Here is a 136,038-nt window from a genome sequence, read left to right as displayed (position 1 = left end):
CATGAAGACTTGAGAGGGACAAAAAAAGTAAAAAGGGGGAAAACAATTATTTCTATTTCTACTGCTACTGAGAGTATGTTTTGGAGAAACACGGGTTTCATGTTCCTAGAAGAAAACAAAGTGCAGTCACTGAAGGTTACTGTAGGGAGGACATTGATTATTCTCTTTCCCTGAAGGGCTTGTGAGACCACACAAGGATAAAGATATGTATTGGGGAGAATCTCTTTACTTCCTTCTATTTGTCAAAAGTGAAAGGTCCAGGTGGAGAGCATAAGAGGACAGTGTCATTATGAGAAAACCCTGAAATAGCACAGTTGCCCCTAGTTTCAGGAATAGAACACAGTCTCTTTTTAATATTCATCTTATGAATTGACATGTCAACTCACTCCATGTTTTCTTAGTTGGGGCACTTCTTCCTCCCAAATATATCCTATAAATCTTGGGACAGATCCTTTCTTTGTATTTAGTTGAAGCTAAATCTGAGGATTCGACTAGATTCGAAACCATTATGCACAATAAACTCTACCACACATACTAAATTCTCAGAGTGCACAGATGACACAGGCAAAATAAATAAGTGGCTTGTTTGTAAAGGGCTGAACACTTTTGTGACCTTTATTAACATTGGTAGTCATACAAACTTTGGAATGAACAAACTTCATTCTACAGGGTCTGGGCAGGGAGTAGGTTGGCTTAGAAAAGAGTATTTACCTTCATGCACTTCTGAAGGGAAGAGAAAGAACATTCTTTGAGGGCTTTTTTTTTTTTTTTTTTTTACCTTTACTCTAATGGAGGACTGGACTATGTTTTTAGCAAACACCACTGGAGACCAATCCATTCAGGAAATCAAACATAGCACTCACTCTACACGTCTCTAAAATGGTTCTGCTTGGAAGTATACAAACCTGAGTCTTACTCTGAGCCTTTCCAAGATTCATTCATCTACTCAACAAAAATCTACGGGGCTCCTGTTACGGGTCAGGCACTGTTGTAGATATTAGGCATAGAGTATTGAGCACGATGAACAAGGCAGGTGAGGTGCCTATCTATGTGGAACCTATGTGTTCCTCATCCATCCTGCATTTCCACATGATTACCAACCTAGCACAAGCCTACAATTTCTCAGCTTTCTGGGTCAGTTTCTTGCTCTCTCCTAACCTCTTCCATCTTTCAAGTTGTTATTTTTATTGATTTGGAGTATGTAGGCCCCATCAATAAATAACTTGGTATTCATCTACATTTATGCTCTAGTTGCAAAAGAAAAACATTACCACTCACCTAAAAAACCCACCCACTCTATCTTCCACCTTGGCAAATCTCTTTGACTCTTCATGGTACAGGTGACATCCCATGTCCTGTGTAAAGACATTCCTGCCTGCTCCTGCCTCTGTCAACTTCCCTCTCCTCTGAGCCTTGTACTCAAGTAGCCACCAAGATGTTATGAAGGGTATTTATTGAATACTTTTCCTATTATTTGCTGTTCTTTGTCTTTTCTTTCTTTTTCTTTTTTTTTTTCTTCATCTCCTTTAATCTTAAATCACCTGCTAGATTATACCCTCCTCTGCAGCAAGGACTGTGCTTTATTCTTTGATGGTAGCTAGCTCATTGTATTAGATTTGAATATGAATTGTATACACTTGAAATACACCTTTTCATTTGCTAATTAAAATCTTTTAATAAAAGATAATCTCTTCAACAAATGGTGTTGGGAAAACTGGACAGCAACATGCAGAAGAATGAAACTGGACCACTCTCTTACATCATGCACCAAAATAAGTTCAAAATGGATGAAAGACCTAAATGTGAGAATGGAAACCATTGAAATCCTAGAGAACACAGACAGCAACCTCTTTGACCTCAGCGGTAGCAACTTCTTACTAGACATATCTCTGGATACAAGGAAAACAAAAGCAAAAGTGAACTATTCGGACTTCATCAAAATAAATAGCTTCTGCATAGCAAAGGAAAACAATCAATAAAACTAAAAGGCAACCTACGGAATGGGAAAAGATATTTGTGAATGACATATCTGATAAAAGGTTAGTATCCAAAATCTAGAAAGAACTTATCAAACTCAACACCCAAAAAACAAATAATCCAGTTAAGAAATGGGCAGAAGACATGAACAGACATTTTTCCAAAGAAGACATCCAGATGGCTAATAGACACATGAAAAGATGTTCAAAATCACTCATCATCAGGGGAATACAAATCAAAACCATGATGAGATACCACCTTACACCTGTCAGAATGACTAAAGTTAATAACACAGGAAACAACAGATGTTGGCAAGGATGTGGAGAAAGGGCAACCCTCTTCCACTGGTGCAGCCACTCTGGAAAATCATATGGAGGTTCTTCAAAAAGTTAAAAATAGAACTACCCTATGACCCAACAATTGCACTACTAGGTGTTTACCCAAAGGATCCAAAGATACTGATTCAAAGGGGCACATGGACCCCAATGTTTATAGCAGCATTATCAACAATAGGCAAATTATGGAAAGAGTATAATGGAAAATTGCTAAGTCATCAAAAAGAATGAAATCTTGCCATCTGCAGTGATATGGATGGAGCTAAAGCATATTATGCTAAGTGGAGTAAGTCAGTCAGAGAAAGACAAATAACATATGATTTCACTCATATGTGGAATTTAAGAAGCAAAACAGATGAACAGGGAAGGGGAAAAAAGAGAAGGATGCAAACCGTAAGAGACTCTTGACTATAGAAACAAACTGAGGGTTGTTAGAGGGGAGCTGGGTGGGGTATGGGCTAGATGGGTGATAAGCATTAAGGAGGGCACTTGTTGTGATGAGCACTGGGTGTTATATGTAATGAATATAAATGAGTCACTAAATTCTACTCTTGAAATCATTTGTGTATAAATTCTGAGTTATGTTCTGAATCATCCGTGTATATATTCATTTAACATATTCTGAGTTCCTATTAAGTTCAAAACAGTGTGGTGCTGTGGGGGATATAGAAAGGAAATTGAAAACACAATATATGCCCTTGAGGAGTTCACATTTTCCAAAACGAACCAAGAAAGACCAAGGAGTGATTCAATAATTTTGAAATTAAAAATAACTCCTTGTTGAAATTCTTGGTTTTGGTTACAAGAAATTGAGTGTGTGTGTGTGTGTGTGTGTGTGTGTGTGAGTGTGCCTTCATACGTGTGTGTGCTGTGTATTACATTTAGTTGATAAGGGGAAAGGTCAGCTTTGCCTTATTTTGGACAAATTTTATATTTCGCTAAAATTGTCTGCAGGAAAACTAGGCCATTGGATAAAATGGCCTAAGGGGATAAAATGGGTAAGATATTTCCCTCTTTGTGCAATTTGAAAAATGGTCACCACTGTGGTCAAAATCATATTGCTTTATTTATTATTTAGTTGTAAATCTGCTGTAGAAAAGTAGTAGTTCTGGGCGTGGCAGAAAAAAATATGGTCACGGAGACCAGGAAAGTGAGGCCCTTTCATTTAATATGACTATATACCCACCTCAACACACCATAATCCAGAGCCACTCACACCTCCCTGGTTTTCTTTGAAACACACAAATGAATGCTTCGAGCAGCTTTTTGGTATTTTCCCATCTCAATTTTCTCCATTGTTTGCCAAGCCTTTCTGGACAAGCCAAAATGAGAAGTATTTCCCTTCTTGGTGGTTGTTTGGCCTGTGGACCTGTGCGTGCGTGTGCTTTGTGCGCCCTGCCTGGATTGTAGGTAGAGATTTCCCCCACACCCTTGGGCTTTGAATGGGGCAGAAAAGTGGAGCTTGTTTTTTAACTTAGTAATAACAATGCTGAGTGCTTAAGAAAACACCTAACACTGCATCAAAAGAGCTGACGTAGATGTTACACACAGCAGCTGTGACGGTCATTAGAAATGGCGCCGAAGACAATTTTTATGGTTCTTAGAACCAAATAATACTGGGGGTTGAGGCAGATTCTGCATATGAGGGGTAAGAGAGGAATATTTTTTTTTCCCCAAGTGAGATATGCTGATTTTGTTTGTGTATTTCTGCAATCTTTTTGTTTGTTTTTCTGATGTTATGGTATTTTCCACTTTGTGTCTATGTGCTTGTACTTGTATCTATTAAAGAATATTTAAAATTTATTCTTTCATTCAATTAATTATTTATTTTGATGGAAAAGAAACGTGTGTTTTTATTTTGTTCTATTTTGTCATTGTTTTGTTTTGCTTATCTTGCCCTAAAACAAATGGCAAAGCCAGGAATGGTGTCAGTTCAATTACTGTGAAATCACTAAGGATAAAGTGTGGAAACCTCAGTGTCACTTGCGGAAACCTCAGTGTCACTTGCGGTGTCTCCTTCAGATGTCTGTCCTGTCATTCTAATGTCTCGAATAGCAATGTAATGTGCCTTTTGGGCATGGGAATTGAAAGGGGAGCGAGTGACTAAATGCCAAAGCAAATAGTTTCGATTCTGCATCCATAGGTCACAGATGCTTTTGTCCCCAGCCTAATAGTACATCCTGGGATTTGGTCCTGGCCTGGAAACTACAGACTCCATGGAGGAAGGACAGTTCTACTGTAAATGCCCTACCTCTATAGCTCAGGTAGAATAACTTCCCATTGACTTTCTAAGTTTCTAGATGGGAACATGCTGGAACACTTGGGGTTTTGTGGGGTAAGAAGACACCTTTGTCATATGTGGTAGCTTACCCTTTATATGTTTCTTTGTGTCCCCAGGTTCCCAGCCCTTCGGACAGAAGACTGTATAGCCTACTCATCTGGATGGCCCTGTTCCTAACACTAATTCTGTAAGGTTTGTTCACTGAATGAAGAAATGAACGATTGTGTTTAATAGACAGAGAAACAGAGAATTCTTGCTGAGAAACTCTTCTCTCTATGACTGACTTTCCAAGGTAAATTTCCATTCTTTGACTTTAAACATTGACACAAGGCCTGGTTTGGGGACAAAGGCAATAGGAAGGAAGGAGAAGCCTCTGTTATCCTGTAAGGAAACACAGAACCTGAATGGGAGAATAAAAAATACATTTCATGAAAACTAAATGTGAGCCACTGAAAAAAAAATCATTAATGCAGAAGAATGCGGTTATAGCACAAAGACCTCACACACTCACAGGCACACGCACAATTTAGAGGATATACACAAGACTATGCTCTCCAAATTTCCCCATGTCATAAGTAAGTTTCAAAACAATTTTAATGAGCTGAACACTGTTCCATTATGTTGTTGAATTATATTTAATAATTTAACCAATTCCCCATTTGCAGGGCTCTGTACTGAAGAATTATTCTTACCCAAAGAGAGGTTTGGCATTTGGCTTTGGCTACTGGAAGGTATTCTCTGGGCCTTTGGAATGTCCTGCCTGATAAGAGTGTCTTTGTTTACCTTAGGATCTTGTGCCGTACTGCAGTCTAACAATGCGATTTATGACACAGGCTTTAGGCCATGTGGCTTTTGCTCTACCTCTAGAGGGGCTGGAGACTTAGGTAGGATACGCCGCACTGTCATAGGGCAGTCAATCATGTATATGTGATTGAGTCCCAATAAAAACTCTGGACATCTGAGAATCAGGTGGCCTTCTTTGGTTGGCAACACTTTGTCATATTGTCACACATTGTTGCCAGGGGATTTCATGTGGCCCTGGAAGGTGACAAATGGAAGCTACACATTTGGAATTTTCTGGAACCCTGCCATATGCATATCTTCCCTTGACAGATTTTAAATTCTTTCACTATAACAAACCATTACTGTAAGTATAACAGTTTTCGGTGAATTCTGTGAAGCCTTCTACTGAATTATCAAACCTGAGGGTGGCCTTAAGAATCCCCAAACTCGGGGCACCTGGGTGGCTCAGTCAGTTAAGCGTCTGACTTAGGCTCAGGTCATGATCTCATGACTCATGAGTTTGCGTTTGAGCCCCCACATCGGACTCTGTGCTGACAGTGCAGAGCCTGACTAGGATTCCCTGTTTCTCTCTCTCTGCGCCTTCCCTACTCATGCACCGTCATGCCTGCTCTGTTCCTCTCTCTCAAAATAAATAAATAAACTTAAAAAAAGAAAGAATCCCCAAACTCTGCAGTTGGCATCTGGGTGACTTTGTGGACTGTACTCCCTAATTTCACAGGAGCATTAATATTTCCCTTTAAGTTGTCGATGATTTTTAAATGAAACATAGTTTTAAAATACATTTCATAGACTGAAAGAAAAATTACCTTAGATATACATCGTCTGTAACATGCATTAGAGAAGTGAGATGCGTTAAAGTACAGCTCTTAGAATTAGGAAAATAAGCCAAATTGCTTCAATTTTTTATAATGTAAATAATATAGTAATATATGGCACACACATCTGTATCTTTCACCATTTCCTTTCGTTAGATTCATAAAAGTAGGATTCATGAGGTAAAATTCCTGGGCATGAAACTTGAAAAAGTTCAAGATATACAGCAAAGCTGTAGCAATCAAAAACAGTTGATGGTCAACTCATCTACAACAAAGGAGGCAAGAATATGCAATGGGGAAAAGACAGTCTCTTCAACAAATGATGCTGGGCAAACTGGACAGCTACATGCAAAAGAATGAAACTGGACTACTTTCTTATACCACACACAAAAATAAACTCAAAATAGATTAAAGACCTAAATGTACTACCTGAAACCATAAAAATCCTAGAAGAGAGCACAGGCGGTAATTTCTCTGACATTGGACATAACAACTTTTTGCTGGACATGTCTTCTCAGGCAAGGGAAACGAAAGCAAAAATAAACTATTGGGACGATGTCAAGATAAAAAGCTGCACGGCAAAGAAGACAATCAGCAAAACAAAAAGACAACCTATTGAATGGAAGAAGATATTTGTAAATGACATATCTGATAAGAGGCTAGTGTCCTCTTACAAAAAGAACATAAATAACTTATATAAAGAACATAAATAACTTAGTACCAAAAAAAACAAAAACAAAAACAAAAACAAATAATCCAGTTAAAGTGGGCGGAAAACATGAACAGACATTTCTCCAAAGAATACCTACAGATGAACAACAGACACATGAAAAGATGCTCAACATCACTCATCATCAGGGAAATGCAAATCAAAACCACAATGAGATATCACCTCACACTTGTCAGAATGTCTAAAATCAAAAATCCAAAAACTGATGCTGACAAGGATGCAGAGGTAAGGACCCTTATACACACTAGCCAAGCTATTGCAAAAAATGGCATGGAAGTTCCTCAAAAAATTAAAAATAGAATGCCATATGATCCAATAATTCCACTACTGGGTATTTACTCAAAACATACAAAAAGGCTAATTCAAAAAGATACATGCACCTTTCTGTTTACTGGAACATTATTTACAATAGCTAAATTATGGAAGCAGCTGAAGTGCCTATCGATATATGAATGGATAAAGAAATGTTGCATATGTGTATGCAATGGAATATTAGTCATAAAAGAGAATGTAATCTTGCTATTTGCAACATGAATGGGTCTAGAGGGTATAACGATAAGTGATATGTGATAAAAAAATAAGTCAATCAGAGAAAGACAAATACCATATGATTTCACTCGTATGTAGAATTTAAGAAGCAAGCAAAACGAGTGAACAAAGAAAAAAGAAGACAAAAAAAAACCAGACTCTTAAATACAGAGAACAAACTGGTGGTTCCTAGAGGGAAGGTGAGTGGGGGGGGATGGGTGAAATAGGTGAAGGGGATTAAGAGCACTCTTATCATGATGAGCATTGAGTACTGTATAGAACCGTTGAATCACTATATTGTACACCCAAAATTAAAAAAGAGTGCATTTTTTTTACTGCATGATAATTACACTGGAATTAAAAAAATAAAATATAAAAATAAAATAAAACAAGATGAATTGCCACGTACATTTTTTACATTTCTGATTTCATTCCTAATATGGTCACTATTGGTAAACATTTAGAGTACGAGAATACAAAAATGCAAAAAAGCTCTTAATTTTTAATGTCTAGAGTTCCTGAGACAAGCAATTGAAGCACTGGTTTCAACAAAAGAAATGTTTCCAGCAAAACTTGCTGGGAGAAAATGCATTTTAGTACATTGCTTCATTTGGAATGATAGAACTTTTTTTTTTTTTTTCACTGTTAGCATTACAAAGGGGAAAAGCTCATTCAATTGCGCTTTCCAGAGGAGTGACTTACTAGATACTTCCTCGCTTGATGGGCTAGAGAATAAAAATGTCACCAGTCAACTGTCCTCTTCCTGCAAGGTGCAGTCCTGACAACCAGGAAGAGACAGACCAAACCACATTTGGAGCCCAGGTCAAATTTAAAGGGCTCCTACTTTGTGCGCCTAAGTGACCAGGGAGGAAATTCTCTTCTCAGGCGTGGGAGTGCCTTCACCCTAGATTTCAGTCTCAACAGAAGGCTCTGTCTCTCCTGCTTTCATGCTCATTTCTTTCTTGTTTTTGAATATATTTCAGAGGATTTCAGAAGTGATGGCTGTATGGGGGCTGCACGCAGAGCACAACTGCTTTGTGTAAGACAGTGATACAGCCGTGAGGTTCCCAATTTGTCTAGGGGTGACGGCATGATCCAAATATCAGCTGCACCACTTTACTAACTGTGAGACTGACCTTGGGCGAGTACTTAACTTTTTAGAATCTCAATTAAAATGTACACACCCATGCCCATCTTTTAAAGTGGTAACAAGCATTAAGTGAGAAAAAATGGCATACGTGAAGTGCTTATCGGTGTCTGGTTCGTATTTTATATATATATATATATGTGTGTGTGTGTGTGTGTGTGTGTGTGTGTATACACACATATATATTATAAATATTATAATTGTAATAACTTATATCAAAAATGCATAGAGCCTGATTCTTCATTTTTATATCCCCAAACGTGCTATTCCACACTGCGGGAAACCTGCTTCACAAAAACTAAGTATTATGTCTCTAAGTCTATTTAAAAAGTATATGATAAATATAATGATAATTATAGTCAAAGGTAGTGAGCACATATGTGTGCTAGAAGCTGGTCTAAGCACTTTTACGTACATTAACTCACTTAATCTTCCCAGCGGTTCCATAGAGAGGTATACAGTGCTTATCCTCAGTTTATGAACGAGGATGCACAGAGGCCGAGAAGCTTCCCCAGGGTCACACGCACAGTCAATGGCACAGGTAGTTTCACTCAATGGGCAGCCCTCTTCGTTTCTGTCAACGCAATTCAGTCCGTGGTCTTGGCTTTGCATTCCTCCCCGGTAGAAAAACCTTTCTGAAATCAGGACCTGTTCTTTACACGCCTCTTACCTCTTACAAAATTGAAGGTGCTGTACACAATATCTGTTCTTGAATGATTGACTCTATCTTGATGTTATATTCAGATTTTAATTTAGGAGAAAAATCTGGTTTTTAAAGAAATATGTTTAGTAGCCTTAATAAATAATTATCAAACCTAAGCTTGGGAATCTTTAAGCTTTTCCTCCACACTCGGTCCGTATATTTCTCACAATCCCACTCTAATTATGATTATAGTTGATTCCACCTCGGAATTTTGTTCACCATTGTGATGCACATTCCACTCTTTAAATTTTTTCGTGGTCTCATTTCCTGCTAACTTTGGATTCTCTAAGCCCATTGAACCAGATCATAAACAGCTCTCAGATAATAACTGACATTTCCTCTACAATAAAAGCATCTGAACCATCATCCAGACAGAAAAAAACAACCCTGATGTTTTCAGCCATGGGCACCTAGTTCTTTGAAGACCTAGTTCCCTTTGAGCGTTTACCACCCTATCTTTTCAAACCTCCTTCAGAAGAACTCAATTACCGGCAGTGTTGTCCTTCTTCAAGCAATGTTGCTTTTTCCAGTCCTTGAAAATTAGGCCTTACAGATTCAGTAACACTATCTTTCTCTCCAACAGCTTGTTCCCAGGAGACTTGTTTCAAAGCATCAGGAGGAACCAGTTTCATCAGACGGCGGCATGGCCTTCTCTTGATGAATTCAAGGCACAGGGGCTATAGTGGTGGGCTTAAGGCTGAGTGGGAAGGTTATCTTGTGAACTTTTATCAAAGAGCAGAGGATACCAACCCTCATAGTGGGATTTTAGAACGTGAACTTTTATTTTCTTCCCCATCTTTATGAATAGAATTATCTATCCTATCGACAAAGGACTTGCTTAACTCCTCCATCAATTCATCAGTTTCGAAGTAGGTAAGTCAGAGGGTTGATGTTGGTTGACTTGGCCATTCTCGTTTGTCTTTGGGCTGGCAAAAGAATAAAACACCTAAATTATCCTACATCTTTTCTTTTTCTTCCAGTTGAAGCCATTCCCCATTCATCTCACTTACCTTTTTTCCCTTCACACTCCAATGACTGGCCTAAGGGCTCCCTTCACCGGAAAGCCTGGTAGTCATTCAATCAGCATGTACATGTGAATATAGTTAAATTGAAATATAGTCCACAGTAACTTCAAAAAATACTTTCATTAGACATAGACCGCGATGTAAATGCCCGTAGTGACAGGTCAGGCTGGAGACAAACATGACTATCACAGCGAGTCCCACATGGCCAGGGATTTCTCGGGGTCAGAAAGGATGGCTGTGTCCTGGCTGGTATCAGGTTCAGTTAGGGGCTATATGATATGGGTAATACGTATCTCTGAATCCTAAAAACACACATAGTGTGGCAAGAGTCCCACTCAGTGTGATTAGGAACATGGGCACTGAGCATATAGAGAAAGTGACGGACTCAAATCTTCCCTTTCCAGACCCTATCCTCGATATTTGTGGAAACTGGGACCCGAATATGAATAGAGGCCCACAGAGCATACATCTCTATATTTTGAAGTTATAAATTAAGCAAATAAACTGTTAAATAAAATGCATCTCATCTTTCTTTCTTGACCAATCGACTTTCATAATGGCCTGGATGGACAAGCGCAAATTGGGAATTTTTCAGACTCCTTCGAATTTTGTGCCAGGTTGTGGCAATGCAGAGACAGGCCATCCTCCAGCCACACGTCTCCTCGTAGGGCCAAGGGGACAAGCGCATCCAGAGCCCATGACCCTATAGTCTCTAGACTTCACTACAGCAACCCAGGATCCTGGAACTCCCTGCCAAAGACCTCAATCTTGTTTTCTTGTAAGCTCCCCCCCGCCCCGGATGGATTGTACCATTGGTGTGCACGTCTCTAACCCCACAGGATAACCAAGAGTGTGCGGTTACAGCGGCGCTGTGCTAACCCGGATGTTCATACCTGTTATGTGTGAGACCCCTTGTGGACCAGGAGGGGGCCAGGAGGGTTAGGTCGGGGGAGGCCATTCCTGCTCAGATCTGGGGGCCCCTATGCCCCTCTGACTTGCTAGGAGGCCTCTGTTGATTGAGAGGGGTGGCAGTTCGAATCCCCTCAACTATTTGATCAGTTCTGTCTTTATTTTTTTATTCCTCTACTGACGGCGTGTAGTTAATTCAGTATAACTTTAATAGTTAGATGTGCTCTGGATACCCACCTGATTGGGCTGAGGGCACAGGTAGTGGTGCAGGTGGAGTCTGAGGTATAGGGAAGCTTCCATCTTCTGACTGGGAGGAATGAGGTCTCTCTTTATTTCCAGACTCTAGGGGAATGACTTCTACCATCACATCCTATGCAGGAAAACTGGTAGTGAGTGCAGGCATCTGTGATTCTTTCCTTATCTCAGGCACCAAACAAGATCCTTCTCTCATCTTCCCCTTCTCAGGAAATGTCTCCATCATTGGTCTCCTTAGTCCCTCTGGCCACCTTGGGCCTGGTCTTCAGTCCCTTCCTCTTCCTCACCATGGTCTACTAGCAAAGCCTTCTTGCCTCCTAAATATTTCTCACCATCTGCCCCCTCCTTTTTATCAGCACTGCACCCACCAGTTCAGAGAAGGGCCCGGGAGCTGAAGGTACAAAGCAGGGCATGGTTTAAGCCCCACGTCTTCACTGTGAGGTCTGGGCCTTACTAGCAGCCTCCAAAGTGCCCAAGGACTGGAGAACAGTTCAAGGTTGTAATGTTCTTGCTTTGTTCCATGGTCCTTTACAGGTGTATTATACTGTTGATTCTGCAAATATTTTGTATTATGTCAGAACTCTGTGTGATGGAATCATGCGTAACACACACAAAATAATAATGGACTGCAGACATTCAAGGTTTTTCATTTTATATAAGGTTTTAAAATTCAAGGTTTTAAAATTACATGTCATGTTGTCTCAAAGCCCTCTTCCCTCAAACTAAGAATGTTGTGTAAGAAAAAAACAGCTTTCCTTTTGACATTTTTACAAAGTCTCCAAAGTATTTGTGAACCTGCTCTTTTATAACTTACTTTTCTGAGACTGATATGTATGTGAAAAATCAATTTTGTGTTGGTCACAGCCATATATCCTGACGGCTTGGGTAAATATTTGTCTTAATGTTTCAGAGGGGTAGGAGTAAAGTGTTGAAATAAATGTATCTCTTGCCTTCTATGTGAATTGCCCTAGTAAATCTCAAAATGTTTGCTTTCTTAATGCAGGGACTTCTTAGTTTTGTCAGATGATCCACATCTTATCAGGAGGTGTCTGTACTTTTGAGGAAAATAAGAACATTGGAGAAAATACCCACATAGGTGAAATAAGAATGATATTTATGAGGAATGAATTAATTATCCTCCATTAACAACATGTCATATTTATGGCTTTGCAAGACAATTATCTTTAGGGAAAAATATTACTTCCACTTTTCCCAGGCTCAGGCTTTGTTCTTTCTTTTCTCTTTCTAGAGGACAGAATGTCCCTCAGCATGGAAACAAGCAGACCAGGTAGCCAAAATACCTTAGAATATTCTCATTTAAACAAACAGGAACAAACATCCTTAGAAAGGTTTTCTCTTGTTTGATGTTGGAGTTCCCGTTGAGATTTTTCAAACAGAAGTTATGAAAATAAATCGACTCCACAATCTCCCACCCCTGTAAAGCAGTAGTCATTCCTTTCTCTGCAGGTGTTTTCATGCCCATAAAAACTGAGATCTTTTCCTGGAGCAGCAATTAGATTGTTATCCCTGTATGTGTTTTTAGGAGTCATTGGTCATTGTCTCCCTAAACTGGTGATGCTAGTACTCAATGGCATCTGGCATAACTGTTTACACAAATATGGACAGGGGGCAGGAATAGACGTGAAACTTCGCTGACATTCAAAATTCTGCGATCTAGCCCAGTTTCTGGCCTTAGGGAGCAATGTGGCTTAACACCAGTCATTCCAACTTTCTGAGGTCCAATCTCTCCACCTATAAAACCAAAGAGTTGAACCAGATTAGGCTCATCGAATGTACTGCACGCATGCTGTCCCTTCTCCTCTGTCCTTGCCAGATACAGCCAGCCCATCACTGATCATTGCCACTTAGCCTTGACTTTGTATCACAGTCCTTCTCAGTTAAATGCTATGGGCAGCTGCTGCTGTAGAGTTTGTTTTGTTTCTTAAATTCCACATATGAGTAAAATTGTACAGTATTTGTCGTTCTCTGACTTATTTCGCTTAGCATTATACTCTCAAGCTCCATTCATGTCGTTGCAAATGGCAAGATTTCTTTTTTTATGACTGAATAATATTCCATGTGTATCTATACCATATTTTCCTTATCCATTTATCTCTCCATGGACACTTGGGCTGCTTCCACATCTTGGTTATTGTAAAAAGTGCTGCTATAAACACAGGGAAGCATGTATCCCTTTGAATGAGTGTTTAAATTATTTTGAATAGTGTATTCAATTATGGTGTTGAATTGTATTCTTTGGGTATATACTCAGTAGTGTGATTGCTGGACCGTAGGGCAGTTCTATTTTTAACTTTTTGAGGAACCTCCATACAGTTTTCCACAGTGGCCGCACCAGCTTGCGTTCCCACCAACAGGGCAAGAGGGTTCCTTTTTCTCCACATCCTGAGATGTATGAGTCATTAATTTTAGCCTGAGTCATTAATTGTAGCCATTCTGACAGGTGTGTGAGGTGGTATCTCACTGTGGTTTTGATTTGCATTTCCCTGATGGTTAGTGATTATGAGTATCTTTTCATGGATCTGTTGGTCATCGGGATGTCTTCTTTGGAAAAGTGTCTGTTCATGTCCTCCACCCATTTTTAAAATGGACTATTTGTTTTTGAGGTATTGAGACTTATCAGTTCTTTATAGATTTTGGATGCTAATTCTTTATTGGCTATGTCATTTGCCAATCCTGGGATCTCTTGAATGAGATAGAATTATAAGGTATTACTGTTAGCTTGCCCTCAGATTTGGAGGACTGAGGAACCCTGTTAGGGGAAATCGGTGGGATTTCATTTCCACTTCTTTTCCACTTTTTGTAATGCTGAAGGAAAGACAACTCCAAGTCATTTCTGCTTAAAACTTACAACTAGCCCAAAACATTAGGCTCAAATGAGTTTGTCCACAGATCTAGAATTGGAAACATTACTCATACAATGGGGAGCTATGAAAAGAGATTATTACCTTTAATTCTTCAGAAGAAGGAAATTAGAGCCATAAATTTCTGGTTATTCAAGAAAAAGAAAATGTTTTCATAAAAAATTTAATCTGAGTAGATATTAAAACCGGCTCATTTAGAAAAGGAAGCTTCTATAAATCTCCATTTAATTTAATTCAGCAAATTCTTAGTGATAATATTTGTATATATAGTATCATGTGAAGGATACAGGGGAGACAAAGAATAGAAAGACCAAGACTTGGGGCGCCTGGGTGGCGCAGTCGGTTAAGCGTCCGACTTCAGCCAGGTCACGATCTCACGGTCCGTGAGTTCGAGCCCCGCGTCGGGCTCTGGGCTGATGGCTCGGAGCCTGGAGCCTGTTTCCGATTCTGTGTCTCCCTCTCTCTGTCCCTCCCCCGTTCATGCTCTGTCTCTCTCTGTCCCAAAAATAAAATAAACGTTGAAAAGAAAAAAAAAAAAAAAAAAAAAAAAGAAAGACCAAGACTTTGGGGTCCCTGGGTGGCTCAGTTGGTTAAGCATCCAACTTTCGGTTTCGGCTCAGGTCATAATCTCCAGCTTTGTGGGTTTGAGCCCTGCGTCAGGCTCTGTGCTAACAGTGCAGAGCCTGATCGAGATTCTCTCTCTTCTTCCTCTCTTTCTTACCCTGCCCTGCTCACTCTGTTTCTGCCACTCTCTAAATAAATAAATAAACTTAAAAAAAAAAAAAAAAGAAAGAAAGAAAGAAATACCAGGACTTTGACCACAAGAAACTCATAGTTTAGTAAGGGGAATAAGAGAAGTAATCAGACAACACCAAAGCAAAAAGAATGTCCTTCCCAGAGGACACTAGGAGGTTCAAGAAGGAGGTATCCTCTGGTTGAAAGGATCAGCTAAAGCTTCGAAAGAAGAGGCAAATGAGCTTGATTTTGAACAAGGTACAAGGAGGATATCTACAAGCAAAAATCAGGCTGAGATTTTGAAGAATGAATGTGGCACCAGTGTGCAGTTCGACTTGAGCAGGAAAGAGCCTAGGAGAGGACTTGAGAATCTATTTAGAAGTCTGGGCCTGAGGTAATGATGGCCCAAACTAGGAAAGTGTTAGCAGACGCCAAAAGGCAGGAGACAAGAGAGACATTGCTGAGGTAACGACTGCCAGGATTTGGTAATTGACATGAGTTAAAGACAGCCCTAACTGTACAGCCAAAGGACTGGAGTCATAGCCATGCTATTAGGAAGGGCTAACCTCAGGGGAGTTGGTTTCATTAACACATTTGGAATAGGCTGAAACTTCAGCATTGCAGGCAGAATAATTTTAAAGGAGGACGTTTGGTCTGCAAATAAATAGAACTACCACTGCAGAAGCTTCTAACTTTTGCCTTAGTCCTTCCTGATAATTTGAGTGGTATGATAAAATGGCTGTTGTCTCCCAAACATATTTATTTATAGATATAAATGCCGGAACAGATGCTAATGTACTCAATTAAGGATGTCCTTTAAATTTTTAATTTAAAGGTTTCCTTGCATGAAAGTTTCTGGATACTTTAACAAAACCGATAAAACCTCTGCCTTCTAACAATCTAATTGGTTTTATAATGCAAGTTCAAAGCCAGTGTTTTGATACTACTAATGCATGTTGCACAATCCATTTTCAAGGTCAGCTTTGGCCAATGAAGATATTAGTGACTGGAAGTTCTTAGGCTTTCAAAAAAACAGAACATAAACAATGTAACCCCCCCTCCCAAAGTAAATGGCAATTATCAGAACTAAAAAAAAAAAAAAGGCTGAATAAATGGAAAACAATTGCTAGTATTTAATCACTGAAATAGACCATGAGGAATTGGGTGAGATTATTAAAAGAATAATGTTGTGTCCAATATTCATCCAAGCACATTGATGTTTTGTGGCAATAATAGAACAATATTTACAGAAAACACTGGAAAATTTTTCGGTTAAGCAGAAGTGATTTTGAAATTTGAGGCTAAACTGGACACACAGATAAAACCACAGATAAAAAAAAAATTAAATGATCACTATCTGGAATGGAAAATTTTTAAAGGGATTGCAAATCATGAATAATAAAATAAGAATATTTAACACATAAAATTTTAAAGTATGCATATCTCAGGTCAACTAGATTATATGATGATAAAAGTCTTCTTGTACACCTACGTTTATCAGACAAATGACAAAAAAACACTGGATGAAGAAGTAAAGAAGTCAAAATTTACAAGTGCCTTTACATCTGGTGTAGTAAGTTCTGGCTTTTATGAAAAGCTGAAAAGACAACTTTCAATTTTAGGCATTGACTTAAACATTTGTTGAGATTGTATTCAGGTGAAGAAAAAACACGTCAGCCAGAGTATTCAACGTGGTGTGAGTTTGTTACCAGGACACAAAGCATCAACTTGTAGATAACAATTGACATTCTATGGAACAATTGAAAAATTATATGTTATTGTCTGTATCCATGTCCGAAAGATGGAAAATGGAAGAAATCAATATCAAATTTGACCACGCGACCATCCACAGACACGTCAGGGCAAGGCTGACTGAATGCTGTTAGGAAATAAGATTTAATTTAGACCAAATATCAGATGATTAGGGGAGTTAAGTGAAACAAGAGAGCTTCAAATAAATAGCAAGCTGTGGTCTTCCACAGAAAATGCAATTAATTTTGAACATTAGCTGCCCCCTTATTTTGTTATTGGGAGTGAACTTTGTTTTTTTTGGTATAAATAGTTGGGCAAAATCTTATGAAAAGAGAAGATGAGAATTTGGCTACTTCACTTACAAAGGAGGTAAAACTGTTTTTGTTTTTGTTTTTAATTTTTAAAGGAAAAGTGTTTTTGTGAATCAAAAGAAACTGCATGTGACCTGTACAGCAAAGGGACATTCCAATAAAATATAAGTTAATTAAACAAGGAAACAAAAATGTGTACACGAATATAAAGAAGATTCATGTACAAGTAATCCCCAAAGAAATTTCTGTAAGGATGATTTTCTTGCCATTGTGGATCAAGGTGTGCTCTCTTCTGAAGAGAGATTTGAACAAATGAAGCAACATAATGCTACTTTTAGTTTTCTCTGCACTACCTCAGCTTTGAAAAACTTGAAAGAAAATGAAATGTAAAAATATCATATGTTTATAGCAGCACTAGCAACAATAGCCAAATTATGGAAAGAGTCCAAATGTCCATTGACTGACAAATGGGTAAAGAAGATGCGTATACACATACAATGGAATATTACTTGGCGATCAAAAAGAATGAAATGTTGCCATTTGCAGCAACATGGATGGAACTAGAGTGTATTATGCGAAGCGAAATAAGTCAGTCAGAGAAAGACAAATATCATATGATTTCACTCATACGTAGAATTTGAGAAACTCAATAGATGAACATAGGGGAAGGGAAGGAAAAATAAGATAAACACAGAGAGGGAAGCAAACCATAAGAGATTCTTGAATACAGAGAACAAACTGAGGGTTGCTGGAGAGGGCAAGGTGGGTTAAATGGATGACAGGCATTAAGGAGGGCACTTTTTGGGATGAGCACTGGGTGTCATATGTAACAGATGAATCCCTGGGTTTCACTCCTAAAGCCAAGACTACACTGTAAGTTAAATATATATATATATATATATATATATGTATTGTTTTATATATATATATATAGATATATATATCTTATACTCACGTTAATTACATCTATATTATGTAGATATATAAATATATGGATCTATATGATATATATAGATAGATCTGTATGATATATCTATATCTGTATCTATCTATCTAGATATCATATATATCTAAATTTTGGTTTGTGAGATGGTTAAAATCACAATATGTGATATGATTAAATGTATATACTAAAATTAAAATATTTTATAGTATTTCCTATGATAATGCTAATTTATTATATGTGATTATATAATAATATTTGAAAAAGGAATGTAAAGTTCATGGTTTTTTCTCAATCTAAATATTTATTTAAGACATTTTTAAATAATTCCAGCATTATCTTCCCCACAGAGCAAAAGCGTTGTTCAATTTAATAGTAATCTAAGTGTTGCCCTGAAGGTATCTTATAGATACGATTTATATCTATCATCAGCTGATCTTTTTTTTTTTTTAATGTTTATTTATTTATTTATTTTTTTGAGACAGAGACAGACAGAGCATGAGCAGGGGAGGGACACAGAATCTGAAGCAGGCTCCAGGCTCTGAACTGTCAGCACAGAGCCCTGCGCGGGGCTTGAACTCACGAAATGTGAGATCATGACCTGAGCCGAAGTCGGGCACTTAACCGATTGAGCCACCCAGGTACCCCTATCATCCACGGATCTTAAGGAGATTATCCTTGATAATCTGGACCTGAATATATGACTTGAAAGGCCTTTAGAACAGAACTGAGGTTTCCTGAGGAAGAAGAAATTCTGCCTGTGGACTGAAGCATCAGAGCGTGCCCCGGAGTTCAGCCTATTCTTCCTGACCACCTGCCCTACAGATCTCAGACTTGCCTAGCCAGCTCCCACAAATGCATAAACCAATTTTTGCAATAAAGCTCTTAATACGTATCTCCATCTAGCTCTGTTTTGCTGGTGGAGCCCTGATTGATAGAGTTACCTTCATTTATAATCTTTCGATATAGGAACATAGAGGATGTGGCTCTCTAAGTGTACTCTTGTTCAGTCCTACAAGCGTAAACACAAGCCTTGAGGCATGGCGCTGGGTAGGGCAGGTGCAGACTGACGGCCTGATAAAAAACAAAAACTGTGAGAGCCTAGGTCTGGAGAGCAGGCCCAAGACCTGAAAGCTTGGCCCTTCTCAAAATGTCTTCTCCAAATTTGAATTGCAGAATTGCAATAGCTACTTTTTCTCTTTCCTTATCTTCTCTTTGCTGTATCTGGTCTTTTTTGCCCAGCAGCAGGATTTTGACCATTCCATTAGTATTCTACGTATCTCAAGCTCTTCCTCTGACCTCCAACACCGTCCAGCTCTACCCAGTACTCGAGTGAGCCCAGCGGCCAATAGTCCAGAACAAATGCTCCTTAGAGATGAATGATGGGGTGGGGGGGTGCAGCAAATCATCTCACAAACTAATTTCATTTCTCACTTGTAAACTAGAGACGAACAGTTAAGCTCTTCCTGTTCATCCATAACCATTCAGCTTCGAATACTATTTTGTGTTCCTTTCTACCAACTCTTTTCCAATGACATTCGAAGAATTGGTCCTTCTCCTTTTTTTGGTGTAGCAGCCTCGAGCTGGGCACCTTCAGGCCACTTCCATATGGAGCTGGGAGAGGCAATAAAGACTGCTAAAACTCAAAGGGCCCACCTTCCCCAGGTATGCAGGACTCTGTGGTTGATGCTGGGGGCCTGTTCATTGTCTTACCAACATGTTCCCTTCATTCGGATGAACTCTCTCGGAACTGGGTCTTTGGCAGACCTTTGACCACTAACCTACCTCATCAGTTTTTGAATGCCTGATGGGCCTTAGGTCTGTTCTCCAGACCTAGGCCCCCATAGTTTCTGTTTTTTATCGGGCCTTCAGTCTGCACCTGCCCTACCCAGCGCCATGCCTCCAGCTTCCAAGTCTTGATTCTTCATGGGCTCCTTTAGAGACGTGGTGAAGGGACTGCAGAAAGACTAGGTCAGATAAGCATGTTCAGTAACATTAATAAATTAATATTTCCTCAAACTCCACATATACCTGGAACATCATCAGTCCTATTTTTGATAACTTAAAGGAAAGTTTGCTTGTGTTTCAGTCAGAATAATATACATTTTTAAAAATAGCACTATTGGGGCACCTGGGTGGCTCAGTCGGTTAAGCAGCTGACTTTGGCTCAGGTCATGATCTCGCGGTCCGTGAGTTCGAGCCCTGCGTCGGGCTCTGTGCTGACAGCTCAGAGCCTGGAGCCTGTTTCAGATTCTGTGTCTCCGTCTCTCTGACCCTCCCCCATTCATGCTCTGTCTCTGTCTGTCTCAAAAATAAATAAATGTTAAAAAAAAAAAAATTAAAAAAAATAGCACTATTATCCTTTTTAAATAATAGAATTATTATTTCAGCTACTAAGAATTTATTTTTCTATGCTTATGATTTTTGGTGCTCTGTTTAATGTTTAATAGCAATGTTTAATATGATATTTTTATTTTTATATAATATTTTTATTAATATGTTTAATATAATATTTTTGAAATTGTATACACTTAAAATGAAAGATTAATAAACATCAGTATTTATGGACATATCGCTGTCCTTAGTAGATATAGAGGGCGAGGGGAAAGGGGATGGCTGAGAATTTTGTTCCAGTCAGATTTTGACCCAGAATCTCTAATAATGACAAGAGATGTTAAGATATAACATGTGGAGAGTCACTGCCCTGGAATTTCTGCCACCTGTAATTAGGGATGTTTCATTTTCTTCCATATGACAACTAAAAGGAAACTTGTCGTGATGGTCAAGATAATAGTAGTAAAGAGAAATACTAGTATCAAGGAAAAGCGAAGCCAGACTTTTCAAGTAAAAGTTAAAAGGACTAGAATTATCTCCCGAAAGTGTTCATCTCTCCCCTCTATTTGGACCAGCTCCTCCCAAATATCATACTTCAATGTAAAAATCTGTTTCATCCTACCTTGCTGATTTTCTGGATCGTTTTATTATTAATATTGTAACTTTTTGTGCTTATTTTTCTTTGCATAAGAACAATAACAATGGCAGTGTGGGTCATTTCAGGAAGCCATTGGTTCATATATTTAGTAATTCTTTCTTTCAATTATTTATTCAATATTTTCTATGAAAGCCAAAAAATAACTACATTTTTAAAGCACAGCTAAGTGACTATGAGTAAGTTACCTCACCTCTCTGAGCTTTAGTTTCCTATCAAAGATGGAAGTCCTCATCCCCACCTTTCAGAGTGGTTATCAGAATTAAGCGAGGTATCATTCAACCTAGCATCACCTCTGGTACATGATAAGTACTCAAGACATGATAGCAATTATTATTGTTGTTATTTTAGACATGATGTTTTTTGTTTAAAAAAACATTCTGCATATACAAATAAATGACTAGGTTTTGGAATAAAACATTGTTGTGACTTCTAAACCATTGTACCCACATTTCTATCCTATTTTCATCAGACATGGGAATATGGGCAAGCCAGTTGAGGTAATAGTAGACAGTAATTCTTTCCAAATTATGTTAAAGTTGTATTCAAACTCTCAACGTGGTCGATGTTCTGAAGTTTAGGTGTTTATAAACTTAAAGAGTTATGAAATTATTTAACTACTAAGACAGTGAGCTTCTTGAGTCTCCAGTGCTGAGGATAAAACCAAACATGGAAACTGTGATAAGACAGTCAAATATTTGGTGGTGTTGACAGATTTTTCTCTCTAAGTTAGCTGGGGATGATGAGGAACAAACCATGTTAAGTGACAATTCTTTGTGACTCTCAGAGAGGAATAAAGAACATGTTTTTATAAATTCTGGTTGATTTACAGAATTGATAGCTGGGAAAATCATTGTTTCTGTGAGAAGATATGACAGCTTGTTGAGGCAGAGAGAATGGGAGTCATCCTTCGGGAATGAACTGAGACGTTAGCTTTGGGGCCATGTCAACAATGATAAACCAAAGGAAATGGTTTCAACCAAGTGCTGCCCACACACCCTGGTGTGACAGTTCAGTCCAGAGGGACCATGGCAGAAGCTTATTTTTCTTCCTTTCTCATTCCAGAAAGAAAAGGGAGGCCGAGGGGGAATACCTCACGTCATTTCCTAACACATTCAGTATTTACAGAACACATTTCATAATCTAGGCCAAATAAAGAGGCAGTGCATTCTGGAAATCGTCTAGAATTTTCAAGAGCTTGCTGAATTTCACTTCTGTGCACTTTTCTATTTCCCAGCTTTGGGTCATCTGCAACCATGAAAAAGAGGCCTTTACGTTTTTCTCACCATTAATAGAAATCAATCTTCCCTTCTCTATATCCTTTCGTAAAGACCCTCTGATCTCATGCCTTCTATCATTCTTTGTCTTATTTATTTATTCAGTAAATAGGTGGCACAAAGAGGGATACAGAGCTGATACAAGATACAATCAAGATGCTTAAAATATAGTATAAAAGCTAAGCCATGCATATCCAGGAAGATAAGCTAGGCACGGGTGAAGAAGAAAAAGAAAATGTTGTTATTTAAAATTTTTTTTTAACCTTTATTTTTGAGACAGAGAGAGACAGAGCATGAATGGGGGAGGGTCAGAGAGAGGGAGACACAGAATCTGAAACAGGCTCCAGGCTCTGAGCTGTCAGCACAGAGCCCGACGCGGGGCTCGAACTCACGGACCGCGAGATCATGACCTGGGCCGAAGTCGGACGCTCAACCGACTGAGCCACCCAGGCGCCCCAAAATGTTGTTATTTAAATTGATATAAGTACTATAGCCTTCGAAGGGGGTAGCATAAAGATGGATGCTTATTTTAGAAGATAACTCCCTTGGGTCAGTTTGGAGGTGAAAACTGAACCCTCCCCCTGGGAGGGCGCTTCTGGATGCAAAACTAAGAGAGATACACTGCTCTGATTAATGGATTGAGGCGCATTAGAAATTTCCACAGCAGTGAGAGGATGGGACCCAGGGGAAAGGGAAGAGGGAGCTTCCAGGAGGTCCTGGAAAGGAAGGAGAGTCCAAGCACATGATATAGATGGAGGCCTCAGGAGAACATTGGCTAGAAAAATCCCCTGTGGAGCCGCGGCAGAGGGACTCTTTTTCATGGACTTGAAGACCATGGCTCCAAGTAATCAGTGTGAGCTGTTTTCTGGGCTTTGATGTAATTACCCTCTCCATTTTCTCAGACCTTCAAAAAATCTGCTGGACCCAAAAGCCTTATGCTAATGGGGCTTTTGGGAAATGAAGGATGTGGGGTTCAAAGGCAGGAACCAAGAGTAATGGCTTGGCAGTAATACACTTGGTGATGGATCCAGTGTAGCAAGGATGTCTCAGAAGAACTCAACTTTCCCTCACATTTTCCTCGAAGATAAGGGAGTGGAGATCCAGGAAGACGTGCCTTCTGGCACAGGGGCTGTGATGTCATCACAGTCAGGTCACCTGGACCACCAGGTGACTTCCCTTCTTCCCACCTTTAAAGAGAAATGGTCTCTGTTTGTTCTCTGTTCCTTCTGAGATGTGGAATGGCAAGGCTGGGAGTGAGTCTGAAACAAGGACCATCCCTTAACTAATGGGAAAGCCAGAGGTTAGAGAAATTTAGGACTTTTCCACAAAGCCATAGTTGTCTCCTCTACCTCTGGAACTAGGAACAAATTTCTTGGTGTATTCTCAACTCACATCGGTCTGTTGCTAAAATTCTGCCAACCAGGGTGCCTGAGTGGCTCAGTTGGTTAAGCGACCGACTTTGGCTCAGGTCATGATCTCATGGTTTGTGAGTTCAAGCTCCACATCTGGCTCTCTCCTGTCAGCACGGAGCCCACTTTGGATCCCTGGTCTTCTTCTCTCTCCCTCTCTCTCTGCCCTTCCCCCCTCTCAAACATAAATAAACATTAAAAATAAATAATAAATAAAATTCCTCCAACCACACAAAACAGGATTGATAATCAGATGTAGAATGCCTAAGTTTAACTTTTAAGGCAAGTTCTGCTTTACATCATCCACATAAAATCATTCCTTTTTCAAACCTTCTAAGATACATACATTTTTAAAGCCACTTGTTTGGGGAAAGTTTTTAGATCTCTTCACTGAGTTTCCACAGGTTCTCTCGTGTGGAGGATCGTGTGCAGTCAAGGATGCTGAGATGTCAGTCAACGTGCAGGACCCTGGAAAATATGGCACCTGGAGGGGTCCCTGAAGAGACCAGGTTTCATTTCATATAGAGGAAGTGAGTGAATCTGACCTCAAGCCAAGGATAACGATGCCATTCATCAAGATTAAACACAATTATGATGTTCCCTAGAGTTCTTTTCCTAGTAACTTTTTTTTCTACCACAATTGCAGGTGGAGGATGTGAAAAGAATGTGTTTAATCTATGACTCAAATGTCTCTTTTTTAAAATAATATTTTAGTGACTTTGCTTTCGTCTCTTTTTGAAAGACAAGCTATGGAGACAAAGAATCAACTGTATTGTGTGCCATATAGAATTAAAGGACAGATATTTTGCCATTTTTGTTTTTGTTTTTATACCAAAGACGTGGAATAACATGAAAAATCTTGTTTATTCCCTGCTTAGTCCTATTCCATACCTTCCTTCTCCTGGATACCATTGGGTATTTTTTCGTTATGTATCATTTTGTACATACATTCCTGCAACTGACTTTTTTCACTCTGGCTCCCCCTCCCCCGCCCCGACTTTTTAAAATATTATCCATCCATGTTGATTTAGAGCACTATTCTTATAGTAATGCTAATTTTTTTTATCCATTTCCTAACTGATTACGTATATGTGTTTCTTCCGAGTCTAACTATTAACAATAAAGAGCAATACATTTGAATATGTTTGTGTTTTCTGCTTTGCATATATGGACAAAGACTTTTCTCGAATGCATATAGTGATCAGAATTTTAAACTTTCGCGGATCTGCCAAACTGCTTTCCAAAGTGACTTACCAAATAACCTCAGCATTGTGAGAGTTCCTAATTCCCCACAAAACAATCAGTGTATGAGAATTCTTAGTTCTCCCGAATACTTGGATTTACGTCTTTCTTCCTTTCTTTCTTCCAACATCTTTATTTTCCGGGGAGGATTATGATGTTGGTCTTACTTCAGGCAAACTTTCTTTTTTTCAAAAAAACCAATCCCACTGATGTCTCTTGCACGTGCTCCCTCTTTGACAAGTTTGGTGTCAGGGAATACACATTTCCTTTTTCTCTCTCCGTGAGATACTGAAGGTCACAGAACTCCTGACTATAGCGGTCCATCCTCGAAGACTGATGTGATGTTGGTAGCTGGCGAAGAGAAAAACAGCTAACGAAACAAGACTAGCCTCCACCTTTTGGTGGAGCCAAAGCTGTCAGGACAGGACGGATCCTCCCTCCCAGAGGCGCTTAGAGCTCTTGCAGAAAGAGCTATGTGAGTGCAGTTAAGTGATGTCTGAGCATCCAACAGATCACATTTGTCCTCTTTATTACTTGCCACGACTGTGTGTATACCTCTCATGATTCCTTCCAAATCAAGAATCACTCTTCTCAGGAAAACATCCAAACTTCCACGTTGGGCTGCTACGGGTGTTATTTATTTCCCCTCCAAATAATAGAACAAATAACGAATTCATTTCAAAACTAAAAAAACAAAACAAAACAAGACACTTTTATGTTTACTTGCATACCTGAAAGTAGGACTTTAGGGAGCAGACTGAACTGATTGACCAGATCACTCCTTAAAGAGAAGTTATTGTCTGCCTTTGATATTACAAGTACATGTTGCAGGTTACATCCACTAAAAATACAACAAATATCAAAATTAAAGAGAAACTAAATCACACAGATATATTAATATTTTCTGGTCTCTTCCTGGCAAAGTGCCACTGACCCCTTTGTTGAAGGCTTTGCTATAGCTGATTGACAGTAAGGTATTTCTGGATGGCTGTCTAGGCAGCCGGAGTTACTGAAAATACTGTTTTAAAAAACGATCAAATACCTGAGATATGTGTCCTTTGCTCATGAAGATCTTCTCACCGCCAAGGTGAGAAGGTACGAGTTTCAAATGAGCCCAAACCTTGGCACTTTTATTCTACCTGGTGAACCCGGGTCCAGTTGTGACTCTGTACAGTCTCATTTTGGACTTCGCCTATACTTCTTCCCCAATTGAGATGCTGTATCCTCCTAATTGTTCTTTAAAAAAAAAATTCTTTCTGGGGCGCCTGGGTGGCTCAGTCAGTTGAGCGACCGACTTCAGCTCCGCTCATGATCTCACAGTCCGTGAGTTCGAGCCCCGCGTCGGGCTCTGTGCTGACAGCTCAGAGCCTGGTTCCTGTTTCGGATTCTATGTCTCCCTCTCTCTCAGCCCCTCCCCTGCTCATGCTCTGTCTGTCTCTGTCTCAGAAATAAATAAACATGAAAAAAATTTTTTAATTCTTTTTAAAGTTTATATATTTTGAGAAAGGGAGAGAGTGATCAGAGGAGGGGCAGAGAGAGAGAGGGGAGAGAGAATCTCAAGCAGACTCCGGACTGTCAACACAGAGCCCGACAGGGGGTCAAATTCAAGAACGGCGAGATCACGACTTGAGCTGAAACCAAGAGTTGGACGCTTAACTGACTGAGCCAACCTGGAGCCTATCCTCTCCCAATTGTTCTGCTGAGACAGTTCTGTTATTTACTCTGATAGTCAACATGCTTCACTTACTCCCTGTTTATATTTTACATATTCAGGGAACATATACAATTAAGCAAAATATTGAAGAAAACAGAATTCTGCCATTGCAATTACCACCCCCCCCCCGTTTTTTTTTTTTTTTTGGAAGAATGAGAGAGTGCAGGAGAGGGGCAGAGGGGGAGAGAGAGAGAATCCTAAGAAGGCTCCACATTCAGTGAGGAGCCTGATGTGGGGCTCGATGACTCCAGGATCATGACTTGTGCCAAAATCAAGAGTCAGTAGCTCAACCGACTGAGCCACTCAGGTGCCCCTTGACATTTTTATTTAAAAATATTATGGATGGGGGGCGCCTGGGTGGCTCAGTCGGTTGAGCATCCGACTTCGGCTCAGGTCATGATCTCACGGTTCGTGAGTTCGAGCCCCACATCGGGCTCTGTGCTGTCAGTCCAGAGCCTGGAGCCCGCTTCAGATTCTGTGTCTCCCTCTCTCTCTGCCCCTCTCCCCCACTCACATTCTGTCTCTCTCTATCAAAAAAATGAATAAACGTTAAAAAAAATTTTTTTTAAATATTATGGATGGGGACACCCAGGTTGCGCAGTCAGTTAAACATCTGAGTGGCTCAGGTCATGATCTTGCAGCTCCAGAGTTCGAACCCTGTATCAGGCTCTGTGCTGACAGCTCAGAGCCTGGAGCCTACTTTAGATTCTGTGTCTCCCTCTCTGTCCATCCCTCGTTTGGGAACTGTCAGCACAGAGCCTGAAGCGGGGCTCAAACTCATGAGCCCCTAGATCATGACCTGAGCTGAAGTCAAACGCTTAACTGACTGAGCCACTCAGGTGCCCATTGACATTTCTATTTTAAATGGAAGTAATACCCATTAATTAGAAACAAAATTGAAATGCTATGAAGAAAATTCAAACTATTGGTTTAATAAATCTTTGCTTTATTATAGATACATATGTATATTAAATTATAATTAATTGCCCCAAGCAAGATATTCAGAATCACGCATACCTAGACTGTTTTTATAGCTGCTAGATTATGGCTCTGTTACTATAGTTTATACTTTAATCAGACAACCTCAACAGGGGCTTCTCAGACAAATGCAACCCTTTTACATGCATGAGGTAACCTGTTGGTTCAGAGGAACCACGAGAAGCAGCCAGATTACACGCTTACCAATTTTAGTAGTAACATCATCATGGGTGGGGCACCTGGGTGGCTCAGTCGGTTAAGCGTCTGACTCTGGCTCAGCTCATGGTCTTGAGGTCCATGAGTTCGAGCCCTGCCTCAGGCTCTGTGCTGACAGCTCAGAGCCTGGAGCCTGTTTCAGATTCTGTGTCTCCCTCTCTCTCTTGCACTCTGTCTCTCTCTCTCTCTCTCTCTCAAAAATAAATAAATGTTAAAAAAAATCATATTGTCATGGAAGTGTTCAAAACAATGACAATGAATGTTTCCAAATCCAAACAAACCTCAGAACTTAATTTGTGTTGTAACAGCATCACTGTGGCATGTTCCTTGACCCCCTCTACCTTTTGCTTTGATAGTTATTTATTTATTTATTTATTTATTTATTTATTTATTTATTTTGCAAAAAGGCTTTTCTTGAAGTTCAGTACCTATTTATGAGGATAATAATAAAAGCAATGAAGTTCAATACTCACTCATAACAACCATCACCAATATAACAAATTTCTCAGGGAATTAGTAATGAAGGGGAACTTGCTCACTCTGGAAAGGCTGCTTACCCCAAACCCACAGCAGCATCCTGCTGAATGGAGAAATGTGACCTTCGTCGTTTCCCTTTTTTTTTTTTTTTTAAAGAAGTTGACATGTGCCCTCATGTCTGTCTGGCCCCAAATATCATGCTGTTTCCCACGGGTGCAGCAAAGGCTAAGGCGTGGACAGCTTTCAGGGATTTTTTTTTTTTTTTTTTTTTGGAGCAAGGCACTTTGGGTTGATTGTAACGGAAGATCACTTATCTCGGTTCTGTAAAAAGTGGGGACTTGGTCATAGCTATGTATGACAGGGACCCAAGTGTTAAGTTACAAGTCTTCTTAGATGGTAACGTGCCTTGCCTGTGTCTTGCCCGAGAGCAGGTCCTACAGGCGACAGTCGCCCACTGTGCGTGGGACCATGGATGAGTCACTGTTTTGCACATGCGTGTTTGGCAGGGACGGGAGAGACAGCTGGTGGCTTTCACAAGAACGAGGGCATGATGTTTCACAAGATGTCTCCTGGAAGCATTGGTAGAGGGAGAAGGAGAGAGGGGCGGAGAGGTCTGAGCAACAACCTTGAGGTCAGGGACTCAGAAGAGAAATCATTAAAAATGTTTTTAGCAATGTTGCTGGTACTGTTAGGCACAGCCTCCTCATCCCCCTAATCCTCAAGAAGATTTCAGTCAGGAGCTATGGCTCACCTTTGGGCCTTTTGGTGTTTAGATATGTGAGTTTTGTCTTTTTCAGTGTGTCCTCATAATAAAACAGGAGCCAAAAAAGTCAAATTTTATTTGGGCTGTAAGAGGATGGACCTCATGGAACCCTGGCTCCTGGGATGGAGTTTGGGTCCCATGCCCGTCCCTCCCCCCCGGGGACTTCATGCCCTCTCATGGGTGGGCTCCCCTCACTCTCTGTCTCTCTCCACTCTCCTCTCTCTTGCTGTTGTTCTCTTCTCCCCTCAGTCCCCCCAGATCCACGAAGATTTGGGGGTTGTGAAGCAAAGATCCTGTGCAAAGTGCGTGGAAATTTTACTTCCTTGTTTCAAGTGACCAACAAAGACTGACTTGTACCTGTTTGACCTAAGTTCAGATTCTTTTAAAAAAATTTTTAATGTTGCATTCATTCTTGAGAGAGACAGAGAGAGAGAGCAAGACAGCGTGTGAACAGGGAAAGGGTAGAGAGAGGGAGACACAGAATCCGAAGCAGGTTCCAGGCCCTGAGCTGTCAGCACACAGCCTGACACGGGGCTTGAACCTACAAACTGTGAGATCATGACCTGGGCAGAAGTTGAACGCTTAGCTGATGGAGCCACCCAGGCTCAACCCTAAATTCAGATTCTTATAGGAGGTAGTGTAACTGCTTCCGCGGGGTCAGTGTCCCCCCTGCTCCAATCTGTGTGGCCACAGCAGGGCAGCGTGAAGGGGTGGGACAGGGTCACGGGCACATGCATGGATGGAGGCATCCATCTCTGTGGATGGGAGGTTGGGTCTCAGAAAAGGGAGGTACAGGTCAGCTGGATGTCTTCCGATGTTTAGAAAACATGATTTGATTTGTTAGGGAGCTAAGAAAGGCATGGGCGTCAGGAAGGGACCACGGAGAGCCTGCCTTGGGTGCTCTGTTTCTGGATGAAATGCTGGCCTGGCCAGTCATTTTCCTGCCGTCCCCTCCACCCCTCTGGTTTCCAGCCTTTGCTGGATCCTTGTGCTTCTTGCCACCTCATCCGTCTTTCCCTGCCTCCCTCTCTCTTCCTCCCGCGTTCCCCTCCTGTCCCCTGTCCTCTCCATTTTCCCACCTGCGTGGCCTTCACTACCTCTTTCCTCATCTCTATCCAGCATCTTCCCATTTTCCTTCGCCCTTACCAACTTTGATCCTCATGGCTGACCTGTCCAAAGCTTCATTTTCTCAACAGAGGTCATTTCCAACCCATAACATAGTCCCTGTGAGAACGGGGATGGCCAGCACATGACAAACAGGCATCTTAATGAACGTTGAACCACAGCACATGTGAAATTGCTCTGCTCTGCAGGAGTTTAAACCGTAAATAAAACCTTAACGACAACCTTACGTTTTCTTCTGAGTCTATGTTTTTCCCTCTCCCTAAAGGGGGACAACCATAATGAATAATGCTCCTGCTCATACTCAACGTACACAAATTCCCCCCTCCTGGGCCCTGGGTCCTGGATAAAACAGACATAGTCTACAACCTTGCAGTTTCTAGTGCAGCTGCGGGGGGTGGGGGGCGGGTGGACACAGGGCGGGTCTTCCGCACTTTGTGAGAAGCATGGTTTACTGAGGGAGAAAACCCAGGGGGCCCAGGAAGCAGAAAAATGTTACCTGGAGGACGTGAGATTTGAAGGGTTGGGGGTCCGGGGAAGACATTCTTCATAGGTTTCCCAGCAATGAGGAAAGGTAGGGCAGGAGGGAAGGAGAAGGGGGCGAGTGTGGTGGCGGTGGGCGCTGAGGTGAGGTAGGAGAGGTTAGCCAGTGCCCAGTGTGGAAGGGGCCGGAAGCTAGGCCAAAGTGTTTGGCCTTAGGTCCTAGGCTACAGAGAAATTTTAAGCATGTGAATCCTATCCTGAGGACTGCATTTGAGGGAAATTTCTCTGACTGCGAGGTGGAGAACAGATTGGAGGGGAGTCAAAGGTCTGCAAATAGACCGCTGGTGTGGTTTTAACTCAGTGATGCATTCTCCGTCACCCCCGGTACCAGTCTCCGGGTGCACGGCATTCGAGGGCTGACTGTCACCCCTCGGGAAAACATGTCTACAGCCCAGGCCTCTTGATAACTCAGCTGGTTGAAACCAACACGCGCGCAGTTTCAACCTTCTTTCTGTAGCCAGGACTGGCTCTGCGGGCATACATGTGTATAGTTGCACACAGCCCCTATCAAAAGGGTCCTTGTATTTGGCTCTATGTTCTGCTGTCACTATCTTGAAATCCTTTTTTTAAGAGTTTATTTATTTATTTTTTTTTTGGGGGGGGGGTACAAGCAGGGGAGGGTCAGAGAGAGACAGAGAGGGAGAGAGAGAATCCCAAGCAGCCTCTGTGCCGTCAGGGGAGAGAGAGCCCGACATGGGCTCTCGAATCATGAACCATGAGATCACGACCTGAGCCAAAGTCAAGAGTCAGATACTTAACGAACCGAGCCACCCAGGTGCCCCACCGTCTTGAAACCCTTAATTTTTGGATAAATGGCCTCGCGGTTTCATTTTTGCATTGAGCCCCTCAAATTATAGAGGGTGTTCTGCTTCCAGCAGTCTGGGGATGGCAGCCTTCAGATAATTCTTTAAACCCTGAGGCGAAACGGCCTGGGACTTTCGGAGTTGTCCCAAGATTAGACACAGAATGTCACCAGCATTTCCAAAGACAGAAAGGAGAGCGTCTTCCCCTATGCTGGCAAACAGACTCTTCCAGGCCTGCTCTGAACTGTCTTCCTTCAATGGCTCTGTAACACATCTGGACCGTGGCCAGAAAATGCTTCGGCTCACTGGGAGAGGATGAGGGCATTCTTGACTTTTTCAGAGTTAAACACTTGGAGAAACTTCAGGAAGAAAGCACTCGGTAAAAGGTAAAGCTAGGTGGCCCCTCAGCTCCCTGCCTGTCGCTCTGCTCATTCACACTTTTCTTGGGTCTTAGCATGTTTATTCTCCTCTTCCCAGTGGCCAAAGGACAAGTTTAAATTTCTTATTTCCTCTAGGGAGCCTAGAGAAAGGCAACAGGCACCAAATACAGGAAATCATGTGGAGAGGATCTCTTATTTATTATGGTTCCCATATTACTTCCCCTCCCCCAGCCTCCGCCCCCACCTCCAGCCATACTCAGCCTTCCAGCTTTTTCCTGCAGCAGGAGGACAGAAGGCAGTTCACCTCTGCTCCCTAAGGTCTGTGTGAGTCCCGAGGATCTGAAGTCTGGTCTTGTGAGACCCCACCCTCCTGTGGTTGTGTGAACTCACCCTTGAGTTACACCTCACTTAAGAGGTTCCCAGGAAGATCTCCAGTACAGGGTCAAATTTCAGGAGCCTGCAAGCCACAGAAGAGAAAGGTAGGTCCCTGAATTATTTTGCTCTGTCTTGACGTGAATCAAGGTGCTCTGAAGTAGATATGTATGTCCATATTGCTTCTCTAGCTGGCTGTGTGTTTTCAACATGTGGGTCTTGCTGAGACTGCCTGATGATTGGACCGTGAGAAAAAAATTGTGAGTGGGGAGATGACATTTGGGTTTCTTGGTTTTTGGTTTTTGTTTTGAATGTGAACATATTTGGATAAAGAATGCCAACTAGCATGATACAGAAAACATGAAGCTGATTCTTATTTTCTTTGGAGGGCAAATCTCATTAGAAGTTGCATTGTTTTGGCTTCTGCATAAAGGGGAAAAGCTTACCGCCTGCCTTTTCTTTTCAAATCATAGACCCTTACCATGTTTTGTTGTTGTTGTTGTTTTTACTTCTTTCTGAGTTTTGGGGGTTTTATTGGTGGGAGGGGGGTGTTAAAAATGTACCAGAGTTTACAGAGGATTTTCTGACAGAAATAGAAATAGATGTTTCTAATTTAGGGTATCTGTAAGTCATAAGTAAATGAATAAGCATTTTGTTCAGATCTGGTGGACTTCCCTGTTGTTTTCCAGATTTTGCTATGAAACAATTGCTCTCTCTGTGGTTTCCCGAAATTAGATGCAAGCAGTGACAATGTCTATCAAGTGATGGCTGACAGGCTGATTTTACTTAGTCCATTTTGATAACTGTCTACAAGGATGATGCTCACCCCTTAACTGGTTGCTTTTGCTGGTCACTACTGAGAATCAAGATGATGTGTGAACTGAGACTTGGAGAAGGGTCAAGTTTTATTCAAATAACACTACATATTTCTCTGGATTTTTTTTTTTTTTTTTTTTTTTTGCTTTTTGTTTTTAGTGTTTCATTTTTATCATCACAACCAGCCCTTCCTCTGGGAGAAATAAATTATGGTGACTTCACAGAATATCAGCCAATTTATCCCATTTATTGAACGTTAACTATTCTTCCCAAAGCTTCTTTCGTTCAGATGCTCGTAATGTCTTGCACTTAGGAATTCTACCTCAGCACGGTCTCTCTCCATTCCATCCTGCATATCCTGCCACAGAGGTCTTTGGGAAATGCAGTTCTGACAATGTCACTCTCCTCAGTGAAATGTTTCCTTTGCACCCCATTGCTTATCTCCTTGCTACCTAAGGGGTAGTCCATTCTGGGACCAGCTGCATCACACATCACTTGGGAGCTCGTTAGAGATGCAAATTCTCCATTCCCTCCCCAGACTTAGTGAATCTCTATTTTAACCAGGTCCCTGGGTGATTCATAGGCACATTACAGTCTGAGAAGCCCCGACGTAAGGAAGGCAGAGAAGACCTTCAAAGTTTGTTCCTTTTCATCCCGTCCATAAGTCTTTCTGGTTGTACTGAACACCTGTTTCCCCAATATGTGAGAGCTCTAAAGCCTACTTACATTTCTGTGTGCTGTGTGTCCAGGAGGCTGCCATTAACCCCCTCTACCCAGCTACCATTGCGGCCTGATTAGTTACCCCTTCCTACCCCTCATCCAGTCCGCCGCAGACCGAGTGTCTCTCAAGTCTATGCCTTTATGGCACTTGGTGAAATGCTTCTGTCATAGCCCTTAGCACATTAAATTATGGTTGCTGTGCTTATTTTCATCCATGAGGGGTTATTGGTCTTTTATTTCTGAAGCTATAGCCCTTGAAACCATGCCAGGTGTATACCGTGTGTTCAATCAATGTTTACTGAATTCACGAACAAATGAATGAACAAATAAATGGATATATTGTTTGAAGAACCCAAATTAGTAACCAGACTGAGGTTTAAAGTGTGCGGTTTTCCAAGGAGATTGCCAAGCCCCGCAACATTTTGCCCTGCTATCTTTTACGAGATTTTGCTGAAATCGTTTTTTCCACCAAGGATTTTGAGTACCTACTATGTGCCATACCTTTCGGAATCTATTTCTTTACGTCTCTGTGGGCAGGCTCTCCCATTAGGTGTTTCTCTACCTGTGCCCCTCCTCCTCCACCACTCCAAGTCAGAGACTTACTCGGTTTTCAGCAACTATGTGCTGAGCACCTTCCACATATCAGGCACTGCGCCATGTGATAAGGATACGATGGCAAACGACACAGATGTGAATACTGCCACCATGAAGCTCCCTGTACAGAGGACACGTTCTTTATTATTCTCTATTCCACTTCTTCCTGAAAGGGATTAAGAAAAACTGAAAGTCTGATCTGTAATAAATATTGGCATATGCAGGTGAAGGCATTGGGCACCAGAAGGCAGTGTGATTTAGCAGAAAGAAAGCTGGGCTGGCCTTTAGTTAGTCCTGATTTAGTCCTGCACCTGTAACTCACTTACCATATGAACTCGGGTGGGGCCACATCCATTCCCTGAAACTTGATTTTCTCAAACGGTGAACAGGGCACAGAGCTCTAAGGAGAAGTTCTTGCTTTCATGAGAGGCTCCAGGGAGTCTATGCAGTCACCTTCTCTCATGCTGCATGGTTATTTGAAGGACAATGCTGACAAAGAAGAGATCTTAAGGGAGTCATTGCATTACTGTGCCATGTGCTCAGCCATCAGGCACAGTGTGGCAATAGTTCCTAGGGAGCAGTGCCCTGCAGCTTAAAGAAACCCATTTGGCATTAGTTGCTGGGTATAGAGCTGGTTGAAGTAGGGCAGCTGAGGAAGGAGGCCATATCATCCTCAGGCAATCTCTCTTTTTGGAAAGCAGCCAGAAGAAGGGAAGACTGTAGCTCTATCAAGCAGTGAAGGAAAAATCTAAAAGCTTAAAGACAGATAGCCCATCCCTGACCCCCACTGTGGCACAGCTACAAGGATTCCCTTTTTCTTTTTTTCCACCCAAAGATGTATGTCTTAACCATATTTCACCTAGAATCAGATGTTGTGCAGGACATCGTAGCCTGCTCGATTTGTCCCCATAGTTTGCGCTTCCATGGGATGCGTGGACAGCTGGGAGGAAAGAAATACCTCCTCTTTGTGCCACAGACACAACCACCGTCCGAAGCAAACCGCTTGGGTAATCTCGGGTAATGACTCTTTCCTTCTTCAAGCCTTCTTGTCTTGCTCTATCATCATCTGGAGCTTCCAAAGGAAATGCCGCCAGACTTTCTGAATTCCTTCTTGCTTCTTGTCACTCATGCACCTCTTTGCTTCCATACTCCCTGCACACACACACACACACACAGACACACGCACGCACACGCACACACGCCTTGTCTGCAGTTGCCTTTCAGGAGCCAGAGTGTTTTCTGCTGGTCATTTCCTAACCTCTCCAGGGAACTTTACTCTCTAGCAGTAAACACAAGTTACTTACTTGCAACAAAAGGGATATCAACCTACATACGAGATTCCTAATGACCTGTCAGCAGTCTTACAACGTACCTGAGATCAACCCTGGCCTGAGATCAATACCTGGTCAACATTTCTTGTTTAATCAGAGGCATGTGGTGGGCTAGAAAGAGGCGGCCCTGGTTTTGGGTCCCCCTTCTGCCACTTTTTAAAATAAGTGGCTGTATCTTGTCAAGGCTTAGTTTTGTTTCTGAAAATGCAGATAATCTTTGGCACACAAGGTTGTAGAGATTCATCGGCTTCAGTATCGAATATGTTGCCTCGAGAAATACATCAGATCTTGAAAGAGGAGGCTGGCCAAGATGGTGAAAATGAGAAAATTGTCATTTGCAGATTGGTTGAAGGAACCAGGAGATATTCGAAGTACAAAGTTGCCCTTGCAGCATGTGAAGGTTGCCTTCAAATCCTTAAAGATCGCTCTATGTGTTAAAAGAAGTCAACGGAAGACTGATGAGTGGAAATTATAGGGCCACGAGTTTTAGTTCCACGTGTGGAAGGGCTTACCCACCATCAGGACTATCTGAAACTGGGTGGGCTGGCTGCCTTGCGGTGTGGTGAACGCCCTGTCCCAGGCAGTATGCCAGCACCCTGGAGGCCCACGGCCGGGGTGTTCCCAAAGGGATGCCCGCACTGGGTGGAGTCCGGGTGATGACCTCTCGGTCCTTCCTGCTCAAAGCCACCAGGAGTCTTGTGATGTCAGGGCCCCAGCCCAAACCACCAAAGGAGGGTTGCAAAAAAAAAAAAAAATCATCAGGCTGGAGAGTGATCTTAGCTGCATTTTCATTAGCTAGCTCTATACATCTGCAGCGATCGTTTCTAAATAGGTCCTTTGCCACAACAATAGAGCTACGGTGGACGTCCAGGAAAAAAAAAAAAAAAAAAAAAGGAATGAGAACAATGAGGTGGGAAAAGTTCACCTCAAAGCGCTCTTCTTGGGTTACTCGCTAACTAGATTGTGGGTTACTTCTTGTGCTGCAAACACATTCTTATTTGATGGAAAATTGCCACATTCTGGTACTTTTCCCGCCAAACTAGAGTCAGGCAAGTAACAGCAAGACTCAGGGCTTTGTCTCCGATCTCTGCTTTATCTATAAAATAGAAACACTACTCTATGAATATGTATTCTTAGCTATTCAGAAATCTAATTTTAAGTGCAAACTAAGTGCTTCTACTCTCCTCTAAATTTCAGGGACCACAAGCAGAATACTCGACTCTTAGGAAGAGAGGAGAACTGGCTGGGGCTGTCTGCCTGCTCTGAGTTGAGGTCTTTAGCCCATCTTTCCATCCATCTTTCCTTTGCTAAATGAACCACAGCTGATAACAGCCTCTCTGCCAGTTAAGGACCTCGAGACTTAGGGCAGGGAGAATTTCGCTTAAGTGGGTCCTGTGTGTTTGCATCATCTATGGCTGGGTGGCCCTAGGCTTCTTTGCTAATACTTTATCCTTCCTGCACTCAGAAGAACTGGCTGACATGTGGTTTTGAACCCTCACATCTTCTGCAGTCACTTATGCAGCAACTCAGTATGCTATGCTTCTTCCGTCTTGTCGTGGAGTCACAGAACAAAAGGACAGTGGCCCTTCCAACAGAAATGGGTGTCAGAAAATGCTAACGTTTTGTCAAATCAAGATGAAACCGTGATATATTTTATTCTCCAGGTTTACCTAAAGGCTTGCTTTCTTAAAAGCCAAGTGAAAAATAAAACTCTTTGAAATATAATCAACTGTGCATGGCAAAATCATAGAAGCCCATGCAGACCAGTGTGTTTATTTTTAGATGCACATCAGCCTGGCCAGCATAGCAAAGCAACTGTCTAATGTCCAAGCTATGGCCCTGGGAATTTCCTCTAACAAGGCTGTGTTTCCGTGCATTGTTACAGTACAAAGGGCAGGAGGCCTGAGTGGAAGGCTCATGGTAACCCCGCCCAGAGAGAGATCTGGAACCTGTCATTCCCTTCGTCTACATGGTCCTGAATGCCGGGGTCAACATGGAGGTCGCCCGCCAGCTCTGGGCAGATGCAAATGAATAGACATGTATGATTATTTCATCTAAAAATACCCCAGAGATCAGTGATGGCATTTCAGAAATAAAGACTCAGCTTTCTATTGGCAGCTGAGGATCTAATCCTCACCCATGCCATGAAGTGGATTCTGGTCTAGCCCAGAAACAGGGATGTCATTCAAAGATCCTGCATTTGACTGCATTTAGTAAAGGGGTTGTCAAGCATATTATAGTAAAAAAAAGTTGGGGCACCTGGGTGGCTCAGCCGGTTAAGTGTCCGACTTCGGCTCAGGTCATGATCTCACACTTCGTGAGTTCAAGCCCCGCGTCAGGCTCTGTGCTGACAGCTCAGAGCCTGGAACCTGCTTTGGATTCCGCGTCTCCTTCTCTCTGCTCAGCTCCATCTCACACTCTGTCTCCGTCTCTCTCTCTCTCTCTCTCTCTCTCTCTCTCTCTCAAATAAATAAACATTAAAAAAATTAAAAAAAGAAGATATTTTGAAAAAAATGCATCCGTGTACATACATACAGCTACATACACACATACACACACGTACAGAGAGCAGGTGATCAGAAATCTATCTGAATCACCGAGATCTTTGCTATTATCCTAGGGCCAGTTTCTGTTCCTTGATTTATTCATCTACAAAATGGATGCAACAAACCTCACGTCCTATTAGTTTGGGGAGGAATAAGGTGCAATATCACAAATAAACTGGCTCAAAGTAGACTCTGGCTCAAGGTTTTGCATTTGGGGCCTAATATGCTTTGAGCTTCTGACAAGAAATGACTAAAACTATTGACCATCAAGTCTGGAGGGCTTTTCGTTGTTGCTGTTTTGGAGGTCGCTGTTTAGTTTTTGTTTGTTTTATCCTTTATTATCTTTTTTGCTACTACAGAGAGAGAAGCCATTAGGTTTCTTACTTCATTGACACATTTTGCTAGTAGAGTTTTTATCTCTTGTCAGGCTGTCTCCACAGCTGGAGAAGGTCACTGCATTAGTACTCAAGGTTGCAACACTCAAAAGTTGTGTCTGGGGGTCACTATGGAAGATGAAGGAGTAGGTCTCAGGTCTGTGCAGGGCGATCCATAGCCACTCTGTGTGGGGTCTGTGACCTGCATGCTAGCAGCCCCGTGTGGGGACGAGGCCCCTGTACAATCAGGCCCGAGGGGCAAGGAGACCCGCACGTACGAATAGTAGTCCTGGGCAGGGATCCTTGGGCTCAGCTGGTAGGTGGATGTCCAGGCCCCCTCCAGGCCCGCAGATGCAGGAAAAGGTGTTCTAACTCTTTGGTGAAAATGCAAGAATGTTGTCAAAAACGCCTTTATGGATTGTTTTGTTTGCGAGTGTTTATTATCAGACACCCCCTCAGGGGTTCACAGGGCAGGTTGCGAATGTCCGAAGTGGGGCCTGGGAATTTCCTTCTACAAAGGCTGTGCTTCCTCTCTTTGTTAATCCTCAGAGAACAAGTGGAAGCATTACTAGAGATCCTTACTTAACCCTTTCTCCTGCCCACCACTCCTGTGTCCCCGCATCACAGAAGAGTCACGTTTCCAGCCTTTTAAGAAGAAGAAAGATTTCATACTTGGGGTGTGTGTGTGCACCTGCAGGTTTGTGTGTGTGTGTGTGTGTGTGTGTGTGCGTCAGTGTGCATGTGTGGGGGTGGAGGAAATGGGTGATAAAGCACAAAACATCTTATCTGAAAAGCTTTCATTCAGTATCACAGCATGCACCCAGTCGTTGTTCAGACCCGGGGAAATGTCTACTTTCTTTACCATATATGCCTTACAGAAAAATGCTGCCCCGATTTCAGTTCCCTGTCCCCAGGGTAGGACCCGCCTAGCATGACAGCTGCTGTTCTTGTTTGGAGTCTGCTTACTGGCTCATGCAGGGCACCATGAGTTGAAATCATCCAATCAACTAAGTTATTTATTGAGCATTTACTACATACCTAAACCCTACTAGGCACGCAGGGAAAGCAGAAGTTCTGCCTGCAAGAAACTTCAAGAATATATGACAGTTACACATACACACACACACACACACACACACACACTCATATGTTATAAGTGAGGATGTAAAGAATCCATATAACTGTATAGTCTAAGTCTAGGGCAATCAAAAGAGACACATGAACCCTCGCCCAGCTGGAGCCTCTAATTATCACTATTTTCACGGTGACTCCTCTGTCCACAAATCTCCAAGCCAAGTGCATGAGTGCAGGTAGACATAAATGGGTGCCTACACACACACACACACACACGCACATCACTCCCAGGGGACAGCTCGGCCTTCCCAAAGGAAATAACTCCCTTGCTTTCTCACCACTAATTCCATGAAAGGATCGTTTTCAACACTCAACTCTTCCTCCTCTTGTCCTGTCTCAAGAGAAGAGATGACCTTTCCCTGCATCCAGAGGCCAGCTCTCCTCTCCCTCCCAGGAACCTCCAGTGGCCTTGGTACTCTCCTCAGTGATTGGCTCTTTCCCATTATTATTGAGTTCTACTCAGGTCCTTCTTCTTTTTTTATTTATTTTTGAAGGAGAGAGAGACAAAGCACGAGTGGGGGAAGAGCAGGGAGAGAGAGGGAGACACAGAATCCGAAGCGGGCTCCGGGCTCTGAGCCGTCAGCACAGAGCCCAATGTGGGGCTCAAACTCATGAACTGAGCCACCGACCGAGCCACCCAGATGTCCCTACTCAGGTCCTTCTTAATTCAAAACTACAGGAACAGCAGATCTTCCCCACCCCACACTCCTCGTTCATCTTCCATTTCTCTTGCCAAATAAATTTTTGAAGAATTTTGGATGTGCCTGTCTTCAAGTCGTCACCAACCACGCACCTTGAAAACTGCTCTGTTCTGTCTTCCCATGTGCCCTCCCCCCGTGCACCTTGAGGAATGCTCTTGCCAGGATTCTCTCTGACCTCAGTGTCCCCGGACACATCTCGCTTTGTTGCCCACAGCAGTTGTTGACAACCACCTCCCTCAGTCTGGTCCCTGCCTGCTAGGACACTACGGTCTCACTCTTCCTTCCCTCGCTGGGCCTTCCCAGTCTTCTTTGTAGGTTCCTTTCGGTCTGCTCTCCCTACACCTTCCTGATGGCCATGATCTGGACCACCTTCTCCCCTCCATCTATACCACCTCCCTGCTGCCCTCCATTCCTCTGTCTAGAGTCCTCTTTTCTCCCTTCTCTGTCAAGTAAACTACTTGTCCTCCAGAACCCATTTTATTTATTTATTTATTTATTTATTTATTTATTTATTTATATTTTATTTGAGAGAGAGCACACATGCAAGCGGGGGAGAGGGGCAGAGGGAAAGAATCTTTTTTTTTTTTTAATGTTTTTATTTTTTGAGACAGAGAGAGACAAAGCATGAGTCGGGGAGGGGCATAGAGAGGGAGACACAGAATCTGAAGCAGGCTCCAGGCTCTGAGCTGTCAGCACAGAGCCCGACGTGGGGGCTCGAACTCATGAACGGTGAGACCATGACCTGAGCCACAGTCGGACGCTCAGCCGACTGAGCCACCCAGGCCCCCAGAGGGAGAGAATCTTCAGCAGGCTCCACGCTCAGTGCAGAGCCTGATGGAGGGCTCAATCCCACGACGCCAGAATCATGATCTTGAGCTGAAATCAAGAGGTGGACACTTAACCGACTGAGCCACCCAGGCACCCCTCCAATCTATAGAGTTTTTCAAGAAGGCTTGGCAAATTGATTACCTTTTCTAAGCCTCCCTCTCTCAAATGGGAATCGCCAAGCAGTTCACAAATTGTGGTGAAAATTAAGTGACATTGTGCAGGAACAATTTCTTGAAAGGCACTCAGCACATAACCTGTGGTGGAGTTGCTTCTCTGCCAGAGCGGTGATTAATAATCACAAAATGTCATCAATGCCAACCCCTGAGGAACAGGGAGATTAAACTTACATAGCTAGTCAATGGTAGCGCTGGGACTTGAGCCTAGGTACTCTGGTGCCAGAGCCCCTGCTCTTAACCTCTTATAAGCACCTCTAATCATGTGCCGCCTGGAGGATTCATTCATAACAAACGCTGATTGAACACCAGCCTACTCTATGTGCAACACTGTGCTGGGTCCCAGGCGCACAACAGGAGACAGACAAGGTTCGGCCTTGGGGGTGAGAGTCGGGGAGATGGGGATCACAGGGCAGAGGAAGAACCCACAAATAGACCATTACAGTGCAGTTCAGGAAGTGCTTTGACAGAGTAGTGAGGGGCAGAGGTATACATGCAACCAGAGGGAGTCAGAGGCAGGTTCTTGGAGGGAATGACCTTGACTTGGGCCTTCAAGGACCACGTGGGGGCGTCAGGCAAGTGACACCTGTACCCCAGTGTTTCTCTGAATGTTTTGATACAACAGGCCTAGGCCTGGGAACCAGGCAACAGTATTTTTCTCAAAGTGAGAACTACTATGATAAAAAAAGAGAGAGAGAGAGAGAGATCATGCTGTATCTCAGTGGTTATTAAACTTTTGTGTGCCTGAAAATCACCTCTGGGGAGCTGATTGATCCACACCAATCTCTGGGCCTATCCCCCCGAATTTTAGAATCTGAAGGTCTGAGTAGTCTCAAGAATTGGCATTTCTAACAAAGTCCCGGGTGGTGTTCGTGCTGCTACTGGGAAGAATCTCTGATCATATAGCCAAGAACTTACACAAAATTATTTGGGTCATTCTTAAGCCGCATTAAAATTTGACAATTCCTGCCAGGATGCATGACTCTCTTACTTTCTTTGCTATAATGCTCCTTTAACTTCTAAATATTTCTGTAGTTGAAGCAAATTTAATCCAAATATTCCCCATATTCGGGCTCATTTTGCTCTGTAAGTGGTTCAAAATACGGTGACTTGTAGGTTTCTTTGGAATTTCAACAATCAACCCTTTGAAACTTCTGTTTGCAAAGCAGGAAGTCACTTGTTGCCCCAAGCAAACACTTAAGTCAAGGGTTTGTCCCTTTGGAGGGCTTTACAGCCTCAGCTTTTAAGCAAGTTTCTCTACCTTTGAAAACAGTTTGAATCTGAGTCTTTACGGAATGGCCTGTGAACAGTGGAAATAGGCGATTGGTGTCTTTGAGTATGGCCAGCTGGCTAAGGCCAACATATGTCCAAAGGTTGTTATTTCCTCCTCGAAAGATATGGCAGGAAGAGGCTGGGAAACCCAGAATCACCCCAAACAAAGGAGGGGTGAAAGGGTGGATGGAGAGGAAAGGATCCTGGAAGTTTAATGTTTCCTTTTACTTACAATAAAAAAAAAAAGGTACATTTTTTACTGTCATGGTCACAAACTAAATTTTTACACCAAAGATCTAGAAGAAAAAGGTTGATGTGAACAATAGCCAGTGGCCAAATGAACAATCATTAACATAAATGAGTGATGAATCAAAGTGAGGCTCCCAAGAGCAGAAATAAAGACGAATCACAGAAAACCAAGTTTCTGTGAGGGTTTTATTACCAGTCCAGTAGCTTAAATTCCTCTATCTATAATATTAAAATGCAATTACCATTCTGAATATTTGGAAGCATCTGGACATCCTCATCCATCCAAAGTAGATTCAGTTCCATTGACAATCTCGGTTGCAAATGGAAGAAATGGGCTAAATACCCATTTTAAGATATTTTTTTTTATACTACCCCATTTTGCCCCTTCGTTTACCAGCGAAATTAGTTACCAGAGCTCTGCATTCTATATCCTCACAACAAAAGTCAGCATTCACTGAAAATCACTTTTGAGTTATAAACAATGAGCTCAAAGGGAAGTTACTAAAAATAATTGAAATTAACAGTAACTGTATAAAAAGGAAATAAGCAGAAAATGGCTTTCATTGAGCCCAAGAAACGATACGCTTGCACCAGAGTGCTCTATCCCCTCATTTATTTAATTTTCACATAAGGATTTTAGTCAAAGTCTCCCAAATATATCGATTTGGTTGTCTGCTTAGATAGTTGCCCTGAGCCTCCAGAAACTCACGGGGCAGCCAGTGCTCTCCCATTGCTCGATGTTGTCACCACACCTTTGAGCTGCCTGAGTTCTAATCCCTGCCTAGACTCCATCCAGATACCTAGAGCTTGACCACTCAATTGCCCTGTTCAAGCAAGACTCCCACACCTACAGGCAGAAAAGATCCCTTAATTAAAGGAGGGAGCAATGAGTCCCTGAGACTTCTGCTTTGATGTGATCTGAAAAATGGAGAAAAATAAGGTGAACTTTGGGGAGAGGAGAGGGCTTACTATGGAGCTCTTTGTGGTTGAACATAGCTGGTTGTCCCTAGAACAGAAGTGTTCAGAGTTGATCTTATACGAGAGCCACCTAGAGAGCTTGTTAATGATGAAGATTCTGGACTCTATCCTGAGACACCGGACAAGGTCACATGCAGGGTCTGGAAGCCCTGGTCAGTAGACCCCCAAGAGCTTATCAAGCACTCTCCCTATGAGAATCACCAGGACCTAGTCTCAGGTGCTTGTTCACATCCACCAAGATGCTCCCTCTTATGGTGAGAAGAGCAGGTATGCTCCAAGGTTTCATCCATGGCTTGGGAATGTAGGGGAAAAATGGGTCCCTGGCTGAGTGTGAAAATTACACCGACAAAGACAACAGGACAAAGCATATACATTTATTTAACATAAGTTTTAGATGATATGGAAGCCTTTCTAAAGAAACGAGGGCCTGAAGAAACAGAACTGAGGGCCTTTGAGCCAGGTATGGTGGTGGATGGAGAGCCATGGAAAGATGTAGTAGGACAGAGTATGAGCCAAGTATAGTTAAAGGCGGAGACTCAGCAGGGCCTTCTTGCTCAGTCTTCTCAGTGTCCTTCCATCTTGGGTATGGGGGGTAGGGTGTACCTCTTCCATGAGGGTCTTCTCATCTGCTCCAGGGGAGAAGGGCTGGGGAAAATCAAGGGGATCTTCCTGCTTCTGCCATTTTCTCACATTCCTTCAGCTTAAAATATTCAATATGCCAAGATGCCATATTTGGAGGGTACTGAGTCCTGAACTCCATCGAAGAACAACTCTCCTCCCGTGGCCTCATCTACTTTGGCAGCAACCCCACAAGTTGCTCACTATCATCAGCCTCCTAGATGTTTGAAAGAACAAAAACTTACAGAAATACACAGAAATTATTTTCCAGTCAATAGTATTCATCAAGGGCTCTCAGAATGTGGGAGGGAGGGAAGCCATCAGGCTCAGCTCTGATTTTCTGCTCATAAAATGGCATGTGGGGGGTGGGATGAGGCCACCAGAAAGGCAGGGAAAGAGAGCACAGTGCTTTAGAAGGCACCCAGAGCATCATCATTCTTCCAGCAAGAACGTGCTGAAGAAACATTGGAACTTGTCCGGCAGGCTTTCCATGGTTAAAGAGCCTACATGCCTCCCAAACACACAAAACTATAAATCGTGTTAAATCATGTAAACTGTAAGTCATGTTTATTCAGAAACTACATGTTCTAGAAAACATTTACGGTTGTCAATACCTCCTAACATCACTTTGGAAGTAGGATGGTAACTGATGGAGGGCACTTTGCTTGGGAAGACTGGGACACACGCTGGGAAGTAGAAGCTGTGATTGGTCTGAACTGCTCTGTTTAAGACACATAAGGAAAAAGGACACAGCAGGAAACCCAAAAGCAAGAGGTCTGAGTCTCTGAGGCTAGGTAAGGGTGGGATAAGGGTCCAAAAAGGGATTTTCAATAACATGGAAGAAAGAGGGGCGTGATGCCACCCCCACCAACACACAAGCTCATGTGCATGTGCATACACGTGCGTGCACACACGCACATTTAAAAAAAAATTTTTTTATTGCTTATTATTTTTGAGAGAGAGAGAGAGAGAGAGAGAGAGAGAGAGAGAGACTGAGAGCAAGCAGGGAAGGAGCAGAGAGAGAGGGAGACACAGAATCGGAAAGCAGGCTCCAGGCTCTGAGCGCTCAGGACAGAGCCCGACACGGGGCTCGAACTCACGAACCGTGAGATCATGACCTGAGCTGTAGTCGGCCGCCCAACCGACTGAGCCACCCAGGCGCCCCACCCCCCACCACACACACACTTTATTGCCCTTGCTGGGCTCTATGTTTCTACATAGCGTTTTTGCTCCTCTGATATATAACTTATTTTGTTTTTGGTCTATATTAAAAAGAAATGACATTGTCAAAAGCTACTTGAAAGAGGTAGAGGCAGTTAAGTCAACAGGGCACCAGCAGCATCAAGAAGACCTTGGTTGCCTCCCCTGGGGCACAAAGGGGCAAGAAGGTTGATGTTGGGGTGTCAGAGGAGACTGGCGACATCTGTGGCTGGGGCAGAGGGAGCTCCCCAGAATTGGACTGAGGGTGGAGGAACACAGCCTCCTACCAAAACTGCAGCCCGGCAAGGAAAGGAGGGAGCAAGTAGCTGGGTCCCCTTTCTTTCCATCCTGCAGCCTTCTGCTGGGATTTCCCACCCTCCCGGTCCTGCCATCCCCTTCTGAGATGACAAGGCACCACGAGGTGTGGGGTCGGCCTCCTGGGCACACAGTAGGGCAGCAAAGGGCAGAGGGGGACCTGGAGGCTTGTCAGCACTCTTCCCCAACTAGAATGCGAACTCAGGGACAGCTGTTTTAGTTATCTGTTCTATGCTTGACTCCAGGGTCTAGGTTAGTGTCTGGTTTTCACACATATTTGCTGAATGAATGAATGAACGAATGAATGAACGACGCACGACTTAGAAGAAGAGACATACGAAAAGAGGATTTCAGCCATGACGTAGAGTGCGTGATGCGAATCCACACAACGTCGCTATTGCCATATTTAAATCCATTCTTGCATGTAATGCTTCCGTGGGAAGGGATATTCTGAGGGGCAGGTGCCACAGGCAGCAGACCCAGAAGAACAGAATGAGAAGGATACCTGGCATCTGATCCCACACGTATCATAGTAGTAAGTTATCCCGAAGTTCACTTCATGCGTTTCTAAATCTTGCTCTACGGGCAGCTAGGTTTGACTAACAACAGATGGGCCCCAGCGCTGTCCATCCAGCAGCACAACCACGATGTTCTGAGGGTCGTGCTCCAGGCCCCGCAGATGCTAGAGTCCCGGGAGGGCTCAACCCCACCCGAGGCAGGACACGGGGCCTCGGCCATGAGGCCGCTCTGCGTTCCATCCTCTCCAACTCAGCTCGGAGACTGAGTTTCTTGCCTCTAAAATAGGACAACAGTGGCTCCTCCCTTAGGCAGTTGTGAGGCTCCCTCGGGGCTCGACCCACTGCCTGACAGGGCGTAAACACTTAGTAGTAACCAGAAGGATCGATTCTTGTGCAAGACGTGGTCTCTAATCTTGAGAGAGGTGTGGAAAGTGCTGCAGACGCTCTGCTCTCTGTGCGTGTTCTCGATTAGAGACAGGGGGTCAGGAGGTAATAGGACAGCCAGTCCCAGAGGACGGCTTCACCCCTGTCCTCAAGCAGGGCTTCCTGCTTCCTTCCTTTAAGTCAAGTGAAGCTGAAGCTGGTTTCCCTCTGACCCCTGATCAGAGCCACACACTACCTTTTTTTTTTTTTTTTTTTCAGGTGGCCTGGGGGCCTTAGAACTGTATTGAGAAAGAGGAGGGTGCAGCTCTTCCTTCCTCTGCTCGGGGAGAGGTTTCCAGATGGAGCTGAAGTGAGGAGCAGGTTGAGGCCTTGGGACAGGCATCCTGGGATTCACATGGCCTTCCCTCTCCAGCTCTCCTCCACTTCCGTTCGCTCGTGGCTTCCTCCACCCCCTGTGGGTCTGTATCCCCGACAGAGCTGCTTCAAGTTCAAACAGATGAGGCTAGTGAACGAAGAGAGAACGGGCGACCCTCTGACGCCGGGTCTCCCAGGGCTTGCATGACGAACTTACAAGAAACCCTCTGGAATGGGTAGCCCCCGAGGGCGGGACGTGGTGACAGGCCCCCCTGGCTGTAGGCAGCAAGGTGGCACACTATCTGTAGAGAATTTAAAATCATTAACGAAACCAACGAAAAGCCTTTAAAAAAGCTATCAACACATACCAGCGATTTCAAACGATGTCAGTGACGAAATACTCTTCCTAAAAGGTCTTTTGTTGGTCTAAGTTCTGAACAATGGCCACCGTCCCTGGTGAATTTCAGTAATATAAGCTCCTAATTATATTTTCATTCCTTATTTTTCAATAAAGATTGTATTCTACATAGAACCTACTTTAGAAACCTCTGTAAGAGAGTGACTCCTGACACAAAGGGACTCAGCTGCATGTGCTTCTTTCAAAATAACTTCCTTGTAACTGTCTGAGCTTGTTTGAAGTGTCTCTGGCCCCTGGACATGACATGTCCTTGTCTTTGAACAGAGATTAAAAGTGAACAAGGTTGGGGCGCCTGGGTGGCTCAGTTGGTTGAGCGTCCGACTTTGGCTCAGGTCACGATCTCACAGCTCTTGGGTTCGAGCCCCGCGTCAGGCTTGTGCTGACAGCTCAGAGCCTGGATCCTGCTTCAGATTCTGCGTGTCCTTCTCTGCCCCTCCACTGCTTATCCTCTGTCTCTCTCTCTTTCAAAAATAAACCATGAACAAGGTTATGGGGCGCCTGGGTGGCTCAGTCGGTTGAGCTTCCAACTTTAGCTCAGCTCATGATTTCACGGTTCTTGAGTTCGATCCCCACAGCGGGCTTTCTGCTGTCAGCACAGAGCCTGCTTTGGATCCTCTGTCCCCATCTCTCTCTGCCTCCTCCCCTGCGTTCACTCTCTCTCTCAAAAATAAACAAACCTTAAAAAAAATGAACAAGGTTAACAGGGTGGTTGTATAGACAAAGAAACTGAATGGGAGTCGCTTCAATTCTGTTACTCTACGGGACCACACTGAGTTTTTATTCGTGTTTAAAATTTAAAACAGTGAAGCTGAGTGCAGACTGCAGATTGCACTCTTTTCATCTGGCAGATACAAATTTTAGTTCCCCTTGAAATGTTGTATTGAATTTTAATATTTTCAAGTGAAACGTTTTCTTTTCTTAGTTGTTTTAAATCTGAATGATTTAATCAAGAAAGTACGGATTATTACTGAAAATAGTGTTCTCCTCTAAAAAAGGGAGGGGCTAGTGAAAGATCTGGTCCAGAAATCAAACATGCTGGATGTGCCCATGGTCCAAAATGCCCTGAGCTGGCTGCTACCTCTTCTCTCTGGTTTCGCAATGCGGAGAAGGAGGAGTGTGGCATGGGTATTCGTGTGTGTGCGTGTGTGTTTGTGTATTAGTGGGTTTAGGGAACCAATTCTCTCTTGGTCATTTCTTGGTTCCTGGAAAATTTTGCTTTAAACGTAGAAATATACTCAAATATTATTCCCGGTAGTGTACATAAATAATCCTGGGACAGGCACCTGATGTGTAAGGTGGCTCTGGCACTTAAGAAGGGACAGTGTGGGAGCATTTCCAACTTACTAGTAAGTGATCCAAAGACCAGAGGTCATTCATAAGAGGGCCCATATTTGGTGAGAGCCCAGCAGGTTCAACTAGAGAGTCCCAGACAGAAGTGCACCCTAACTGTGTATACATGCTGTCACGTAAAGCACAAAGCTCAGATCTCAATGGCCCTAAAAATGGAAAATTGAACATTAGAGGAATTCAGGAAAAGACTAAAAATAATATGTGGTTTTCCCTCTCTTAACATTCCAAGTCAAATGAAGCAAATATAAGGGGTGAGGACCTGGAATAATCATGTCCTTGTTGATATGTAGCTGTGTTTTGTGTGCTATGTATGAGGTCTAAAAATAGTTTCGTGGTGCCTAGAGGCATAGTCTGACTTACAGAAGTAAGGTATTTAGGAGATGTCTTGAACTTGGAAACCTAGACCCCGCGTTGTCCTGGGATGGACCGTGGAGCTGTGGAGAGATGGGCAGCTTCCATGAATTAGGGTGACCATGTGCCCGATGGTAGGCCACTTCAAAGGGCAGTAGCAGCCTCCATGAGCACCTTTCCCCTAATGTCTTACCCATCTATTTCTGAAAAAACTCAAAAAGTGCAGGCTGGAACCCAGAGCAACTCAACTACCGGGCCAACTAGAAGGTCAGACAGACTCTCGGTTTGCCATAATGGTATGAAACGGGAACAGATCGGTGAGTAAACAGGGTGCCAAAGCGATGCCATATCTGTGGCTTAGATTCGGGGACATGGGGAATTTAATAAATCTACTTTTAAGCCACTCGAAGTGAACCACTGATGGTTTCCCCAACATTAACACAAACAAGTTGTTTTGAACAGGAGCCATTTGACTGAGTAGTAGGGGTGATATCTGGAAATCATGTGTCCTTACCATTTTCGTTAAAAGTAGTTCACTACAGGTGACATAAAACGTGGTGTTCTTGGTCTAACAAGATCTTGCTAACTATGGAATATTTGGGTTTCCCGGAGCTCATGAGCTCCGTCATTTTTCAGCGTTCTGCATCTCTGTGCTTTTAAAAGGCACTTTCTTCCTTTCCCCAGGGAGTTTTACTTAAGAAGCTCTGATTAATTTTCATTTGTGATTCATTTTCCATTCTCAACACTGCTGCCCCCAATTTTATGCTTCTCCTCAACGGGGCTGAATTTCAGAGTCTTTGTTGTTCTTCACAGACACAGGCGTCGACCAGTCTCTTTCCGATTTCTTTCTCAAGCAAACACTGTCATTGTGCCTGACATATTATATATTCTTGAAAAGGCATTTAAAAAGGATGTGTTATTCTTTTGAAGAATTGAGAGAAGTGTTAGTTTAGAGCCATAACTGTTAGATGTGAAGCAGAAGCTGAGAGCAGTGACTCTGGAGGAGGTGAGATGTATACTTGGGGGGAGGGGTGACAACTTTTGCCACAGAGTGGCCTTCTCTGGTTGACCAGAGCTGCTATTGGCCTATTAGTGTTACCTTCATATTGCGGGTCTTGGACATTTTATTGAGCATCTGTTATGTGCCAGGGATTTCTAGCCCTACCTCAGAAATTACTTCCACTGTTTGGCTAAGATGATGGAGTACCTTCCCTTTCGTGTAGATGGGCTCCTGTAACCCTAGTAACAAGCAGGGAGTCATGCAGGGGGCATTAGTGTGCACAGTGTATTAGCAAAACCATGCTGTGACCTTGCCTTTGGAAGTACTGAATCCCCTGATGGTGTGTATCTGGCCAGCTGAAAAAGACAGGATGATAAAACCAATCTCCTCTCGGTCGGTTTGTTCATTAAGCAAATATTAATTGAACACCTACCATGTTCCTTTTCACAGTTACCTAGTATTTTAGTTCATATTTTCTTTTATAATCCCCTCTGTAAGTTAGTCATTTTTAACTAATAATTTTTGAAACTAATAGTTTAAAGATAGTTCTTAAACTTTCAGTTCTTGAGTGTTCAATTTCCCTCTTTCTTAAATACACCCTTAACCTAGGTACATGGATGCCATATGAGTAAAATTGAGGGAGTCTGTGAACTTGAATGAGAAAGTACCTTTATTTTCACTAACCCCTGATTGAAATTTAGGACTTCCTTTAATTAGAAACGTAGACAGCACATCACTGTAGTATTCACTGTACATACGACTTTGTCACCAATAAAAATTCCAGATAATTTTATATCACATCACTAGGTTGCAGATCCTTAAACTCCAGTTTATTTTCATTACCACTTAAAATTGTGTAGTTATTAAATTTGCACCATTAAATCTTTTAATTGAATATATTAACAAAGAAGTCAGTGTATTACTAAGTCACATTATGTTTTAATATCTTGATAAGCACATTGCAAGGTAATTATTTTCCTTTGTAACCCTGTGTATTTTGTTTTATGCATTTATTTTTATTTTTGTAGTTGTTGTTTTAACGTATTTAAAAACATAATCCCAAGAAGGATCAATAGTCCTGACCAGATGCCCAAAGGAGTCCATGGCGCAAAAAATATTTTCACCCTATTTTTGTAGTACTTTCAGCCAGAGTCAGTGAGATGCAAACTTTTTCAGTCTTTATATGTCTAAAAAGATCTTTATTTTGCTCTTGTGCATGAATGTTCTTCCCAGTATGGAGCCAGATGAGGTTGCCTGGAAGAAAGCACAGGTGAGAAGGGACAGTGGGACCCTGGACCAAATCTGGGGCACGCCAACTTTTAAACGTCAGATAGAGGAAGAAAGGCCACGAAGGAGATTGAGAGGAGGAACCAATGAAGTAGGAGGAACACCAGAAGAGTGGGTGTCACAGAAGCCAGAATACTGGGTTTCAAGGAGGGAGTGGCCAACTCTGTCAAATGGTGTTGCAGGTCAAGGAAGGTGAGACCGGCCAATGGACCATTGACTATGGTGACGTGGAAGCCATGGTGAACACCGTGAAAGCCCCTTTGTGCAGTACAGTTGACCCTTGAACAACAGGGATTTGAACTGAACAAGTCCATTTATACATGGATTTTTTTTTTTTGAGAAATACAGTACATTACTATAAGTATATTTTCTTCTCCACATGACTTTTTAAAGAACATTTTCTTTTCTCTGGTTTACTTTATTGTAAGAACACAATAAATACTACATATAGCATACAGAATATGTGTTAACCAACTGTTTCTGTTACAGGAAGGCTTCCAGTCAAGAGTAGGCTATTAGTAGTTAAATTCTGGGGGAGTCGGAAGTTATTTGCAGATTTTCAGCTGAGCAGGGGGTCAGTGCCCCTAAACCTCTACATTGTAAAAGGTCAGCTGTACCAGTGGAGGAAGATTGATTTGATTGAATTTGGGGCCAGAGAAGAAGAGTGAGAATGTGGAGACAAAATCTATGTACTCAGCTCTCTGCTCAAAATTTGCTATAATGGTGAGCAGGAAAACGTTGCAGTCAATGGCGACAGAGAGAGAGAGAGAGACATATGAAGAGAGATTCTGGAGCATGTTTGTGTGCTGTTGGGACTGATCCAGTGCTGAGGAAGAGGAAATGGGACCCAGAGCCAAGTGGAGGAAGAGGCAAGCCATCAGGAGGAGCAGGGACACATCCTCTCAACCCGGAGGGAGGGCCAGAGAGGGCAGTGCAGGTGCAAGAGGGTTGAAAGTTTGTGTGTGTGGGGATGAACATTCCCATTTGATTGATTCTGTTTTCTCAATGAAGTATGAGGCAAGGCTCCTGCAAAGAGTGAGGAGAGAAGAGAAGGTATGAAGCGGCCATTTTGGGGATTGTCAGGCTATGTGATGGTAGCAATTCCACCAATAATTAGCAGAAGGTTGTCCTGATGTTGTAGGTCTGCCCCCAGATGCAGATAAGAACCGCTGTCTGAAATACAACCTCTGTGTTCCCCACTTCTCTCTAGCTTCATCCCCCTCTGGTATCTTGAGTCTCTTCCGTATGAAAGTTTCCTCGATGACCTACACTAATTCAAGCTTCTATACAACTCACTGGAGATTTTTCTGTTGCTTCTCAAATCCTGCCACAGTCGTGACAGCCTATACTACTGATGTCATCTGGCCCCATATATTCCAGACCACTACGGTGCCACTCACTACACTCTCAGTGCAGCTACGTTCCAGTTTGTTAAAAAGAACATTGAACTTTCAACATTGAACTTTCTTCCATGAAAGAATATAGGCGCTGGAAAAATTGGGCTGATTTATTTCAGGCACCATGTCAGGCACTCATTATGACGTGAACCAAACATCCTAAAGAAAAGTCTGCAAGTTTAACACAAGTTTAAGATCGTCTCTCTCTCTACTCAGGAATCATTACTCCATCCTGTATTGTGCAATTGTCCCAATTTAGGCGTAAGAGGAAAGATGTCTGTACAGTATCTAGTGGGGTCAGGGGAGGGGCAGGCACCAGGGCACAATGTTGAGAGTCCTGTATGGGGAGACAGAAGGCCTAAACTCCAGTTCCGGCTCTGACACTACTGGGTGTTATGACCTTGGTCGCCCCTCAATGTCCCTCTGACATCAGACAGCTGGAATAATGATCACTGGACTCCTTTTACTATGACATTCTTTGATTCTTACTTTTATCCTCACCTGGATAACTCTTCAACTCATATTTATCTAGTGGTTTTGGCATCATAGCTGTCTGCTAATCAACTTGATAAAATCTGAGGAAATTACCTCTGCAATCAGAGGCAAAAATGAGGGAAATTTTCTTTTGGGGTCAGGAGTGCTGAGACCCTGAAAACAGTAGAGAGCAATGGAATCTGGATAGGAGTTGCCCTTATGGGGACAAGATTTTGCAGGCCCAAACTCGGGCCTTCCACCTGTTTGCAGGTGGCCCTGTTACCTGAGGTCTACGCTGCCTGCTGATGCAGAGCAGAGCATGTGCTCCCCAGATACACAGTGAAGAAGCAGAGGTTAGAACAGAAGTGAGCGTGGACAGAACATGTGCACTTTCTAGTAAATGCAGCTGCTTTCTAAATAGATTCCTTCTAAGACCAATGGAAGAAAGAATCCCCGTGTCCTCAAATAACCTGTTCTTTGCTGTGATGCTGACAGAAGCGTTGAGGGAAGGACTGAAGGGAGAGGAGTCAATGACAAATTTGGTCAATCAATAACTGATGTCATGTGTATCACAGCTGCAGCATGTGGGTGACATATGTCATGCTGTGGGCATCTGTAAGGACTTTCTGCTCTATGAATCACGTGTCACCTATGGGAACTGAAGGTGGAATCTGAAGGCTGGGGATGGCTCATCCTCTCCATTGATGGTCAACCCTCTCCAAGCAATGGTCAATAAAGGTCAAAGGAGGGCTGTTGATGACATCTCTATGGAGCCATGTCCTAAATCTGCCTCCACGTCTCCCATATGCTACCCTTCCCTCTTCTGGGAAAATGTAGGGAAAGTAATGATGGGTGTGGAGTGCAAAACAGGGTTCCATCTGGAGTGTGCCTTTGTGCTTTGCATTTCTGACAGAACCCAGAGCCATCATTGGAAGCATAAGAAGGTGGGTCCACTGGAGCTGTCAACCGTATCTAATTGGTTCAAAAGATGGAAGCTTTGGGATCTTCCATAGCAAACTAATCTAAGTATCTGAAAGACACGAACACAAAGAAGGTGTAATAACTCTATTGGTGGAATGGACCCAGTAACAGCACGTGCAGATTAAACCTGAGAGTCCCCAGCTGACTGTAAATCTGACCAACTTCAATTAGCAGAGACTTTGCCAAGATACACACACAAAAGATAAGAATAAGACCATTTGTATACTATAAAACTGACCGATTATTTGTTGGTTCCTTCCTTGCATAAGGACAGGTCAGTGTCAGAGGGGAATTTTCCTGGCCTTGATATAGAAACACCAAAAGAGAGCTGACCCCGGGCCGCACGGGGTCAAAAGGGTTACCAACATCTGGTTGTAGATTAAAAAACCAGGGCTTACCCTGCCAAGACATGAAGGTGGGAGTGTTTTGCAAGTTGAACCATTATGTACTTTTGGACATACTTCTGCTGTGTATATAGTAATGCTGTGGCATTCATGACTTTGTGTGTGACCCTTTCAAGTACTCTGTTTTAATGAACAAAATAAGCATCCCTGCCCTCAAGGAGCTTACATGCTAGAGAGGGGGATGAAAGATGGAAACAGACAATAAACACAACAAATAACTACGTTAGAATGCGCGAGAAGTGATATGTGATGCGGGAAAAAGTTGATCGGGGCAGGAGGATCGGAAAGGCTGAACTATGAACTATGACAATTGGCAGAGGCCCCACTACAAAAGCGCTGTTTGGACAAAGGTGGGAATGAGGTCGAGGAGGGAGATGTGAGGATATCTAGGCAAAGAGCATTCCAGGCAAAGAGTACAGCCAGTGCCAAGACTCTGAGACGGAATTGTGCCTGGCTCGCAAGGAGGAGCAATGTGACCAAGGGGAGAGAAGTAGGAGAGGAATTAAAGGAAGAAACAGTGGGAGGCCCACAGATGTGGGGGGTGTAGGCATTGCAGGCCACTGAAGGAACTTTCAGTTTGACCGTGAGAGATGGGAGCACAGGATTGCTGAGTGTAGCTGGGCATCACATAACGTACTTTTTGTGAGGACGATTCTAACTGCATTCTTGCACAGACGCCAATTAAAGGCAGTGATAATAATGCGGTCAAGAGACAATGATGGCTCGATGAGAATGATAGTGATGCAAAAGGTAAGAAATGCCCAATCATGTGGATATTTGGAAGGTAGAGATGATAGGATTTGATGACAAATTATATAGAGTGTACGAGGGGGAGCTTAAGGATGACTCTTAGAGTTGTGGTCTGGACAACCTGGAAGGATGGCCATGTCCTTTACTACGATGGGAGAGACTGTTGGAAATGCTAGTTTGGGAGGGCAGATCAGGACTTTAGTTTGGTCATGTTCAGTTTGAGATCCTACTGGATATCCAGATACAAAGTAGGCAGTTGGATATATGGGTCCGGAAATCAGGAGAGAAGTCCGTGATAGAGATATGCATTTGAAAGTCATCAGCACAAAGATTTAAACCATAAAACTGCTGGAGATCACGTGGGGAATAAGTGTCAACACAGAAGAGTTGCAAAGACAGGGTCAGGGAACACGCCAATGTTAACAGGGGCAACCAGCAATGGAAACCGAGGTGGGGAAGTTTCATTTTCCTTTTGCTTTTATTGATCATCTACTATATGCCAGCACTAGACTGGTTGCTAGGCATACAATAAATAATACTAGTCTCTGCCCTCAGGCTGCTTAAAGTCAATCCATCAAAATAATCATTTGGATGCAGTGAGGTAATTGCAAAAAGACATGTACCTGGTATTATGGGTCCAGGGAGAAGGAACATGTGTCCCAGGCTGGGAGGGCAAGGAGGGTCCTTGGAATAAATAACACCTATAACTTAAAAGGAGACTAGAAGTTACCCAGGTGAGCAAGAGGGAAGGGCAGAGCAGTGAAAGAGCCTGGAGCCTGCTGGGAATGTGCATTAATTTGGGGCTGACATTTCTGCCTGAGAAAACAGCTCTGTACGGAATGAGGTTATACCCTCAAGTCCTAAGAGACATGTCATGCCAACAAACATATATAACATGACTGGTGAGTTAGTTACTCTGGCTGCACCACTGAAGAATGGTTGAAGAAGCTTGGGTTCATCTTTCCGCCAACTCCAACATCTTAGAATTCAGGAGAAGGGCTTCTGTCACAGCCACTTGAATCCTTAGCTGTGACAGGGCAAAGTCTCCCCGTCGGCAGCTGATTCTGGGTTGCAGCCGAGACCATATGGTGGTTCCATTTTTTATTTGTCTTTGTTTTCATTGTAAAGTGAGTGGGGACAAGCACAGAGTGTTCCTAGCAACAAACGGGACTGTGGGTGAGAGAGGAATTGCTCCTCAGGGAAGCAAAGGAACAGCCACCTTGACAACGCCCCGTTCCATGTCAGAGAGCCAACTGTGCCCACAGCCCGCTCCCAACCCACCCAAAGCAGGAAGTCTTGGAACACTTTAAAAGAAGCATTTACTGGGAGCTCACTCTGACAGCCGGTGTTTTTGAAATTTGTGTGTTGTTTTTAGTTTATTTATTTTGAGAGAGAGAGAGAGAGAGTGTGTGTGTGTATGCACAAGCAATCACAGAGGGGCAGGGAGGGAGAAAGAGAGTCCCAAGCAGGGTCCACACTGCCACCCTGAAGCCAAATGCAGGGCTCGAACTCATGAGCCATGAGGTCATGACCTGAGCCGAAGTCAAGAGTAGGATGTTTAACCGGCTGAACCACCCAGGCGCCCCAACAGCAGGGTGTTTCTTAAGGTAAGATGGATGCAAGTCAAGCTCCCTGGTATCATTACTTGTTTTGTAAGTCTGAGGTCTGCAAACTTCCCTTTCACCTGGAGTGGGCTAACGGGCCACCTGACATTTACTTCTAGCCTGCAATCCTTTTCCAAAGCGGTCAGCCAGTAAAATTCTTTCAGCATCCTTTATAACTACCACATCCACGTCCAGTTTCCTCCTATTGTTTCTTCATTCTTCTCCAACACACCTACATTCGTCCTAATCTACATTCAAGTCACCCCCAAAGGAACCAAATATCATGATGAAAACAAGATGTATACCAAAGTCCTCTTCAAAGTGCCAATCTCTGGGCACCTTGGGTGGCTCAGTCAGTTGAGTCTCTGACTCTTGATTTCTGCTCAGGTCATGATCCCAGGGTCGTAAGATCGAACATCACATTGGGCTCTGTGCTGAGTGTAGAGCTTGCTTAAGATTCTTTCTCCCTCTCCTTCTGCCTCTCTCCCCTGCTTGTGCTCTAGAAAGAAAGGAAAAAGAAAGAAAGAAAGAAGAAAGAAAGAAAGAAAGAAAGAAAGAAAGAAAGAAAGAAAGAAAGAGAGAGAGAGAAAGAAAGAAAGGAAGGAAGGAGGGAAGAAAGAAAGAAAGAAAGAAAGAAAGAAAGAAAGAAAGAAAGAAATCAATGCTAGCAGAAAGCAAAGGAGAATACCAAATCCACATGCACAGCTATTATTACAACAAAAATTTCTTTTCAGTAGAGATAACAGTAGCCAACACTTACACCATCTCTCTATGCACCAGGCACTCTTGCAAGCATTTTAATCTTCACAGCGACCCTTAGGTAGGTATTATTATTACTCCGATTCTATAAATGAGGACACTGAGGTGCAGAAGGACTAATAACCTGTTGAGGTTGCACAGAGCTATTAGCAGATCTGGGGTCGGCACTCTCACCACCATCCTACTCTGGGCTTTCAAAACCTGGGCGCTTTTCCACTACGTACATTTAGTATTCTGGATTTTTAGTGTAATAAAGAATCTAGAGTATCTCTATCCATTCCTTACAGAAAAAGTCAATACTTCGTATATTTAGCATAGGAAATTAATTTGGAATATTTTAGGATATGATTTGAAGCTATTTGGCTCCATGCGTATGTGTTTTAATACTCCTCCTAATATTTGCTTAGGCCAAGAGTAGTATTACAGATAGGCTCAAAAGATCTAGTCTTCATCGTGATTCACCAGGTTACGATTTTTAGCTTTTAGCTACAAATAACGGAAAACCCAACTGGAACTGGATTAAATAATAAGGGCTTTTATTGCCCCACTAAGGGTGAATCCAGAGGTAATGTGCGTCCTCACTTGGCTTCGTGTCCAAGCATGCCCCAATGTCCGGCAAGGAGAATGAGATCCGCATGCTTTAGACCAATCACGATGCCCACCTGGCCCAAGACAGCCAGGTTGCCTTCCCTGAGTTCCCCAGCCAGCCTGGGCTGGCAGCAAGGAGGAAGTGGAGGGTCGACTGTGGCGGGCAAACGCCAAGTCCACCCACGACGACGTGAAGCTAACTGGAGAATACAACTGAGAATCACTACCGAGAGGTAGAGTAATATCGTGACGGTTCATCTTTTGTTTTTGCAAGTGAGAGTCACAACTGTATTGGGATGTCCGATATTTCCTTGTTTGTTTGTTTTTAAGGTTTTATTGAAATTCCAGTTAGTTAACATACAGTGTGATATTAGTTTCGGGGGCATGATTCAGTGATTCATCACTTCCATACAAGCCCCGGCGCTCATCATAGCAAGTTTATCCTCTTTTTTGGTCAAAATTGTTCACTTTTGTCTCAGGGCTGATTACGACTGGTAGTTGTCAACATGCCTACGGGTGATAGCTTTTTCTAAGCGTATTTACTTATTTTTTGAGAGAGACAGAGAGACCAAGCAGGGGAGGGGCAGAGAGAGAGAGAGGGAGAAAGAGAATCCCAAGCAGGCTCCACGCTGTCAGCACAGAGACTGATGCGGGGCTCAGACTCACACACCATGAAGTCATGACCTCAGCCGAGACCAAGAGTCGGATGCCCGACAGACTGAGCCACGCGGGCGCCCCAGGGATAGCTTTGACCAGATGGGAAGGTGGGCGAGAAGGAGAGAGAGATGGTGTGGGATAGGAAAAGAGTATGAGCTTGTAGGATTAGAACCCGGGGCCCCAGGTAGTAACAGTTCTCCTCCTCTATACCAGGCTCTCACGGGAGCCTGTACGTTCAGCGGTGGTGTTAGCCACTTTCACACACAATAAAACCAAGTCTCAGCGACGTGCTGTCATGTGTACGAGGCCACATAAATAGAAACCCATGGGAATACAGTCTGAATCCCTACAGTCTGACACTGGCCAAGCCCAGCCCAGGCCTCGTGCTTCAGCCTTTCCACGGGAAGGGGTCCAGAGGAGGGCTACCTGAACAACATTCCCCACACTAAATCATGAGAACAAGAGTGATAATCTATCACATCTCATCTGTGTTCTGACCGCGGGCAAGTCGCTGTTTCTCCCCGGCTCACAGGTGCCTGACTTGTAAAATGAGGATGGGTAGGTCACTTCCAGCTCAAAACTCTGATTATAATTCGTCCTTAAACACAACAACCTGAATACAGCCTGCCAACCGGCCCTTTTCCATGTATCTCCTTATCTTTAAATATTAGTGCTGTTATCAAGATGATATTTGAAGCATCGCAGCATTGGATGCGTCAGCATCCAGAGTGTTCCTGGAACTCCGAGAGAACTAGTTGTCCCCTTTTTTTAAATCTTTTTTTAAAATTAATGTATTTACTTTGAGAGAGAAGGAGAGCACAAGGAGGTGAGGGGAAGAGAGAAGGAGAGACAGAAACCCAAGCAGACTCCGCGCCATCAGCACGGGGCCTGATGATGTGGGACTTGAACTCAGGAACTGTGAGATCACGACCTGCACCAAGATCAAGAGTCGGACGCTTAGCCGACTGAGCCAGCCAGGTGCCCACAGTTGTCCCCTTAATGTGGCAGATTTGAAGTGCAGCTCTCCCAGCGCTGGGGCTAAGAGTATCTTTAGGTCTTTTCATATTCTGGGGATTTTTAAAAAAATTCTCTGACTTCTTGATGCTACCAGAAATAAGAACTCATCAATAATTCTACTTTCCTTCCACTCTGAAAACACAGTCTGATTTAGTGAACATCTTTCAAAGGTTGAAACAGTGCATCCTACACCGCTCCTCAGCTCTAACCCCTTTGGAGTTTGCTTTGGTTTCATTTTTCTGATTTTTTTCCTTTGGTGAAAGAAAAGCAAGAACTAGGGGCATTGGCCAAACAAGTCTGGCCACTCAGCGGAGAGGTTTCTAGATAAGAAGGATCTGAAGGACTTCCCATGGGCGTAAGGGAAATCATGCACGCCATCCGGGGAAGAGGACCAGGAAATCGCTTCTTGTTTTTCAAACAGAAGTGAGCCTCTCAACGGATGGCTCTGTGAGCCTTGGAGGATCACTGCAGGGGAGGCACGGGAGAGGGGTGAGGCAGAGCTCGGCACGGAGCCCTCACAATGAATCCTGCTTGGCTTTCCCTTCATCGGGTGTAGATTTCCTTGGAGAGCATGGGGCCAATGGCCTCATAGTGGAAACCTGGATGATTTTAGACATCTGATCAGAGCAGAAGCCAGCCTGGGGACTGCGGTGCTGAACAGGTAACAGGCATTCTACTGTGGTTCATCTCCCTTTGTAGCAAGACCCTGGGGGTGCCTCGGTCCAGTTATGATCCTCTTTGCCTGACTTCCTTTTGTATAGCTGTCACATGTATGTTGCCAGCATAAAGCATATCTGCTCAAGAGCTTTGTTCAGGCTGTTGGCCAAGTTGACGAGGCTGTGCTTAGGAAGACTGAGTGTCGGCAATTAGATGGCATCTTTTAAGGGTTTCCTCTATAATGAAGAGAGTTTTCCTTTTTTTTTTTTCTTTTTTCTTCTTTCTTTTTAAAATGAATTTTCCCATCCCTGAGCCAGAAAATACCATAAAGACCAGAGCATGCATGAAGGCCGCCATGAGTATTTCCATGGCCGGGCATCCATGGGCCGTTGTGCTGCCAAGAGGCTGTACTGTGTCTAGGAGGGGGAGCACCAGCTAATCTCTCAGCTCCCAGGCAGTCCTTGGGGTAACAGGTGATCTCCAAAATGTTAAACTGTCACTTCCCGCCCATGATGGAGAGGAAAGCGTTTACAGTCAGCACTGGGAAGGAAGTCAAGAAAAGTGCTGAGTTTAAGAGCTGGGCAGACTTGGCCTTGAGCATTCTAGAAGGAGGAAAAGCTCTTTGATGTGTGGCTTGCTTAAACCATGTTTTCTTACGCTTTGCAGAGAGCCAGGCCCTGCCATTTCACCGCCACTCTGTTTTTCCTTCCATAAAGGGCTGATGTTTTTGGTCTTTCATTTCTGAATTATATAAGTAGCACATGAATATATTCCTCCTGTAATAGAATATTTCTAACACCCTCCAGTACCCACTATGTCTTTCTCCTCCCCCAAATTATCCCATCAATAATTTGCTGTGTAACTTGTCAGTTGTTTTCTGTCTTCTCTGCTCTCAGGACAAGCCAAGGCACAGAGCACAATAAATTCTCATTGTCAGATTCATTTATCGATCTTTAACAACACCTTTTCTCACTGAAAGATGAAATGATACCTGGAGGTGTCGACAGCTCTTTTGACTCTCAGAAAAGTCCAAAAGAGTTTTTTTCATTTTTGTCATTATTACTTTTGCGTTGATTTTGGCTTTGGCAATCACTATTAATAATGGCTTCCCATAGGCGGCTGGGTAGCTCAGTTGGTTAAGTGTCCAACCCTTGATTTCAGCTCAGATCTTGATTTCATGGTCGTGGGATTGACCCCCACACTGGGCTTCACACTGATTGTGGAGCCTGCTTAAGATTCTCTCTCCCTCTCTCTCTGTCCCTTTCCCCTGCTCATGTGTGCAATGCTCTCTCTCAAAATAAATAAATAAATAAATAATTTAAAAAAAAAATAAGAGCATCCCACAGATTAAACTCTGGATTTTCTGGAGGTTTGGCCTTCTTTCTTTGAAGGCCATCAAAGGCAGCCTTGTTTTAGAAATGAAAGGGGGAAGAAAAGGAAAGAAAAAAGAGGAAAGGAAAGGAAAGGAAAGGGAAGAAAGAAAAGGAAAGGAAAGGAAAGGAAAGGAAAGGAAAGGAAAGGAAAGGAAAGGAAAGGAAGGAAAGGAAAGGAAAGGAAAGGAAAGGAAAGGAAAGCAAAGGAAAGGAAAGGAAAGGAAAGGAAAGGAAAATGAACTTGGATAGATAGATGAATGATTAGCTAGCCAGCTAACTAGCTAGAAGCTAGTTAGATTAAGTGGTTGGTTCAGGGAAGATAGGATGAGGGTAGGAGAGATTCCCTTTTTATTTAATGGATAATAGATTAAAAAAAAAAACAGGTAAGTTCAGTTTCTACCTCTTTTGGCCCTCTGTGAAAAGGTAACCATCTATTTTGCCCCCCTGCACGATGTCATGAGACAAGTGAATAAGAAAAATTCCCTATGAACCAGTCGATATGGGTCATGGAGAGACCGTTTGGAAAGAAGTTACAATGTCAAACCCGAGAATAATTACAAAATACTTTCAGTTGCTATTTGGTATTTTCTTGGCCTTTCCAAAGTTTCCCTATCCAAAACTAGAAGGCCATTTGGCCCTGCTGATTTTGGTCTTCAGCCTGGATCCCTTCTCCTGGGCTAATCAGAGTAATCACGTCACCGTGTCCCCATACAGGGACTGCTGCTTCTTCCACCCCACCTCAGGGGAAACACATATCCTATCTCATTTTATGGAATACAAAAATGAAAGTTTCGGAGATTAAGCGGTTTGCCCAGCATCACACAATGGATCTTTTTGGGGCACCAAGATAAGAAAAAAACCCAGGTCTCCAGCTTCCCAGCCCCTCTTGGGGTCAGTAAGGTGAGAATAAAAGTCATGCAGAGGAGAGAATTAACGTGTGTGGCTGGATTCTGTCAGCTTCCTAGCAACATGGGTTCCCAGTTTTGCTGGGAATCTACAGACAGATCAAGCTATTGCCTGGGCCAGATTTTAGCAGATTCCAACACTTGTCCATTAGCATCACCATCGAAACTTAACAAAAAGACAACAATGCCCAGGTACTTCCCTGGAACAGCTAGATCAGAATCTCTGGGAAAGAGATCTGGGCAGGGCCTTTTTTTCTTTTCTCTCTCTCTTTCTTTCTTTCTTTCTTTCTTTCTTTCTTTCTTTCTTTCTTTTTTTCCTTCCTTCCCTCCTTCCTTCTTTCTTCTTTCTTTCTTTCTTTCTTTCTTTCTTTCTTTCTTTCTTTCTTTCTTTTCTTCCTTCCTTTCTCTCTTTCTCTTTCTTTCTTTCTTTCCTTCCTTCCTTCTTTCTTCTTTCTTTCTTTCTTTCTTTCCTTCCTTCCTTCCTTCCTTCTTTCTTCTTTATTTCTTTCCTTCCTTCTTTCTTCTTTCTTTCCTTCCTTCCTTTCTTCTTTCTTTCTTTCTTTCTTTTCTTCCTTCCTTTCTCTCTTTCTCTTTCCTTCTTTTTTTCCTTCCTTCCTTCTTTCTTTTTTCTTTCTTTCTTCTTTCTTTCTTTCCTTCCTTCCTTCTTTCTTTTTTCTTTCTTTCTTCTTTCTTTCTTTCCTTCCTTCCTTCTTTCTTCTTTCTTTCTTTCTTTCTTTTCTTCCTTCCTTTCTCTCTTTCTCTTTCTTTTTCTTTCTTTCTTTCTTTCTTTCTTTCTTTCCTCCTTCCTTCCTTCTTTTCTTTCTTTCTTTCTTTCTTTCTTTCTTTCTTTCTTTGTTTCTCTCTGAAACAATTCTTTTATATAGCTAGGGTTGGGAACCATGGAGTCCCAACTGTAAGAGAGAAAGTTGCCAGATGGAGAAGCAGAAGCAACACCTGTTCATGTGGCCAAGCATTTGGGGCCGGAAGGGCCAGCAGCTGTGAGCACGTGAGCAATGTGCATTAGGATTCTGGCTGCTGCTGTCTGCCCGTGAGAGACACGGACCCATCTCACACCCACGTGTGAGAATGCAGAGATTTCCAGTTCCCCCACCAAGGGCCCGGCCACACCCCTGACTTCACTGCAGATAGACTGGCTCCCTTGTTCCTTGCGAATTTTACGAACCCAGATTAAATGTTCGAGGTAAACAGGATGTGCTCTTCTGGTGCCAAATGATTATGGGGGTCATATATCTTATCCAACGGCACGTTGACGTGTGTGTCCCCACGTCCAGAAAAAAGGGAAGAAAGAAATACTAACTATCCTTTGCGTGATCTGCCGCTTTGTGGATTGAGCTAAGTATGGATAGACAATAAATCAGGGTTATTTTTTAATCATAAAATGTGCTCCTAGAACTATCCCTTCCAAGATCTCTCAATACAGTTCAAGCTAGAATCGCTCGTGGCTGTCATGTGTGTGTATGAATGGAGAGCGTTAGGAGGGGCTCTGCCAGCTTTACGTCAGAGTCCAGGGTGCCCCTGGGTTTCGGCACAGAGTAAGTACCACCGGGCGGCTTGTTGACTGAAATGTCTGCATTGGCTGTGGGTACACTATGAATTCACAAGTAATTTACCAACACAGCATTTCAGCCCACATGGTGTGATTCTAGTCATAAAGGTTCAATAACTGAAATCTTGCCTATTTCCTAAAAATAATCCCCAAAGTGAAACCTTTGAAGTCACAGTTTGGTGAAAGCGTCTGTGCTGCATAGACTTGCTAAGTGCTATGGGGTTACCCAGGCAGAGAATCCTTTCCTTTAATTACCTTAGATTCTTAATAGAGGGCCAAACACAGGCATTGAGGGTTTTAATAGTACCTGACAATGTTTACTGAGTGTTTATTATGTGCCACTCTGCTCAGGGTTGTCCAAAGATTGTTAGCTCATGTAGTTATTCCAATAATCTTATACGTCTGGTGCTTTTATAGTAGCCATTTTACTGATGAAGAAACACACAGTTTTAAGCAAGTTGCCTGAGGCACACAAAGCCAGCAATGGATGAAGTCGGGACTCCAGCCCAGGCAGTCTGACTTATGAGTCATGCCTAATTACTATGCGATGCTGCAAACCTCACAGGGCACTGCAGAAAGGTCCACACGGCAGATACATGCAGTGTATTCAGGAGAAAGATGCATCTCTGGAGGAGATAAGAAAAGAGGCAGGATGCTGTAAAGATTAAGAGCTCCAGCCTTGGCAACAGACTCGACTACTTTACCATGTGACTGGGGTGTGTTATTTAATTTCTCCATGCCTCAGTTCCTTCATCTATTAAATGGGGACGATGATAGTTCTACCAAGGTAGGACCTAAGGATTAGATGAGCCTTGTTCATGCAGGGTGTTTAGTCTAATTCCTGGCATGTAGCCGAGTCTTGATAAATGATAGCAATTATTGCCATTACTAAGTGAATAGCAAGACCCCAAAAGACAGCTCAGAAAGGAGGAATGGGACATTTCAGCGGCCAGGAATGGTTTGAGAAGAAACTGAGAGGCAGCCATTCATTCAACCAAGACTTGCTGTTAGTATTTATGACACATTTTGCCAAAGAAAGTACGGTGAAAACTTGTGAGTGGTCAGCCTATTTTGCAGGCAAGTTTTATGGAAGAAAAACATGGCAGAGCTGGGTTTATATTTAGGTTGTGTGTGCCAGGTGAAGTAGCCCAAATATTGCCTGGTCACTTGAGAACGTTTGAAGAATTTGAATGCGGTAGACAGCAATCTATGAGAAATTGCATTCTAGGCAAATGAATCTGCCGATGGTGCGTTGGGTTATTGAGCAGGGCAGTGGGGGTGGGGTGGGGAGGAAGCCCATCCAGGAGATTGCTGCAATCATCCAGGTGCGAGGTGATCGTGTCCAAACCAGGTGGCAGCCGAGGGAAAGAAAACAGCAGCGGAGGCAGTGACAGGACTTGGTGGCTGGTCGCATTGAGTCTCCCTCTCCTGCCCTGGATTCTTGTGTGAGGAATACCCGTGCGGTGGTGAGCCTGGGGAACTGGACGATGAAGCCAGCTGTTGGGAAATCTTGAAAGGGATGGGTTATGAGGTAGCAGTGGGAGAGAAGAATGACATTCAGTCTTTGGGGAGCTGAATTTTCCACCCAGAGGGAAAGAGTGTGGTTGGGGAGATGCGCCTAATACGTAGCAGAGAGATCAGGGTGGAAATAAAGTTTTGGAATTCTCATGTAACTTGATAATGAAAACTATGGAAGTGGACAAGCTCTCTAAGAGAAAGGGTGTCGGGGGGATGAGCTAAGGACCCAGGTCCACAGTGGGGCAGTTGGGAGGAGGAGGGAAAGGAGCAAAAGCTGGAGTGATGGGAGAGGAAGGGGAGAGTGATGGAAGAGGAAAGGGGGCCCCGTGAACGAGGAGGCACTAAGGGCATCAGAAACCAAGAAACCAGGGAGGACGAGGACTAGTGAAGAATGGCACTGGCTAATATCAGACGCTCCAGATTAAAGAAATCTTGGAATATTCATGACTTCTCAGGGAACTGTATTTGGGGGGAAATAATACTCTTTTTTTTCATTTTGAGTAGTACACACACCTTATTCTTAAAGCTTAACAAAATCCCTAGAAGGGAAAATGAAAATTTCAGAGAAATGAAGTCATGGGCCAAGGACAGCCATGCATGGTCTCAGGAGACAGAGACGATGAGGTCTCTGAAAGCGGGAGACACAGAGGGCTAAAGTGGCCCTGCCAATCATTAAAACGTTGGAATAATTTTTTAAATGTTCGTTTGTTTGTTTTGAGAAAGAGAGCATGGGAAGGGCAGAGAAAGAGAGGGAGAGAGAGAATCCCAAGCAGGCTCCACAGTGCGCCAATCCCGACACAGGGCTCCAACTGATGAACCATGAGATCATGACCTGAGCAAAAACTAAGAGCCGGCCGCTCAACCGACCGAGCCACACAGGCACCCCTAAAATGTTGGAATATTTTAAACCATGTTGTAAATAACTGCTGCCCCTCAAGCCCCTGGAGTGTCCAAATGCCCTCCACCCACCTCTGCCTCAGCCACCCAGCCTTCGGACCCTCCCGCAGACCTCCGTACCATCCAGAATGAGGGCCCCCGGCCCCTGCTCCTGCATAGTGACCAGAGACTGCTCCAAATGGTCCATTACTTTTATGATTAACACTCCAGTATTCTTTTGAATACCTGATGGAGGGTAGGACCACAGATCTGTAAGGCTTGGCCCCACACCCAAGCCCTCTGCTGCTCAGTGCATCCCTACAGCCAACCACAGGGCTACCCTCCATCATAGCTGGAGCACAGCCCCGGCATTGTTTTGCTGGGACTTAGGGAACCCCTTCCACACAGTAAATGAAAGTAGGAAGATCGATGAGATAAGAGCAGAGTGAGGAACTTAATGTTTTCATAAAGATGGCAATCTCTTGCTTAAAGGCTCAAATTCTCCAGGGATTTACAACAGGGAAAGAAGTGTAAAAGGTTATCAATGCTGCACACACGGGCAGTGTGTTTTGGAAAACTTGACCCCATTGTGTACAAACAAATGTTCTTCTGTAATCTGATGGTACCGAGCCGCCCTGACACAATGCTGTTGCGGGACCTTATTTCAAGGCAAGGGAAAATTAAATAGAAAAAAAAAATGTTCAAGGCAGTCCTTTAATTGGTATTGTGTTTCGTGTTTGTGTTAAATAAATATTTAGCTTATACTTCTGCATGTGTGAGGGATGAATCATCTAATTAAATAATGTCGGCAAAGATAAGTCTTGTCACCTCTGCCGTGGAAAATACAGATCTATGAAGGCAGGCTCTTAAGGTTATACGTGAGGATTTTTAATCCTCAAGTTCAGGAGGGAGGTTATGGCTGATACCCTGTGCCTCATGGAGATGAGTAATAATCACAGCAGAATTTGCAGTTGAAGCCCTCCTGGAATTTGGTGTTATAATTTAGCACCTGTCATCAAAAGGAATCTGCTCTGAATTATTTTCCAGGAGTAGAATGATGTATGTGCAGATCTATGTCCAGTCTCTCACCTGCTATTTTGATCAGAAGTACGTGTTTAAAAAATAACTACCTGAACATCTAGGCTGTTCCCCAGAACGTGCAAGGCAGGACACGGGGAGATATGCGTGTGGCCTCTCTCAAAGGGGACGGTAACTTGTCTAGTTGGCCAGCCACAGGCCAAGGTCGAGTAAGAGGCATGGCTTCCCTTGATACAGTCCTCACGTGCAATACATTGAGTTCTTTTCTTAAAAAGAAAGTCACATGGGGCTCCTGGGTGGCTCAGTTGGTTGGGTGTCCAACTTCAGCTCAGGTCATGATCTCACCGTTCATGAGTTCGAGCCCCGCGTGGGGCTCTGTGCTGGCAGCTCGGAGCCTGGAGCCTGCCTTGGGTTCTGTGTCTCCCTCTTTCTCTTCCTCTCTCCCACTGGCACTCTTTCTCTCTCTGTCTCAAAAATAAATAGACATTAAAAAAAATTAATAAAAAAAAAAGTCACACATATAATATCACTACTCCATGCGACATGAGAGCCAAGCAGGTTACAAATGGGAGGAATCTCCACTCTGTCTTCCACCTTGCAAATCTCCTAAGTTGTGTACACTCACTCGTCTTGCACATAGTCTACAGCTACCCCCAATGTGATTTCCTCCCTCCTCGCCCCAACGAGAGCTGAGCACATATCACGAGTACATTGCCCTTGCTGAGAACATATCATGTCTCCAAATCCCATGGGCAAAACCGGCCCCCTCCGTGTGGGCCTTTCAGCACCACTGGACACAGTTGTGACAGTCTGCTTCTTGAAACCTGGCTTTCCCTGGTTCCAGACTCTCTTCTAACCTTGTTTCCTTCCTGCCTCTCTGGTCTCTCATTCGCAAACATCTTCGCTCCATCATCTTCCTTGACAGGACCTCTGGTTGCTGGAATTTTCTGGGCCTCTGTTCTTGGCTGTCATCTCTACTCTCTCTACTGTCTTCCTAATCAATCTTAACACTCCTGTGGTGGCAATTACCCCGCCTGTCCTGGCTCCTGCTCACCTCACAAGCCCTCCCGTATACATCCCCTGCTCCTTTTGGTGTTCCAGCCACTCTGGCCCATTTGCAGCTCCTTGAATGTACCGTGCATTTTTTCTGCCTCAGGGCCTTTGCACATGATCTTTGTCCTACCTGGAACTCTCAACCTCCTCCCCCTCTGAGCTCCCTTTTGTTTTTAGCTAATTCCAACTCACACTTCAGATTTCAGCTCAACTAAATACTTCCTTCAGGATACCTTCCACAGATCCCCAGGACTAGGTCATGTCCCTCTGTTAATAGACTTTATGAGAAAACTCAGCACAGTGGTGAAAAATATGGGCTCTGGAATTAGGCTTTTTCGGTTCACATTCGGCTCACATTCGGTTCACATTACCGTCTTGTGTAATTTGGGGAAAATTATTTAACCATTCTGTGGCTCGGTTCATTTGATATCATACTGTTAAGTAGATACTATACTAAAATCCCTATACTGGAATTGCAATGAGGATTAAAAGATTTAATACAGTCAATGCTCAGCTCTTTGCCTGGCACATAGTAAGTGCTCAACAACATATTAGTGTCATGATTATTTTCCTTGGTCACACTTTCATGGTCATGGTCATGGTCAAACAGTGAATTGAGTGACTGATCCTTTAATGATGCTCATCTACTCCATTAGACTCTAAGCTCCATGGAGACAGGGATCATTTGCTTGTTTTCTGCTCCTTTCTCTGCACCTAGCAGAGCACCTGGCATTTAGCAGGACTTAATAAATGTTTTCCCAGTGAATGAATACAGAAATGGATACATGAGTAAGGGAATAAATAGATTTGCTTCATGCTATGCTTACGACAACAAATACAATACAAGGAGGAAGGTTAAGGACCTCGATTAAGAGGAAGTAGAGACTATTTATAGCTAGGCAGATCAAGGAACCTCCAGCCAGGAGGCAGCCTTTTGCCTTGTCATTGAAGGATGGATTGAACTGGAGTATGCAGTGATTATCCCGAGGCCAAGGGGCGGGGAAAGATGGAGATTAACAAACCAAGTAAATGGTAGGATTCGTTTGGTTTTACCAAACATTCAAAAATAGTTTGACAATAATAACTGCTCCTCTCCACCGCCAGGACTGATTCTCAAAGGTTAGCTTTTGCATTTTTACTTTGGCGTGAACCCCAGAAAACCTCTCATTCTATTTTCAATTATGAAAAATCAGCCACCGTCAGTGATGAAAATCTAATAGATGCTTATTACATATACTTTCTCTGGAATATACAATCTAGGTCATGGAAGGCCTTGAGTATCAATGAAAGCAACTGCCTTTACTCAAAAAGCAATGGGGAGCTGAACAGGGAATAACATGTGAGAAGGGCACTTCTGGAAGGTTAATCTTGCGTCCATGTAGACAATGGGGCGGAGAGGGAAAGAATACAAGCCATTGCAATGGTGCACGAGAGAGGCGGTGAAGGCCTGAACTGCCTAGTAAGTCAGAGGTGGGTTGGATAAATACAAGAGGTCATCATGGTTAGGCTCAGAAGCCTACGTGAGGTTTACCTTGGATTTGAAATAAATGTGAGAAATTTTAGACTCTTTGAATAGTAATGGGACTTCAGAGGCAAACTTCAGTGAGCACCTAATAAATTACAGAGATCTATACTTCTCATCATCATCTTTGATGACAGTCACTATCCACAATTCTATCATAAATGGTTTGCCCGACTGTAGGACAATATTGTCATCTAGAATGTAAGAATGCTTGGTGGGGTCTCCTGAGGCACATAGTCCTTTCTAGGCCTTAGTTTTCTCATCTGAAAAACTAAGGGGAGCCCACACTTCCATGGAGGCAGTGCTGGAACTAGAGATAAATTCTAATTTGTCTTCTAATTCAGATTGTGTGTGTTCTTATGCTCTGTTCAGACACACCGATAATCCATTTTTCAATGTTCATCAAAAACATACTCAAAATAAACACTCAATAAATATTAAGCAACAGACCAGAGGGCCACACTTACCCTTTTTAAATAAAAAACGAATGGTATCATTTTTACTGAATTCGAATCAGTTTTCCAGGGCTGCCATAACAAAGTCCCACAGACGGGGTGGTTTACACAACAGAAATCTCTTTTCTCACAGTTCTGGAGCTTAGAATTGGAGATCAACATGTCAGCAGGGTTGATTTCTTCAGAGGCCTCTCTCCTGGGCTGGTAGATGGTCATCATCTTTCGGGGTCTTCACGTGGTCTTTCCTCTGTGTCTGTTTGTGTCCTAATCTCCTCTTCTCATAAAGCCACTGGCCGTACTGGATGAGGACCCACTCTAATGACCTCGTTTTAACTAAGTTACCTTTTTAAAGACCCTACCTTCAATTAAAGGTCACATTCCGAGGGACTGGGGGTTAGACTTCAACATATTAATTTTGGAGGGATACAACGCAGCCCAGAACAAGTTGCAATGAAGACCAGGCCCTTTCGTGCTTTGTGGGCATGATCTCTAATCTCCTCAGCGGTGCCGCAAGGCGAGCGCTGGGATCCTTGCCATTCATATCAGCAAACTGAGGCTCGGTGGGGGTGAGTGTCTCACCATGGTTACCGAGCGGTGGAGCTTGAGTCAGAATACAACCCTGTTTCGCTTCCAAAGTGGTGCTCTTTCCACTGTAGTGTACTACAGGAAAAAGGGAATCGCCTGAACTGTAATGCCACCAAATTCTCCTTCCAAGTCAGAGCAAAAATAGATCTGCCTTCTTTGGTGCCAGTAATTGTTTAGGAGAACAAAGCCCTCCTAAGGACCGTGGCTGAGCCTACTGCATAGCGGATGGGCAAGCTGCTCAAGGGAACCTCCAGGAGGGGCTCAAGGGACTACTAAATCTCCCGCTTTGGGCTCTTGTTTCCTCTGCGTATGCTGTTCTCCTTCACCTGAGACTCTCTTTTCTTCCCTTGTTACACATGAAAGCATCACCCATCCTTCAAAGTCTGGCCACTGACCCTAATCACTCCCAAACTCGCCCAGCTTTCCCCCATCTTCAGTTCCAGGCATGCTTATCACTCGCACAGTGCAGCTCACTTGGGAGATAGGCCCTCGTGGGGGTGGATCTGGCTCTATTACTCAACTAGCTGGGTGGCCTGGGTGAATTCTGCAGCCTCTCTGGGCCTTCATTTTCTCATCTATGAATTAGGATAAAAGTACCTACCTCACAGGGTCATCGTGACAGGGAAACTAAGTGCACTAACCTATTTACTGCACTTAGCAGTGTGCCTGGAACATAGTAGACCTTCAGTACATAGTGGTTTTTATGTTGATATTCTTTCAGTCTATGTTGCGTGCCTTCCCAATGAGACGGGGAGCTTCCTGGAGGCAAGGACCATGGCTCACTTCAATTTATGCAGGCACAGCACAATTTGGGGACTGCAGAAAACACTCTGTATTTGCCAGTGCACAAGTGTGCAACACATTTGATAGCTGTATGAGATGTTGAACACAGTCTCAATTAACGGCCTTGGCTATTGGATTGTATCAAAAACTGGTGGGAAGATCACCTTGGAGCCCACACTTCCATTCGTTCGTTCATTCATTCATTCATTCATTCATTCATAATTGACTGCTTCCTAAATGCATCCCCTCAAACTTCTGTTTCTATGTAAGTTCTTTAGTAGAGAGCGCTATAGGCTGGTGATAGAAGGTACCAACGTGCAAGGAAATGTAGAAAGGGCAATAGGTGGCCGAAAATACGGATCTGTAGACCTCAAACCTCCCTTGCATCAGAAACAGCTCTGGTAGATGGAGAATTTCAGCTTCCACCCCTTAGACATTCCAACTCAAGTGGTCTAGGGTGATTTTAAAATAACAAACAAACAAATGGAAAAAGGAAAATAAGAAACTCCCCAGGTGATGCTTCCGATGCACAGCCAGGGCGAAGAACCACTGAAGCAGATGATGTACAAATACTCCAGGGAACTTTTTCCCCTAGGCAATGCTAAGGGAGGCAATGTGTGTGGGACTAGAGCGGGGAGCAGAGCCCTGGTCACAGAGGCTGAGCAAGTGTGGGCTCACATTGTCATCTTACCTTCCTCCTCTCCAGAAGGAACCAGGAGAGTATCTGGGCTAGGGTCCCCAGAGGACAGGGGTTGAGGATACCAGAGAGCCTGAAAAGGGAGAGCTGTGTAGGGCTTAGGAAATAAATCATTTCCAGAATGAATCTCACTCTTGCCCTACTTAGACGGAGTGTGGAAACACAACTTGGTGACATTGGGGCATCGAGCCTCACCGATGTGGCCATTTCGTGAACATGCTTCTAACCTTGCAAAGGCGTGCAAGGCCATTTACTTCTCCTCCCACTCCCCCGATAAAGTATGGGCCAGTCAGGGCTGATGAAGGGTTTCCAGGAAAGTGGGTGATTTTCAGATTTGGGAGAATAATTCCCTAATGTGTTTCAGGCCAGTCTCACAGTGGCAGTTCCTGATGCATAATCACTCTGCAAGAGAATGTCATTATAGACTGCTTCAAGGAAGCCAGACCCTCATCCTGCAAGTGCAGGGCTTCTGGGAATCCTGAGGACCTATTCCTGGCATATGATGTCAGGGTGCTTGATTTCCCTCTCCCTGTTCTTTAACTTCACAGACAGGAAAATAGGTCCAGAGAAGATCTGGAAGTTGCTCATCACCCCAGGGTTTGTACTCAGTATGAGATCATAGTTCCCAGTTGGTTCTGAGACACAGCCAGCTCATTCAGGTTGGTGTATTTTAGTAGACAGTATCCCAGATTTATAATTTAAAAAGAGAATGAAATTGAGAACATCAGACAATTTTCTTTCTTCTCTGCCTCCGTTTGTCTCTGTGTTTCTTGGTTGTTGTCCGCCATTTAATCCAGGAATATAGAATGCATAAGAACCTCTAGGGGATTTACAATTAAAGAGATTCTGGTGAAGATATATTGCCTTGAATCTGGGGTTCTACTTCATGCTTTTGATTGGGTGAATTTGGATTTTTCTGCCCATTAGCCGTGCTAAGTAGCCCCCACAGTCTCCACTGGCTTCCTCACAGATGAAAACCAGCTGTGAGCTGGAGAGTTACTGAAAAATTATTGATATAGGTAAAGGAAGTTTGTCTTCAGATATCTCCCAAAATGTAGGACCCCCAAAAGCTGAACTGATCTTCAGCTGGTATCACTGTTCTGATTGGCCAGGCCCATACAAAACTGGTTGTCAAATACTTTTAACGTTACCTCTCCCTCAAGGTGGTGGCATTCTTCTCTTAAGTGGAGAACCCACCTCTCACCCTTACTGGGTAAGCAATGGCTATGTACCTGTTCTCATGCCCCTGCATCCAGGGAACATTCCCTTCCCCACAGTGGGGTCCTTTCGACATCTCTATTGACTTGTGATTTTGTTGTCACCAAATAGGTCAATAGAGAGTGTTAATTTAATCAATACCTGTCTCTAGGGAGCTGGGAGAAGATGGGGACAATAGGCAGTATTGGCCAGTGGCCTATACAAAATGACCAGATATGACCACTTGGAGACATTATAATTCTTGCTAATTCTGACAGAAAAGCCACCTCTGGGGAATGGTAAAAAGGATATAGAGTCAGCTCCAGTCCCTCTAACACCTGGGTCCCTCCCTGGCTGTCATGAGTCAAGGGAGGCTCATTAACCGTTCAGTGACTAAATCTCATCCTTTTGATTAACTGTCTCAATCCAGAACCAGCTAGCATAGTGTACGAATGTGGGGCACAAAAAGGTTACATCACCTCCTGAATACCCAATTCATCCCGGGAGCAGTTGTTATCACCCCGCTCAGTCTGCTCAATACCCACAAAAGCCTGTTCCCTTTGAACAAAGAATCAGTTGCTACAATTGCCCTACAGCAGATGCATCTGGTTTAGATATCTATTCTCGCAACCTAAATTGCAAAGCATTTTCCAAAAGCCATTGAGCTGCAGAATTTTAGAAATGTATTTGATTGCCAGATCTGCAAATTGGGTCACTTTTCCAGGGCCTTCTGCTTCCCCCTTTTCCACGGGGGAAAAGGAAAAGGAGGCAGTCAGCAGCTGGTGATTGAAACACAATTCTCCCTGGCATGTAGGTCTTGGCTATCATCTGTGTGTTATCCTGGCCACGATCCCCTGGCACTCCCTCGAACGCCTGGGCCAAGGCCTCCCCTTCCTGATGACTGCCCTCTGGATTCCACTAACAATCAGGGTGAAACCACGGCAGCCTGCACCCCTGCTGCTCTTCATGGCTTTTAACAGATTAACTTAAAAAAAAAAAGTTTATTTATTTTTGAGAGACAGAAGAGACAGAGAAGCAGAGAAGCTGAGGGAAAGAGAAAATCCCAGACAGGTTCCGTGCTGTCAGCACATAGCCCGACATGGGGCTCAACCATGAGACTGTGACCTGAGCCAAGGTCAGATGCTTAAATGACAGAGCCACCCAGGCGCCCCCAAACTTTTATTTAGCTTATTTATTTTTAGAGGGAGAGAGAATGGGAGAGGGGCGGAGAGAGGGAGGGAGAGAATCCCAAGCAGGCTAGGCACTGTTAACACCTAGCCTGGCTCGGGGCTCGATCCTATGAACCGTGAGTTCATGACCTGAACTGAAACCAAGAATCAGATGCTTAACTGACTGAGCCACCGAGACACCCCATGGCTTTTAATCATCTGAGCCTCAGGAAAGTCTGTGAGAAAATTAGAGGAGGTATAATTATCCCCATTTCATAGATGGGGAATATTGGGCTCAGTGAAAGTGAGTGACTTTACTCAAGGATACACAGTTTATGGTGATTCTGCATCTTAACCCATATCTTCTGTCTCTTGGTCTAGTGTTCTTTTCATGAAAGTACACGGCTGTAAAAAATTTGGTAAGGAAAGGAATCTGTACGAAGTGGTTTGTCTGGGTCCACTTCATTGGACTGGGATTATGCAATGTGATATTCTTCTTTAAAAAAAATTTTTTTAATGTTTATTTATTTTTGAGAGACAGAGAGAGCGCACAAGTGAGGGAGGGGCAAAGAGAGAGGGAGACACAGAATCTGAAGCAGGTTCCAGGCTCTGAGCTGTCGGCACAGAGCCTGACGTGGGGCTCGAACTCACAGCCTGCGAGATCGTGACCCAAGCTGAAGTCAGATGCTTAACCGACTGAGCCACCCAGGTGCCCCTGTGTATTCTACCTTTTAAATGCAGAGATGATTAATCTGGTCACCAAAAACTTCATCTTAATCACCAGCATTATAAAGAGGTTGATATCAAAAATCAATGCATAAGATGGGACATATTATATTAATATTCTGTGTTATTTACTGTAATACCATAAAAGACTATAAATTATAGATTATATTTTTATGGCTAAATCCAAGATTTTTCATACTAATGGGTCCCACGCCCATTATTATGCATCATGAAATCAATTTAATGGGTTGCTACCAGAATTTAAAGGAAAAATAGGGTAAGGTAGGATAGAATACAATTGGAAATATCACAGTGTGTTGTATGTAGCAAAGGCAAGTAGTGTTCTCTGAATCCTTTTGTTCGTATGTTAGGTATACTGGATCACGATGTTTAAAGTATTTCTTGCTGAGAAGTCTTTCCTTTTTTCTTGCTTTGTTCCCTCCCACCCCCGTTTCTCCTTTCTCCTTCATTCTCTGTCTCCTTCTCTATGTATATAGGAAGGGTACCCAAACATCCGCTACCTGTCCTATGTACAGGTCCCTCCACAACCCGCCCAACCCTCATCCATCCTGACATGATCATATCCTCAGCCCTGGATCTGAAGCAAAGACTCTCCTCTATAGTTGATATTTTCATGCTCCTTCTGTTCTCCTGTCTGTTTGCAAAGGTCCTTTGGTAGTGTGATGCTCGAAACAGGGTTTGCTAGTTCTTTCTATGCGTAATAAACAAATTCTTCCATCTCTAAACCATCATATTTACATTTCAGGCAAAGCACCTCAAACGTAAAGAAATGAAATCCCCAAGGAGAACCACGCTGTGCTGTATGATTATTGTGATTTATTTTTCCCAAGCTACACCGAACTTGAATTTAGAGTCTATTGTTCATCCCTTGGTGAGTACATCCATGTGTGCTATATTTTTCCCTGTCAAATTTTTCTGACTTCCTGGGACTGTTGCAGATGGAAATTGCTTTTAAAAATGTTTTTTGGGGCCTTTGAGAAAATGTTGCAAATGCGAGGCGGGGGTGGTGGACATACATGGATGTTCGTTTGTCTACCTGGCTACAACTTACCATACTCCGCGATTAGTGGTGATCAAGGGAACATCCCTCAGGCTTCCCTCCTTAAGTAAATGGCCACTTTGAGGCCTGAAACTCTACTCTGAAACTGACAACAATGACCAGAAGGCAGATTTTGAGGACTGGGGGCCGGACACGTTCTCAAAGCATTTATTTTAACGTGAGCATCAGACTAGAACACATTTCAAAATGTGTGTGTGTGTGTGTGGGTGTGTGTGTGTGTGAGAATCACAGATTGATATAGCTGAAGGGGCCGTCGATGTCATTTAAACTCTTTGCTGACAAATTATCCAGGTGGTTTCGTCTTGTCTTTGGGAAGACAAGACAGAGGATAATAAATACTCCCTCCTTCCTTATGGAAATTATTAGTTATTCCTTCCTTAGGCCACTTCATGCACCAGAGACAGGGCACGTTACTGGTTTTGAAACCTTGGGCAACCGATGTAATTCTCTCTGTGGTTCAATTTCTTCACCTGTCTCATAATGAGAATAGTACCAATCTCCTGCTTGCTACGAGAATTAGGTCAGTTAATATGTGTGAGATGCCTTAGAACAGTGCCTGGCACATAATAAGAGCTGTGGTGTTGTTTACTGCTGCTATTTCTCTCCTGTAATGGCATTTTTTGCTACTGATTTTTTTAAAAGGTATTTTAGCACTGTTGTATTCAGTCTGTCACTATTGTTAAGAGTTTCACTGGTACTTTGTGGCATTATAGACTGTCTCTTTCGATCTTCTTAGTACTTAAAAAAAATGATGTATTTATTTTTGAGAGAGACAGAGACAGCATAAGCAGGGAAGGGACAGAGAGAGAGGGAGAGAAAGAGTCCCAAGCAGGCTCTGTGCTGTCAGCACAAGCCTGACATGGGGCTTGACCGCACGAACCGTGAGATCATGACCTGAGCCGAGATTGAGAGTCAGGCACTCAACCAGTTGAGACACCCAGGCGGCCCTCTGCTTGGTACTTTTTAATTTTAATTCTTTGTCCCCCGTTTCCGTTATCAAATTTGTTTTTATATTCGTGTTTGCCCAATCTTTGTTCTTTGTTTTTTGTTTAGCCTTTAACGGACCACTTTGTGTTGGAAGTCCTCTTATAAACAACATGTGTTTGAAGTTTCGTCTTGTTTTTTCTTTTCAACAAAATCTGAGTAAATCTGACTTTGCTTGGGGGAGCATAGTTTATTCACATTTAATGTCATATAGAAGATGCTTGATCTTACTTTCAGGGTTGTGTTTTAGAACTTGATGCACTTAATTCCTCTTTTCTGTTTTTGTGTCTTTCATTTGACCTAGGTTTGCTTTGTCTTTTTCATTATTTCTGTCATGACTTGGGAGGTGTGCATTATGTGTCTCTTCTCCCAAACTCCAGTGTGAGGTTCCCCTTGTGTGATCATAGGCAGCAGCTTGTCCAGGTAAATGGGAGAGAAACATTCACACCTCTTATGACTTCATGGGGTCAGTGCAGAGTTCTAGTTACTCAGACGTGTGGGCAGAAAGCCCGAGACTGAGGTGATCTCAGCAATACAGTCAGCTTGACCTTTATTCCAGAATTTCCTAGCACTCCTGGCCTCCTGGCTTCAGCTGTGCCCTCCCCCTAGACCAGGATGGCCCCCATTGCTGTGGCCCCAATAATGCCCCTCCATCCATCTGGGGGCATTGGCTGGTCAGAGGATAAGCCAGTGACTTCCCAAGGCTTCTGGTTGGGTTCGAATTCCATCTTTCTAGAAACTCCCACCACTATCCCAGAGGTGTCCACTTTTCCTCTCTAGATCTGCCTTTGAGATATAATATCTTCACACAACCCAAAGGCCACAGACCCTCTCATTGGAGAGATACACCTGAACCTGCCTCATCAGCCTGTACTGCCCTAAGCTGCCCATCCGTTCCCAAGGCTGACCTTCTACCATTTCAAATGCAACCCTGTGCTGATGGGCTTTAAAAAAATATTGTGGTAACATACATACCATTTACCATCTTAACCATTTAAAAAAATCTAATGTTTATTTTTTTTAATTTTTTTAATGTTTATTTATTTTTGAGAGAGACAGAGACAGAGCTTGAGCGGGGGAGGGGCAGAGAGAGAGGGAGACACAGAATCCGAAGCAGGCTCCAGGCTCTGAGCTGTCAGCACAGAGCCCCACGTGGGGCTCGAACCCACGGACCGTGAGATCATGACCTGAGCTGAAGTCGGATGCCCAACCAACTGAGCCACCCAGGTGCCCGTGATGTTTATTTTTGAGAGAAAGACAGAGCACAAGAGGGGGAGGGGCAGAAAGAGAGGGAGACACAGAATCCCAAGCAGGCTCCAGGCCCTGAGCTCTCAGCACAGAGCCCGACGTGGGGCTCGAACTCACGAACTGCGAGATTATGACCCGCGCCAAGTCAGACGCTCAACCGACTGAGCCACCCAGGCGCCCTACCTTAACCATTTTTAAGTTCAGTGGCGTTAAATAGATCCACATTGCCATGCAACAAGTGTGCATAACTTTTTCACCTTGCAAAACTGAAGATCTAACCCCATTAGACAAGAACTTCCCATTCCCCCCTTTCGTCCAGCTCCTGACAATCACTATTATTACTTTCTTTTTATGATTTCCACTACTTTAGGTACCTCACGTAAGTGGAGTCATCCAGTATTTGCCTTTTCGTGACTAACTTATTTCACTTAGCATAATGTCCTCAAAATTTACCTACGTTGTGACATGCGTCAGAATTTCCTTCCTTGCTTAAGTCTGAATAATGATCCGTTGGACGTATATCCCACATTTTGTTTATCCGTCTGCCCATTCATGGACACTTGGGCTGCTTTTATGTCTAGCCTATTCTGAGTAATGCCGCAGCGAGCCTGCGTGTGCAAAGGTGGGGTGGTGGGCATTCAAAGTGTGGCAATGGAGCCCCTCAAACTTCAACGTGTGTATGAACCCACCGGCGCACCTGGTCAAAGTGCAGATCTCAACTCAGGAAGTCTGGGGTGGGGTCCGGATGTTGCATTTCTGACAAGTTGACGTCGTGCCTGCTCCGGTGGTTGTGCTTTGAGCCGCAAGACTGTAGACACTCAGTCCCCGCATTGTTGCTGAGTGTGAAACCCAGCTCTGGTCAGCCTGGGAAATTTCGTCTTTTCTCCGTCTCCCTGAACCTGTTTCCTTTACATAGCATGAGAATAAATGGCATCTCCTCCATCGCTTTGTTGTGAGGGTCAGACGCTCTCATACCAGCACAGGGCCAACACTTAAGATTTGGTGCAGAGTTGTTTACTTTTACTTTGCTAGCACAAGTAAACCTGTGCTAGGATGCCTTTGTGGGGTGATAATTATCTAACTGGAGGCAAAGATGTCAAGCTGGGGAGTCCAGCTCAAGAAAAAGAGGAGTGAGGGACAGGGCTTTGGCGAGGAGGAGAGAGATCTGACGACCCTGGAGCCTTTAGTCACCACCTTATTGTCATCCTGTTCCCTGGGATTTTTTTTTTTTCACATAAAATGCCACCTCTCATTCCTGACTGATCGCCCATGATCACTCCAGGCTACCCCTTCCCCCACCCAAACCCATACACAATTATTTTAAAGTCATCATGTCCAAGAGGTGGGGCATTTCCTGGATTTGGTGACCTTGTGTCTTCTGGCTGAGACTTGGCCATCAGGAAATCCCCTTTGGATGGGGATGGCCATTGTCCTCAGAGACTCATCTGGGTACCTCTATATGGACAAGCAGGAGGAAGTCCCCTGGAGGTTCTGTTTTCTTCTCCGAAGTAAAGACTCATCTGAGAAGATCTATGCTCCCCTAAGAGTTCTCCACAGTACCCCATGTTTAAGAGAAAAGGCAAGTGCCAGAGTCACAGCAGTCCCTGAATGGGGGTGACACGAGGACTCAGGAGGGCAAGTATGGCCTCTGGTGAGTCCCAAGCCAGCCTGACACACAGACACATTCCACTGCCAGAAACCGTACAAGCAGCTGGTGTGCCTGAGAACATTGCTTTCCACGACGTGAGAAACTGAGCCTCAGAATGAGCGAGTGACTTTTCCAACCAGGAAGAGGGGGAGGTGGTGGGATTCGGTGCTTGGTGCGATTCTAACGTTTGCCTTGTTGAAATCCAGGCCCCCCTGACCTTGCAATCCATCTCTTGCAACCCTTTCCTGACCTTGCGACCCATCTCTTTGTACCTTCTCAAATCTGGGAGAGCCAAGGGTATTCACCACCACCCCCGCAGGGGACTCCTCAAAGACTTTATTGCTTTCAGTATTTTTGCCGCATTTGCCCCAACGATTGCGGGACTTAAAACAAAAAATGGGTTATTCTCACAAGAGGCGGTGCATCCTCGCTGGAAGGACGACAGAGGCAGTAGGTGACAGAGCTACAGAGGCGGTGCTTTGCAGAGATGTCCCCTGACAGTTCCCGATACTCACCATAAGAATGCAGGAAATAGTTAAAAAGTAGTGTTTCTCAAAAGATGGCCTCATGTCCAGAGATGTGCCCATTAAAAAGACAGTTTTTGTCACCGCACCCCAGACCTGCTAACCCAGACTGGGGGGAGCCAAGGGAAGTGATCCTTACGGTCACAGATTGAAATGCTATCTACGAGGGAATTGACTGCACCTGAATTGTTTTAACCTCAAGTCTTTAGCCCCTCCAGAAAATGGAGCAAATGAAATCGAGACCTTGGAGAGCTTCCCGAAGGTGACTGCCAGGGATCACCTTCTCCTGGGCCGAGTCCCCCAACCACAGCCCATGAAGAGTGGACGGAGAAGCCTTCCTGGTGGCTCCCCACTCCCTGTCCCTAGCCCCCCAGAGAGGATGCAGGCAGGAATAGAGCAGAAGCCCCTTCCCTTCTGCCTGGGCACAGAGCCAAAGCAGTCTCCGGGAGAAGCTGGACAGGAACCAGCCCTAGGCACTGACTTTGCTCCCTCTTGGTTGCTGCACATTTAGGTACAGCTAAGATAAGCCCTCTGCAAACAAAAGAGCATTTGGGCTTCTGACCTTCCAATCGTCATGCATCGTTCCTCTACTTGCTTCTTCAAGAACATTTATGAACTGTCAGGCACACCACTCCTGTACAGATCCTCATGGCTGTTAACACTGTCATCGAAAAGAAGGAGGGGATAGGAGGAGGTGACAGAGAAAGAAAGGGTGCTAGGTAAGAGAGCCGAGGTCACGGAGACAGACCCACCGTTTCCCGGGGTATCTCCTGATAAAATCATTCAATGCCCGTGTGGACACGTGCAGACTCTGGAGCCAGGCTAGCCCGGTTGGAGTCCTGGTTCTGCCCTTTAAAGGCTGTGTGACCTTAGGCAAGTCATTTGACCTCTCTGCGCCTGTGCTTTCTCATCAGGGAAATGTGAATAATCATAGTACCTGTGCCTTAGATTGTCGTGGGGATTAAATACCTAAGCACACATCAAGTACTCAACAGTGCCCGGCACAGGAGTGTTGGATATATTTTAGGCATTCATATTTTTATAATTGTTATGATGGGAGATAACTAGAAAATAATGAGAACTATAACTAGAAAATAACGAGAACCACAGATGGTAGAATGAGCTTTGCCTGGGGTGACGTTCATGGATGTGTTGAGCTCATGGGAAAGGACACACCACAGAGGGCAGGGGCCGTATGGCTCTCCTGTTGAGCCTTGAAGGGAGTCTGGATTGGGAAGCACAGCCCAGCAGGGATGAACTAGGAAACCCAGGTCAGGTCAAGGTGTGGTTACCAGCCGCAGAATTGGCAGTGATCCCAACAAAGCCAATCCAAGTCAACTCTTAAAGAAAGCTGCATGATGACAGGAGAAGAGCTTTATAGAGACGAAGCGAGTGTCAATGTGTGGATGAAAGGGTCCGTGGCAATGGTGCTTCTAGAAGAGCGTGACGCTTTGTCCCAGAATAGCTCTTACGACGTCACCAAACTATTCTCGGTGCCTTACATTTGTTAATCATTTGATCCTTATGACAACCTCACGAGGCAGACTATTTTTATTCCTATATTATAGATGAGTACAGAGGCACAGAGAGGCTAAATAACTTGCCCAAGTTCACACAGCCACTTAACAGCAGAGCTAGGATTTGAACTCAATGTCCGTAGGGTCCTTGCTCTTAACTATTATAGTCTGTGGTATAATTCAACTTTATTAAGGGCTTACTATGTGTCACATGCAGTTGACTTAATTCTTATACCAGTTCTATGAGGTCGGAAATATTATTATTCCATTTTACAGAAAAGAAGACTGAGGCTCAGAGAGGGTAAGTAAGTTCCCCTAGGTCACATAACTAGTAAGCAGCACAACCTTGTGCCCGGGCAGTCTGACTCCAGAGCTAGCTCTCACAGCCCCTGCCACAGAAAGCAACAATAGAACCATCCAGGAGAAAAAGGAACAAAGGAGGAGAAGATGATTTCTAAGCATGCATAATGTAAACAGCCCTAACGCAGCAGAAAGATTGGGGTGGGGACAGGCTGAGTGCTGAGGAGAGGTCATGTCTCAGACTTGTCTAAGACTCGTCACCGGAATGACTCAGGGTTCAAGTCTTAGGCAGAGAGCACAAGTTAAAAACACCATAATTTGTATTTCTTGACCCGACTCAAACTACGGGGACTTGGAGAAACTCAGATGTGGTGATTGGTTCCGCTCCTGGGCCTAGAGACTGGTCTATGAAAAGTGAATGCCAGCTCACATTCATAGAGTTCCCGCCATGCACGGGGTACAAGGTGCTCACCCGGAATCCGCAGCCCTACGCTCAGCTCCTACGTTTCAGAGCACATGAGCAGGAAGCCAAGGAGATAAGACATCTCTAACCCCCACTGACAGTCTCCTAAAATGTTCTTTCAGATTCTCCGTGAACATGAACTAGCGGGGAAGGAGCCGCTAAGGCAAAAACGAGCAGGTACGTAAAGCCTTCGCTTGGCAGTCTCTTCTAGTAAGCCCGATCAAATGACATTTGCTGTGACTTTTCAAACCCTGTGATCCCTATAATGCAGTCTCCGAGTGTATCAGGGTTCAATTTCTAGAAGCAATTACAAGGGAACTCCATTCCCTCCCTTACCTAATGACATTAAATGGATTTTAGCAGCACGTTATAAGCCCCTCACCTCCCCCCTCTCTGCTCCCGAGATCCTGAAGAGTCTGTCCCCAGTGGCTCTCTCCTCAACTCCCACTTCCTAGCCTTTCAAAAACACCAATCTGATTCCCCATATAAAATCTTTCATGGGCTCCCAAATGCCTTGGATCTCTCCAAGGATTTTCTCAAATCCAATCACCTGCTGGATTGTTAGCAGACCCCACGTGATTTTCCCACTTATTCTCCTTCTGTTTCCTTTCACATGGTCGCTGCCCACCCACCACCCTCCTTTGTTTGTCGGAGAGACTCCATTCACATGGGCTCCTGCCACGTAAGGCTTTCCATTGATTCCCCAGACAGGGAGGGGCCGTTTTCCTGGGTTCCCACTGCTCTTGTCACATTCCCATAGCACAAGATGCGTCCCAATGCTTTGTAATAATTTTACTTCCCGTTTGTCATCCCCAGTAGACATGAGTTCCCTTGAACCCTCCTCATCTCTGTAGCCTGGCACTGAGCCCAGTTTCTCAGTAAATGAGTGAACAAATAGAGAGCATATGTCCCTGTCGCAGCTGTCCCTGTGTGAGTCGAGGGTGGGTTCCTACCGCCAAAGCTGCTGGCCCAGTGTCTGTACCAATTCTGGAGAAGGTAGAACTTCTTAACCCTCAGGATTATGACTGAATCACACCCAGACATGCCGTGGTTTGGTCTGTTTGGCCTTGTCATCTGCAGGAGTCATAAAGCCGCCAAAGAGGGCGGGCTTTCGCGGGGGCCAGGATAAAGGTGTCTGTTGCAGCTTCTCAGAGCACCAACCAGATCGACCTCTGCCCAGTGCTTGAAATGACAATTCGATCATATTTTATTAAGGACTCAAAATGTTCGCTGGAAGGTCATACCTTCATTTTTTCTTCCTTTGCCATTCTTTCCTTCCTTTTCTGTTTCGGCTTTGTTTTATATCCTTATAGACCCTCACTCTCCCACTCCCCTCCTTCCCTGAAGCGGTCCGAAGCACACAGGTGGCACTTTCTGTGCGTTTAAACAAAGCATCAGTGCAGGCACTCCCATCCCCTGAGCCCCCTGGCACCCTGTGACAGGAGCGGAGCTGGAGATGTCCCCATTCGGTACTTTGAACGATTTTCTTTTTAAGAACCAAAGTACTTGCGGGTGAGTTCCAGCTCCAGGTTTCTCCCAGGCTCCTGGAAGGCCCAGGCTGCCAGCCTCCTCGGGGACAGTTGGTGACCATACAGCTGTAAAAGTAGCGTCTTCCTGTGCTTCTGGGCCTGGCTGTCTGTGACCCGTGGTGACATCGTGAGACGTTAGCCTTTTGGAAGGAAGCCACGTCTGCATCTAAGGATTTGACATTCCAAAATTTTCCAGATGTGCTTTCATTGAAAACAATCATGATGATAATAAATTACCATAAAAATATATTTTCCGTTTATTATACATGATCCTCTGTGCGCTTAGGATTTTAGAGTCGTTTTGGAAGGTGATAATGACTCAACCCATCATCTGCAGAAGACGGTTTGACCTTGGGGCTTCTACAAAATCACCAAAGTAAGGAGTGGCTATGGAAAGACTCAGAGGCTAGACCTCAGAGAGCTGAAATATAAATTGCGATGGAGAGCACCATTCTCGAGGAAAACAATGAAAGAAACCAACAGGAGGCAAACAAAGTTTCCAAGAAAAGAGAATTGTCGACAGGCATTTCCTTTTGAGGCACTGGATCAAAGCTTTAGGGTTTGAGATAGATAGAATCATCTTTAAAAGTAGGATCAGCACTTACTTTTATGCTCAGAGCACTCTGGGCTTCTTCCTAAGTTACTCTGGTCAGTTATATATCTTCACTGGGCCCTGATATGCACACACACGTACATATATGTGTATGTGTATGTATATTACATACATCATACAAACACAGACATACGATTGCATGCAAGTATATATATGAGTTATTACATTTCAGAGTTGTTGAGACGATTAAATAATATTATGTACATTTTATTTAAATGTTACTAGGGTTATCTAGCGATTTATTCGTGTGTTTTTTTCATTAAAAACAAAGATTTATTTATAGAAATAATATTGCATTTGAAAGAGCCTGAAATCCCTGGTGCAAAGAAGTTCCCGTATAGCCACTGAAGGCAGGAGAAGGGAAGACATGGCACACAAGTAGTGTTTTAGGAAAACGAATTCAGAACCCTGTTGGGGAAGAGGAGTCTGCACAAACACTTAGAGGCCAGAGGATCAGAAGAAGGGTGGATCTGCCAGTTAGAGCAGACAGGCTACTGGGGGGCAGGGGGAAAATCAGAATAGGACAGAGCATCCAGAGTTACGTCCCGACGAAACCAGGAAGTGGATTCTAGATCGGCTGAGAGGCTGGCACACAGAAGGGACCGATGGAAGCCACCTGAAGTGAAAATTAGCCAGATGGTTATGGCTGAACGAATTAGAGGAAGAAGTCAGTGCTCGGGAGACCAGCGAGGAGGCTCAGCAGCATGGATCATCACTGGTCCTGGTTCCTCGAGTGAAACGGGGAAGGAGAAAGGGGAACATTTGTGAAAGACCTTACAAGGAGCGGGTCAAGAAGACTTGGAGACAGACTTGACATAGGGTGAAGGGTAGCGGTGATCCACGTGATACGGTAGGAGCACACAGACCTGGGTGTCTGAGGGATGTGGAGGCCACAGGGAGAACCACAGCTGGAATGGGAATCTTGTCTCGGAGGTTTGCCAGGAAGCTCCAAAGTTACTCTTAAGGGCAATCTTCTCAGGGGAGTGCAAGTGGACGTGTCTTTATTGGTTAGAAATAACACGCATGTGTTCTCCGTGTCGGTGTGGAAGTGCTCTCTGCCAGGTTTCTGAGCCCGATTGGGGAATATTCTTGGGTCCTGGGCTGAAAAGTCCTCGTGGGTTCTTCTTTGGTTTCCGAAGGAATGACTGAGAATGGACACCTTTTTGAGAAAGGGAGACCCAGGGTGTCCTAGCCCCGTGCAAGAAGGGCTCACATTTACGTACCTACCTAGTGAGGAAATTGGGCTGTTGACTGCTGGTGTGGGAATGTCAATCTTTCTGCAGACCTGGCGGCCCCAGTGTGTGCTTGCCCTTCATCTGGGTCCAGGAAATGCTGTGCATTGTCTAGGTTGAGGAACGTATTTCGGGGAGCGAAGGTTATGTTTTCGTCTTTCTTAGGATAACACACGGCATTTAGTGCACTGAGCAAGCGGAGGTGGTGGCAGAGTGAGATGGCAAGAATGAGGCGCTCTCGGCCCAAGGTCTGGGGTTGGTTTTAGGGTTGATGTTCCATGTGTTGGGAATGCTTTTTCCTTTTCATTTCTTTTCTTTTTATTTTTACATTCATTTATTTTTGAGAAACGGAGTGAGACAAAGCGTGAGCGGGGGGGGCGGGGGCAGAGAGAAGGAGACACAGAATCTGAAGCAGGCTCTAGGCTCCGAGCTGTCAGCACAGAGCCCGACACGGGGCTCGAACCCACGAACTGTGAGATCATGACCTGAACCGAAGTCGGACGCTCAACCGACTGAGCCATCCAGGTGCCCCAATTTCTTTTTTTTTTTTTAATTAAAATAATTTTTTTGAGAGAGAGAGAGAGAAAGAGCATGAGCGGGGGAGAAGAGCAAAGAGAGAGGGAGAGAGAATCTTCAACAGGCTCCACACTACACTCAGCATGGAGCCCGATGCACGGCTCGATCTCATCGTAACCTGAACCAAAATCAAGAGTCAGACGCTTAACTGACTGAGCCACCCAGGCACCCCCCCTTTTAATTTCTGATTAGTGTCGTTTGTTTGTGTAACAGTCTCAAAGGGGAGACCATTGGAGTAGCATTAGCTTTTCTTGACCTACCAGGGGGCATCTGCCTGTAATATCATCATCACACTTACTATCATTAATATTATTCTTTCTACCTGCTGTTTCAAAAGGGCTACTATAGGCCAGACAATTTGCTAGGGGCCCTCATACCAACTCCTTAGCAGCAATTCTGCAGAGAAGATATCACTCCTTTTTTTACACATGGCAAAGTGTGGCTCACAGAGGCTAAATGGCCTGTCCAGGTAAGAAGGTATTCCGGGGGCGCCTGAGTGGGTCAGTCGGTTAAGTGTCCGACTTTGGCTCAGGTCACGATCTCGCGGTTCGTGAGTTCGAGCCCCACGTCGGGCTCTGCGCTGACAGCTCGGAGCCCGGAGCCTGCTTTGGATTCTGTGTCTCCCTCTCTCTCTGCCCCTCCCCTGCTCACGCTCTGTCTCTCTCTGTCTCAGAAATAAATAAAACATTAAAAAAAATTTTTTGGAAGGTATTCCACTGCCCCTCTCACTGGCTCCACAGTCCATGCTCATAGTGCAGAGTTAATAATTTTCAACATGTGTTTCTGGCTCCTGCCCATTAGATTCCATTCCATGGTTATTACAGCAGCTTCACAGGGTAAGGAGTACAGAGCACTGTCTTCAACTTAGCGGGAAAAGAGTTTTCTACGGGTCTGACCTGGGTATGTGACAAACTAGTAGAAACGATTCATATCTCCAGACTTTACAGCCCAGCGTTCTATGACATGCCGAGATGCTCACCCTCTCTCCCATCCACACCTGCCGGTGAGCCATAGCCTGGGGCTCTGGTGGTTTTCCCCTGCGTGAACAAACCTTTCTAAAATCCAAATGGAGAACAGGATCCTTGGTCTATCTGTTGACAATGGTGCAATCAGAGACAGATGTGTAGCCAAATTGCTACCTACTAGAACATAGTAAGAAACAAGCAGAAAGACAGGCGGCTGTTAATATTTACCTGCTCCAGGGTGAGAAACAAGGGAGCCAAGCCTTCAGTGATCACGAAGCATCCTCCCTTTTTGGTCAAGAGAAAGATTACACCAACTTCCTTTCTCTTGGGAGATTGATTTAGGCATACTCAGTCTCCACCTTCTGAGAAGCCACAATTCCCATTAGAGTTGCCAGGCAAAAATAATATTGTTTGCTTAAACAGCTGAGATTAAGGCCCAGAACTACTTGTCACACTTTGTGGCCAACGTTCCAGAAATGTCTCTTTAAGATAAGTGCTGCGTGTCGGGCAGCGATTTATGGGAAAGGAGAAGGGAAAATCCTGGTGGGGTCGTACCTCTGGGCCTGCCCGATAGACCTCCATCTGTGACACTGATGACACCTGGAATGTGCTACCTTCCACTTGGGGCATCGGTTGAGTCAGAAAAGTTCAGGCAAACGGCAGGAGGCCACAGGAGCCCAAGAAAAAGCAAACACATTAAACTCTGGAATCAGATGGTCCAGAGGCAGCAGAGAAGAACTTAAGGGCCTCTAAAAGGACACACAATGACACAGAGGTGGGAAAACCATCCCCTGTTCCTCCTGAGCCCCCTTGTAGCCTGGGGCAGATCAAGGAACATCACTCCCCCCAGCTCCAAAGTCCTCAGATTTGGGAGAGGCGAGGCAAGCAGGAGTTGGCATTTCCATCCCAAACTGTGGGTCTGTCTCAGGGCTGTGAGTACAGTGTGCCTCTGGTCCCACCCACCTGTGGGTCACAATGACACCTGCACATCAAATCAGACACTCCCCCAGGGCCATACAGGGACAGGAATGACCCAGATCCCGAGGGCATCTTCTGTTCCTCAGGCAGGCCATGGAAATCACTCTGGAGGCTTTGGTCCTGATTTTCTCTTCCTGGAGTAAGAGGCCCCGAATATGCACATGGCAATCTCCTCCTCTCACTTGCATCTTTGCTCAACGTTTATGGCTTTAGAAAGGTCTTTTCTAACCATTCTAGATGGTTAAAATACCACTCTGCCCGCACTCTGCCTGCCACTGTTTTTTGACCCTGCTTTAGCATCTCCATGCCCTCCAGAACTGCCTGACATTGAAGTTTCAGCCTACTTTTACCTCCCGCACGGGTGCAGGAGATCCATGGAAGTAGGTAGAGCTTTGCCTCTCTTATTTACGCCAGGTCCCCAGCACCTAGCGTCGTGCCTGGGAAGTAGGCACTCAGCCAACAGTAAAGTTACTTATGAATCGATAAGTCAAGAAACTAGGGCACAAATGAATAAATCTAGCTAGACTTAAGATCAAAATCCATGAGTGTCAATGAGGGGTCACAGTGTGTTTTTCCTCAGTGTGGATTTCTAAGACATTTATGATGCTGAAACAAATAGAACGATGTTTTAGATAATTCTTCCATTTATTATTAATAATTTTGCTCTTGGATATGCTTTTATTTTGAAATTGACTTTGAGAATTGCACATTAGTTCTAAAGACACATTTCATAATAATGCCTTGTCTTTTAGAGTACATTAGGGTTCACAAAGTGGTCACTTTCATTATCTTCTTCCATTAGAGTTGTGACAAGGAGTGGTTAAAAGAAAATGGACTTGGGGTGCCTAGGTGGCTCAGTCAGTTAACTATCAGACTTCAGCTCGTGGTCCATGAGTTCGACCATGCATCGGGCTCTGTGCTGACACCTTGGAGACTGGAGCCTGCTGAAGATTCTGTGTCTCCCTCTCTCTCTGACCCTCCCCTCCTTGCACTCTGTCTCTCTCCCTCTCAAAAATAAATAAACATAAAAAATTTTTTTAAAAAGAAAAAATAGACTTTGGGGCGCCTGGATGACTCAGTGGGTTGAGTGTCTGACTTCAGCTCAGGTCATGATCTCACAGTTTGTGAGTTTCAGCACCACAACAGGCTCTCTGCTGTCAGTGCTTAGCCCGCTTCAGATCCTCTGTCTCTCTCTCTCTCTCTCTCTCTCCCTACCCCTCCCCCACTCATGCTCGCTCTCTCTCTCTCTCTCTCTCTCTCTCAAAATTAAATAAAACATTTAAGGGAAAAAAAATAAAATGAACTTTGGAGTTAAGAAAATATGGTTTCAAATCCCAGCTTTAACATTTGCTATTTATGTGGCTTTAACCCATCAAGCCTCAGTTTTATCATCTGCAAAATGGGTATATGCATACTCTCCTCATGACCTCAGACCCTACTGGCCAATCAGTAAATGGCAGCTGCTATTATTATTGTTACTTTTGTTATGATCACTTTTGATCCATCTGGTATGACTGAAGAAAGACGTGCACAAATGCACTTGGAGGCCACCTGACTGTCTCCATAGGACCAGAAGCAGGGGGTGTCTGAAAACAACAACAACAAACAAAGCAAAAGCAAAAACAAAACAAGACAAACAATAAAACACACACACATGTAAAAAAAACAAGTTTAGGCGCTAATATTGGCTTTCCCGGATTACCTTCTTGGTTTCCTCACTTGGATTAGAACATTAAATCCTAAACCTGCCTGATCCAGAATCACCAGTGGGAATTGAAACACACACACACACACACACACACACACACACACACACACATTTCTGGACCTAATCCATGAAGATTTTACTTTGACTCACCTGGGTTGAGACTCCAAAGTATTCATGTGTGTTGAATTCCCTAGATGTACATAATCATCAGTCAAGTGCAGACCACTGGCATAGATGACTTCCAAGGGCAAGCCCCTAGCCCTTTGAGTTACTATTGGATTGTTGAGCTTGTTTTAAAGAACTATTTCCATGCTGATGGCATTTCCTTCTCTAGTAGAGGTCCCCCATCTTTATCAGCCTCTAGGGAGAAGTGGCACTCAGGAGTTCTGAAACTCCTTTAGAAGTTGTTGAAGAACATAAAAAGCAGATGAGGGGAGAGGAACTTAGAGGCTAGTGCTTTAATTACAGTTGCACGAATCCCATGGAAGAGAATTTGCTAAAACCATAGGAACTTTCCTCTTCATATTTTAAGCTTGTGGCTCAGTTCCCTGTAAGATCTCACTGGAAGGACCACCTTGGTTTCAGTGGGGAATGATGCCATTGATGAATCACCATGTGCTTTCCAGGCATTCGCTTGTTCTGCAACTGTGTCTGGAAAGGGCACAGAGAGGTGGGCTCAGGGATGAGCGGGAGGAATGGTGAGCCGGCAGGCATTGAGGCTATGGTGGGGGTCAGACCCTGGGGTGCAACAATGCAGATGAGGAAGTGGGGGATGTGGGATTGTTATTGACTTCACTCTGCTAAAAAACCCTACCATCTAGGATATCCTGTTTACATTCAAGGGAGGAGATAGACTGCCTACGGACAAAGAGAATCCTGGAGCTAGGAATGCGCTGGAGGGTATAAACATTGCATTACTTTTCAGGAAAAAGAATATGCTCCAAGGCAGACTTTATAAATATTATGCAGCCGCCCTCCTCTCAAATGTTCCCTGTGGACAACCCACCGTGTCTAGAGTTAGGCTCACACAGATTAAGGTTAGCAATTCTTCCGGGAAGCCTGTTTTCATCACAGAACCATCAGAGAATCAGAAAGAAAACAGGAAATTTTAGGCATCGCTGTGGTATCATGACAGCCTGTGACTCTGCGTCGGGTTTTAAAAGCCTTTTTGTTCTGCTTGTAAATACATTTTTATAAGGAGGAAATATACCTTAAGATGCAGTCTTAATTTTGAGAGATAGACAAAGACTTTTTTCACAGTTTGAGTTAATTACAGCAAGTTGCAGGACGGATGCCAAAATGAAATACTTCTCAACAAGGTTGATGAGTAAAACCCAACTTCTTCTTATTTGTTTGTTTGTTTGTTTGCCTATTTTCTTCCAAGATTTTGTGTAAATTCAAATTAGTTACACGTAGTGTAGCATTGGTTTTAGGAGTAGAATTTAGTGAGTGATTCTAAAATCAACCTTCTAAGGCATAGTTTATAACTATCAGTTTACAAATATTACAGCTTTCTGTAATAAAAACTTATTTACTGGAGTTTCCCACAATGAACTTAACTCATTTTTAGCCCTTCACATCAATATTCCTTGGAAAGTTTTAAACAAATCTGGCAATATTATGGGAAAATTTTTTGCCCTTTTAGAAAACATAGAATTGATTTTTTTGGCAAAATATACATCATGCAAAATATACATCACATTTGACTTAAATTTTCAAGTAATACTTTTGCAAGTATTCTCTAACCTTTTCCTTCTTTGACTGACAAGATCAAATAAGCCACAATTTGTCTTCTCGACGCATCTGTGTAAAAATTTCTCCTAATCTTTGAAGGTTCATCATTAGCTATGAAACTCGTCCTTGGCTTCTGCTCCTCTTATGTATTTCAGCCAAGAATGAACCAAAGATTCGGGCAGTGATGGGGAGGTGAATGTGTGGCTCTCTTAGAGGGTCACAATTTTAATAAGAGCTAATTGGGCACATGTTTATTATGGGGTGAGCTCCATGCCAAATAGAGTCAAGCCATACAAAGTGAAAGAAACAGTTCCTGCCCTTGAGAAGCTTACAACTGGTGAACCAGACATGCTGTAATACAGGAAATTATGAAATGACATTCCAGTTTATATATTGTCTGGCTTGCTTGTGGGTGGGTATGTGTTGGACCAAATACATCTAGGATGCCAGACACAGAAACAGCCTGGAGACCATTTGGAAGGGCGATGAAGAGCTGGAGATATCTCTGATTTTACGTTCTCCTGGGCAAATTTTACTTTTGTTGAGTACCCATCATGTTCAGGACACCAGAGGTACACAGCGAGAACTAAGAGCCCATGCTATGTGCGTAGGCTAAGGGCAAAGGAAATTAACAGGATGACTCTTCCTGGAGGACTTCAAGCCATGCGTAGTTCAGATCTCAAAATATACGCGTGTCAGTTGAATGGTGTTGGAAACACCCTGACTCATTTCTCTGAGTCAGGACCGTGGCTTTATTGTCTGGATGTTGCCAAGGCTCCCTGCTAGATCTCTCTGCTTCTGTTCTGGACAGGTCCTGAGCTTAGCCTGTAAATCTCTCAAATGGCCAGAGGCCACTACACTTAGACCAGAAAGATCAGTTGCCTTCCTTCTTTAAATGGTAAAGTCATAGACAGGGAGCACCATGAAGGGGGCAAGGCTGATGTGCCAGCATCCACATAGTCCTGTTATTGCCTGTAAATGTGGAACTGTCCGCCATGCTCCCTCTCTGCCCACCACCCTCCCCGCCCTCCCCCCCTGCCCCCCACCGTGGTGAATTCTCACAGGTTCCTGTGCTTTCCTTTCAGTTGCCTCAAGCAGAGTTGCAGCTGAAGAGTACACTGTTGATGTTGAGATCAGTTTTGAAAACGCCTCCTTCCTGGAGCCTAGCAAAACTTACTTGAACAGCCTCAGTTTCCCAATTCAAGGGAACAGCACTGACCAAGCCACCACCACCATTTTAAGCATTGAGGTGACCACAGGTGAGTCAAAGACCCGTTGCTATAGAATGGAGGGTTGGGAATATCAGGAGAGGAGCTGTCCGAGCTCCTTACTGTCACAGCAAATTGCAATTCGTAGGCAAGTGACGTGACTCAAAAAGGCCTGATGTGTGGTTTTATGACTTCACGGCCTTCCAGAATGCAGCCCCTCTTGGCAGACTCCATAGCCAGTTCCTTATCTCAAATGGGAGCCAAATGTTTGCTTGGTGGTTTGTGTATTGGTTGTCACAAAATGGTCCCAAGATATTTCCAGGTCCTTCACAACAGGCTACTTGGTCCCATCCATCTGGGTAGTCAGTGGGTACGGCAAGGACTGGTTCAGGTATTAATAAAGAGCAAGTTCCCTTCATTTTGGCAGCATAGGTCAGGAAATGGGAACCAGGTACACACCTGGATTTGGCCGTGCGACGGGATTTTCTGGTCACTGCCTCCCTTTTGAGATTATGCGAGCTGTCCTATTTCTCAGGCACCATCACCTGGGATGCTATGATATGGGAGTCCCCCTTGTCCCAAACAAAGTTATTGCCTTGCAAACACTAACAGATTTGGGGTTTCATGATTCTAAAATGGAGGCAAGAATAAAATTCTTATCTTTTAAGAATTTTTTGAATTATATTTCAAATAGTTCATCAGCATCAGTCTATGTATTCCAATGTTTATTCCTTTGATTTTGAGAGAGAGAGAGAGAGAGAGAGAGAGCATGTGAATGGGGGAGAGAGGCAGAGAGGGAGAGAGAGAGTTTTAAGCAAGCTCCACACTCGGTGGAGCCACCCAGGTCACCAAGTGAGCCACCAAGCACCCCAATCCAATTTTTTATTCTTAATATATGCTAGCTGAACCCGAAATGGCTGCTTCCTAGCTCCCTCTGGATGCCCTTCCCACCCATGCTGTAGCAAAGGACTACATCAGTGTCCACAGATTTACTAGAGCTTGGGTGCCTCTCCTATTTCAGAAACAGTGATCTGATGACTTTCCTTTGGGTAGTCACTCTTAGAATAGACAGCTCCCCATGACATGACTTCGATCGAGTTTTAGAAATAAATTCAAAGCCCTCTGTTTTCAGAGCATTTTCCAATGTCCCCAGTGGGATTAGAAAGTATTTGGTTTGTTCACGTGTGACTAGAAATGTAACAGGCACAATTTTATTTGTACTCTGTATTTGCTGTTTAACAAATTACCCCAAAACTTAGCATCCTAAAACAACAAACACTTATCGTACCATACAACTTCTGAGGGCTAAGAATTCAGAAGGAGCTTAGCTGGGTGGCCCTGGCTCAGGGTCTCTTATGAGGGCGCAGTCAAGCTTCGGGCAGAGTAGCAGTCCTCCGAAGGCTCCACTGCAGCTAGAAAATCCCCTCTGAAGCCCACTCACATGGTTGTTGGCAGGACTCAGCTCCTCACTAGCTGTTGACTGGAGACTTGCTTCTCACCATGTTGGCCTCTCCATGACATGTCCTCATGCAATGGCAGCTGGCTTCCCCCCCGGAGCAAGTGGTGAGAGACAGACATCACCGAAGGAAGCCACAGCGTCTTATATCCTAATCTCATGAGTGATATATCATCACTTCTGCCATGTTCTGTTGGTCACACAGACTAAGTCTAGGGCAACATGAGAGTGAGTGACAAAACGGTGTTAATAGTCAGAAATAGGGGTGGTCAGGGGCTGCCTTGGAAGCTGGCTACCATACACTTTGTGTCCAGAAATCTGTCTATCACATTATTATTGTAGGCATCCGCTGTAACAGTCAGAGCAGTCATCCTTCAGACGGCCATACCTAATAGCGTGGTGATGTGTACGGGAATCACACGAATCTCACGTAGTACTGTTGAACTTCCCAAAGGGCAATGTGGAGTCAAGTTAGAATTTTCTACAGAGTATAAATACTTACAGTCTATACATGTAAAGGTGGCGAGCACCTTCTCTCTTCTCACTGTTCTGGTTGTTGATAGTCTGCAGACCTACCGGAAATGAAATCTGGTGCTCGTGTGAGATAGGCTATAGGTGGCCTCAAGAAAGGTGTCTCCACAATCTCACTTGTCAAGAGCATGATGGCTTCCCTGCAGGGCATCGTTGCAGTTGCCTTAAAGGACTACCTCCCAAGGGACCTTTTTGCCAGCTCCAGGGAGGTAAGTAACTGTTGATTAAGTGTTTGTTTGTTTGTTTGTTGAGTGACCGATATCAACTCAAGCAAATGTTTCTCGGTCCTGTGTGTATTCAAACACTAACATGAGATTTTGAAATACTACCCTGTGATTATTTCAGCAGATGTTACCCTAAGAATGTCAGTCCGACTCAATGTGGGCTTTCAACAAGACCTCAAGAACTCTTCCTCTGCTCTCTATAGGTCCTACAAGACTGACTTGGAAACAGCGGTAGGTTTTGACCCCAAGAACCTCTTAGCCAACAAGTTCTTTGGGCTGGACTGAATCTGTTGCATTCACCAAGGATAAATTCTGTCAGAGTTTATGAATATGGGCATCAAAAATATTCCTAGATATCTGGGATGATGAATTACGGAGTGTTCAAATCCAACAGTGTGCAGGGGATGATTTTACGTCATCTCGACCTATAGGTGGAACTTCCTCCCAGGGTAGAATTGATTCAGAGGAGACTTGGTGTCATCAACCCACTGAATCCCATTCAGGTCTAGAAGCACCTGGTGGCGCGTTTCTATTTGTCTTCCCACACTTCACGGATGAAGCCCTAACGTCTTTTGGGTAGATCAGCCCAAGGCTGGCACCGTGGTTTCAAATCATTCCACATTAAAGGTCATGAGGCATTCTCACTTAAGACAGATTTCAATTTACTCATATAAAAATAGAGAATATTCCCGGAGTATTAACTGAGTGCCAGACACTACTCTAAGTGATTTACACTGGATTAATTCATCTGAACCTAAAGGCTTTGCTTGAGTGAACTCATTTGCGATAGAGCGTCCCAGTTGGTGTGGTACAAATTATTACAGGGGGGCTGAGATAATGACTTCCCTTAACTCTCTGGGCAGCCAAGCCCCTGCCTCAGGCCAGGAGCAGCCTCTGCTTACCCTTGGAAGCCACATGAATGAGGTTTCATTTTCTGTGGGTGCCATGCTGCAGCGCCGAAGGGCTCTTGGACATCTGATGTGCCTATCTGGCATGTGATAGCGCTACACAGCGTGAGAACCTTCCGCACACGCTGCACCCTCAATTATATGCTTTTGAGGGAAGAGAGAGTTCCATATTCATCTTTGGATCCTACCAACCCAGCTTCCTGGCACGGTGCTCTGCACCCACAGTGCTTTGCATGTTGCATCTACTGGTAAATGTGACTTGAATCAAAATGAATTCCCTGGGGTGGGTATTCAGAGAAACCTCCCCATTTTCTCTGCCAGGCATTTCCCTGAGCGAGATTTTTGGCACATTAAATCTGGTGTCTGTTTGCTTCTTGGAGAACCCAGGCTGACATAGGTCAAGAGGAATTACTTCTTCAAAGTTCTGTCAGCGTTAACCTTAACAAAATATACAGGAGAAAGTTTTACCTGGGATGATAAGAAAAAATAATGTGCTTTTTCTCTGCTTTCAACCTTTTGACTTATCTCTCACTGGACCTTGATACATGACACTTGTCTTTCTTTGTTTTCCAGTTCTGGAAAGGTTACAGTATTTTACCGGGCTTCAAATTGGTGACTGTGACAGGGTTCAGGTAAGAAGCTGTAATCGGGTCATTCCTGCCCAACGGCAGAGACCACTACGTTAGTGAAGAAGAAACAACCCATTAGAGGGGCATCATCTAGAGCAGTTTGGTAGAAGTGGAGACAATGCTCGATTGGTAGGGCGCAAAGAGGGACGCAATACTGAGAACGGAAACTCACTCCTCACAGATACACCTGCTTAAATGGAAAATGAGCCCAAGACTTCTGTTTATTCTGTGCCTGCAGGAGTTTTGCAAACAGATAAGGGATAAGTCCACAGACTAGGGAGTTCCAAAATATAAAAGTGAAAGAATGTCATGCGTGATGCCTTTATTCAAGAAAAGTTGTCCAGCCAGCCACGGGCACAGAGTTGCACGCTGCTGTGTAAATGGCTCCGCCTGGAGTTGGGCTCCACGGCAGCCCTAAGGAGGTATGCACAGTGTTTCAAAAAGTTAGATGCCAATTTTAACAACGAAGAATGTTCACAGAAACATTCGGGATTCTGCTTCAGTTGACATTCAGCATATCTGGTAACCTCGGGCCAGCATGGCTGTGTGACAACAGTCTCTGCACTGTGGCTGTGACCCTATGACCAACTTGTGTGATTCACTTCACTCATTCCCGTCCAGCCGTTTTGCTCACTTACGTTACCTGCCTGCAGACATTTGAGTGTGCAAGCCTTTGTCGCAGGCTTTCAGCTAGAGCCTGAAACCGGGTTGATTTGAGTGAACCTTTGAAGATAAAAAGTACCCAGGCTGTGCTTGCCATTTTGTTTTCCCATGTAAATAAACCATAAGGATCTAGACTCTTCCAGGTCAGTTACTGCCTTACTGAACCGAGTGGTCTCCATCCAGGCCCGGAAGTGTGGTTGTGACATACGAGGTCAAGACTACAACACCATCACCTGAATTGATGCGTAAAGCAAATGATCAAGTAATGCGGAACCTTAATCAGACCTACAAAATGGACTACAATTCCTTTCAAGTAGTTACTAGCAGTAAGTAGGACATCTCCATGTTTTTCCTATACGTGGATTCTATTTAGCTATAGCAATGGTATTTATCATTATGCTTAAAACCAGGAAATTACATTACAGTGCCCTCCATGGGGAGAGGCTGTCTGGTTCCTGGCACAGAGGCTTCCCATCTGAGGCACCGTTACAGATCCTGTCAACCAGGCTAATGTCACTGCAGTTGGGAAAGGGGTTGCAGGGGGGAGAGATTTTGCAAGAGGGTCCCAGAGCCATCTGGGTCGATGGAGAGCTTTGTTTCGTTTCGTTTCGTTTTTAGTCAGAAGTCTGGGGGTGCCTGGGTGGCTCAGTCGGTTGGGTGTCCCACTTCGGCTCAGGTCATGATCTCACGGTCTGTGAGTTCGAGCCCCGCGTCGGGCTCTGCGCTGACAGCTCGGAGCCCAGAGCCTGCTTGAGATGCTGTCTCTCCCTCTCTCTCTCTCTGCCCCTCCCCTACTCATGCTCTGTCTCTCAAAAATAAATAAATGTTAAAAAAAAATTAAAAATAAAAAAATAAACACATAATCGGAAGTCCCACATCATCCGGGCGCCTGCGTGGCTCAGTCAGTTAAGCAGCCAACTCTTGATTTAGGCTCAGGTTATGATCTCGTGGTGCATGTGATCAGGACAGAGCCCTGAAAGCATGGAGCCTGCTTGGGATTCTCTCTCTCCCTCTCTCTCTCTCTGCTCGTCTCCCACTCTCTCTCTTGCTCTCAAAAAAAAAAAAAAAAAAAGTCCCAAAACATCCACAAACTAACATTGGAGTGGGGTTGGGACATTCATGAAATGCATTGATATTAAACAATTGATACTGTTATTTTAGAGAAGTAGTTCTTGAAGTATGCACCCCCCCCCCCAAACCAGCAGCGTCAGCATCCCCTGGAACTTGTTAGAAATACAAATTCCTAGGGCCACCGCAACCAACCAGGGCGATCTGTGTTTCCACAAGCCCTTCAAGTGATTCTAATGTGTGGGAAAGTTTGAGAACCTCTGCTTTGGATCCCATAGAGCAGTAGTGAAAATCCTGGGATTTTTAAATGCTTTCCCCCATCTTACAAATGGGTACAGAGTTGTGTTCTGGTGTGTTACCAGGTGGGTGGACCTATTGTCACTTGGGAAATAGAAAGGGGAGAGCCAGCTGGGCAGAGATTCGGCAGGCAAGAATTTGGAGGCAGATGTTCTAGATAATTCTAGTACGTGGTTCCAGAATAAAGTCTATGCCTCTTCAGAACCACGCTGCGTCCATTCGGTGAGGACTCTGAAAGGTCAGTTGCAGGCGCCTCTAGGAGACAGGGCACAGGGGTTAGGCTGTCCCCACGACAGATTTACACTGCTCGTCTTTACATTCTCCGGTAGTTTTAGATGCCAGGTCATTTTCAAAAACAAAATGTTAAAAGAGATATGCACAGTGGTAAGAAAGTGCTACAACCGAAGCAAGGAGAAAAGAAAAATAACAATTGGAATAAATAAGGCAGCAACAACACAGGTGAAAACTGGAAAACTGAAGGAAGAGGAGTGAGTGGCCTAAAATTCAGACTCCCATGGAAGGCAGCCAGCCATGCCACCCCTGCCTGACCCCCAACACCACCCCCCCAACCCACACAGGTTTTGCCTTGAGCAAGTCCCTGTATTTATGGTTCTGAGGGCCGAGGACAATATCGGCCTCTCGCAGAGGTAAGCTTTGGTTATGATTACTCTCTCCTCCAAATTTCAGTTGTGTTGAGGTTAGTCAGCCACTTAAACGAGTTTTACTGGTTAGTGGCTGACTGCCGGTCCAGAAACATGGTGTTGACAATGCAGTTCACAAAGGTACTTTGGAGTTTGTGCCTTAGTCTTCCAAAGAGCAATGAAGCCATTGCGAACGGCACTTGACCCTGCTTCTACAGAGGGTTTACATCCAGAATGATCCTGGGATGTGCACGGACTCAGACCAAGAAACACGAACTTATGTCATGTGCAATTCCACGGGAGAGCTCAGACATCATCCTGCTTTCCATAGTGTTGGTGGTATTTACCTAGAATATAAATATCCAGAAGGTCAAGTGACTGGGTGTTTGTTTTTAACTTATAGTTCTATTTGGAGGCAGAGGAGAGGAACAGAACCAGAAAGAAAAAGAGCCGAACGAATGAGTTAGTATCAGGAACTTATTTTAAACCTTTATGAACTGCAAAGGGCACGGGGCAATGTTCAGAACATTTCCATTTATTTGGTGGTATATTAATCCTCAATATAATCAATGTTTGGTTAATTAGCAGGGTCACTTAACCAGAATGTTCCTTTAATCACTGCCGATAGATTTACGGTCAATTCCACATAACCACATTCTACTGGCAGTCTTACTAATCATTATTATTGGCGACAATGATAATGAAGAGAGACATTGTTATTGTGTCTTTCCTGTGTTAAGCCCAGAGGGTTACACATATTTTGTCTTCATATATCCTGTGAGATAGGTACTATTATCTCCATTTTATAGGTGAGGAAATGGAAGCTGAGAGAGGGTAAAGAATGTGCTCAAGAACACATAGTAAGTAACATAAGTTTGTATGACTTTAGAGTCCGTTCACCACATTAAATATTCACAGAAGGCCTGGCTTCCTAACAGTTAAATGTGATATTTTAAAATCTTATTTAATTCAGGAGCCTAACAAAAGAGATAAGAAATATTTAGATACCTTGATATTTTGACTGGAACATCATAGCTCCCCAAATTAATTTTACGGTGTTTTGGTCCCATGTTTACAATATGGAAAGGGTCTGGCCTGAGCCTGACGCCCGTGTAAAAGAGGCCTCATACAGCTTCTTTATCCAGCCCCTCTGATTCCCTCAACACGTGGAATTCATGAAGGACATAGAATACGAAACACGGCTTACAGGGCATAAACTGCATGTTGTGTGAGCAAAGGACAGCCATAAAAAACACGCACAAAAATAGTAAATGTTGTGTTTTATTTCTACCCGTAAAATGACTTCATGCCATCGTTCTCCAGAATTTTACTGTGAAAACAGTAATAGGTACCATTCCCCCAGATCACCTCCCATGATAGCTCTTGCTGCTACTGTTTCCCAGACAAGGGAGCTGCGGCTCAGAGAGGCTTAGTAAATTCCCTAGGGCCACACAGCTATGTGTGGCACAGAACCAAAATTCAAATCTGGACCTGTATGTCTAACAAGCTCTCCTTCTTACGGGCCTGTGGGTATTGAGTCTTTAAAAAAAAAAAATCTTAACAGACTATTGCAAGAAATTATTTTTTCCCTGTTTATAATTCATTGAAGACATAGGACAGAGCATTCAGTGGTGTGGGGTATTTGTTATCAGCAGGAAGCTGTTGATATTATTGAGTCAGTAGCAAAGAAGCTTGATGTTTAAATTAGCTGGGGTGGCTTTTTTAGCAGCAAACGAGCAATTTTCCACCAGACTCTTTGAAATATTGAAAAGAGCTTTGAAATTCCTGTTACTACCATTGAGGGTTCTTACTACCATTTCCATTACTACCATTGTTCAAAGATTCCAAACTGGAAGCCATGTACCCGGTATCCGGTAACTGGTAAGTCTCTGGGCCTCAGACACCAGCAATCCGGGCAAGGAATGAGGAGGATGTGTTGCCTCATTCCAGACAGCACCATGGACCCATGTGGTGGGGGCGTCTGGTGGGTAGCGTGAATTACATTCATTTGCTTTGACATCTTACTACCTTTTCTTTGGGTTTCCAGATGAAACTAAGTTCACCATCGTGCCAGAAATCATTTTTGAAGGGGACACGGTAACTCTGATGTGTGAAACTGAAGTTTTGTCCTCTAACGTGTCCTGGCACCATGTCGAAAGGCACTCCGACATCCAGAACAAAAGCAGATTCTCGGTTTACACCTTCGTGCTCAACAACATGACCTCAATATCGCGCCTCACTATTTACAACATCACTCAGGGGGACGCAGGTGGGATTTCATCCAATAACTGGTGCAGGGAAAGGAACAAAAAACTCATAAAGAAACAAGCCGTGGAATGTGTATATGGTGTTTTCCTCTCTGAAAAGAAGTCACCAGGCTCAACTTTTCAAAATTAAAAATGAATCCCATGGCATATGCGTAAGCGAATATAGATAGCATTGGAGACAAAAACAGGTTTCCACATTTACCAAGGGCTTATGAGTTAGAAAGTGAGAGGAAAAGCTGACTTTTGTTTTTAATTTTCAAAAACTCTTAAAGAGCTTTGTTGAGACATACAATAAGCTGTACATACTCAAAACTTGTACAGTTTAACAGTTTAACAAGTTTTGACATATGTATAGACCTGTGAACTACCACCCTCGTCAGGACCATCGCCCTCCATCACCCCCTGCCCAGTTTTCTTGCATTCTATTGTAATCTCTCCTTCCCCCAAAACAACAGAAGCAGAAGTTTGAAACCTGACATTCTAGAATTTAATAACCCCGTTGTAACCCAGATGTGAATGGGGCAGTGGGGGCGGGCACCTCTTTTTCTCTGACTGAGAAGTTGGTTTGCAGACCCACGGGTCCTGTTCCATCTTTATTGATTCTGATTTTGCCGCAGAGTTAAATAGAATGCCCAAATCATCCACAGTCTTCTAACTCTCCTTGCTACCTCTTCCATCCCCACACATTTTTTTTTCTTACCAGCAAAGACTGAGATTTCTGCTCCTTCCTTAGAACATCTCTCTACTCATTTAACTTGCGGCATCAGAAATGATCTGCATTGACTTTCTGCACTTCCTGAATGTGTCTTCAGGGTTGTTTAGAGCAAGTCTTGGATGCTTTTGCAAACGATGTTTGGCGAAATACTGTCATGACACACGAGACGAGGCTATCATTCTTCTAAGGAAATACATATACATGGCCATAAAAAATGCATTTGTATATTCTATGCAGGTGAATATATTTGCAAGCTGACATTAGATATTTTTGAATATGAGTCCAGAAAAAAAATGGATGTTACACCCATCCGAATTTTGGCAACTGAAGAAATGAAGGTGACGTGTGATAACAATCCTGTATCTTTGAACTGCTGCAGTGAGATTAACGTTAATTGGAGCATGGTAGAATGGAAGCAGCAGGGGAAAATAAACATTCCAGGTAAGGATGTTAGATGCCCTTTTGCATATACACTTTTGCCTCTTGGCCAAGTAAAAATGGGAGAGGCACTGGGTAGAAGAGGAAATGTCAGACGGCTGTTTTTTCCCAAACTTCACACTGTGAAAAAGTACTAGGATTAATGCCAGCTCCAGCTTCGCTATTCTAGAACATTCCAAAAATATATGCATATAACTGTCATGCTTGGGTTGTAGACAAGATCCTGGCAGAGAACACCTGATGACTTTGGACCATAGTATCTCCCACTTGTAAAAAAGTCTGTCCCACCTTTTTCTCCTCTTCATCTTAGCAAAGAACTAAGGATGAGGTCACTGGCTTTGCTTTGGAGCCTGACTTGGAATTTCTCTTTTCTGTGTCTCTTCTCCTGGTGTCTGTCCTTCTCATGCCTCCACCTCTGTATTCAGATCCTTCGGTATTACCTAATTCTGTCTCTCTCTCTCTTTTTAAAATCTCTCTGTGTAGACCTGTGTGTCTCTCAATTGTTCCACGTCAATTTCTGATCCCCTACACAGACCCTGTTTTGTATAACACTTTATGATTAACCAGTTTTGAAAATCTCTTATCACTTTTAATCGTATTTAACCTTGATCACACACTTGACACTGGCTTTTTTTGCCTCCAATTTGCAAATAAGGAAATTGAGGTCTACAATGACTTATTCAAGTTTGTCACAATAGGAAAGAAAGGAAGAAAGAAAGAAAGAAAGAAAGAAAGAAAGAAAAGAAAGAGAAAGAAAAGGAAGAAAGAAAGAAAGAAAGAAAGAAAAAGGAAAGAAAGAAAGAAAGAAAGAAAGAAAGAAAGAAAAGAAAGAAAGAAGGAAAGAGAAAGAAAGAAAGAAAGAAAGAAAAAAAGAAAGAGAAAGAAAGAAAGAAAGAAAGAAAGAAAGAAAGAAAGAAAGAAAGAAAGAAAGGAAAAGATTCACCTCAGGTCTGATTTCACAAGACCAGTGTTTGCCTTGGCAAAACTATTTTTCCCATGCCTGATGAGCCAGTGCTGGAGTCGGCTGATCTGGCAGAGTTTGTTCTGAAGCAGAAGAATGCTTGTTGTCTAGAAACTTCATGTAACAAGATCCAGTCCTTCCCTTAAGAAATGACAGTTTTATGTATTCCTTTTTAAACTAAAAAAAACAATTAAAGTAAAATGTGGTTTTACCCATCAGCGTGGCAAGGCTCTATTTTACAAAGCCTTTGCTACCAGACGATATTGTTATAAAAAAAAAGACAAAACGATGATGAATTTCCATGCACCTTTTCCTGAGCACATCTATTTGCAAAGCACATTTCACCTGCCCCATTTGTATTTCACTTTAAATACTCCCAAGAATGGGAAAGGCATCTGGTAACTGCTGAAAATGTTGACACATGATACGTTTAGTCACTTCCTTGATTTTTCAGGAAGAGGAGGTGTAGGCAGGCACCCTGGAGGAATTGCCAGATGGGAGAAAGACCTTGCAAAGTTCCCTTGGTACTGACTTCATAAGCTTTCAACTCTGAGAGGTGAAAAACCTTGCCCTCTGGCAGAGGAACCAGGAAGCCTGTAGTACAGATGCACAGGGACCTCTCTGTGGCCGCCACTGCTTCAGACATTCCTAATACCCAGTGCCGGTCCGACTGCAGAACAATGGCTTTCCTGCCACGGGGCTGGCCACCTGGGGACCTGTACCGTCTGTTCTCTGATGAACTTAGCCTCTGCCCCCAGCACCTTGCCTTCCTCCCCGTGCCCCACTCCTGAAGTTCTCTCTCTCTTTCTCTCTCTCTCTGTCTCTCTCTCCAAATTCCACGAGGTCGTCAGCACCCATCTGTCAAGGTCAGTAGGAAACAGGCAAGCAAAATAATTCACTGGAACGCAGGTGGGACTGAAAGTACTGCCTCACGTCAGAAACAGGTGCATTTCATTTTCAAAACCCAAGGGATAAGACAGCAAGACAGTGATCAGCCTGGTAGAATTTCTAGCGTTAAGAAGGTGGTCTTCGTAGAACACGGAGGGCTTTTTGGAGCTTTTCAACTCATCAGGCAGCAACTGATGATATAAATGGTAACGGTACAGAGGTAAGAGCATCAGTACTGCTCCTGCCGCTGGTAATAGTAAAGGTACTCACAGTTATTATTATCAGTGCAGCGTCTAGTCTGCCTGTATGGCCTGCGTGGAAACCGATTGACAGGCTGGGGGAAGTGACGAGCAACAGACTTGGTAGCCTCACTGTGGCTCTTATGTGGTGTGATGACAAAAAACAACGGAGCCATGGGGCGCGTGGGTGGCTCAGTCGGTTGAGCGTCCAACCTCGGCTCAGTCATGATCTCGCCGCTTGTGAGTTCGAGCCCTGCGTCGGACTCTGGGCTGACAGCTCGGAGCCTGGAGCCCCCCTTCCGATTCTGTGTCTCCCTCTGTCTCTGCCCCTCCCCTGCTCGCACTCTGTCTCTCCATCTCGCAAAAATAAATGAACATTAAAAAAAAAATGGGAGCCTTAATTCCCTCCTGGCTCACAAGTTACAGCCATTCCCAAATGAGTTCATAAACTTCTTCGTGGCCCTGCCTACCACATCCAGTGGCCGATCACCATGCGGAGTATTTAGAAAAAAACTGAATCTTTATAGGAGGGTGCCAGTTCCCTCTTGGCTGACAGACATTGGATGACATTAGAGGGAACAGCTTTAAACTCCACAGTCCCCTTTCTTGTGTCTTTTCTTCTGATTGCTCTGCTGAAATGTTTAAGCATATATTATTCTGTGTGCTTGTGTGCTGTCCCAAATGGATTTTATTTGGGGTTGTGTGTTTTGTTTGTGTTGTTTTGTTTTGTTTTGTTTTCGCACCCAAACAGGGCGTCAGTGAGAGAGAAAGAAGGGAGACTGGTTGTTTTTCTTTACTGAGTAGAAACCAGTCTTGTGGCTTTGGAGTCCCTTCATGACGTGCCACTGGAGGTAGGCTGGTTTCAGGGTCTGAGGCAAGACCTATGTAGGGAAGCAGCTGGAAGTAGCAGATAGCATCATGGGTGGCTGTGCTCTCCGTTCCTCTGCACGTGGGGTCACCCCAGGTGTCTGTGAAAAAGACCAGCTGTCAGGGCTCTACCCTAGAGCAATCGTGTCAGGATCTCTGGGTTTGGGATCCAGAGAGTGGCATATTTTCTTGAATTTTGCAGGAACTTTTGTTGGGCATAGGGGAGTGAGAACCGTGTCTTTAGCCTAGTTCCTCATTTTGCACACGAGAAACGGAGGCTTTCTGTGTGCTGCCCTGTGTCTCCCCGAGAGTAGCAAGGGATGCCCCATCTCACCAACTACTCTTTCTCCTCCATGTTTCTCTATGTGTTCCTACGGATGCCATGGACAAATCCGATTTTATTTTATTTTATTTTATTTTATTTTATTTTATTTTATTTTATTTTTATTTTATTTATTTTACAAATATTTTATTTATTTATTTTATTTTATTTTAATTTAATTTAATTTTATTTTATTTTTAATTTTTTTCATGTTTTTTAAATTTATTTTTGAGACAGAGCATGAGCAGGAGAGGGGCAGAGAGAGAGAGGGAGACACAGAGTCCAAAGCCAGGCTCCGGGCTCCGAGCTGTCAGCACAGAGCCCGACGTGGGGCTCAAACTCACAAACCGGGAGATCATGACCTGAGCCGAAGTCGGACGCTTAACCGACTGAGCCCCTCAAATCCGATTTTCAATAGTGATTCCTCTGCTTGTGGGAAAGCCCACAGAATCGAGTACAAGAAAAAGGGAGAACTTGAGCCAAGCCGTCTGTCCTGAAAAAATCCTCCTTATGACCCGTGCTCTCCAGGACGATTATAACCTACTCCCGAAAAGCTGCAATCCCGTCTCTGCCGCGTGCCCTCTTCCTGACGCCGGGCAAGTCGGGTCACCTCACTGATCGCACTTTCATCTGTTAAATGGTGATGACGCTACCCATTTTTACAAAACTTTGTGGATGTTTGCAGTATGTAAGACAGTTCTGAGATGTTTCAGAGGAATAAGCCAGAAGATGTTTACAACTGAGTGGGAGTGGAATGTGAGGAAATGCAAGTAATTAAAGATGGCTTTAAGACCTTTAATTCTGGGAGCTGCCAATGGCAAGAGAAGAAACAGAAAATGTGCAGGTTTTGTCCAGGAGAAGAAAGGTCAGCTCTTAACTGAACATGTTGAGTTGGTGGTACCTAAGATGTGAAATCGATGCTTGGGAATCTGTTTCTAGAGTTTCCAACAAGAGCGTTTCTCTTACAGATAGAGTCAGGAGCCATCCACATGGAGAATCTAAAATAGGAATCGTGGGCTTGCATAGATCTGAGGGTTGATGTGAAAGAACAGGAGGGAAAATTCAAGTCACAAGGGAGGGGGAAAAAGATAAAGGATGGAATGAGGTCCTGGGAGAGTTGGGAGAAGGGGGTTTTCAAGGGCCAAGTGGAGAGGTGAGCCTTAGAGCTGATGCTTGTGCCTCTGAGCTTGGAGCTAATCCAATCAAGTGGGGGAAGATGGAGATCGGTTTGGAGTTCGGAACATTTGGGGGACTGGGGGTGAAAGCTGGTTATGTATTAATCAGAGTATTTCAAACATCAGTGGTCATCCAACCAAGGCTGGAAAAGATGCATTTATGCTGGAGCTTATCAGAAAGCTTATCGTTTTCCTTGGTTGTTGGAAGATTGGACAGCATTTGAAGAAGCCTGATGAGGATGTGGTGGTAGGCAGGGTTGGAGGAGAGGGATGGAAGGAGGGAGGGAGTTAGAGAGTCGTTAACAGGAAGTAAAGATGGAGAGAGAGAGAGAGAGAGAGAGAGTGCAAACCAGGGAGGGACAGAGAGAGAAGGAGACACGGAATCCGAAGCAGGTTCCGACCTGTCAGCTGGACACAGGGCTCGAACCCACAAACCATGAGATCGTGACCTGAGCTGAAGTCAGACGCTTAACCAACTGAGCCACCCAGGTGCCTCAGGCAGAGGAGGTATTTTGAAGGGGAAATAGCTGGTAACCTGAGAAAGCATGAAGTCGTAACTTCCACGGAAACATACAGACTCCTAAGAGGGTACACGTCATGATGAAACATTTCTCCAATGAGACAAATATCACAGGCTCCAGGCTTCTTTCTCCTTTCAATAATAATAGTCTAAATAACCTGACATCTTTTTTCCTTGCCGTTGAAATCATATCCAAACACCTTGCTTCTCTCTCTCTGCCCAGAGCAGTCTAGTGACTTTCTCAACACTACCCTGCTAGTAAGTGGTCACCACCGTAACAATCCTCCTTCTCCAAAAAGAAGAAAGCTGACTTAAATAATAACTCCTCGGCACTGATTTGGCCTCTTTGCTCCTAAATCAAATAGTCGCCCAGCGATGATAGCAAAACAAACAAACAAACAAAATGCTTGTGTCGCTGCAGGAAACTCTGAAACAGACACAGATTCCGGCTGCAGCAGATACACCCTCAAGGCCGACGGGAGACAGTGTCCAAGCAGACTGGGTGGAACGAGGGTCACCTATGTGTGTGAGTTCATCAGCGAGCACGGAGCCAGAGGCAGTAAGAGCATAGAAGTGACATTCACCTCTGTGGGTAAGGACTCCTTCACTAGGATCTTTGGCTTTGCACCTCAAGCCAAGGGCCATCAATCCCCTGGGAATATCGAGGGGCAATCAAGCAGGGCCTCCCCTGGTAGTGGGGGTGTGGTTGGGGTAAATCACTAATGGGAGACAGAAGAGGATTTCCCTGCCTACCATTTAAATGCAGATGAAGTCATGTTTTCACTCTTACGTGAAAGTGAAACTTTGGAAACTTAACAAAGACCATGGGGAAAGGGAAGGGAAGGGGCAAAAACAGTTTCAAACAGAGAGGGAGGGAGGCAAACCATAAGAGATTCTTAAATACAGAGAACAAACTGAGGGTTGATGGGGGGGCAGGTATGGGGAGAAGGGAAAATGGGTGATGGGCGTTGGGGAGGGCACCTTGTTGGGATGAGCACTGGGTGTCGTACGTAAGCGATGAGTCATGGGAATCTCCTCCCGAAACCAAGAGCACGCCGTATACACCGTATGTTAGCTAACTTGACAATAAGTTATATTTTAAAAAAATAAAAACTAAATAAATTCAGATGGAGTCTTTAAAAGAAAGGAGGATGGGGCTGTGAAGACATGGCTGCAGGGAAGGCCAAGGCCTGCATCGTCCTGATAAAGCAGGAAGTGAACTGGGAATACAGTTTCAGGCTTGGATTAGTTCTGTTTAATCACTGAATTTCTAATGAGGGTAGCGCCCCTAATTTTCCCCTTTCCCCCCATAATCCTATCCTCCCTCCCTTCCAGTAGCCTGGCTCACTGCCTACCACCCTTCACCTGCTCTGGCATCCTTCTCTCCCACTCCACCTGTTCTAGAGAGGATGTTGCAGAAAGCTTTAAAAATCTGATACTTTGTGGTTGTTTTACAGTTGTCATGAGTCGTTTTTAGCCTTTTCACTGAGTTAAGCCTCTTAAAAGTGTCATTTCTTCTCCCCATGCAATAAAACGTGATAACTTCACCCCTATCTGCAAAAAAAGGGGCGGTCAAACTTGTTTTTCCACCCATCTCACAAACACACACACACACACACACACACACACGCAAACCCAAAAAACTACTTAGGTCAATCATCAGACCCCTTTGAACAATTTGGAGAAAGGTTCATATGAACAATACTTATTAGTCTCATTCACATTCTCTGCTCTTATGACTTAGCATTTTTACAAAGATCAAGACTATGTTTATCTGAAAACATTACTGCCATGGATGAGTTCGGGGGTCTTTTGAGCAATGATTTGCAATTGTCTATAGTGGAAGCAGTTATACACTTCCAGTTTTGACTCGGAGTTGTATTGATTATGTGGGGTTCAGGCTGTCTTAGAAACGTATTTAGACTTCACGGAAAACCACTGGTCCGGTAGTTTGGACCTCACCTGAGAATCAAGAGGAACAGATTCATGGTTCCGTGGATCCATGGTTCCTACCTTTCCATTCTCAGAAACCGCCAAACTGTAGAAAGGCATCTCTACCTGAGATCCCTACAGCTAATGAGGGCAGGGGGAGGGACACAGCAATCCATGCTTATGGAACTGAGGGCCTGTACCTGAACGTTGGGATCCCAGCTTCTAAAGGGCACAATGGGGAGCCCTGATTTCTTTTGATTGTGACCAAGAGTAAGATTTTACACTGATTGAAAAAGGAAGCTGGCATCAGTGGGCTCAAGGCATGAAACTGTTCGCTTATGGAAGATCAAAGTGAATGGCATTTTGAAATGTCAATGACACGCTCAAAGAGGAGTGGAAAGAGAGAAGCAGGGGCAAACACAGTGGAATGTTCATGTAAGCTCTTACATTTGTTAAGGGTCCGGTTAACATTTTTGTTGAAGAATTCCTCATGAACACATGGGTTAAGTCAACACCCCTAAGTTTGCAACCTTTTGCCCTGCTGATCATCAGGAAATAATTCCAGCCACAATGGGAAAGTGCACGAGCTCCTAAGGCATGTGATGGAAATGAGTACAGTTCAGAGCACCACCGGGAACAGCCTAGAAACCAGTAAAGCCCCGGAACAGCAAGGTACCAGTCCCGCATTGACACAAGTAGAGTGAGGACGGCCCACACTTTCTGTCTCTGTCTGAAATTTCACTCGCGTGTCAATGTCACCAGCAAGACTAAACATTGTGCCTGTTGTTGGTTTTTCTTTTGTCTGTTTTGTTTGCATTCTTTCAGCCAACCTAACAATAACCCCGGACCCAATTTCTGTTTCTGAGGGGCAAAACTTTTCCATAAAGTGCATCAGTGATGTGAGTAACTATGATGAGGTATACTGGAACACTTCTGCTGGAATTAAAATATACCCAAAGTTTTATACCACGAAGAGGTATGCTGATGGAGCAGAGTCAGTACTCACAGTGAAGACCGTGACCCGGGAGTGGAATGGTGAGTGAAAGACCCTGGACCCCACTCTGCTGCCGGGACCCCTGGAAACACCCTATGAGAGGCCCCTGGAGGGCCTATGTCATCACATTTCATGCAAGAGCCCTTTAGGGGAAGATGTCACTATCTCCATTTTACAGATGTGGAAACTGAGGCTCAGAGAGATTCACAAATACACCTAGGCTTCTACATCTTAAGTTGCAGAGACAGGATTGGAACTCGTCTCCAATTCAAGAGCCTGTGCTCTTGCCATGAAGTTAAGAGGACTGCTTTTAAAAGTAGTTTCACCAGACTTTTAGAGTTTTTCACCCGATCGTGATGTAAAAAAAAAAAAAAAAAAAAAATCTAAGTAAAGGATTTATATGCCTGGTTCCAAAGAAGGGAGCATTTTTATTTCCTATTTATCGCTACACATTATTCATGTTGGAAAGAAATGCAAATATTTGGAGGGGAAAAAAGAGAATTTGATAGAATGGTTGTAATAATAGCTGACATTTAATGAGTCCTTAGTATGTGATAGGCACAGTGCTAAGTATTTAAGTGGGTTAGTTCAATTAAAACAATAAACCTAGAGGATAGTGGTATTAGTGTCCCCATTTTAAAGATGAAGGAACTGAGGGCCAGTGAGTATAAGTGAAATACCCAAGGTTATACCTCTGATAAATGGCAGATCCAGGGTGAAACTGAGACTGTCTGGCTCCAGTGGCCAACTCTTTGTTGACCGCTCTACTCTGAAGCCTTTCATTAACCATAAAGTTAATCAGTCCAGGTCCTCCAAGTCCCAGGTCATCTCTATTTGTCCATATAAGGCCTGGGCAACATCGTAGAAAGAGCTAGTCATTGTTTGGTTGGCCTTGGTAGAATACAGTCAGGAAATGGGAGTATTTTTCTCTCACGCTGGACTTATATCTACTCTGTCCAACTGCTCGTTCCTACTGAGAAGCCGTAACTGAGAAGAAGCTATAGCTTTTCCAGTCACATAAACTATTTAGCAGTCCTATACTCAGGTACTAAAAAAAAAAAAAAATCTATTGTCGTCTGAACTGACTACACTTTTATTTTATGTTGAATTTAAGCTTCCCTTCCTCCCAACAGAAATTGAAAGGGGTTTGTTCTCGGTCTTTGTTCTAGCTGTTTTTCCTCTGGCCAGTTGCTGCTCTGGCCACCCCAGAGTTGGGGCAAAGAGAGGGAATGTAAAGAAAATCAAAGGGTCTTACTGAGCTATAGGTACTGTTATAATCTTCCTGCACTGTCTTCATGGCACCTGTTCAGGTGGTGGTTCATCCTCTGATGGGCTCTGCCATAAAGTCCACTGGGAAAAGATCCTCTCCAGAAGCTCAACCCAAGTACTGTGCACAGTCTATTCTGCCTCACCAAGCACAGGGTCACAGGCTACTCCTGCTGTAGCCTTCCTTCTGTACTCTGGCAAAGCCAGCCATCCTCTCATCGTTAGACTTTTCTAGATAGGAGTCAGGCATCATACATCTAACTCCAGAGCCCACAGATGAAGCTCCCTCAAGAATTTTAGCCTACCCCTGCCCCTCCCACACTCTTTAGTGGTGTCATGGTGCCCTGGAACCTGAGGAAACCACTCACTCAGAGATGGGGAGAGGAGACATCACAACACCTCAGTGCTCCATCTGGCTGACAACTCCCCTCAAAGAACACCCCATCTCAGCACACGCCAAAACTCCCATCTTTCCCCCTGGGTTAATAAAAGAACTTTGGGGGTAGGTATTGGGAAAGAACCTGGCTTCAAATGCAATTCCACAGCCAACAGGCTGTATAACTTTGGATAAGCCACTTAATTTTATTTGGAGTTTTATGTAGGCTATTGGTTGGTCCTTCAAATACATAGAGAACCCAGGAGGAGAGGTGATCAAACATTCCCTTGTCCAATGTCCAGAGGAAGGTATGATGTGCCCTTGCCCGTGCTTGACAGGGAAATTTAATCCTCTTCTTAACCTTCCCAGCAAACGCTATTTTGGAGCAGTGACTACACTCCATCTCATTTTTGTTTCCTTCTACTCAGGAACCTATCATTGCATATTTAGATATAAGAATTCATACAGTGTCGCTACAAAAGATGTGACTGTTTACCCGCTGCCTCTGGAGCCAAACATCATGGTTGATCCCTTGGAAGCTACAATTCCATGTAAAGGTTCCCATCACTTCAAGTGTTGCATTCAGGAGAATGAAGACTACAAAGTCACTTTCCAAATGGATTCCCTATCCTTTCTTGCAGGTAAGACAGTAATTGCTGCATTGTGAGGCACACCTCCTTCATGTGGAGTCTAAACATCTCATCTTAAAAGAGAGGTAAAGAGATATGAAGACTGCATCAGAGACAGAACGTAACAGAGAGAACCCCACAAAACTTTAATACCTTCTGTTTTGCTGTGTGACCCATGGCTTGTTGGTTTGTGGCAAAATCTTTAGGGTCTGTGAGGGTGAATGAAGCCCATTGGTTTTACTGGGAGCTGTCGCAGACAGTGCTAGAATACTTTCACAGGCCTTCTACTTCCTCAGTACATCAGACTAGAAATTCTGGTAGTCCCTCCCCCCACGCTATGAATCAGCATGCTTCAAAAGTACCTCAAAAATCCTTTTAACTATGCACAGTTGAGCATTCAAGAAAGTAAGAGGCCAAGAGCATAAAGAAAAAAAAAAATAGAAATGTTTTAGTACTTCTGGGCCTTCTCTGAAGGCATCTGCCAGTGTCAGAAATGCAGCACCTTGGGTTTTAAGGCTCTGAAGGACATTCCGGAAAAGGCCTTACTCTCTAGGCAGTATCTTAAGGCACCCTATATCACCAGCACAATGTCAGAACCCTCAAAGGGTGAGATGCTCACTCAGTAAGAGGATAAGCAGAAAAACAAAATTTGTCTGCCAGAGTTAAGAGCTTAGCCTCATTTCTGGGTGGGCAAAAATTTCCCCTAAGAATTATAACTGTCTTGCCCCCACTCAGGTTTGGGGTTTGAATTTATACTACCTATGGGGTCCAGGAATTCCACACTGAAGAGTGACTAATTTAAAGTGGCCTACTGGTAGCACCCAATGGTACCTGCCAAAAAAATGCAAATCTTCTAAGGTAGGATGTACCCTCAATCCATGGACCTCAGGATTCCTACAGATTAAGGTCAACCAAATCCAACCCCAAATCTCAACCCCAAATCTCACAACCCCAAATCTCAAAACACAGACACCTTCTTGAAGGATTTACAAGCTCAATTCATTCATTCGTTGAACAACTATTCATAGAGACATGCCCAATGCAAAACACTATAGTAGTCAATTAAAAGAAGACAAAAGAAGGTGGGGCACATATATTAACATCTAGCTGGAAGTGTTCATGTCAAAAAAGACAATGGATATAGCATTACATTTCTAAAATGAGCAACTCAGATCAAAAGAACACTAGAAGTTCAGAAAAGCAGGACCCAATTAAGATGAGAATTTAGAGAAGGCTGTATGGTAGGAGGGTCTAGAATCAATCTGCATACTGAAGTATTTAAACATTTCAACATTCTATGTTTAACATGCGTGCATTCAAGGCTCTCTGTGTGCCAAATACTCAGCTAGGCATTGGGAGATGCAATGATAAGTAAGACCAGATACCTTCTCTCCAAGACTTTATGGTCTAATGGAGGAGACTGGTCCATAAAGAGGTGATTCTAAACCAATGTGGTAAAGGCAAGACAGAATAAACGCACAGGACATGCTGGGATTTGGACAGGCAGAAGGAGGAGAGAGAAGCTGAAAGGCATTCTGATTGTCCAAACTGTATGGGCACAGATTTGGAGTCATGAATGGTAGAGGTAAAGGTGAGGTGAACACAGTGTAAATATGGGCTGACTTACTTCTATGCTAGAGGCATTTTTAAACCCATATCAAAAAATGAATGTGGCACATTCCTTGGAAAAGTCTGGACACACATATCCATATTGGATTACCTGAAAAAAAAAATGTGTGCTTTGGAGACTCATCTTGTGACTTAATTCTTTCTATAATTCTATCTCAGAAAAAGAAGTTAATGGAAAGCAAGTGTGCTACAAATATAATTTCATGGCAAGCTCAGTTTCCCGGTGTCCAAAAAAGTTCAACATATTTTGTCACTTTACCAATGCTGCTAATAATTCAGTCCAGAGCCCCTCTATGAAGCTTAACCTGGTTCCTGGTAAGAGCATTTTAAATTATTTTAAAACGTTATAGTCATGAGCAAGGTATTCATTTAGTCATTCATTCCTTCATTCATCCATTCAATAAATATGTATTAAGCACCTTCATGGGGCAGGCCTTGGGCTACCGGTGGGGGATTTGAAAAGAACTAAGCCATGTTGACTGGCCTCAGGCATAGGGAAAAGATGGATGTGATAAAAAATGTTATTACATCTAACGCAGTAAGGGCTGAACTCGAGATGCTGTGGGCAGTCCAAAGAGGCTTCCAGGTTTAACTCTCCTAGTGATGGTAGGGAGCAAACAATCAAGAAAACCTTGTGGACGAAGCCCTATTTCAGTGGAGTCTGGGAGGCTAAGCACTGTACTGGGAAGTACACAGTATCTTTGAACTTTCAGCAAAGGAAAAGTGTCCCTATTAGGGCTACATGAAAAGAATCAATCTAAAAAATAGGCAACGATCTTTGTCATCCTTTGTCATCACTGGGCCAATATCACCCCACGTATTTTCAAGGTTGAAGGCCATGGTTTGTGGCCATTTCTGTAATGGCCCATGACCAAGAGCTCTCCTCAGGAGCATCAGAGAGGCAAGTGAATAAAGGATGGTCCTGGGCTTCTGCAAGAAGCAATCCCCTCCCCCAGAACCCTTCTCTGTAATAGCACCTCTGATATCCAAGGGATTCATAGCTCTATCACGAATCATGTTTGGGTTTACTTAGTGATTTGTGGTCATTTTCACGTGTATTGGTGACTGAGCCCTGGACATCAAAGTAGGAATTTAGAATTCCCCATCTCTCTGAGTCACTGTCCCCTGACCCTACTAAGCACACCTCTTCTTGGGGGGGTAACCAAGGCCACTTCTTCACTGTCCCCCATGCCGCATCTTCACCCAGGCATTGACATGTTTTACTGACTTATCTTTGTTCTTCTCCTCTTTCCTCATCCCAGGTGTGATTCCACTTCCTTTTCCTAGTAGAAACTACTTAGTACTTCAAGACTTTATACAATGACTGAGAACTTAATGCTAAATTTGTAAGTTCGTGAGAAAGGGATCTGCTCATCAGAGAATCAAGGTCCCCTGGAGATTAGAGGTTCTTCAACAAATGTCATTTTCCCATGCAAGTCTGGTCTTGAGTAGACACGAAAAGGAGTCACCACTAAGGGAAGCCAGAAGGAACAAATGTTTACAAATATTGCTTAGAATATTCAGGTCACGGGTGCCTGGAATTCCAACCATTAATTACATATTTGAATTAAGGCAGTGCGTCTCAACCTTGACTGCACACTGGAATCACCGGGGAAAGTTAAAAAACTGCCAATGTCTAAATCCCAGCCCAAGAGCTTCCTATATTTGAGCAGGAGTAAGACTGGACATTGGTATTTTCCAAGATCCCCAGGTGATTCTAATATGCCAAAGTTGAGAATCCCTTGGATTAGGCATTATGTTCCTGAAGATTCCTAGTAACTTGATTATCTCTTATCCAGATGAGCACACATTAAGCTCTCATTTTTCCATGCTTTAGATTTTACAGGCAGCGGAGAGAAGATTCCTGCGGACTGGAGATGGTGATGAGGCACAGAGGAAATAAGTTCTGTTAGGAAAAGCAAGTGCAGATTAAAGTCAGATTTGTGTTGAAAGCACAAAGAGGGGTTTTGAAAAGTCAGGTGCAAAATAAAAAAGTGGGTAACTCTGAAAAGGTCATTGAAAGCAAAGAAAAAAATGAATTCCAACATCAATATTCTACCTAGGCCTGACCCTATTTCGACTATCTTTTCTCCTCCTTTTCAAACAGTCCCTTTTATTTCCATGTTCCTAATGCAGGAGAGAACATCATGTGCCAAGATCCCATAATAGGTGTTGGGGAGCCTGGGAAAGTCATCCAGAAACTGTGCCAGTTCTCAAGTGTTCCCAGCAGCCCTGGAAGTCCCACTGGTGGGATCATAACGTACAAATGTGTAGGCTCCCAGTGGAAGGTGAAGAAGAATGACTGCATCTCTGCCCCAATAAATAGTCTTCTCCAGCTGGCCAAGGTGATCCTTAAATATTTGACTCCAAGCTCTTGTTGGGGAGATATTTCTAGCTTATCTTATTTCTCAGCAAATGGGCCTTGGGCTGGTTTGTGTTGCTCCCAAAGCGACTTTTACTTATTTATTTCCAAAGAAGATGCAAACCTAGAAATGCTTTACATTTTTCTTACACACAAATATGGAGACAACAAAATATGCATTCTGCCCTAGGACCAACTGTATACCTTTTTACCTTGACTTCTCAGTGCCTTGTTTCTATTACCTTGAAGGTGCAGGTAGAATTATCCTCTCTTACCGATCCCCTTTGAATAATCTTGATATCAAGCAAGTAGCTCTAATCTTTTCAGAAAAAGGAGAAACTTAAAAAATAAGGTTCATTGGTGCAAAAAATATATATACTTGGGCTTTATGCTTTTACAGGTCTGAGATTTCCTCAATCTTAGAGGGAACCCTATAGTAATGGGAGATGTAACTAGCCTGCCTCTCTTACCTAGAAGAGAGGTTACTGCCATATGGTAGGGAAAAATTTCTTTTCATCAAAATAAATGTGACCTCATACTGAAGTTGCTTAGAGTAGAGACTCGTAAAATGCAAATCCTAATGAATTACAATAAGTCAACATTGATGAGGCAACTAGTAGTTATACTTAGTGGTTATAATTAATGATATCATCAACCAAGTGGTTCCAAATGCTCTCACCATTGGAAGAAGAATTAAGGAAAAGGGGTAATATTGATTTGTGTCTCCTCTGATCATCTTCTGTCTCTTTTCTTGCCTGACACTAAATTCATTAAAATACCTACTAGGCACAAAGCATTATTGTAGGTGCTATCAGGGTAAAGAGACCAAATCAGAACTTGGTCTCTGATTTTCTAGAGAACATAATCCAGTTGAGTAGTTATATACACACTAATTTTGCTTAGGATAATCGGGAAAGGTCTGCTTGAAAAACTTGGCATCTGATTTGGGCCTTGATGAAGGATACATCAGTGATATGAATTTTCCTAATCAAGAAAGATAGAAATATTATAACTTGAACTCCCTGTTGGGCCCTGGTCCCAATTCTAGATACCTAGATACATTTTCAATGGAAAAGGGGCATGTTGGTCTATCATGCTTTATTTCATTTATCCATTCAATATATATTTATGGAATACCTACTATGCGCCAACCTATATGGCTTATGCTATGTGAGGCATTATAGGATATCAGAAGGAATATAACACATTTCATAATATTAAGGAGCTTATAATTTAATTGGAGAGATATTGAAATTAAAACACAAGATGACATTGTCACAAACAGAAATGTCACAAATGTAAAGTATGTAAAATAACAAACACTTATGCATTCAGAGGAAGATGCTCCCTTAGGTTGGAATACTCATCAAAGTTCTTTATGGAGGAGGTAGAATTTGAAATCTTTAATTATAAGTAGTTTAATTAATTGTGTCATTATAATATAGGTAGTTAGCTAATTAGAAAACAGAAGTGTGATCATTATAGATAGGGTGACCATATAATTTATCATCCGAACCAGGATGCATTTTGAAAACAAAAGAGGGCACTAGTAATCATTACACTGGGACAGCAGATATAAAACAGAACTGTCCCAGGAAAATTGGGATGGACAGTCACCCCTCCAATGGCCAGCAAGGTAAGCGATGAGAAAAAGCAGAGTGGCAACGTGGCTTCCATACAGACCACCAAGTGACGATTTACTCAATTTTAATCTAGTTGTCTAACAACCACATCTACTCTCCTTTTAAAAAAAAAAAAAAAAAAAAAAAACTAGTCATCAGGTTAACATGCGTTTTACTGTTCCCTTTCTATGTGTGAGGACTTACGTAATATTCTAGTCTGAATGGCACAAAGATTAAATTAAGAGATAAGTAAATTACCTTATAGGATGTACTTCTAGGAATGGAGAAAAGGAAACCATGGATGTAAGAGATTTTCATCATGGATGATAGATCAGCAGGATTTGATGACCAGACCAACCGGCAAGTTTTCCCTTTGTCTGTGTTGGCTTTTGTTTTACTAGGCTTTGATCAAGAGCCCCTATCAGGATGCGAAACTCCCGACGTACCTAAAGGATCTTTCTGTTAGCACAGGCAAGGTGAAACATGAAGTCAGCTCATTTCCTGGGAGCCTGGGAGCCATCATTAACATCCTTGATTTGCTCTCAACGGTTCCAACCCAAGTGAATTCAGAAATGATGACGGTGAGTTTGTCTGGGGCCTTACAGGAGCTTTGGGTCTCATCTTTTCACCCCCTGGGACGTGTAGTCAAGAAACATAACTACCCCTCCCCCACTGCAGCCCCTTCTTTGTCTTCTCCAGAAAAATACACTGGATATTAGGGTCAGGTAGCATGCTCTGCCAGCCGTGGCTGTTCGGGTCACAGGGAGTGTTTCTAGTATTCATTTGGGGCACTTAAGAAGATTTCTTTAGTGAATCCCCATCTTAGTTTCTTCATGAAAATAGAATGAATCTGTATCTGCTTCCTAAGAAAACCAGTCATTAAAGGTTTTCAGACTATGTACAAAGTGGGCGTCTCAGCGCTCTAGCACTGAACATGAACTTTGAAGCAGTCAAGGTTCCGAGAGGAAAGAAAATTCACCCAGGATTCAAGTGAAGAGTTCAAATGAAGAGGCTTTAATGAAAAAAAATACTTAAAGAGGTAAAACCAGGGATACAAAAAGGAAAGAATGGAAGACAGTACTACCCTGAGGACTAAAGGGGAAAGGAGGGGAAAGAGCGTAGCTACAGCAGAGGGAGAACTAAGCCTTAGAGGAGGAATCACGAGCGGTAGCAACAGAACCAGTACCACAGATGTGTTGAGGACAGCATGTGTGTAGGGGCGAGGGCGTGGCTGCGGTGGGTAGTGGGAAAATACATTTCCGCCTCTTTCTTCTCCCACCATCCCATCTCCTGCCAGTGCTCCGTGATGTGCAACCCAGCCGGAGGCATCTGGAAAGCAGCTTGGGCAACAAGGGTCCAAGGAGGTTATGTGGACCTCCTGGGGCTACAAGGAGCCCCAGGAGTTGCCACAAACTGGGTGGCTCACCATGACAGGAACTTATTCTCTCACAGATCTCAAAGCTAGCAGTCCGAAATCAAGGTGTCTGCCAGACCACGTTCTTTCTGAAGTCTCCAGTGGGGAGTCTTTCCCTGCCTCCTCCAGCTCCGTGTAGTTCCAGCATTCTTTGGCTTGCAGCTGCCTCATTACACCCTCCGAGTTTGTCTTCACATGGCCTTCTCCTCTTCCCTATTTGTCTTCTCCTCTTCTGTGTCTCAAAAGGATACTTGACATTGGAGTTAGGGCTCACCTAGCTACTCTGGGATGATTTCCTCTCGATACTTAATTACATCTGCAAAGACCCTTCCCCCAAAGAAGGTCACATTCACAGGGTCTGGGTATTGGGACAGATTATTCGGGGGGCCACCATTCGACGAACTACAAGGCTCATAGTTTCAGATTGAACAGAACGAGGCAAAGAAGGGCAAAGAAATTATATTGAGAGAAAGCACAAATGGAAAATGACAAGCCCGAGTTCATGGGAGAGAAAATCAAAATGTTCAGGAAAAAAAAAAAAAAAAAAGAATGATGCCTTTGCCAACAATTTGGTGCTCAGCATTGGAGAGGGTTTTTTGAAACTACTTTGCCCTTGCCGGTAAACTATCACCCTTTACAGGCTTGGGATTTAAAGGAAAATAAAACCACTAATCTCTCCCAGCCTGCTAAATTGGTCTCAGTGGGTGTTGGGGCTGACTCTTGGTAAATATTTAACAAAGTCTCACAGCCTTGGGGACACATCCTCTGCTAACTCCCTGTCGTAAGAAGGTGGGACACAGGTCCCTACAGCCTGCGAGGCCTCATTTTTCTCTTCTCCTTTCCTCTTACCTGTACCCATGCAACCAGTTTCCAGGGAGATGTTCTTTTTCCTCCCTTTTATGATTGAAAGAATTTGATTGGTCTGACCCCATGCCATGTCAATTACAGCACGTTCTGTCTACGGTTAACACAATTCTCAGCAAGCCCATCTTGAGTACGTGGAAGGTGGTACAACAGCAACAGACCAACCAGAGCTCACAGCTACTGGATTCAGTGGAAAGATTTTCCCGAGCATTACGGCCAGAAGATAGCACTGTTTTGTCCATCAACCAAACTAATGTGCAGATGAGGAGCGTGGTGATAAAACCTGGCCATCCAAAAGCCTACAAACAGAGCTTTGTTTTCTCAGACTCAGACCTGTGGGGTAATGTGGCCATTGAAAACTGCCAGCTGGGAAACCTGCAGCGAGATTCATCTATTGTCACTGTGGCTTTTCCAACTCTCAAAACCATCCTCGCCCAAGATGTTCCAGGAAAGAATTTTGCGAACAGCTTAGTGATGACAACCACCGTCAGCCACAATATAACTTTGCCATTCAGTATCTCAATGACTTTTAAGAACATCAACCCTTCAGGTGCGGTACCGCGATGTGTCTTCTGGAATTTCGACCTTGCCAACCACACAGGGGGGTGGGACAGCAGTGGGTGTTACGTGAACAAAGTCGATGAGGACAGCGTCTCCTGCGTCTGTGACCACCTAACGTCGTTCTCCATCCTCATGTCCCCTGACTCTCCGTACCCTGGTTCTCTCCTGGAAATACTACTGGACATCATTTCCTACATTGGTTTGTGCTTTTCCATCTTGAGTTTGGCAGCCTGTCTAGTCGTGGAAGCCGTGGTGTGGAAATCAGTGACCAAGAACCGGACTTCCTATATGCGCCACATCTGCATAGTGAACATCGCCGCCTCCCTTCTGGTGGCTGACAGCTGGTTCATTGTAGCCGCTGCCATTCATAACCATTATCACCCACTCAACGAGACAGCCTGTGTGGCCGCCACCTTCTTTATCCACTTTTTCTACCTCAGTGTCTTTTTCTGGATGCTGACTCTGGGCCTCATGCTCTTTTACCGCCTGGTTTTCATCCTGCATGACACAAGCAAGTCCATTCAGAAGACTATTGCCTTTTCTCTTGGCTATGGCTGCCCTCTGGTCATCTCGGTCATCACAGTGGGGGCCACCCAGCCCCAAGAAGTCTACACGAGGAAGAATGCCTGCTGGCTCAACTGGGAGGATACCAAGGCCCTGCTGGCCTTCGTCATCCCAGCACTGATCATCGTGGTGGTGAACATGACCATCACGATTGTGGTCATCTCCAAGATCCTGAGACCTTCCATCGGGGACAAGCCAAGCAAGCAGGAGAAGAGTAGTCTGTTTCAGATCAGCAAGAGCATTGGGGTCCTCACGCCGCTCTTGGGGCTCACCTGGGGATTTGGTCTTGCCACTGTGTTCCAAGGAAGCAATGCTGTGTTCCATATCATATTCACTCTCCTCAATGCCTTTCAGGTAAGTTCCACTCTACAGGGCTCTCAGGAAGTATCTGTCCTGGTGGGACAAATTAATGATAGCAACACAAACAGGGGTAGGAATGGGGAAGGATTTTAGTTCAGAGCCCTAAAGAGAAGTAATTACAAGCACTCGGTGATATAGAATGGACACATTCCTCAGCTCCCATGGAACCTCATACCTCTTATCACTGGTATTATAATTTAGTTGCATGCATGACTCTCTTTGAAAAGCCCTGATAATACACGTAAGAGGAAAGTCCCTTCCCTACACAGGATTTTGCTATTTATCCAACATTATCAGGATGCCACCTATGATCTCCTAATTGAAAATACCACTATAAAACCAAGTAATCTCTCCAGTTAAATTTCTACAAGCATTAAATGAACTCTATCTTTGTGGGGCCAGGGATAACCTCTATCTCACTTATCGCTGTATCCCTAGTAGTACCTAAAAAAGAACTTGACCCAGAGTAGGTGCTCGATAACCATCTGCTAAATAAAATGAGTGCTATGTACCACATAGTAAGTTCCCTAGAAACATTTGCTGAAGAAGGAAGAATGAATGTCCTATGTAAGGTAAACATTCTGCTGTATTATACTAAAATGAAAAAGACACACTCTTGGGGTGCCTGGGTGGCTCAGTCGGTTAGACGTCCAACTCTTGGTTTCAGCTCAGGTCACGATCTCACAGTTTCGTAAGTTCGAGCCCCACATTGGGCTCTGCACTGTCAGTGCAGAGCCCGCTTGGGATTCCCTGTCTCCCTCTCTCTCTGCCCCTCCCTCCACTCGTGCTGTCTCTGTCTCTCCCAAAATAAATAAATAAACTTAAAAAAAAAAGACACACTCTTTGCTTTCCCATAGCACATAGCACATAGCACATAAATAACTATAATATAAGTCCAATTGTTAGAAGAACTTTAGCAGAGGTACAGACAACAAGCGTTTGGAGCACAAGGAAGGCAATGCTTAATTCTGATTCAACCAGTAGATGGGTGGTAAGCATAGGTCCTCACGAGCTGGTGAGGGGGCAGTGGGTCTGGAGGTGAAGTTGAGACATTGCCCCGATGCTCATGCCAGATCCTAACTTCTGCTAGGCCCATGGCCTCAAACTATATGGCTCATATCTAATGAAGTTTATAGTATGGCTTGACTACAAGGGATTGATAATGTCACCCCATGCTCCAGGTCTTCATCACAATTATGTGAACCCTACGGAGACGTAAGAGATGTACTTAACAGCATAGCCAATAGGACCTCCAGTTCACAAAGGGGCGGGGATAAGGAAATAGAATGATATCCTTATAACATTATAACATTTAAGGTCTCTTAGTGTGGACCTACTGAATCCCTTTGAACATTATTATCTACCAGACCCATTCCATAAACACAGAAGTGGGAAGACGTAGTACGAATTCATTGCCAGGGTAACAATACTTCCTATGTTGCCGGACAATAGAACACGATTAAAATCGTATTGAATTATAATCATAATTTTAAACCATAAAATCATAAGATTAAAATGTACTTCCTGCCAATTCTTTTTTCAGGGGCTATTCATTTTACTCTTTGGGTGCCTCTGGGATCAGAAGGTAAGAACAATCACAGTTTCGTGCTCCCAGAAAAGTCCAGTGTTTGTGGCATGTTGAACTTACCAGGGCTTCCTTTAAACAATTGCAGGTGCAGGAAGCCTTGCTGAAGAAGTTTTCACTGTCAAGATGGTCTTCACAGCACTCAAAGGCAAGTCCTTCCTTTGCAGGGACTTTGGCAGACCCTTCCCTCTCCACAGCCTGATTCACCATAGATCATTCCACTGCTTGTGCGTCTCACCTGATTCTGCCTATTAAAGTCAGCCACGGAGCTTTCACTAAGATGCTGTCCCACATCTTTAAGTAGGGATCAGGTAGCACAGACAATACCAGCTGGAGGTCAAAAATCCAAGTTCAGTGCGAAACAAGAAGTTTTCTGGGGACATTGAAGACAATAGAGAACAGAATGTGAGGAATAACGCAGAGATTGTTGGTAGTTCGTTTTGGAAAATAACGATTGCGCTCAGGGTTGACTGTTTTCACACGTCAGAAGACACTAAACCCTATAGAACAGTAAAACACATATTTGAAAGTTATTTTCCTAATTCTGGTGAGAGTCCGATGTTTCAAGGTGGCCCTCCTACTTGATTTGCTTGAACTTGAAATTCATGCTCTTTCAGGCTCACTTTCAAGCGGAATGAGAGATGCAGGCAGTGACCACTAGAGGGCAGCAAACAAACCATCAGAGAGAATCAAAAGAGGGCTTTGGTGGAGCGCCTGGGTGGCCCAGTCAGTTGAGCGTCAGGCTTTGGCTCAGGTCATGATCTCACAGTTTGTGAGTTCGAGCCCCGCATCCGGCTCCGTGCTGACAGCGCGGAGCCTGGAGCCTGCTTCGGAGTCTGTGCCTCCCTCACTCTCCCCGACTCATGCTATACCTCTTTCTCTCTCAGGAATAAATAAACGTTAAAAAAAAAAAAAAAAACTAAAAAAAAGAGGAATCAAAACAGGGCTTTGGTTTAACATTTGCTTGCTAATTGTCTTTTTTTCTTTTTCAGTCAACATCCCTCAGTTCATCTACACCAGTATTTTCTATGAGTTCTCCGATATCAAGAAGATTTAACAATTTGTTTGGTAAGACAGGTACGTAGTGACTTCTAGCTCACTCCCTGGGGTACTTAGTTTGGGTTGACTTGAGCAAATTTGCCCTGATGCGGACTCTCACACCCCTACTTTCCCACTTCATGGCGTTTACCATGAACAGCCTCATTTGGGCCAGAGGTTAAATACAGGAACTCGCTTCTATTTCCCAAACCACCAGCAGGTTGTAGAGAGAGCAACTGCCTTCAGCGGGCAACTGATAATAACTTAAAAAGGATAAGATTTGGAGAATCTAGACAAGCCTGTGGAGAGCTGTCAAAACTGTATCCACCACAAAAGTGGGAACTGTAAATTGCTAGCCTTGTCAAATGCGGAGTTCATTGCTATTCGCGTTAAATAAGAATAGGCAGGTCATGTTTATGGGTTAAGGCACGGCAAAAAAATATATTTAGAAAACTACTACAGTTTCACATGCTGTGGATTTCTTTTCCCTTTTTTTTCTTTTTTTTGGGGGTGGGGGGAGTGTGGTTGTTTTACATGTGGGCATGTATAAAACCGTGCATGCATAGAGGAGGAATCACCCAAGTTAGCTATTCTATTAGAAACATGCACAGTTAAATTGCTACCTTGGAGGTATAAAATCAATAATGTGAATGACTTTAAGCAATGGGTCTCAGCTAGTCTGGCAAGTTGAAACCTCTGCCCGCTATGCCCCTACCCCCAGGAAAATAAGCACCAAAACTCCTTCCAGCTTCTTGAAACTGAACAGATCTCACAAATGCCGAATCTAGAAAAGCGTCATTATTCCAGACTAAGGCTCTTCCTATATAATCAATTGAGAATGCCTACCATTTGTTAAAACTCCGGAGGACTTGGGTGTTTTTTTGCTTCGACCTGATGCGTTACTCATGAAACCGGAGGACCTTCACTTGCGATTTTGCAAGTCACCGATGGCAGCTGGTGTGAAATTATCAAATCTTCAGGGTGTAGTACAACCACTGCACTTGGCCAGCACTGTCGCTGGAACGTGTTGACCATTCGCGCTCGGGTTAAAACTCTGCGAAATGATTCTACCGAATCAGAATGACACAATATGCAAGGCCGATAAAATGTGCTCTTTGATTTTGAATCAGTCAGGTCAAAGGTGGAGTTGGGTCTCTGCTCCTGAGGTCCCAGGGCCTGAGATTTCCAGTCACTGCCATTCAATGACCCCTCGAAGGTCATTAACGCAGCGCCCTACTGGCCTACCTGAGGGTCCCGTAATCACTGTAACTTTGGTTTATGTTGTCAGCAGCCGCGCAGGGCCCCCCAGGCAGTGATGGAAACCTTGTTAGCAGTGGCAGCTCACCAGTCTGATGGTAGGGTAGGCACTGTGTCCCCTCCTTGCCCAACACCACCCTCACTCGCCCTGTGCTCAGTCCCCGCCTCCCGCTGACACCAGCCCCTGTGGTTGCTCCGTGGCTGCCCCCTCAGCTGCACTTTCATTAGCATCCCCTGACTTCTGCTTCTTTCCCAGTCCTGTCTTTTCTTCCCTTGTAATTTTCCCCTTTCTTTTCTTGTTCCCCTTCCCTGCCCCCAACCGCCACCCTCACCTTTCAGCTCAGCCTCTGGCTCCCTCCCAAGTCACTCCCAAGACCTTCCCAAGTCACTCCAACCCCAGGGGGCCAGGGAGGTTCCCTCACACAGATGTCCCCAGGCCCGTGCATGTGGTGGCATGTGGAGGGCTGCCCAGAGTTCGTATCTCCCTGGCCTTTGTAGAAATCTGGCTGCTGGTTTGATGTGAAGCAGTTAGCGCTTGTCTCGTGGGCTGCCGCGCATGCTTGAGAACAACAGCTTTGTTCTCTGGCACTTCTGGGTCCTGGGAGGAGGGCAGGCATGGGTGTGTTTCCAGGCATGGCCGAGCTTCCCTGGCTCTCGGGCTAGAACTCCCCTTGGGCCATTAGGAGGGGCTCACACCACAGTGATCAGGAAATCTTGTCCTTAAGGCCGAGCTGCTGCTCTGTTTTTCAGGCACGTACAATGTCTCCACCCCAGAAACAACCAGCTCATCCCTGGAAAATACATCCAGTGCTTACTCGTTGCTCAACTAACAACAGGAAAATCCACCCATACGACTCCTTAAAGGACAGTGGATGCGCTCTGAAAAAAGTCCTTCCAAAGCCACGGGTAAACTGTTTTCTCCACAGGCTTCCTGGAGCGGATGCTGAAGAGACTGTTTCATTAGGGGAAGAAGCTTTCTTTCATAAGGACGGACTCAAAGTCATTGTTAAGTTTATTTGCTGCCCCACCCCAACCTCTTGTGTGATACTAAATGTGTATAGTATTTAAGTGAAACTCAAGTCCCCCGAGGCCCAATTTCCCTGTCTGTATTGTAAAATAGAATTTCAAAGAGGCATTGTTCCTTTTCACACGTTGGACACAAAAATAAGCTTTCCTAGGTACAAGGCTAATACTTAGGAACTACTTCAGTGAATTCTAAGAAGAAAGGAAGGAAGGAAGGAAGGAAACAGGAAAAAAGAAAAAGATAGAGAAAAACATTAAAAACTGCATTACTTGTTAATTACATGTTAATGTAATTATTCAGACACTGCCACATGGAGAATACAAAAATGGCTCAAAACGGAAACTGAAATAAGTCAGGGGGAAAGTCTGGTATCTTCCTGGTATTTTCTTAGCTACGAGAGAGGGACAGAGAGAGAGAGAAAAAAAAAAAAAAGGACAGTGGGAAAAGACAGGGAGGAAATTGTAACATGCAGATGCTTTCAAGTGGATAATAATATTTATAAGAAATGCATGGAAGGAGATGTAATTCTCCTGATGCTAAACACACACACAGATGCTATTAGTTCGTGCTAAGGTTTGAGCTCAGTGGACCGAGTAGGCAGAGGAAGCGTGATTGAGGCTCTTTATTAGATCCCAGCAGACCCAACGGCTAATTGCATCTTCTAAAGTTTATCGGGAAAAGCCTTACATGTTGGTTTATTCCACTTTTTTGAAGGCCAAAAATATATTTTTTTATATCCATCACTTGCCAAATGTGATATAATGTGATATAAGTGTGATATATTGCACTGAAAACAGATCCCACCTGTCATATACTGTATTTAACAGCTTTAACCAGGTACTTCTCTGGGCACAATAGAATAGATTTTAATAATCGTATGGCACGGTTTATTGTTCCTGTTGTTGCTACCGTGGATTTCGTGGCCCTTGGTGTGTTGTATAGCTCCCTATGCATTAGCTCTTTCAGTGCTTGAGTTCCGAGACCAATATACGTTAAGAGTTTTGCATTGTCTAACTTGTGTTTATTCCGACTACTTGGCAATCTTCTGGAAAGAAGTTTTACAGCTGGCTCAGTCTATGCTCCTAATGACCCTTTACCTCAGTGAGCAGATGGTGGAGGTTTGCACCCAAGGAGGTGATTGTTTATGAATTAGGTGCAGGTGTGTGTGTTTCTCGTGCTGTGTGCATTTCATAAAAATACAACTGTTATTCAAATCGCATCCATATTAAAGTCGGCTATAGCCACAGCAACCATACGTTCCAAAGTGAAGTCTGATCGCAGAGAGAGAGCAAAACACAATAAGCACGTGAGGCTCCTCGGGAAATGTGGGCTGCGTGGTCTTCGTAAGGGCTGAGAACCAAAACAGGCCTCACCATCAGGAAGGTAGGAACCAAGAGGCTGTGACACAGAAACCGTTTATTTACTGAGTTCCGAAAGGAACTCAAGGGTTGCAAGGGTTTCTTTTTAATATTTTAACTCTTTGACATCCCTTCTTTTTATTTGTAGTTTAAAACTCTTACTTCTGCCTCTCTGTTCTTCATGGGGAGAAGGAGGTGGGACAGATAGAAGTCCCAATCACGTTTCAAGTAAATGAGCTCTTCATTTCTACGTGTTCCCAAATGGTGTAGACCTCTACTCCCATGCTTGCCTGGAAATGGTCACAAAGGAAATGATTCAGCTATACAATTCTCCAGGAATGGTCACCTCTGGGCAGAGCTCAGTCCTGAGGAGACAGCGCCGGAGGCTAGGCTCCAGGATGGATGGAAGGAGAATTAGAGATCGTAATGGCTTTGCCGGGGCTGGTTCCTGTAGTAATGGCAGGGATGATCGAGGCTTGGTTATGTAGTACAACATGTGAGCATGGCCATCGTGACATGATCAGCCAAGGAAAGCATAGCACTCAGGGGGCGTTCAAAAACACAACGGGACAAGAAACATAGAACTTCCCCCCACGTCAGCAGGGATAACCTTGGGAATCATTGTGTTCATGGGAGAGAGCCTCCATAATGGCAGGAACCTTTGCAGAGTTCCATAGGATGTGGCTTTGGCCCTTTGCCCACATGCATTCACTGGAGCACGTTCCCTTACGCCCAACACACACACATGTGTGTGCGTGCACTTTCCACCTTTCAAGCCACAATACCAGATCCAAATTCCAGAAAGCCTACGAAAAAAAAAAAAAAAAAAAAAATTAGAGCGACACTTGCTGGTTTTCTGCCCAACTGCAAGATACATAGTTCAACCGCTGCGGTTTGCCAAGATTATCCTAAAATAAACAATAGAATTCAAAATTGTAAGAGAGAGCAGCCCACGAATCTGGAAGGCCTATGGAAGCGGGAGCCCCACCAGGCCCTGCGTTCACTAGTTTTCAGTCAGCAAGGATTGCAAGGGTTTGGCAGCAGATTTCTGAGGACGAGGGAGAAGGAATGTTGGCTCTGATGGGGCAAAGTGGGATGTGTGGTCCACTCAGCTCCCATAGTGTCTAGTGTTTCCCATGTTCCTGACCTCCCTCAGTGGGTAAAGTTCCATGGGCCAGGACTTGCTTGCATTAAGGGCCTTCTGGTAAGTCAGTTTCTTGCAAAGGGACCTGTGCTAATACTTCAGAGGTTGTGAGGTCAGAGCAGTCACAAATAGCAATTATTTGTGAATAATTCGGGCACCTGGGTGGCTCAGTTGGTTAAGCGTCTAACGCAGGTCATGATCTCACAATGTGTGAGATCGAGCCCTGCTGACAGTGCAAAGCCTGCTTGGGATTCTCTCTCCCCTTCTCTCTTTGCCTCTCTCTCTCTTCCTCCCTCTCAAAATGAATAAATAAACTTGAAAAAAAAAAGGCAAATGAGAAATTAAAATAAACTATGGAAATATTCTCTGGGAATATTGGTAACACATCACGTCTTGAATGACCCATGTGGCTACTCTCCTCCCCCCCTCCCCGCCCCGCCCATCTCTTATATATGGACAAAGAGGTAAATAAACACCCATGGGGTTTTCAGGATAGAAGTTGCTAAGAAACTGAGAAACGCTGGGAAGTGGGACACCTGGGTGGCCCGGTCGGTTAAGGGCCTGACTCTTGATTTTGGGCTCAGGTCGTGATCTCACAGTTTGTGACATCGAGCCCCATGTCGGGCTCTGTGCTGACAGTGCGGAGTCTGCTTGGGATGCTCTCCCTCCCTCTCCCCTGTGCATGCCTGCTTTCCCTTTCTAAATAAATAATGAATGAATGAATGAATGAATTTTAAAAAAAGAAACACTGGCAAGTGATAGCGTTTTATGGTTTGTGTAGAGAACGGCAGAGAGATCAGGGTTGGAAGGCTAAAAAAAAAAAAAAAAAAAAGTGACGTGGAGAGGAGGAAGCCGACAGTGACCAGTAAGTGCAGAAGCAGGGGAGGGAGTTATTCTGAGGTGAGAGGAAAGGAAAGTCACAACCGATTTTGAGGAGACCAAAAGGAAGCAAGTCTAGTCACAGAAATCCCGTGTAGGCGAAATGCATTTTATTTGTGGCGTGGGAAGTTGATGTCAAAGGGCACTCTGCATCCCAAAGAGCATCGGTGACACAGGCCAGGGGAAGGCTGATTCCCTGAGTGTCCAAAATAAAGGAGGGGCTTACGGTGGAGATTTATCTTCCTTGTGTTAATGTTTAAAAGGCCATGGAAATCGTGTCTCATCATTTGAAAACCGTTAGCTCTGAAACGAGATTCTATAGGTTTCTAATATTATGACTGGGGATATTAAATCGGGTCACAATAGTGTGTCGGCAAACTCTATGTGGGCTTTCCATGCTTGTAACAGGAAAATACCCAGCGAGGTCTCCTGGAACTCCCTTTATACAGATTGTCTGCTCTTTCGCAGTAGGTCAGTGCTGCGGTCTCAGGCTCCCCCACCGGAAATCCAACCAGAATTTAACTCCATTCTCCAGGCTTGGGGTGGGGGGCTCCCAGAAGCTCCCAGCAGAGCTCCATTGGCTGACAGCACGGACGTCTCCCATCACACCAGCCATACCCCGATGCAGCGTGTGAATCCTGGAGGCTTACGGAGGGCTTAAACACGGGACCTTGAAGTAAAGCTCTCAGCACCCAACTAAACAAATATCTATTCTAACAGTTGTGTGTGGCTTGGTTGGAATTTTCACCCACAGCTGAAAACAGCGTCCCATGAGTTCTGTTAGCAACAGGTATTTCTGCAACATGGGCCCATATGCCCTGTATTAATATTCTATTGGGGTGTAACATGTTACCGTAAACTTAGAGGCTTAAAACAGCACTCGCCTTGTTATCGCATGGTTTCTGTGGGCCAGGAGTCTGGGCACGGCTTAACTAGGTCCTCTGTTCAGGGTCTTCCCAGGCTGACCTCAAGCTGTCAGCCGGGGCTGTGGATTCATCTGAACGTTGGGCTTCTCCTCCAAGTTCATCGGTTGTTCGGTGGAATTCGTTCTTTACAGTTATAGGATTGAGGCCTTCGGCATCTAGAGGTGTCCTGCCATTCCCTGCCGTATGGCCTTCTCCACAACATGGTCGTTTGCTTCTGTAAAGTCAGCAGGAGGACTTCTGTACTGCTTCGAATCTCCCTGGCTCCTTCAGTTTCTGATCCTAGACCCTCTTTTAAAGGACTCACCTGATTAGGTCAGGCCCACCCGCGATAATCACCCTCGTGATTAATTCAAAGTCAGGTGATTAGGGGCCTTGATTACCTCTGCAAAATCCCTTCACCTTTGCCACATAATGGAATCTAGTCGTGGGAGTGATATCATATTTACAGGTCCTGATCAGTTAATGGGGGAGTATCACACGAGATATTTCATCAGATTGTTTAAACAAGCAAACAACATTAAGGACCCAACACTACTCTGTAGATTCTCTCTGAGGCATTAGCTGTGGATATGTGACCTGAAAATGTTTCTTTATCCATATCAGTAATCACACTTTACAGGGTCTCTCTGGCAGTGTCAGTAATAAAGCTCTTGTGACTCAAGTATTTCAATGTCGGGGCATCTGGGTGGCTCAGTCAATTGAGCATCTGACTTCGGCTCAGGTCACGGTCTCACAGTTCGTGGGTTCGAGCCCCACGTCGGGTTCTGTGCTGACAGTTCAGAGCCTGGAGCCTGCTTCAGATTCTGTGTCTCCCTCTCTCTCTGCCCCTCCCCTACTCATTCTCTCTCTCTCAAAAATCAACATAAAAAAAATTTTTAAAAATTAAAATAAAGCCAAAGTGTTCCTCCTGTGCTGGGCACTTTGTCGTCCTTCAAGGCTCCCCGTGCAGTGATGACACTGGGAGCCTGTCGTTCACATCCAGGACTGGGAACATCTCGTCCTCCATAAACCCCTAGATCTCTCATAGGCTCTTACGGGTCACAGCAACTTGTCTGGAGTTTCCTGCTCTTTTGCACCGAGTTTTTTCCTTTGCAAGAAAACGCATACATCTTCCAGAAGGAAGATTGTTTATTTTTGTGTTTTGAAGATTTCCCCCCGCCCCAGCTTTACGACGTTTATACTTTCTTCATATAAACAGGAAGAAAAGCAGGCTTTCTATGAACACTTTATGTGAACATGAACGCAGCTTCCTTTGAACTATTCGGTAACACCTTGTACGCTGCGTTGTCTAGAGGAACTAGAACGTGAGAATTTTGAACTTTTAGCAGTCCAGTTACAAAAAGGGGACTAGGTAAAATTAATTGCGATAATGCTTTTATGTTACTGAGTATATCCCAAATGCTGTCGTTTCCAGATGTCATTGATGCAAATGTGTTAATGAGACATTTTACATTCCTTTCTCTCTTTTTTGTACTAAGTGTTGAAATGCCAGTGTGATCTCACACTAACCAAATGGCTCAGCCATATTTCAAGTGTTCAACAGCCACCCGTCTCTAGAGGCTACTTCATTGGACAACGCAGCTTTAGAGCATAAACCAGAGACAAAGGCTTTCTGCTATTCTGCCTTGTGTATGCCAACAGGAAGGCAGCAGCATGAATTTAAAGAAAACCTGCACCACACCACCCGTGCTGGTCTGTGCAGAGACCCTGCACACATTGGGGCAGGGGGGAGGGGGCAGAGCTCCATAAGGCCCCAAACACCTCTCTTCCCTATCACCCCCGCCCCTCCAAGTTGGCCTGAAAGCCACACCATTCAAAACTCCCCTCCGAGACTTGTGACAAGCATGGGGCATTTGCCTCCGAAAATCACAGCTCTGGGGTGCCTGGGCGGCTCAGGCGGTTAAGTGCCCGACTCCTGATTTCCGCTCCGGTCATGATCTCATGGTTCATGAGCTCAAACCCTGGATCAGGCTCCACACTGACAGCTTGGAGGCTGCTTGGGATTCTCTCTCTCTCTCTCTCTCTCTCTCTCTCTCTCCCTCTCTCTCTGCCCTTCCCCACTCCTGTCTCTCCAAATAAATAAATAAATAAATAAACTAAAAAAAAAAAAAAAAAACAAATCACAGTTACACCTCTTCCTTAGGAAGGAGGAAGTGTCTGGAACCTCCATCAGCCTTCTTTCTTGGGGAAGGAGCTTGCCGTCTCGTCAGTATGGTGTAGCAGAAAGAACACGGCTCCTAGAACAGAAACACACGATTCCTCGCTCACCTGAGCCTCCCCTAAACCTCTCTGGTCTTTGGTTCGCTCACCTAAAACCTGGAGATCATTCTAATTACCTCCCAAGGCTGTGGTCAGGCTTACAAAGCACCGTTTACATAAAAACAGATTTTGTAAGCCTGTCAAGCATTCAAACAAAAGATTACTCCCAATATCTCTTTGAAAGGCAGATAGAGGCTG

General features: G+C 43.9%; 1 protein-coding gene across 5 annotated transcripts; it reads left to right on the top strand.

The window, feature by feature from the left end:
- Window positions 1–32,334: 32,334 nt before the first annotated feature.
- On the top strand, window positions 32,335–130,529 carry ADGRF5 (adhesion G protein-coupled receptor F5). Of its 5 annotated transcripts, none has more exons than XM_042986514.1 (22): window positions 32,335–32,524; window positions 77,447–77,572; window positions 84,568–84,622; window positions 94,866–95,039; window positions 97,008–97,184; window positions 97,324–97,430; window positions 98,681–98,739; window positions 99,583–99,725; window positions 103,453–103,674; window positions 104,625–104,828; window positions 110,219–110,389; window positions 112,282–112,401; window positions 112,555–112,764; window positions 114,794–115,006; window positions 116,783–116,938; window positions 118,760–118,968; window positions 121,009–121,188; window positions 122,970–124,364; window positions 125,914–125,955; window positions 126,044–126,103; window positions 126,948–127,032; window positions 129,001–130,529. In XM_042986514.1, the coding sequence occupies exons 2-22, from the start codon at window positions 77,471–77,473 to the stop codon at window positions 129,078–129,080; spliced, it is 4,164 nt and encodes a 1,387-aa protein (XP_042842448.1). In that variant the 5' UTR covers window positions 32,335–32,524; window positions 77,447–77,470; the 3' UTR covers window positions 129,081–130,529. The 5 variants fall into 5 exon arrangements, with proteins under 5 accessions (XP_042842448.1, XP_007085159.2, XP_042842451.1 ...); XM_007085097.3 differs by having other exon boundaries at window positions 97,321–97,430; XM_007085096.3 differs by lacking the exon at window positions 32,335–32,524 and adding an exon at window positions 60,956–61,220 and having other exon boundaries at window positions 97,321–97,430.
- The last annotated feature ends 5,509 nt before the right edge of the window (window positions 130,530–136,038 follow it).

The sequence above is a fragment of the Panthera tigris genome, chromosome B2, assembly GCF_018350195.1.
Source record: "Panthera tigris isolate Pti1 chromosome B2, P.tigris_Pti1_mat1.1, whole genome shotgun sequence".
Classification (NCBI taxonomy): domain Eukaryota; kingdom Metazoa; phylum Chordata; class Mammalia; order Carnivora; family Felidae; genus Panthera; species Panthera tigris.
This window is presented reverse-complemented; position numbering and strand designations above follow the sequence as displayed.

Bases quoted from the DNA above. Each gene is read 5' to 3' on its own strand.
- ADGRF5 (XM_007085097.3), top strand. From the start codon at position 77,471: ATGAAATCCCCAAGGAGAACCACGCTGTGCTGTATGATTATTGTGATT. The intron at 97,431-98,680 runs GTAGGTTTTGAC...TTTGTTTTCCAG, and splicing joins AGACTGACTTGGAAACAGCG to TTCTGGAAAGGTTACAGTAT. The intron at 118,969-121,008 runs GTGATCCTTAAA...TTGTTTTACTAG, and splicing joins GTCTTCTCCAGCTGGCCAAG to GCTTTGATCAAGAGCCCCTA.